Source organism: Talpa europaea (assembly GCF_964194135.1).
Source record: "Talpa europaea genome assembly, chromosome: 10".
Taxonomy (NCBI): Eukaryota; Metazoa; Chordata; class Mammalia; order Eulipotyphla; family Talpidae; genus Talpa; species Talpa europaea.
Genome location: NC_140077.1, coordinates 42,069,404 through 42,191,299, shown reverse-complemented (window position 1 = coordinate 42,191,299; position 121,896 = coordinate 42,069,404). Strand labels below are relative to the sequence as shown.

Here is a 121,896-nt window from a genome sequence, read left to right as displayed (position 1 = left end):
GGCCTCATCCTCATGCTGCTGCCAGCAACCTGTGCAGCCTAAGGCTCCCACAGACCCTCTGAACTCTCTTTCCTCTGGCGGGTTTCTAAGCTCTGGTGTGTCTCTACCTGCTGGCCCCCGGGAAGCAGATAGCGCAGAGTGACGGGTGAGGGAAGTTGCTGGAGCCCCACTCATTTCCAGAGCACCTCCAGTGTGTTTCCTTGATAGTGGGCCCAATGGGCTAACAGGGTTATTCTCAGCAGTTCCTGGCAGAGTATGTGCTCAACTATATGTGCTGTGTTATCATTGTGAACTTTGTCATGTATTTGTACAGGGACAATCTCCGTGACATATTGTTAAGTGAAAAAATCTGACCCAGAGTTGCTTGTGTCAATGAGACGAGACATACCCGATGCTCATGCGTGGTGTAGGGAAAACGGAGTGGCTCCAGCTTTTCACCTTCCTACTGGTTAGCCTCTATGGCCTACACCTGCGGTCTTGCATGCCTCAACACCCCGAGAAGGGTGTGTCCTCTGGGCATAGGACTGCACAGACCTCCTGACACCACTTTTCAGGGCCCCCAGAGGATGGAACCCATCAGCTGTAGAGTGAGCTGTTCTTCTGGAGCAGGGTGTGCCCCCAGGGCCCATCTTGGCTCCTCTTCCTTGTCCTGACTTAGAATCTCACCATCTTTTTCTTTTGTTGCTTCCTCTTCTCCATACCTCTCCGGCTCCTCCTCTGTCTCCACATCCTTTGGCTGTCTCTCCCCGCTAGAACTTGGTAAGTGAACCTGGGACGGACTGGGGTTGGGGAAGCATGGCAGATACCGTGGAGTGGGGGCTTCACAGGGGCCATGGTCCCCCAGCCTGGGCACAGCTCAGTTCACACCCACCCTCTCAGGCCTCCAGGTCCTGTGCTAGAAGGGTCTGGGGGAGGGGGAGGTATCACCTGTTCAGAGCTGTCACACTCCATCAGCTTTGGCTATTAGTGCCCCTTCGGGCATTTAATTGGTCCCCTCCGTCTGACGGATGGATTCTACAGCAGGGGGAAGTGGAAACTCCACAGTCCGACAGGACTAGAGAAGCGTTGCCTGCACAATCTGCAGGAGCCGCTCTGGACTGGGGGCTCTGGAGGCCCCCACCTTGTCTGTACCCCAAGATTGATAGGAGAAGACTAAAGGAGTTCAGCTTCCACCTCTCATTCAAACCTGTATACCAGTGACAGGACACTAGCTGGCCTCCAGTTTCTGAGAAAAGCCTCAATACAGGAAGTGCCCTTGCTTCGCCAATTTGTAGTGTGAATGGGAAAACTCTCAAGAGACTGATGGGTAAATATTAGCACTCATTCATTACATGACTGTATTGGAGTGCCTGTGGGACAGCCTCAAGACACAAGGTTCTCAGTGTACTCACAGGCTTCCCCAGGGGTCATTTTCTGCCTGAATGCCCGGGTGCCATTTCCAGCCTCGCTGGCACCAGCCCCCTCTGACCATGCAAAGGCCTCAGGTTGCCTGGCTGCCCCCTCTCTGGAGAAACAGTTTCCAGAAGGGAGCCCCTCAACATCCCTGGGCAATCAAGGAGAAATGGTTCACTTCCCTTGCTAGCCCCTGGATCCACAGAAATATGCACCCATGCTGAGCCCTGGGCCCAGGGTGGGTGAAGCAGGACGAGCAGGAGGACACCCTCTGGCTCTGAGAGCTCCACCTGTAACCTGCTGGACATCTGCACCAAAGGTCAGGAGAGGCTCTTGACTGGTTTGCCAGTTACACACCTTAGGCCACCCACCCAGATATATGTGATGGGTAACTCCCCGCCGGCCCCATGCACTTACAAAAAGGAGATTGAATCACTTTCAGAGCAGGCTCTGCTCTGGGGAGCCACATCTCCCACCTCAGGATGTCCTCCCCCAGATCTGAGGACTTGAGTGACGTGGAGACATCACACTCTTTATATGAGGACTAGTTGAGCAGCATCTGAGGGCTCCTGAGCTCTGGCTCTGGATAGAATGATCATAAATTCCTGACCAAGAGTGAGGCACCCCCAACTGAAACCATGAACTTGGGATGCTGGCCTATAACAGAAGCCATGAAAAGCATGGTAGCTCTGGGCTACCTCCAGTGTCCTCCACCATGGAGTGGCTACAGAGTGGGAACAGAGGGGTTCACTTTGCCACTCAGCCATCTGTGCTATCCCATTTCCTGCATAAGCAAACAAGCATTCTCCCAGATGGCATGTTCCAGAAGGAAAAAGGGGGAGAAGCAGTGTCTTTCTTTGTCCCTTGTGCCCTTTCCTGCCCACCCCTCTGTGGACACTTCTTTTCCTTCCACATCCTTCTGACCTTCTTTTCTCTTCATTCCTCCACCTCCCTGTGGGTCTTGCTGCTGGCAGATCCTTCCCCACTTGGGGTCACTAGGGCAGAGGAAGGGAACAGGAGATGGAAAATGAACCACATCACCTGGAGTGGACATTGTAGGCATATGACAGGATGATGAAGGTGAAAACTGAGGGCACTTCCCAGAGGGTCTAGGGATGGCTGGGAGGCATGTCAGAGAGCTGGGCCAGGATCCCTCAGGGGTCTGGAGCACCACAGGTAGGGGCTGGTCAATCCTGCCATAGCGCCTGGACTTCCCCAACCAAAGCATCTCTGCTTCTGCAGCCAGCCATACTCCGGGCCTGGGCCTTTGATGCCCTTTCTGACTGGTTTCTTCTCTATTTTTGCCCCAGGGTCTGAACAGCATGTTCGAGGTATACCTGGTGGGGAACAACTCCCACCACTTCATCATCTCCCCGACCTCCGTCCAAGGGAAAGCAGACATTCGCATCCGGGTGGCCATCCCCCTGGACTACGAGACTGTGGACCGTTACGACTTCGATGTAAGGCCCCTCTCACTGTCTCCTCGTGTGGGGGGAGGATTGCAGAACAGGCAGGGGGTAACACCATCCCCGTCAATTCCCCCTTCACCCCTCCCTACCCTTCCCTTATAGATCAGACTCTGAGTCCCACTGAGCCCCTTTCAAGGAGGACAAGGAAATGCCCAGGAATTGAGTGGAATTTGATCAGGTGCCATCACAGCCTCAGAAACCCACCAGGAGCTTCCGCTACCTTGCCAGCTCCCACCAGCCCAGCCCGTATCAGCCCCTCCTTCCCTGCAGAATAAGTGGCCACCCTAGCCCTGTGAGCAGCGGTGGAGAGACAGTAGCACACACCTGGGATAAGCAGTGACTTTGGACAGCTACTCTGGGTTGGTACAGCAAAGGTCCCAGGACTGATGGGGCCAAAGGCTCCAGAGCATGGGGGAGCTCACCCAGGCTCCTACTTTGCATACACAGCTCTTTGCCAATGAGAGTGTGCCCGACCATGTGGGTTATGCCAAGGTGAAGATCACCCTCATCAACGAGAATGACAACCGGCCCATCTTCAGCCAGCCACTATATAACGTCAGCCTGTATGAGAATGTCACCGTGGGGACCTCTGTGCTGACAGTCCTGGTGAGTTCCCACTCTTCTGCAGGGCCACTGACTTCTGGGGCAGACCATGGAGGGGGCAGCTGGAGGGGGTTTTTCCAGGGCATCTTGGAAGGGGGTGTTCCCAGGCCCCCAGAGGCTGTAGTGTTGGTGTGTGAAAGCATCTGGACTTTTCATGATGGGGCAGCAATGTGGAAAGGGGATGAGATTGGACTGAGGACACTTTGGCTTTCTGCCTTTTCCCTGAGAGGGACTGGGGCAGGAGCCCTGGAAGTGTCCTCTAATGAGGACATCTGCCAGCCCTTTCTAAGGAAAGGGATACTCCCTGTCTGAGCACAAGCACCAGAGAAGAATGGGCTCCTTGAAGGCACCTGGGCACCCCAAACTGCCCTTGATTGGGACTTTGACAAGGGGCTCCTCCCAGTGTCCATTTGTTTCCGTCAGTACTCCTGAATCCTAGGGACAGAAACCCTTAAGTGATTCAGGGGGAAAAGGGATCGGCTCAGGTGTCTCAAAAATGTAAGGTTTCAGGCACGGTTGTATCCGGGCACTCAAGTGAAAATCTGACTTGAGTCAGAGCACTGGACTCTAATATTTTGTATTGACAGAGGGGGACACCAGCACCCCTAGGCTTACCTCTTTCCAGCTTGTAGGAAAAATATTTGTTTTGAATAGTTCCAGCCAAAGTTCCAGAGCTAATTCTCTGAGTCAGCTTATTGGGTCATCTTGAAACAAATAAATCATATGAACTGCCAAAGTGTTTCATACACCCCTTGGTGGAGCCAGAGTTGGGGTCAGCCTTATCCAAATTATATGAGCTAAATATATGGAGAAGGGGCTATTCCAAAGGGGCTTCTATTGTAAGAAAGAGGATTGGATGCTGAGCAGAGACATCACCCACTGATCCCAGGTTCCTGCTACAAAGTGTGTTTACTCTACAGACAGATGGTATGAAACGTATTGAGCCCCAGGCCTTTCCCACCTGACAGTTATTAATATTTCAAACAGACGTTTAGCTAGGCAGGCCATCAGACATAAACACTAAGTCTGCTGTGGCTCTTTTCTTCCCCCTACTTCCCCAGTCTATGACTCTGCTGCCTCTCACCAAGGTGCTCCCAGCCATCAGGCACCTTAAGCTTGATGCCCCCCTGGCATTCTCCAGCCTATAGTATCCCAGCCAGAGAAAAAGTTCCAGAGGTTCTGGCCTCCTGGGCCCAAAGACTGTCTTCATTTCCTAACTACCTTTGAATGTCACAGTGAAGGACACCCAAGCTGCCTATGCCATATGGGCCACACGGTGGATTCGAAGGCCCATCCCCCACAGGCCTGGGGCCACATGGCAAAGACTTCAGTGTTGCGTCCAGATTTGGTGGGTGTGTGGGGATTCCTTCCAAGCATTCTTGCTGGGAATGGCGAGTCTCACTTTGCAGTCCAACAATCCGGTGGCTCTGTGGAAGGGTTGGGGGGAGCCTTGGAAGCAGCAGTGGGATGTGAGGTGTAAGAAGGTACACCTCTTGGCTGGTGACCAGCTGCAGGTGCCAAGGACCATGTGTCAGGCCTGATCCAGGCTGGGGTTGGCAGCATAGAGTGAGTGCTCAATCGGGGTTTCCTCAAGTGTGGGATCAATTCGTGGTAGCATGGTCTATACCTCGTTCTCTAGTTCTGCTCAGGTCCTACCAGGTGTTTAGCAGAAGCATTCAGCCTCCTCTGTGGCCACATGAGGGTCTCTGCCCAGAGTTGGCTCATCCCACCAGTTCCATATCTGGGTCTACTGTCCAAGCCTCACCCATCTGCTCCTCAACCTACCAACCCCAGGGTTTGCGGAGTTGTGCAGATGTGAGAGGGTTGATTCAGGACTGTGTGCCTAAAGGGAGGCAGGGCTAAAGTGAAGCTGTGTGGGCCCTGGTCTCCCTGCCTTTGCTGTGTGCTAGTCTAGCCACAGCACCTTGAGGAGCCTCCATTTCCTCATCTGTGAAATGGGCATGAGACTGCCCAAGACTGCTGTCCTGAGGGTGTGAAAGCATGCCCTGATCACAGCCACCATCACCCCCAGCCTCCCCGGGGTGCATCTTGGAGCCCTAGCAGATAGTGGGTTTTATAGCCACCTCTCTCAGCCCCCTGGCCTGCCCTGGTCGCTCTCACCCTGTCATCCTCCATGTAGACCTGTGATCAGCCTGATCTCTCCACCTCTTTTGCTAGAGAAAGAGCTGAAGTTATAGCTGCCTGTTCAGGGACTGTGAAATTCCTTCTCCCTGACCTTTTCTGGGATGTTATTAAAATGTTTCATGGGCAGTTGTGTCAGAAAAAAATTATGAAGAAAAGAAAAATGCTTTAATTTGTACTGAAGGCCAGGGCACAGCCTGCTGCTGGCCTTCCCACCACCACTCCCTAGCATGACCCTGCTTCTGGGGCTCTCGTCTGTCCTGGGGGAAGGCAGTAGTTGACCTGAAGGGTAGGGAAACTGCAAGAGGAGGGGCTAGGCTGGGTGTCTCAATTGAGTCTCACTTTTTTTGGACACCCCTCTCCCCAGCCTCGGTTTTGAGGTTCTTATAGCCCTCAGTTATAACAAGTTTCCATTGGTAGAGGGGGGGAAAGTGGGTACCTAAAGTTCTAAGGCTTAACCTTGAGCACCAGCTCTATTCCTGGTCAGCCCCTTAGATGACTTGGACAGAAGTGGCTTTGGATCTCAGCACTTCACCTATAAAACAACAAGATGAGTTAAAATGTCATGCCCAGAGCCAGGGGGATGGCTGAGATGGCCTCTGTGGACTGCTACTATTATTACTACTACTGCAGCAATCATTTCAGTAACTGCCACCATTGAGTACTTACTGTAAACCATTCACTTTGATATGCCTTATTTCTAATATAAGTAGATGCTATCAATCTCGTTTTACCAATGAGGAAACTGAGGATTGGGAGATTAAATAACTTGCTTAGGGTCCCTAGACTAGTAAGTAATTGAACTGGAATTCATCAAAAAGCCGCCTGACCCCAAGTCCCAGGCTCTCAACCACTGGGCTGCCTGACCAGAAGGCTCTGTGTTGGACCATTGAGTTTGTCCTTTCGGTGATGTTCAGAGCTGAGGGCAGAGAGAGGACTTGGTCTCTGCAGGATCCAGGTGGATCGGCCATAGGGGCACTCCAGGTATTGTGTTTCTGGCACCATCAGGTGAATTTCCCCCTCTCTTGGATCCCAAGTAGCTCAGGGGTCAGAGGAGTGATGGGAAAATCTGATCAGGGAGATCAGGGAGACTTTGTTCGTGGAAGCAGGAATCCTGAAGCAGCCTAGACCTGCCTTCATTAGGAAAGCCTTTTGAAAGGAGAGCGGATGCAGAACAAATGTCAGCAGAAGCATGGCCTCTGAAGGGGGACCACTCAGGCAGGTGTGTGTAGGGGTGCACGCACCCATGTGCATGTGTAAGCATGTGAGTTTTTTGTGTGTAGCATGCTCTCTGTGCAGGGAGGGGTGTGTGTGTAATATATGCACATGGGTGTGTGCATACACAGGAGATGCAGATTCCTGTTTGATGCCTGTGGCTCCCATTCTTTAGATGGTGGTATTTGTTACCCCATGATCCTAGGCTGCTCTGTGATTCTCACCTTCCAATACTGTTTCCTGACCTGACAACAGGAGCATGGTGGGAAGGCCAATGGGTGTCATCCTGGGATTCTGCTGGGCTTGGAGCAACCCTACCGCCTGGTCAGTTGGTACCTGGGCCCTAGAGGTTTGTGGGTACAACTGGATCGTAGGAGGGAAATCCAACCACTCATTCAACAAATGTTTTTTGAATGCTTATTGTGTGCCACGTATGTGTTCCTGAGGACATAATGATTGAGTCTTGCCCTCAGGAGATTTATAGTCTCTTAAGAAAGGCTTATGTTAACACTAAGAAATGAATCCTTACATTTTTACTTGTTATGATGGAGAAACTGGGAGCTACGAGAACCCATAACAGGGCATCTGACTTGGCTGGGGTCAGGGAAAGCTTCCCAGAAGAAATGCCATTTGAATAGAATTAATAGATAAAGGAGGGGAATGAAATATAGTGGAGAAAGAGGGAACGGCATGTGCAAAGGTCCCGTGACAGGTGCAGTGAGTGGGATGTGGTGTGAGGGACATGAGGCATATGGGGCTCATATGCCTCTCTCTTCCACCCCAAATATAATCACTGGGCTGTTGCTCTGATAGTAGAGAAGACATACAGCAAAATGTCTGCACATTTTCTTCCCTATTCCACCATTGGGATCCATGGCAGGCATTTCAGAAATAGCTGGTGAAGGTTGTAGCTGAGATGCACAAGGAGCCGGCCTGGCCTCTTGCATGGCGGAGCTCAAGTCTCTAGATTTATTAGCTGTGTGTCCCCAGACAATGAGAGGGGGTGCTGAGGAGGAAGAGCATCTGGAAGGGAGATGACTCCTGCAGCAAGTCCTCTGCATTCCAGAGCCTGCTCTGCCTTGTGGGCAGAGCATAGCAGGAATGGACAGAAGGTGGAGTATCTTAAGACAGGATTCTCCCCTAGGCAGAAAAGTCAGAGCAAGAAGGAGAGGCACACAAGAGGTCTGACTGGGCAGGTAGGACCCGAGGACCAGCTCATGGTTTGCTCAGCCCAGTGGCAGAGTGCTCCCTCGGCTCTAGGTAGGCAGAGTGGCCTTGTGAGGCCGAAAGTTTCCTCTCTCCCCAGCCCTGTCTGTCCTGGGGATGCTGGCACTATTCCAAACTGGGCTGTGAGTCCTGGCTTTGAGCTAGCGGTTCCTTTTCTGGGGCTTGGTTTTCCTCCCTAGCAGTAAAGTAGTGCCTGCTGAGTCTGAACAGCAGACCTGTCTTTTAAATATCTCCTCCTAAGTCCCCAGGCACAAGTATATCCATCTTCGTCTCTACCCGACCTGCCAAGTGGGCCCGGCACCTTCACACCAGCCAGCCTGGGTTGGAGTCTCACTGCAGCTTCTCCCGGCAGCTTGACCTCAGGCTAGTTATTTCCTGTGTCTGGGTTGCTGTTTTCTCCTCTATGAAATGGGGAGAATAACTCCTATCTCAGCAGTATTGTAGGATAATGTATGGAAAGGTCATCATCAGAGCCTTCACACAAGCAGAAGCACTGATGTGCCTGCCAGGCCTCCGGGATTACCCATGCTGTTCCAGAACAGTGGCCTCTCCCTACTTTTTGATACCATTTGACTTGGTCCGGTTGTTGTATAAAGTTGATAGCAGAAATTCCTGTCCAGATACTTCAGCAAAACCCAACAGAGAGGACAGATCATGCAGGGAGGAGCAGAAGATGACCTGAAGCCCATCTTCCCTGTCCTGAAGATGCCCCTTCCCCACCTCGTGTGTGTGCGCACACTTGTGCACTTGTGCATGCTCTCTGCGCCCCCCCTCACCTCCACCCTGACACACCTCACCATGGGCATCTTAATTGATCTCATTGTTCTCCAATCCCTTGAGACTTGAGACTCCAGCTGTGCTTAAACAGAACAAAATCTCTTCCAATTTCCCCACCGTTTAAAAGAAAATTGAATTCTTTATCTGCAGCCTGGAGAGGCGGGGAGAGACACACACACACATAGACACACACATAAATACTACACCCAGTCCTGCTCCCAAACTAGCTAGAAGGCCTATGTAGACAACCCCCTCCCCTTTGGGGGGTGTTCAGACTGTATTTCTTACTCTTTTAATTTGCTCTTTGGTTCATCTCCAATGAGAGGGACCAGCGCAGTGCTGGCCAGGACCCAGGAGGAAACTGAGCATGCTGACGGTGATTGACGGGTCCGAGTTCCTCTGTCTGTCAGGCCTCAGTGCTCCTCTGCTGTGTTTATCTCTTTAATCTAAATATCAATCCGTAAACCAAAATGGAATGGAATGAGCTGTAGGACAAACACTAAGGAGAGAGAGCGAGAGAACTCAGCTGGCTGCTGCCTGGGCTTTAGGGTGGAAACATGGCAGGGCCTGTGGGCTGGGTGAATGCACAGGGCTGTCCTCCAAAAGCTGTGGCCTGGGTCATGTTGGAGAGCTGGGGCTCCCCCACCTCCACCCTGAAGTAGATTGTCCTGAACCTTGGTTAAGATCTGACAGTTCTCCGCAAATTAGTCACTCAACTAATTGATTTTTGGCCAATTGATCTGAAGCCCCACTACCTGTCATGCCTTTGAGGGCTTTCACTGGTGCCTCCAGAATCCCCCATCCCTGACAGGAGCAGCTCTGCTGCCACTGACCTTTACCAGAAACCTGAGAGACACAGTTGTTCATCATCTCAGGTCTGGCGAGGGGTTATTGTGAGTGTAGCAAATGTACTTAACAGTATGTTCTGTTCCCTTGTACAGAAGGATACAGAAGCCTTGAGAGGTAGGGACCTGCCCAGAGTCAGCCAGCTTGCAAGTGGCAGAGCCAGGATTCAAACCTGGGACTGTCTGACACCAGAGTCCCCTTGCATCCCCTCCTCTTTCGCCAGTCCCCATTCACTTTCCACTGGGCTCCCTCCTGCTCTTAGAATCAGCAGTCTCAACCTTGGGAGGAGAAGGGCCAGAACTCGAGGCTGGCATGTGGTTGCCACACATTCCCTAGGTGACCTTGAGCAAGTTCCTGTCTCCAGGGCCTCAGTGTCCTCCTTTGTAAATTGAGGGGGGTTGCTGGATGATCTCTAAGGCCTCCCTATGCTAACAGTGTGTGACCGCCTGTCTCCTGACAGTCCCCTCCTGTGCAAGAGCCTGTGATTCCTGCACTTTGCACCTGTCAGTCACCCTTCAGTAGTTAGTGCTGATTGTTCCTGCTCAGGCATTTGCTCAGAGGACACCAGAGTGAACAAAATAGACCCCCTGAGTAAGAGACAATGGGTAGCCAGAAGAGTGAGTGTGCCCAGAATGGGTTCCTAAGTGTTGCAAACCTAATGATTGTTCAGGAGACACCCATGCCATTGCTGGGGAGGTGGTGCACCCTGGGACAGTGGCAGGGTGGGAATGGGCTCAGAGCATCCACCAGGACCTGGCAGAAGCATTTGCCCTGGAAGCAATTGGCTTACAGGGAAGAAAGGAGATGCAGGGATTTAAGCAGAGGTTGAGCTGAGCCTGTGGATTGGTGTGGCTTAATCTTGCTTTACAATCTCTTTGGGAGAGGATGACAACTGTGATTCTTGTCAGTTTTGTTTCTCGAGTGACACAATGTCCTGTATGCCCATTGGTTTGTATACTGGTTTTGAAACTTCTTTTAGAATTACAATCTGTAATAAAGACGATATTTAACTTCATGGGACAGTCTCACATATATGCACATATCTGGAATAAATAAGTACCCTCTTCCTAAGTGCAATAACAAATACACCCCAGAATTTCATTCTACTAGGTTTCTTTTTTATTTAATAAGAACATTTGAGATCTATTTTCTTAGCAACTTTTGAATAAACAATACAGTATTATGAACTATAGTCACCATGCTGTACATTAAATCACCATGACTTGTACTTTTGAATGCTTTTACCCATTTCACCTACTCACCTCTAGCAACCACCAACCTGTTCTCTGTATCTATGAGTTCAGTTTGGTTTTGTGTGTAGGTTCCAGATATACAGACATGAAGCCACATGCTCTTTGTCTTCCTCTGTCCGACTACATCACTTGGCATAATGCCCTCAAGTTTCATCTATGTAGTTGCGAATGTCAGGTTTTCCATCGTTTTTATGGCTGGATCATGTGTGTATACATTTTCTTTATCCATTCATTCCTATATGGTTGTTTCCACATATTGACTATTATGAATAATGCTGCAGTGAGCATGGGGTAGGGGGTTCCTATATCTTTTTGAGTTAGGTTTTCATTTTCTTCAGTGAGTACTATTGCTGGATCAGATGGTTCTATTTTTTTTCTTGAGAAGCCTCCATAATGCTTTTCATAGTGGCTACACAAATTTACACTCCCACCAACAGTGCACAAGGCTTCCCTTTTCTCCACAACCTCACCCACACTTGTTATTTATCTTTTTGAGACTACCCATTCTAATAGGTTGAATTGATAGCTCACAGGGGTTTTGATTTGTACTCCCTGAGGATTAGTGTTGAGCACCATTTCATGTACCTGTTGACTACTTGTATATCTTTGGGGGGGGGAATGTTTTCAGACCCTCTGCCCATTTTTTAAATCAAATTGTTTTTGCTGCTGTCTGAATCCTGTCTATAATATGAATAGAGTAACTCATCAGAAAAAATGACTTCAAATATTGTCTCCCATTTAGTAGATTGGCCTTTCATTTTGTTGATGGCTTCCCTTACTTGCAGACGCTTTTTAATTTGATGTTAGTCTTACTTGTGTGTCTTTTGTTGCCTTTGATTTTAGTGTCAAGTCTAAAGTATCATTGCCAAGATGGATGGCAAGGAACTTACTGCCTGTGTTTTCTTCTATGGGTTTTATGGTTTCAGGTCTTATGTTCAAATATTTAAGCCATTTTGTGTTAGTTTTGCATATAGTATAAGATAGTGGTCCAGGTTAATTATTTTGCATGTAACTGCCCAGTTTTCCCAACACCATTTATTGAAGACACTGTGCTTTCCCCATTGTGTATTCTTGGCTTCCTGATTGTGAATTAACTGATGGTGTATGCATGGGCTTATAGCTGGGCTCTCTATCCTATTCCCGAAATTGATGACAACTGTTTTTATGTCATTACCATATCATTTGATTACTATATCTTTGTAACATAGTTTAAATCAGTAAGCAAGATGCCTCCAACTTTGTTTTTCTCCAGATTGCTTTGGCTATTTCAGGCTTTTTGTGTTTCCTTACAAATTTGAGGATTGTTCTATTTCTCTGAAAAATGCCATTGGAATTTTGTTAGGAATTTCATTGAGTCTACACATTGTCTTTAATCTATAGTATGGACAAGTATAGACATTTTAACAATATTATTTTTTTAGATTCATGAACATGGAATATCCATTTACTTGTGTCTTCAATTTCTTTCACCAGTGCCTTACAGTTTTCACCTTTAGTATTTCCTATTTTATTGTGCTAGAGTTCATTTTTTTAATGCTAGTCATGGACAACTAAATTGGCTTTATGACCACTAATGCCTGATAACCTAGTTTGAATATCTCCAGAAAGTGCCTTTTCTGCTTTACTACGTGATGATGATAATGATATCAACTCATGTTTCTCAAGTGCTCAATATAGATGGGGCAGAGGGCAAAAGACTCTATGCTTTGAACTTAAACTACCCAGGTTCACCCTGGTTCCACCACTACTGAGCTATAGGACTTTGAATAGGTTACTTGTATCACCAGTGACTCACTACAACTACCAATAACAGAAACCCCCCAAAAAGTTGCTTAAACAAGACCAAAGTGTACATCTCTTCCATGTAAAAGCAGTTTAAAGGTGAGCAAACTTGGGTGGCTCTTTCAAGCTCTTTTTACCAGTCTTAGTGAGTGGCCTCATCTTTGTGGTCCAAAGTGGTGGCTAGAGGTTCCACCTTTGCATCCATATTCCAACTTGCAGAATGTAGGAAGTGACGAAGGGCACATTCTCCCTTTAAGGAACTTCCTGAAAATGCCCTGCAAACTCCTCCTTCATCTCATTGACCAGAACTTAGTCATGTGACTACTTACCTGCAAAGGAAGCTGGGAAATACAGTATTTTAGCCAGATAGTATTTTGCCACCTTAAAAAAATGGTTTCTGTTAATTTGGCTCTTTAGTTTCTGCTAAATAACCTGTGTGTGTCTGTTTCCTCTTCTGAAAAATGGTGATGATGATAGTTTCTTACTGATGTCTTGTGGGAGTTCAATGTAATAATACATGTAAAGTACTTAGCACAGTGCCTGACATAGAACAGGTGCTAAACCACAGGTATTAATATTAAGTACCTGGCATCAAGTTGCATATGTTATTTCATTGGCTCTCTGCAATAACCAGGCAATGTAAAAATAAGCCTTGCACTAGGATTCAGAGAAGTCAGGTGTGTGTCCAAGGTCATATCCATACAAGGGGCAGAGCTGAGGCATGCACCCCTGTCTCCAGGATGCCAAAGTCCCTTTCCCTTAACCATGAGGCAACACAGCCACTTCATGAGACCAAACCCCTTCCTAGGAGCATGTGGGACCACAGATGAAAACTGAACTCAAGGCCAGAACTCCCTCAAGGTGGGCCCAGGCTTCTGCAGGGTTTACCCCCTGCCTAGAGGAGAAACAAGGTCAGAACAAAAGACCCCTTTAGGGGTTTATTGTAACAAGACTTGCAAATTTGAGATCTGAGTAATCAAGGTTTCCAATAGGCTGAATGACTGAACAGACCCCTTCTCTCCATGAGCCTCAGTTTTTCTATCTGTAAAATGCCACTCAACTCTCTCCCCCTTTTGCGGGAGAAAGAACAGTGTGACCAGAGTGTTTTGAACACCTTGGAAAGCAAGTCTTTATAAACGAGATAAGCTACTCTTCTAAGTGGATTACTCAGTCTGTGTTAGAACATTCTGACTACTGACAGTGGGAAGGACAGAGCGGCGAGGGATAGGTTAGGGAGACACCTAACCTATTAGGGATAGGGATAGGTCCCAGCACGCCCGCCCCACCCTGCCCTCCCACGCTGTCTGTCTCCCCATGGAGCCTAGGGCTGGACCAGCCCGAGTGAGTGAGGGGCTGGGGCTACAGCCTTCTGCTGGTTTCAGAGATCTCCAGTGATTTATAGTTCCTGCGTCGGACTTTGACCTTAATTTCTTCTGTCGTTGTAGGGCTGTAAAATTCATTAGGGACCCGCAGGCGGAGAGATGGAGATGTCAGGCAGGCAATCATGTGGGTATTTAATCTATCAGATGTGTGTCTTGCCATTTAGGGAGACAACAAGAGAATGTGAAATCAATATGGTTCATTAGTGGGCAGCACATGCAGGTCCAATCAGTGCCTGCCAATGGTAGCAGGCATGGGGGGTGTGCCACTCCAAGTCACCTTGGAGTGAGAATGTGTCCCTGGCGCGAAGGTGGAGACCAAACCCCATACAGGTACCTCTTCCCCCTGGACCTGGAGCTGCCAGTTGCATCCCATGGGGGTCAGAATCAGGGCTGCAGTACAGTGGTAAGATCCATTATGGGGGTTGGGGGGTCATATTCCCAGCCATGGTTGGCTGCATCCCCAGGAGGTTGATTGGATTGTCCCTTCTTCCTCCTTCCATCTCCTCTTTACACAAGATCCCACTTAACTGAGCCCAGCCACAGAGTCTGTCCCCATGTCTTTCTGGCACCCTCCCTTTCGCGTTCTCAACCACATAATCCCAGCTTGATAACTGGCCCCAGAGAGGCCCTGAGTCCTTTCTGATTGTGAATGTCTCCTTCACTGCCAACCAGCCAGTAGCCTGCCCTCCTCCTGCACCCCTAGCTTTCAGCAGTCCAGCTTGCTTTGTTTGATGGTCAGATGTGATTTTTTTTTTTTTTTTTTTTTTTTTTGGTCATTCAGTTGAGTCAAACCCAAGGGCCTGAGAGAATGGACAGTTTGGTAGAAGATTTGGAACAAGATTTTTTTCCCTCTTTGTGTGAATGTCTTACCAGGGTTCGAATCCCAGTGGCAGACTGGGACTGTGTCTGCCATCTCTGAGTCACCTGCATCTGTGAGTGCCCATGTGGGCAAGGAGCACACTCCCTGGCCCCTGTTGTGTCCAGCCTGAGACCTGTGTTAAGGTCTGGTTCCCCCAGAAGCAGACCCTGAGACCAAGAAGTGGGCACAGCTGATTTAGTTGGGAGGTGACGGCAGGAAACTCAGCTGGAAGTGAGACTTAATGCAGGTTACTTAAGGGGCCCTGAGAAACAGTTACTGCTGTGGGCTCCTGGGACTCAGACCACTGGGAAATCTAGGGGGGAGACTGTGCCCCAGTTATCAGAGCTCAGGATAAGGCAACTTGTGTGTTGATGCAGCAACTCTCAGGCCCTGCTGAGTGAGGGCAGCTCTGGGGAGGTGGCTACTCTATCATTCCTCTCCCCCAGCCCTGCTTCCTTGAGGAAAAACACCACAGGGAGCACTCAGGTAGTGTGCAACACTTGCACACCCATAAATAGAGAGCTATGCTAGTACTCATCTCACAGAGTGGATGTGGAAATGAAACATATTAACCACAGAGATCCTTTGAATAATGCCTGGTACCCCATAAAGGCTAAACAAGGGGAAACTTATTACTATGTTTGCAGTTATTATCAGCTGGAGTTGCTTCATCTATAAAATGGCCTGGGTGACCCCATCTTGCTGGTCATTTTACAGATTGGGGGCAATTCTGTTCTCACCCAGGGCCAGGCCCATGGGTAACACTGAAGAAGGATAGGAATCCCTCTGTGATCCCCATCACTTCAAAGGGTCCCTGCTCTCCTCCTGACTGGCTCAAGTGTCTCCCGGTAGGCGTGGGACCACCAGGCAGGGCCAGGCATAGGCAGCTGCCCGTCCTCGGCCACCCTGACAGCCCTTGACATCCTATAATTGCTTTCCCACGAAGACTCCTTTAAGCACAGAACTGCTGGCCAGAGCAATTTGCTCCCCATCAATTTCTATTTCCAGGTTTTAAAATAAAATAAAGGGAAATAAAGAAGGGGTAGGGAGGGCAGAACAACACTGTGTCTGAAATAACAAGCAAGCCAGGGACGCCACACCTTGGGAGCATCTGTCAGGCTATCAGCCTGATTCTCCTCCCTCCCCCCTCTACACCAGAATGACACATGAATACAGGGGGCCTCCTGCAGAGCTCCTGCCACTTCCCTGTCCACCCAGCCCACTTTCAGAACAGCCCAGGCAGCAGAGAGGCTGAGAGAGGACTAGCAGGAAAAAGCTGTGGAGGACGAGGAAAAAAGGTTGGTTTGAATCCGGGCCAGGAATACTACTAATATTCTTACTAATAGAAAGTGGTGTGTGCCAAGTACTAGTCGAAAGCACCTAACATGTAGCACCTTCTTTAACCACTACAAAAACCCCACGAGGCAGGTACTTTTATTGGTCCCATTTTACAGATGAGGAAACTAAGGCCTAGACTGAGACCAAAAAAAAAAATTCTATTCTGATCTCTTCATCCTTCCTCTTCTCTTTTCCTCCTTTCTTTTTATGTCTTCCTCCCTCCCTCCTCTCCCAGTTAGCATCCTTGCGCTGTCCTTCCCTCCCTAGAAGGCCATCTACTTAGGATTTGCAACTCCTGGCTTGTCACTGGCAGAAAGAACCTCAGAAGTCAGCAAATATACTGTCCTCATTCAATCTTTTTTTTTTTTTTTATAGAGGCATGTTTTATTTATTTGTTTGTTTGTTTATATAAGCACTGGGTACAGTCAGAAGCACGGGAGGGTGAGAGAATTCACCAGAGCCAGAGCGGGGAGCAGAGCAGGCAGAAGGACCGAAGTACACTGCTGAGGGGAGCAGCGGGCGGCAGGAGAGGTCTGCGCGCCATGTGGGACCCTCCTCCGGTGGCCGGGGAGCAGCCGGGGATCGAACCGGCGCCGCAGAGGCCACGGACAGCTTCACAACCCAGCGCTCAACCGCTGCGCCACCGGGGAGGCCCTGTCCTCATTCAATCTTTCATTTATTCAGCTGCTGTTTGTTGAGGGCTCGTATGTGTGAGGCGTGGTTGGATGCAGGGTCCCATGGGAAACAGGGCAGACAGGGTTCCTGCCCTCACAAGGCAGGAAGATAGAAGATAGCCAGTAATGTTTGCCCCGATGTTCCTTCTGAAACTATGTCCTTACCCACCAGGTCCAGTCACCAGCAAGACCTGTTAGCTCCAGCTGAGTCTGGCCACCGCTTTCCAACACCGCCCCTGGCCACCCTGTTCCAGGCCCCCCCTTCACCTCTCCCTGCTGCACAGGTGACTGCAGCCACCACTTCAGTTCTGGGCATAGGGTCCTCCCCCAGGAGTTTTTTCTCCCAGAGACCTTCAGGGAGAACTTTCAGAAATGCAAATACCTTTACAAATGCAAATGTCCTGTCAGCTGAGACCCCAGGGGTGAAAAGGCTCTTGCTTCAGGGGAGCTGGTGCAGAGCTTTATTAGCAGAGAGCTGCTAGTGCAAAGGTTGAGAAGCAGGACTGAGCATAGCCAGCTTGGGACCAAAGACTGAGTGATGAGAGTGGGGTGATGGCAGGACCAGGGGAGGAGGTCAGAGGCAGAGGAGGCTGGCCCATGTCAGGCTGGGGTCCGTGGCCAGCACTTTGCATTGGTTTTAAGTGCTCTTGGAGACCAGACAAGGACCATGTGCTTGTGTTGTCCACACTCCCCCTGGCTCTGGTGGAGAACAGGCTGCTGGCCCCAGAGTGTCAGGAGTCCATGCAGCTCCCAGGCCCAGCTTTTACAGTCTGCGACTCATGATAAGGGCATAAGCCAGACTGGAACTCAGAGCTGCCTCCCATTTGGCTGGTATTTTCATGCCTCTGCACTTAGCCACAAATTCTTTTTGAGGCCTTTATGCCTAGTCTTCCACTCTATCCCCCAGGTGGGAGGCATAATTCTGACTCTCTAAGACATCTGTAGAGAACACTGGGTTGAGTGAGACCTTGGGGCCTTTGCTGCTCTCAGTACCATAATCAATTAGTAATGTCTGCCTTGGGCAAGGATGGAGTGGTGGTCCAAATATAACGTTCCCCTTTTTTGCACCCTCTCCCCACACCAGTCACATTCCCTCTTCCCTAACTGCCCTCCACTCTGCTCCCCCTACCCTATCATGTGCTCTGAACCTCTGTCCCAGGCTGCTAGCCCCAGTCTTTCCAGGAGCACGCTCTTGTCCTAAGGCCACCAGGGCCAAAACAAGACCTGGAGGGCTTTTTTGAATGTCTGTCTTCCTATGACCCACAGCCTCCCAGCAATTTCTCCCGCATCCTATCAAGTCTCTCCCTAATACCTATGCCCACCTGGAACTCACACCTTCTTATCCCCTACACAGAATCCAGTGGGGGGGCATTTTCTTTCCAGCTGTACCACTTCTCTCCTCCCAGGAGCATGCCCATTGCCCCTATCCAGAGGCCCCTGTGAAAAGCACTGGGAGCAGCAGTTTCCAGGCAACTCTTACGTTGGCTCTATTCACATACTTGCTTCCACACATCAGCCCTGGCTTCTTTCTCAGTAAATGGCTTCCAGCTGAGATGACATGCCAAGCATTTTCCCAGAAGGATGTTTCTGACCTTCGGGCACTATCCCATAGACGAATCCTCAACCATAGGACCATGGTAGTGAGTGTGGGAATAGGGGAGAGAGTGGGCCTCATGAGACTAATCAGGCCAAGTGGAGGTCACCCCTGCCTCTGGGCTTCTAGGTCCCTCCAGCACAGGCCCTCCTGCCTGACCAACCATTACCAGGTCCCCGGAGCTTGCCAGAGTACAGTTAATCTCACGTAGTTTAAGGAGTTATTCAGAAGGGCTCAGCGAATGATGAATGTGGAAAGCATTACCAGCGAAGCACTGGGGCTCCATGGAGCTGTTTAAAAATGCATTCTCCCATGTAAATTTCTGCTCCATCAATCCTTATGACATGTCAAACATTGCTATTGTTTCCTGAACAAATTGTACTGCATGCCCTTCTCTGCAGATTTGTGCATGGGAGCAGAACTGCTCACTGGCACCCACTGCCTGCCGTTGTTGCTGGGACCCAGGGCTGCCGGGGAGGCAGCTGGGCCCGCCTTGCTTCAGAGCAGAAGCCCCGTGCGGGGCATCCAATCGAGCATGCGTGACCAGGGGGTGCTGGCACTGGCAGGGAGTGATTGAGTGTGTGTCTGTCAGCTCCCTGCCTATGGGGAGAGGTGCACAGGTGGCTGGGGAGCGGGAGTGGCAGGGCTACAGGGTCTGAGACTAGGATGGGGGTGGGGATCGCTTGAGACAGAGAGTATGTGCCCATCTCCATGTGTGAGTGTGTGACCGGCTGGGGTTTACCAAACAGAAAGGGAGGGGGTTTCTTTTTTTTTTTTTTTTAAGATTTATTTATTTACACAAGCACTGTGTACAGTCAGAGGCACGGGAGGGTGAGAGAACTCACCAGAGCCCGAGCGGAGAGTAGAATAGGCAGACTGACAAAGTACACTGCTGAGGGGAGCAGCGGGCGGCAGGAGAGGTCTGTGCGCCATGTAGGACCCTCGCCAGTGGCCGGGGATCGAACCGGCACTGCAGAGGCTGCGGGCAGCTTCGCAACCCAGAGCTCAACCGCTGCACCACCAGGGGAGGCCCAGGGAGGAGGTTTCTATGGAGTATGTGGGGATGGGAGAAGGAGGTATTGTGGCTGCCTGAGGCAGAGAGTGGAAGAGAAAGAGGTGTGCATGTGTGCGAAGAGGAAAGTAAGTGCGAGGACACAGAGAGAAGACATTATAGGACTTGCCAAGCTATAAAGAGGGGTGAAGCATTTCAAAACCATGAGATAGGAGGGCGTCTGTCCCCAAGGAGGGGGCAGCGATATCAAGAGTGTAGCAGCACGCAAACGGCCCAAGTTTGTAAGGAAACTAGTGAGAAGGCCAGAACAGGCGAGATTCAGGCCAGGGCATAAGGCCCCACGCCAGCAGGTGGCCATCTACAAGGCCAAGGTGAGGGACAACAGTGAGGTACAGGGAGGCATGGGGACAGTGTCAGCAATGCCAGCACCCTGTAAGGGCAAGTGAATAGGAGAGGGGGAGATGGATTAACGGTTCGAGAAAACAGACTCAGACAGAAGAGGCTCTTGGGAGGCAACTAAAAGACAGGAACACATGGCTGAAATGGTGGGTCCCCTGGGAGCGGGACATGCAATGATGTGGTTAATATCAAAGGGTGGGAGCTGGACTGGGCATAGAGCCTAGCACATGGGTCAGAGGGAGAGCTAGGCCCTGGGGGTGGGACAGGGCACACAACACAGCTGCCAGGCTGCCTTTAGCAGGGATGGACTATGCAGCCTTCCCTGGTCTAGACCCTGAGTTACCTGCACAGTCTAAGACCAAGCTTGGAGCAGGGATAAGGGTGCCTTCTTTGAGGGTCTGTGGAAGGCACCAGTGGGAATGATGAAGGGTCTTGGCTAAGGGTCTGCAACCTGAGATACCATGGCCAGAGACCCCTGCTGCCTCTGCGATGGGCAGTTGGTGGTAGCCTACCCTTGTTATGCAGAAAGAATGTAACAAGGAGAATATTGCTATTGGGGACCCATCTGGCTTCTACAGGGTGAAGAGAATCGTGGTAGGAGCATCCTAGGTCCCACAGCTAAGCTCTGAGACTGAAGGAAGACTCCTGTCCCCTGACCCCAGCAATGGGGAGGGGTAGATGGTTAAGAGAACATATCTTGGAGTAATGGTGTTGCGTTAGTGTTCCAGCCCTGTGGCTGTTTGACCTCAGGCAAGTTGATCAACCTCTCTGAGCCTCAGTTTCTTGGCTCAACTATAAATGAGGATAATATCTTTGCTGTCCCCATGAAACTGGTGAGAAGTTGGAATGAAATAAAAGTGTGGGAAATACTAGGCACAGTACATGGCACATAGTAAGTGCTCAAAGGGAAGGCAGAGGGCACCATCGTAACCCCTGTCCCCCTCAGAGGCAGGGGGAGATGGGCATTTCTGACTTGGGCCTAGCCAGTCTGAAGATGTGGTTCTTCCCCACCACAGGCTCACCTTGTCTTAACCTTTAAAATATCCCCTCCATGTGTATTTATTTTTTTCCTTTTTGTCAGCAGAAGAAAATTACACTTCTGCTGGCATTGTCCATCACAGAAATAAGCACTCACGGATGCAATTATAAAGGCCCAAATGAGGGAATTAGTTTTGCTGGTAATGCCAGGGTTGGGGAGAATCGGAGGAGATGCCTTATAAATCAGGCGCCGGGCAGCAGCCAGTCCCACTCGGCCCTCTCCACACACACTGACCGCTGGGACACACGCTGCTGACCTGCCACCTGTCTCCCAGAGCTGCAGATGCCTCCGTGGGGGCTGCTGGCCGGGGATGCAGAAATGGCCTGAGTTTTCTAGGACTCTGCCTTCAGAAAGGCAGGTCTCTCCCTGGAGCTAGCCAGCTTCTCTGTGGCCAGCAGATGACTGTCCTGTAGACCCAAGTACATCTTGCCAAACAACTGCCCTAGAACTGGTCAATCTAAAATAGCAACCACAATCACCCACCAGCCCATTTTCTGCTTGATTTTTCTCACAGTTCTTACTGTCTGAAATTCATGTTATTTAGTTCTTTCTCACCCCTGTTATTGTCTGTCTCCCCTTCCTGATTGTAAACCACGTTCCTGCCAGGGCATTGTCACGCTTGTGGCCATGACTTCAGTGCCTGGCACATTGGAAAAACTCAAAAGAAAATTTAACGAAAAATGAAAAAATGTTCAACATCACTTGTCATCAGGGAAATGCAAATCAAAACTACCATGAGATACCATCTTACACCAGTGAGAATGGCACCTATTAAAAAAACTAGCAACAACAAATGTTGGCGAGGGTGTGGAGAAAAAGGAACTCTTCTGCACTGTTGGTGGGAGTGCAAACTGGTCCAACCACTGTGGAAAGCTGTGTGGAGATTTCTGGACCTACTAAACATAGAGCTTCCATATGATCCAGCAATTCCACTCCTAGGTATTTACCCAAAGGACACAGAAACATCAATTCCAAAGAACACCTGCACCCCTATGTTTATAGCAGCACTGTTTACAATAGCTAAGCTTTGGAAACAACCCAAATGCCCAAAAATAGATGACTGGATCAAGAAGATGTGGTACATATATACCATGGAATATTACTCAGCATTCAAAAAAGATAAACACATGCAATTTGCAGCAACATGGATGGCGCTGGAAGGGATCATGCTCAGCGAAATAAGCCAAAAAGAAAAAGAAAAATACCGGATGGTCTCACTCATAGCAGGAATCTAGAAAACTTAAATAAGGGACCAGGAAAATGAATAACTATAAGATAGTGAAAATCAAAATCAACAAAAAACTATGAACCAGAGACACTTTTAGGGGGGCGGGAGGGGAGGGATTGGGGTCAGAATGGGGGGGCTGCAATTGTATGGGGAATATAACAATAAAATTTATTTAAAAAAAAAAATAAAAATAAAAAAATAAAATTAAAAAAAAAAAAAAAAAAAAAAAAAAAAAAGAAAATTTAACGAAAAAGTGACTGAGTCAAAGCCTTCATGAAGGTTCTTTCTGTGGGGTGCCAGGTGTCCTCCATCTTTGCCCCCCGACCCCACCCACTCTGCCCTTCTCTACCCACTGTGTTCATACCCTGGCAGGCTGATTTCGTGGATCATTGAGGGAGCTCCCCCAGCCTCCTGCCCCCCGCCCCAACCAGGAGAGCTGAGCTGAACCCTTGGAGATGCTTTATCAACTCCAGCTGCACCTCCTGGGCACCAGAGTGACCCTACTCTAGCTGATGGCACTCACCATGTTGTCTGCTGGTGGAGGGAACATTAGCTCCCCCCCCACACACACACACATGCCAGAATGAAGGCCATGATGATTCTTAATGGCTGGCAATGGAAATCCCAAAAGATAGGGCAAAGATTTTGAGCCCTATAGTGGGCATGACAGAGGATAAAAAAGTGAGCCAGATGTAGACTTTTCCCTTGAGGGGTGGAAGGGGGCGTGCACAGGCATTTTTCAGGAATAGCAGAATGTGCTGTTGTTTCCCAGAGAGGAACAGCTTGGGTTCTCGGGTCAAGAACAGTAAATGGTCGGGAAGCTTCCTAAGAGAGGGGACAACTAGGGGGCCTTCAAGGTGGGTGGGATTTTAGACAGCTGCTGCAGAGGGAATGGGTGGTGCAACCAAGAAATGAGAGAACAATCTGGGTGCATCAGAGAGAGAAATGGATATAGGACTGTCAGGGCCAGCCAGACTCTGCAGAACCTTGACAGAGGTGCGGGTCTAGAATTCTGCAGCAGTAGGGAGCCATTGAAGGTTCTTGAGCAGAAGACGATCACTTCGGCCATTGGCTATGACTTCTTGTCCCTGGACCTTTTATGAGAGCTTTGGCAAGTAGTAAGATGTATTAGTGTGTGCCTGTGGGCAAGTTTCTAACTCTGGTTGGAGAGTTTCGGGAACACAGAGGCACTAGAAGTAGGCCCTACTGCACAGCTGAGGTGCTCACTTGGAACCCTGGCTTGGCATTTTTAGTGTAGCTGGGTACAGTGTGAGGGCCACCCAGCCTGGCAGCTGGGCTGTCCCCTTCAACCATCCCAGTCATCATCTGACTGGTCTGTGAGACTCCGTAAATCACCTTTTAAGGAGATGGGCATGCTTGTTTCTAGAACAGGGCTCGAGGGTGGGGGTTTTCATGGCATGAGGAGGACATTTTGTTTTCTGTGCACAGACCCCTTGTCACTTTGCAAACCCTCCTTCCAAGTGGCCCACAGCTCACTGTCTGGTATTTGATTCGTCTGTTGGTCAGCCAGGAATCAAGTCTTGGCAAGGCAGTTGTTTATAAAGTACCCTAACCAGCAGAGTGGGGCTGGAATTAGAGCCCGTCACCAGCCTGCTAGCTACCAGGTCAGCTCCTCAGGGTTACTGCCATAGGATGGCGCTCGGGAGCACTTATCCTACAAGGTGCTACATGGATTTAAAGGGAAATTTGAAGACCAGCTCTGCCATTTAGCAGCCATGAGATCTTAAGTGAGTTACTTAACATTATCGTGTCTATTTCCTCATTTGTTAAAGGCAGGGAGCTCGGGATCATAGCAGTACCTGCCTCAGGGAGCAGGGTAAAAGTAATCTGAACACTAATGTGTGATGTAGATGAGAACAGAGAAGTAGCTACACATGACAAAGATACCATCTCTTTCCCAAGACGCCTTTATATCCAGGACTTGTGCTAGGCCCCATGGACCCTGCCCTGCCTAGTAGAGTGAGAACCACCTCAGTATACAGCCTAAGCTCAGCGGTACTTTCAGGTCTGGGGACATTTGGAGTAGGGCAGAGCCCTAACCCAACCTTGGGGAGTCAGGGGCGACAGGAGTGGGTAAGCCAGGTTGCAGAGGAAAGATGCCATCTGGGCAGAGGCGCAGCATGGGCAGAGACAGCCTGGCCCAGGTCAGAGATGGCCAGAGCCAGCAGCACAGGCTGGAGTATTGGGCCTGTGAAATCATATGGAGGAGGGGGCCTGTCCCCCTCTAGGTTGCCCTGGAAGGCCTCCAGCAGGACTGCAGCATGGCCAGATTTGCTGCCTCCTGCCCCCAGGCACAGGGCCCCTAACTCTGCCCTACTGCAGCCTGGTGCTGGCCAGAGCACCATGGCCAGGCCCTCTGTCATTGCCAGCTGTTCTCACCCTGGCAGGGGCAGAGAAGCAGCTTTTCATCTTTTTATTATTCTGCTTCATGCGTTTGAAAAATGAAAATTCTCCCTCTCCTCTTCACCAGGCATACATATTTCATAGGGTCATTAGACGGTGGCACTAAAGGACTCACAAATCTTCCCTGGTCAGCACTGGCAGCCCAGGCGGGCAGTGAGAGGTCCCTGGGGAGAGGGGTCACTGTGGGAGCCATGACTATGCCCAGTAGTCCTGGTGGAAGCGGGAGCCAGTGTCTGCCTGGAGAGAGAAGACAGTCCCATTTTGTCCCCCAGGAACTCATCACCTAATCTCCTGATGCTTCTGCTGCTCCACACCACAGGGTGCAGGGGACTGGACAAGAGAACCTTGGCTCCTTCCACCTTTCTCCTTCCCCTTCTCTTGCTGCACACCCTCTGATCTTGTGTCTTCCTTGCCTTTGCTCCATCTCTCTACCCACTCCCTTTTCTCTCTCCACCACCCCCTTCTTATTACTCTTCACCCCTTTTGCAAGCATGTGGGGAGATCTGCCATATGCCAGGCTCTTTCCAGAGACATGAATCTGGCATTCTTTCCCGTGACACACCCAGAGGTTGCTCTTTGGTCACACAGTGACCTGGGCGGTTGACACTGGCCAGGAACATGGGTCTCTGCACAACACTGCCCACTCCAGGGGGCCTGATGGCATCTGGTCGGCCCTTCCCCAGACCAAGCTACAGTTGTCAGCGTCTGATAACAACATGTAATAACAATTGTTTATCAGGAACAAAAGGGAGCTTAGGTCCCAGGGAGGGGAGGGGAGAGGTGGGCTTATTATGAGGGGCTTTGGTCTCCTCTCCCCTAAAATAACCAGGTGCCTTTCCATCTGAGAACAAGTTCTCCTCTTCGTTCAGAAGCAATAGCACATAGAGGCTAAGGGCGTGGCAAGACAGCACTGGGTACCATCGCTGGTTCTGCCCCCTTTTTTGCTATGAAACCTTGGGTGAGTTATCTGCTCTCTGCCTCAGCTTCCCCATCCATGAACTGGAGGTGGTATTGATAATAGTAGCCACCTTCCAGAGTTGTCATGTAGATAGAACATGTGATCAGAGCAAGGTCTCAGTGAACAGCAGTTGTCATGAGGGGTGACAGAGAGGGTCTGTCAGGGTGTCAGTCCCGGGTTCGGGGGGCGAGGTTATATAGTCCTTCATCTCCCTTTTCATTTATTTGCTATATATCTGCTGAGAACTTGTGTTGTACTCAGAGCCTGGCGGGGACAGAGGAGAGGGTCGAGGTCCACACAGAGTCTGCTGGAACAGAAACAGTAGGGGCGCTGAGTGGAAATGGGGCACAAGAGGGAGTCCTATAAAAGCGGCTGCCCACAGCCCCGGAAATGGCTTCTTTCTGTATGACCGCACTTTCTGGATAACTTACGATTTTAAGCCTTTGGTTGTAAACATTATTCCCCCCTCTCGGAGTCACTTGGAATAGAAATATCTTGTCCACTTATCTGCCTTCCTGAGTGCAAAACAGCTTTTCCATGAAAAATCAGGTTTGTCATAAAAATCATAGAATTGAACAGATTTCACAGAATCTGGGGATCTTGAAAGGTACCTCAAAAAGTACTTGGTACAAAGGCACTGAGGCTAGGGGAAAATAGGGCAGGACTGATAAAATGGCACAAACTTTCAGTTGTAGAAGATCTGAGGACCTGGCGACTGGGGTTGCCAGCACTGCAGTGCATCACTGACGTTTACTATGAGATAGAACACAGGGTAAATGTGTGAGGTGATGTGTGAGGTGATGGGTATGTCAATTGGTGGGAATATATTAAGTTACCACTTAAGATATTTTACAACTTTGTCAATTGGTCCTCAATAAAGAAGAAAAAATCAAATAAAAGTAAAACAGAAAAAGCTATGGAAACATTTTCAGCAGTGGAACTTTAATCACAATCTTGTAGAAAAACCCCAAGTATATATCAAACAGATGCTTGGTGGACCCCAAGGCCAGTCCAAGGTCTTTCCCTCCTGGCATCTAGTGGCAAACAGCAACTTGCCCAGATCCAGGCAGTGGCCTGGGAAGGGTCTTGGTACCAGACAGAGTGTATGCTCATAGGTCACTATTGAGCGAATGGTGTCATTTAGCCTGCACTGTGGGCTGTCACCATCCCAGGGATGATGCAGAAGCCCCAGAAGCCAAGCCCACTTTCAAACTAGAAGGGAGGCAATGGAAGAAAGGGACCTCTCTCCAGCAACCTAAAGAAAAGAACCCAAGCTTGGAGTGGGGAATCCCAGCTTCTGCCCCACTCTGCTTAGAGCCTGCTCCTGGCCTAGAGTGGTGACAGGGTTACCTCTAGCCTCCCTGGCATCAGGGCCTCAATTTTGTGACCTATGAGGTGGGTGGAAATATCTGTTGTCTTCATCACGTGGCATGGGGCTAAAATGAGATCATGACAAACATGGGTGGGAGTTCTCTGAAGGTAAAAGGTGTGACAGCGGCACAGCCTGGCAGTGGCACCATCCCTGCCATGGCCATTGGCGTGGATCAGGCCTTCCTCCCACCTGTCTCAGAAGCCAGCATGGACTGGCCTGGGTAAAAAGTTTCTCAGAAACCAAACTGAGATGGAAAGGAGTGTTGAATGGCCAGAGCTCAGCCCTTGCCTTCTCCCAGCAGTCCTTTAGGGACACCATCCTGCCCACCCATCCAGTAGCACCCATTTCCCATCATCCCAGCATCACTGCCCCCAGGAAAGTTTTCACCCCTGGCAACAAAGCAGAACTCCAGGCCCTAGTGGTCGAGGGCCGCTCCTAGCCCAGTCCCTGTGGATGTGGGCAGAGCTGGCAGCTCCTGCTCATACTTGAATAGAGAAATGGGTGGGCAGCACACTGTTTCCAGCAGGAGAGCTTGCCAACCAGATGGCATTCAGCCCTCTGCATGCAGTGGATTATTTCCAGGGTTAAAAGGAGTAGGGGCCTCTCCCATGAGGTAGCTCATCTGTCTTGGAGACTTTGGGGACTGCGGGAGAATCACTGGAAGGATCCACCATGTGGTTAAACCCACCCCTGCCTTTGTTTGGCATATTTTGCGAACCTGCAGGTTGTGGCCCCAGCCACAGGTGCAGGGCCAGCCTCTCCTGTAAGCCCTACTGAGCATCTGTAGGAACAAGCCTGCCTGACCTGAGTCTAGGAGGGGAGGTTGTACAAAGTTAGGGGTCTAAGTGGAAGAACTAAAGATCCTCTTGAACTGCTCTCTCTCATATAAATGTGTGACTGCTGGTAACCGTTTTATGCAGCAAGGCTCTAGAAAATTCAGCCTGGGCTAGAGGAGTTGTATGGGAGAATCACAGGTTCACTGTGCACATTTTCTGGTGAGATCAAGGCTTTGCTTCACATGGCAGTAATGATTTTTTGTTCTGACCTTTGCAGGCTACAGACAATGACGTGGGCACCTTTGGAGAAGTGAACTACTTCTTCAGTGATGACCCTGACCGGTGAGATTGCCCCAGCCCACCACAGTGGCTCTCTGCCCCTTGCATGGTTGGGGAAACTTCTCAGCCGGTGCCCAGGGAGGGTGCTGTGCCCCAGGGCCAGCACTCAGAGTTGGAGGCAGAGCCCAAGGGAACCACTGCTGGTTTGGTCCTGATCATGGTGTGGTCTTGCCCAAATCTCCTCAACATTCTGGGGCATAGTTTCTCTGACCCTCAAAGCATAGCCTTTAGCTTTGGGAATGAAGAGCCTAGAAGTCCTCATGATACCACACCAGCAGCAGTGGCTAGCATTGACAAAGCCCTTACTGTGTCAGGCTCATTGTCAAGCGCTTTACACCCGTTATCTGATGTAACCCTCACAACTAAATGCAGGTTGGGGGATGTCAGCACTAGGCACTGTTATCATCCCCACTTCACAGATGTGGAAACTGTAGCCCCGAGAGGTTAAGTCACTTGCCCAAAGTCACACAGCTTGCGGGGCCAGGTCTCTGTGTGTAGTCTTTATCACCAGGACACAAAGCCTCCAGCAGGAGGGGACTCACAACATGACCTAGCCTGGGTGGGTGGCTGGACTCTGGCCTGACTGTGCCAGCCTTGCTCTGTCCCCACTATGGATCTGTGCCCTCTCTTTGCCTTATCTTCAGTTTACCTGAGCCCAGGGGAAACCCTCTCATTTTAAGATCACCAAAAGTCAGGTTGAATTCAGAGGGCAGGTCTGCTTCTAAAAATGAAGTGTCTGATGCATCTAGAAGCTCAACAGGATGAGTAAGTCAGTGGCTGTCAGCTTGGATTAGCAGCCTGACTGTGTGTGAATGACCAGGAAGAGATGGAGATTGTTAGGTGCGCCTGCCCATTCTTCACCACTCTGTGATGAGAGTGGGAAGAATGCCCAGGGCATCTGTCCCTCAGGCAGCCATGTCATGTGTCCTTGTCCTGATCATCTTGGATTTCCTCATCTCCCATCTTCTGGGCTTTGGGCTTTCTTAGTTAGAGCTGGGACCCACCAGACTTGAGGACTGGCAGATACAGACCAGGTCAGAGCAAGCAGGTATCACCTGACAACTCAGAGGAGGTTGCTGAGGGGTGTGTAGGGGAGGCAGATCCCAAGGGAGAACCAACCACCCTCTCTCTTCTGGATGCTTTGCTGCCTGTGAAAGCATTTGGGTGCAGAACCAGATGGGATGGAGAATTTCTGACCGTTACAGTTCACTAACCTCTAAACACCGCAGTAGGCAGCCTCGGTTCACAGCTGGTGGAGGCCATTCTGCCTGTGTTTGCTCCCTGATCACATCAGCCCCTCCTGCCCTTTCAAGGCCTGCCCATTCCACCTCTCCTGTGGTCCTGATGCCAGCCCACCACCTCAAAGCCCACCCACCCCCCATTACAAATAACCATCCTACTCATGTCGCTTATGTAGGGTGAGTGAAAAAGAAGGTAGAGTTCAGACTTCATTTCTTTCTATTTATCCCCTTGGACAAGGACAGACTGGTAAATACAGTCCCTTATCTACAAGTCTGCTTTAAAATGGGGTGTTCTCCACTTCCTTGCTGTGTGGCACAGGTTCTCACTGGACAAGGACACAGGGCTCATCATGCTGATCGCCAGACTGGACTATGAGCTCATCCAGCGCTTCACCTTGACCGTCATCGCCCGGGATGGGGGCGGCGAGGAGACCACTGGCCGGGTGAGGATCAACGTGCTGGATGTCAATGACAATGTGCCCACCTTCCAGAAGGATGCCTATGTCGGTGCCCTGAGAGAGAATGAGCCTTCTGTCACGCAGCTGGTGCGGCTCCGGGTAAGATGCTGGCTGTCCTTCCCCCGTGCCTTTGTCTCGACTCACCCTCAGGAAGTCCTTATTGAGGTGCTAACCTCCCACCCATCAAGAATTGGCCCAGATTTGGGGGCTGGGTCTCTCTGAGCACACCTCCCTGGTTACTGAGTGGGGCTAGTGTCTGTCTCAACTTAAATGTTGGGCCATGACCCAGGACTGGAGCACCCAAAGAAGGGGGCTCTGAGGGGGCCAGCCCTCTCCTCCGCCCACCCTCTTCTGGCCCCAACCCTCTGAAGGCTCATGGGTCCCCACTGGCCATTCTTTCCAGGCGACAGATGAAGACTCCCCTCCCAACAACCAGATCACCTACAGCATCGTCAACGCCTCTGCCTTCAGCAGCTACTTTGACATCAGCGTGTATGAGGGCTATGGAGGTACGTGTAGGGCAGGGCTGAGGGCCCAGCCCAGGGACAGGGCTGAACACCTGTGATACTCTTGGGGCTAAGGGCTTCTGTCTCCCAGACACCCTAGACCACTCAGGAAGCTGCCCCACCACCCACATTGGCTGGAGCAACACCCAGCCTGGGACTACCCTCCCATGGGTTCAGAACTGTCACGTCAGCCAGGTCTTCCTCCAGGTTTTCAGCCCATGGCAGCCCAGCATGTGATGTTACCATAATCTGGGGGATTCCTATTTCCTACTGAGGCTGTCTGGGCATGTTTGGCTGTTTATCAGCCAAACTTCCTTTAGGCATGCTACCTTCTCAGGCCAGTACCTTTCTCTGCTTGACCCAGGCTCAGTTCAGCTCTCTGAACCTTGCCCTGCCTGCGCCACTGTGAGTCCTGGTCCCTGGAACCCCAGCAGGGAACAGCAGCAGCAACTTTCAGCTCCAAGAGGAGACAATTAAGGCCTAGAGACAGGGAACCACTTGCTTGATGTCATATAGAAAAGCGTCAGGCCTGGCACTTGAAATGAAACCCTTATGATCTGCCTCTCTAGTCTTGCCTCTCAGCACTCTAGCCCCCGCCAGAATCTGGCCTCTGTGAACCATTTACTCTTCTCTCCCCTTGCAATGTGTGCTCCCATGTCCTTGCCAAGTCTGTTCCTTCTGCTGAGAAAGCTCTTCCTCTCTGCTTCTTTGCTCTCTCTCCCTTTAAACTCTGTCTAACTTTAAGGGCTCAGTTGAGCACCCCCACTTCTGAAAAGCTTCCCTGATGCTTGAAGACTGGGTAAGGCATCCCCAAGGCAGAATAGATGGGCTGTAAAATGACTCTGGGTCTATCTTCTCACTCCTCTCCCTGCCTGACCCCCCCACCCCCAACCCTTGCCTCCACTTCCAGTGTCAAGAAAATGCAATCACAGAAATTGCTGTCCTGGCCTCAGATGATGCAGCCCAATGTTCTCTATAAAATCTATGTTCCTCCTATAAAAAATACTGAGCAGTTTCATGCCTCTGCCCACCCTCACACCTCACCCTCTCTTCTCAGCTAGAAGAACCCCCTTAGGTTTTATATTACTAAAGCAATAATTGTGTTCCCATTTTCCAAATAGAAAGTTGCAATTTAATATTGCTGTAATGCCTTTGCAGACCACCTATGCCCCCCACTCCCAAACCAATATGCCTTCCCTCCCTAAACTGAGAATCAATGGATTAGCACTAAAGAGTGCTAATGGTGAGAGCTCAGACATGTGCAGTGCTGGGGGAGAAGATATTTGAAGCCCTAGATCTCCATCTTGGCTCTCCCCAAAGTCAGACTCCACCTGTCTGTCTGTTGTTAAGGGTCTTCACCTACCCTTAAACAGAGTCATGCTGAGGGTAAAACCTGCCCCACTGTACTCAGTGTGCTCCCAAGAGGCCTAACAGCACCCAGAGCAGGCTGCTGGGTGGACATGGGTAGCTTACAGGGTAAAGGAAGGGATGAGGCAGAAAAAAGAAGGGAAAAAGACAAGAAGATAAAAAGACAGGCCAAAGGAGACTGAGGAGGGGGCTGCTGTCTGCTCCCCGCCCTGGCAACCTCAACATTGGGCAGTCAGTGGGTGAGCCCTATGCTTATCTAGAGGGAGGAGTGGTAGCTAGGACAGGGCCAGAGAGCCGGGGGTATAACCCTGTCCTGCAAGCAGCTTCCAGATTGATAGGGAATGCCTGATGAGATCAGACAGACGAGCAGGCAGTAGAACCTATGGGGGAAGAAGAGTCTGGGCTCTGGATTCAGATGAACCTGGCCTCAAATCCTGGCTCTATCAATTTACTGCCTGTGTGAACTTGGGCAAGCTCTGAGCTGAGCTTCTAGTGCAGGTCTCAGCACTAGGTCTGGTACATATGTGATTAAGAAACCCTAAGTCAAGACCATGAGGTCCTAGGAGTTCAGAGGCAGGAGGGGAAAAAGGTTTGCCGCCATACCTCCTCTGTCTAAAGGGAAATTCTGGTTGGACGGATACGTAAAGTCTACTTACAGGGGGCCTGTTCCTATCATTTCAGTGATCAGCGTAAGTCGCCCCCTGGATTATGAACAGATACCCAATGGACTGATTTATCTGACGGTCATGGCCAAGGATGCTGGCAACCCCCCTCTGAATAGCACTGTCCCCGTCACCATCGAGGTGTTTGTAAGTAATCAGGGGCACTGGTCTGGCTCTTCCAGGGGAAGGGGTGGTGAGTGATTCCCAGAGTGTCAGGGGTCCTGCCTGAAACTCAGTGGTGTTGGACTGTGTCCCTACATCCTTGGGTGCCCCCACACTTGGGGGCTGCAGACTATCCCAGAGGGTACCCCTGGTCAAGTTCTGCCCTTGAGGCAGCAACCAAGCTACCTCCCAGCTTTGCCAGGAAGGCCCAGGGACCTGAAAGAGCCAGATTGTCCTGCCTTAGCTTCATTGAGGACCTCGGGACACCCTCTGATGGGAACAAGAGGAGGGCTCAAGCTGGGAGAAAAACACCATGGGATTCCTTCATTTATAGCTGCATTCCATAAAATGCAAGGGAATTGTTGGGAGGCCATCTCCTCTTCTCTCTCCCCATCTTTCTTTTTTACTTTTTCTGCTCCTCCGAAGATCTAAAGGGGCCTGAAACCAAACATGAATATCAAGCACACCCTAGTGCTTTCTGTGTCGGAATTTATCAGTTGCTGAATCCATCTCCACACTGGTTCATTTGCCCTGTGCTGTTCCCCCAGGGATCCTGGGGATGCAGATCTTGGCCTGATAGCAGGCCAGCAGGCCTTTCCCCCCTCCCCAGACGCCCCCACAGTGCATGCACAAGCGTGCCCTTCCATCCCGACCCATCTCATAAAGCTGCTGCCTGCAGGAGAGGGAGAAAGCACATTGATGGAAGAGTTAGTGCATTACCGGCTGCAAGAGGATTAGATCAGATTGTCAGGTTAGGAGATACACTGTGATTTGACATACACTTAGAAAAATCTCACCCAGGCCAGGCTTGCTGGGGGACCTTCCTGTCACAGCTGGCTTTGTTTCCCCATGCCTGGTTTTAGCAAGCTTTTTCCTCTCGACATGAGGCCAAGGATATGGGACCAGCTCCTGGGTGGAAAGGTCCTCGGCAAGGAACCAAACTTGCTGAATAGGATGCGGCTGGAGTGGTGGAAAATCCAGGGTGATGCCTGGTGGGGAGGCTGCGTGTGGTGGGGGGAGCAGCATGTACGGGCCGCATAGGAGGTTGAGGCTCAGCAAGGGAAGGGCAGAGAGTCTGGGGCTGCATAACTGGCACTTGAGGCTTCAGGGGGGTGACAGGGAGAAGGACAGAGGAGTTCCATGGGAAGCTTATCCTTGCCTGCCTTTAACCTGCAACCTCCCCCTTGAAACTTAGAGGGTGATGCCCAAGAACTAGCATGCATTCCCTGCCCGTCATAACCACTTCCTGGTATTCTCCACCACACAGCCCCAGTCCTGCCCACATCTCCCCAGCCTGACCTTGGTTTCCCAGTCGTGACCACAGCCCAACAATAACTTTCAACTTACCACTTTCCACTAGCCGGTATCCTGCTCTGCTCAGGCACAGGGGAGCCCACTGTGCACAGGTCTGGCAGCAGGTGCTAGAGGGACATGAAGGGGACTGAAGCCTGGAGGGAGAAGCGTGGCTGGGGAGGTGTATGGCTTTGAAACTCTTTCTGCCACCCTCTAGCTATGTGGCCTGGGGTTCTTGTTCTCTCTGAGCTTCTGTTTCTTTATCTGCAAGATAGTGATAATCAGAATCCTGCCTCGTGATGTCATCATGAGGATGGCATGAACTCTTGCGGGTGACACCTGTACCCTTGGCCACCGTGGCAGCTGCTGAGACAGTCACGTCATCGGCAGCATCCGTTTACTTGCTGTCCCTAGTGCCAATGGGAGGTCCAGAGAAGGCAGGCAGACAGGGGCTTTGGGGAAGCAGATGAGGGAGCGGATGAGAGTAGAGGAGGTTTAAGGAAATAAATTGATGTGTCCTGCACCAGCGCATGGATGGGCAGGTGGAGTTGGCCATGAGGGTATTAAAATTTCTTGAGGTCCATTCTGTGCCAGGCGCTTTCATATTACACAGTCCCATTTTACCTAAGAAGCAGCTAGGATATCCAAGGGGGTCACCAGTGTCTTCCTCACCTACCAACTAGTAAGTGGCATTTAAATTTGTTTCAAGTCCTAGTGGCTAGGATTTGAACCTGTTTCTGATTCCTGGGTTCACATTCATTCCACCCCACCCGTAGGTCTGGAACTTTGGAGATCCCTATGTGTGTATGGTAGAGAGGAGAGGAGTACTCCTCAAAGCACCCATGAATTCCCCAGGGTTCTTCTCAAAATGCAAATCCATAGTGAGTGTGTCTGAGAAGGGCCTGAAACTGCTCTTGGAACAAGCTTCCAGGCCACCTTAACACTTCTGTTCTGGGGACCATGATTTGAATAGCACAGGGCCTTGGAAAATCTGCCCTTGAGGGGATCTTGAAACCCAGGGGTTGCCCAAACCTCCGCTCCCTTCCCACTTTGTGGCTCAGTTAGGGAAGGTTCCCCCCTACCCCCCCACACACACACCCAGCCCAAGAGGCCTCTTTTTCTTTTTGCCTCGGTCCCTCAAATGGAGCCAGAGTAAGCAGGAAGACAGCTGAGGGACCGACTATCCTTTCCCCACTAGGAGCGCAAGAGTGGACTCTTCCTGACTCCAGGGAGCAGGGTTGCTGTGTGCCAGGGTGGGTAGGGCAGGGATCCACCTGGGTAAGCCAGAATACACCCTGGCTTGGAGCCACCTCAGCCCAGCACAAGGGACACTGTCCTCAAATTCCTCAAAGCTGTCTCTTGGGACCTTGCTTTCCCTCTGGGTCCACCTGTCCCCCTCCCTCTTCAGCAGCAGCAGGGTCCCGCAGCAAAGACAGATGCTTCCTCGACTGTGAGTGAGCTTCATCTCTCAAGCAGGGCTTTGTACCAAGTAGTCACTTGCGTCTGAGGAGCATGCTTGAAAAGGTCACCGCCTTTGGGTTGATTTTGCACGTGGGTAATTTTTAAGTAGCTGTCACTTCGCTAAGCTGCCTCCTCCCTCCACCAAAGGGATTTTCTCTCAGTTGAAAAAAAGAGAGAGAAAAACAACCAGCAGAGCTGAAGTAGTTGATGGCTGCACTTACTGCCCAGGCTGGGGGTGGAGAAAGACAGATCAAAGCCACAGGGCTGCAGAAGGAGGAGGGGGCGAGGGGCCAGGTGATTCCTTTTCATCCACTGCTTGTTGGTTTTTAATAAAGAAGTCAAACTCGGTTTGTAGATTTCCCATTAGGGGACAATAAGCTTTTGTAGAGGGAGCTGCTGAATTAGAACTAATAGCGAATGCAGCGCCAGGATCCAGGGAAATATCACTGCTAATAAGTTTCTGCCTCATGCTCTGTCACTGACATTCTCAGCGCTGTTCCGTGCAGCCATGCAGAAGGCTTAAATATATACGTATATGGGGCACTCGTGCCAGCGCTGAGGGCCAGCAGCTACCCAGGTGTGCTGCTAAGTGTCAGGTGACTGGGTGTCAGGTGACTGCCAGTTCTCCGAGGCTGGGGACAGGGTCAGAGCAGCAGGAGCTGCCAGACCCAGGGGACTTGGGGAGAGCAGAGGGTCCTTTTCTGGGCACCACAGTTCTGGCAGGATGTCAGGGGTGGCTGTCTCAGGGGTGGCTGTCCAGCTCTCATGCTTCCCTCTCTCTCTTGTTTGCTCAGCCAGAAGTAGTGACTCCAGCAAAAGGGACTGACTCCAGGGGCTTCTATTCAAAGAGCTCCTGACTCCATGGGGAGATGAGGCCGTGGTTCGAGCACGGGCAGTGGACCACTGTAGACTGCCTGGGCCAAGATGCATGCTGAGCCCTGAGCTCTGAGCAGGGCTTTTGCAACAAGGGGAGGATGCCATGTCAGGTGGGCTGGCCAGGCTCTGAAAGGAAGTGAACAAAGAATTCTGGTCAAGTGATTGCAGAAAGCATTTGGTGAGGATAAAAGCTTTAAGGGGAGGAAAGCCTCCCTTGATTGAAGAGGAAGGAGATGGTTCATGGAAGAGAGAGAGGGAGAGCAAGAGGAGGCAAAAGCTGTGTCCGGCCCGCTCCTGCTAGTTCAGCCCCACGGCCCGACACCATCCTCTGGCCCCTATCTGGCCTCTCACCTGGTTACTGGTGAAGGCTGAACCCGAGGAGGAATTGCTCTAAAAGTGGAGGTGGTGGACTCTGGGCTGAAATTTAACAGACAGGTGAGGGTGGGAGATGCCAAGGAGTCGTTCTTGTGTGTGTGAAGAGGGTAGAACTCAGGCTCTGGGAACCACTGACCTCACCTGCCGCTGCATGCTGCAGTATCTTCCAGGTTGGGTTGTTCCTTTCACTTTCCTTTGGGGGTGGGGGGGAGGGTCTTCCAGAATCTTCCACCATCATCTTGAAGGTCCATGTGGGTATCCCAGGTATGGGTGCTGATGAACTAAGGCTGGAAGAACTGGAGTAAGAGCTGGAGCTCAGCTGTAAGCTGGCAGAGGAGAGCCAGGAGAGCTAGGAGTTATAGGCAATTCTGAGTGCTGCCTCATTCCCCTGTCCCCAGCCCTCACTGTCCCTTCCTCACCCCTCACCTATTGCCCCAAGACCTGTCCTACCTCCTGGAATTGTAGCTCAGCCAGAGGGCATCCGGCCCTGCAGCAGCTGCGCCTCCCATGCTGTCTCTTGACAAGGTCCGGGCATTGGGGGAGACTCCCGAGAGGCGGGGAGTTCCTATGCTCCCCGAAGAGGGAAAGTTGTACTTCCCAGAAGAGGGGAGTTCTTACACTTTCCAAAGAAGATCTGTACTAGGGAGTCTCCATGGCAATGCCCAGACCTTGTCAAGAGACAGCATGGGAGGCGCAGCCTGCCACACAGCCCCTACCAGATGCATGGGCCGTGACGCCCCACCTGACTGGTTATAAAGAGGCCCGAGCTCCCCAGTGCCAGCCATGCCCAACCTCCCCTTGGCCCCTGCCTCCCCTAAGTGACTGCCTTGGATAGCTGACTAGCCCCGACTGTCTCCCTGGTTCCTGCAACCTGTCTATTTTTCTTCCAGGATGAGAATGATAACACTCCCACCTTCAGCAAGCCTGCCTACTTAGTCTCAGTGGTGGAGAACATCATGGCAGGTATGGACCTAGCAGGGGAGGCCACCTAAGATATGACCCCTGACTTTGCACACAAATTGAGGGATGCCCACAGCCCTGCTGACTGTTTCCCAAGGCAAGCAGCCCAGTGGACACACAGAGGTGCATGCGGAGTTGTGCAGTTACCTACCAGCCAACAACTATGTATGGTGTACCCACTGTATGTAAACATTCCACTGGGCACCTGGTCCCTGCTCTCCTGCAGCTAGAGTCTAACAGGAAGGGAATGATTAAAGAAGAGTGTGCAGAGTTCTGAGACTACAGTGCTGTGAACAGGTTCCAGGGACTACGACAGCCCAAGGAGTGACCTTAAAGGATGGTGTGTGTTCTTAAGTGAGGACAGAACAGCAGGGTCATCCTCAGGTTATTTCTCAGATGGCAGGACTAAACTACCATCTCCTCACCACTTCCAGGGAACTCATCTGTCCTCGAGGCAAGCCAGCAGCTTCACACCTATAGCCAGAAAGGAATGTTCTAGTGAGGAAAACTCCTATGTCAGGAATTTACTGCAGCAGCCAGAGTAGTCAGAGACAACTAGAGTCTGGGGACATCTGGAGCCAGGAATAGCTGAGTCAAGGACAACTGGAGGTAGGGGACAGCTGGACAAGCCAGGGGATAGCCTGAGTCAGGCAGATCCTCCTTGGCACTATGAATCTGCTACGAGAGGCTCTAGGTTACTCTCCTGGCATCTGGTGCCCACCATCTTACCCCCTCTCAATAAGTCACTCCCTGGAGAATGTCCCTGCTGAAGTGGCCACCTGTACCCCCACCATCACCAGGAACTCTGCCACAGATGGACCACATCATGGCACTAATCCTCTTCCATTTTGAGTGGACTTGGATAAAAGGGGTGTCAGTCCCATAAACCTGTCCTCCTGCTCCAGGCAGGACTGAGTCAGATCAGAAACCTGCAGTCACCTGAAAGGAACCAGAGTAACCTACCTTACCCAGAGCCCCCTACCTGGTCCCTTCCACCTCCAGGGACTATCAATTCATCAACACAATAGTAACCACATCTACAACTCAGAGTGACTGGGCCCAGCCTGCACACCTCCTGAGGGAGCCTCGCCAGCAATCCCCCAAGATAGGCTATAGTTAGACCCATTTTACGGAGAAAGAAGCTGAGGCTCAAACAAGTGCAGGCAGTTGGCAGAGGACCTGTGGGATTCCATCCTGGGCGTAGAGACTAGAAATTCACAAACTGAACCTCCTTACTGCCCTGCCAGAATTGGCAATTGGGTGTCAGGAGGGGACCAGAGTCCAAAGCCCCTGGAGGTGGCAGGGAGGAGGGGGCCATAGCTGCAAAACACCCTGCTCTCAGGATCTGACCGGGGAGCTGGAAAGGCTAACCCCTCAACTCAGGATTTCACAGAGATGGAAATGAAGGTGAGGGCCTTAGCTAGACATTAAAGAGAAAATAAAAACTCTTATAAATTTCCCTTGTGAGCAAGATAAAGCAAGATGGAAATTGAATACAATAAATGTAGACTAATTTAATATGGAACTTCATTTCTTTTTGACTCTAAAGTAAAAGCTGATCAGTTTGAGTGTATTTAATATGGTGGCCTGCCAGGAAGGGTTTGGGAGAAGCAGTGTTCTGTGAGGTTGAGCTTGGAGGGGCTCCAGGCACCCTTCCACGGGCCTTTTCTTGGCATAACCTGGGAACCTGGGCCCGACTCCCCCTGAGTCACCAGCAGGGCAGGCTTCCCACCTGGATCGGGACCCCCATCCTCCTCTTGGGCCTGTGCTGGTCCAGTGCCTGGTTGTGAGCCCAGAGTGAGCCACACTCCTGTGCTTGTCCCCCCAAGGAGCCACAGTGCTATTCCTGAACGCCACGGACCTGGACCGCTCCCGGGAGTATGGCCAGGAGTCCATCATCTACTCCCTGGAGGGCTCCTCCCAGTTTCGGATCAACGCCCGCTCTGGTAAGACCCCTGTCCCCTCCACCTCGTCCTCTGGCTCCATCCCCAGCCCTGGACCTGCCAGAGGCCCTGAGGCTCTTCCCTTTCACAGAAAACCCTTGGTTTTGGGGGGAGCAAACCAGCTTTGAGCACCTGGTTTTATTCCTAAAAGATTATGTGAGATTACTAATTTTATTCCTCCCCCCAAAAAATCACAATATAAATATATCTATTAAGGGATGTCTTTCAGTGGTGAAGAGTCCTGTTACATTGCCAGTGTATGCCGTTTTACAAACAGCTGACAAACATGCTACTCTCCGGAGCCAAACTGCCCCCCTCCCCCCCAGCTGCAGAGCTCATTCTTGAATCCTGGCTCCTCCTCTTAACAGAGTATGTACCTTGGTTCCTCCACCTGCAAAATGAGGGTGATCCCATCAGAGCTGTTGTGTGGATTCCATGAGTCAGTACAGGACACATACTTAGAGTAGCCCCTGGCACATAACAAGCGCTACCAGTGAGGTTATCATCATCATTCTCTGGCCTGTTTCACCCGCAGGTCCCCAGCCCCAGTCCCCTGCTCAGCCCGTATAACTCCTTTCTTCATTTCTCCATATGTCTCCCTTCAGCTTTCTCTCCTCCTTGAAGCTGGGAGATGGGGAAAGCAGGGAGGGGAGGAGACAAAAAAAGCAACGAGAAACCCCAGGCTTTTGAGCCCGAAGCTGGGAAGGAATATGAGGCCCCTGGACATACATTTGTATATTTTTTCAGATGTTACCAGGGACCTACTTTCTGCCAGGTACTGTGCCAGGGACAAGGGTTCATGGCCCTGTCCTCACAGGGTTCAAAGTCAGCTTAGTGGGCATGTAATACTCCCCACCTCCTTTTCCAAGTACCAGTTCTATATTACATAAGGGAACTGTATGTGGACACTAAAGGAAACTCAAATCTCAGTGGTTTGACACAATAGAAATTGTAACTCAGGCAGCAGCCCAGTGCCATTTCAGCAGACACCCTTCCACAGGGTGGCTCTGGACCCAGGCCCCTTCCCTTTTCCAGAGTCACTGCAGGAAAGAGCATGGAGAAGTGTGCAGGATGTTGTGGTCCAGGCCTAGAGGTGACATCTGTCACTTCCGCCCACATACTTTTGGCCAGAACCAGGCCTTGGTCACCCTGGATGCCAGGGAGGTTGGGGACGTAGTTCCTAGCCTGGCAGTCACTTTCCCACACTCTGGGAAGGAGAGGAATGTCTCTGCCAGAGAGGGTCAGCGGCCTGGTGGGGCATTAGATTTCCCAGTTATCCATGCCACCCTGGCCGAAGTCTGCCTCCAGTCTCTCTTTCATCCTCCTTCCTGGAAGCTGGTGGGGGGCAGTTGGCTGGTGCCTCCCCAAGCCCCTCGTTCCACCTCTGACAAAATGGGGGCCTTCCTCCCTGCACTCTGGAGCTTCTGCCCTCAATGAGCCCACATTTCCAGGGGGCTCAATCATATTGTTAACTCATTAGCCAAGTGCTCCATGCTCCTCCAAGTGCTCCACCCGGCATCTTCCATTCACCCTCTTCCCCACTGTGAAGCAGGTGCTCTCCATCTTCCAGATAAGGACACCAAGGCACAGGAGAGGCTAAGTCACTAGACAAAAGATTTGCAGAGCCTGAACTTCTACCTCCAGAGCCTGAGCTTTCAACACTGCTTTATATAAAGCCCTGCTGGAGCCACATGCCTCCACCCAGATACCGTGGCGGGCACACTGACCTTTCAGTTCCCCAGTCAGGAACCCCGTCTCCACCCTGGGGCCTTTAATAATGACCCAGACATTTTCTTGCTGCCTTAGCATGGTTTCTTCAGCTCCAAAGGTGGAAGTGTTTTCCTCCGAGCTCCTCGGTCAAATTAGCCAGGGCTGCTCACAAAGGTGGCCTTAATTGGATCTAATTTCCCAGACAGGAGGAGCCATCTATCATGCCGACAAGTTCATGTTTAAAACTTTTTAGAGATTAATTTCTTCCTCGCCCTGCCAATTAATTGACACCACCCCAGCAAGGAGTGGGCAGACCTTTGCCAGACTTTCAGACCCAGCCTTCGCACCTTCACTGCCCTTCACCCCCACCCCAAATTCCTTTCTCAACCCTACACAGACCAGAGGACAGGCCAGGCATCGGGGAGGGAAATGTCAGGGCAGAAGAGGCTCTGGGTAACATCTGGCCCAGCTCCCTTATTTTATGGTAGAGTATACCAAGCACAGAGAATTTAAGTAACTTGCCCGGGGCCACACAGCTCAGGCTAAAAAGGATTCTAGTACACAGTCCCTGCCCTTCAAGAGCTCTAGCTCTCCATTGGGAGGAAATGAGCATTTCAAAGTTCAAAGAAATTAACTCTCCAAAGACCAAGCATCTGGAAAGGGCCATCATCAGAGTTCAGGTCTGGCGGGCTCTTTCCCAAGGTGCATGCCAGAGCTTAGATGGCCGTTGCTGAGGTGTAGGGAGGCCGTGATCCGAGCTGACACCTGCTTACGAGAGCCAGGTGTCTGTATGTCTTCCCAAGTCCAGGGCCATCAAGTTGGTGGCTTGAAACAGGCCCTGTAGGAGCATTGACACTGTGGCAATGACGAATGCCTTTTTCTCCCTCTGGGGGAGCCAGTGGTCAGTTCGCCCCACACCGCTGCAGGTGACTTCCATAGCTCAGTGACACCAGAATGAAAAGAAAAGCCAAAACAGACTGACAGCAATTGTGACCTAATTGAAATGCTTATCTTTAATAGAATAATTTGTTTATACACTAAAAAAAATTATACACTAAAAAAAAAAGTCAAGAATAAAACTGAAAACTAACCCTTGAGACCTGACTATAGGACCCAGGCTACTAGAAGGGGGAGTGGTGGGGAGCCGAGAGAACAAAGTGGGGCGGGGTGCACAGTGGACCAGGGTGAAGGATTGTGCGTGGTTTGGTGCAGGGTGCAGTGTGGTAACAGCACCTGAAGGGGGACCCTGTACTGCTAATACACAAACCGCAATGTAAACCAATATTACCTCCATTAAAAAAAATTAGGGCGATGTAATTGTTAGTCACAAGATAATTAAATTGTTTTATAGCTCTTCTCAACACACTATAGGTTCAACTGTCCAGTAATGAGTCACAAGTTAGGACATGTGACTTGGTCTTTCTGTGGCTACATGAATAAAAGTACAAAGCACTATTCCATAGTTTCCATGATGTTAACTAAATGAATCCCACAACACTCTAAGTGGGGCTTCTTGTTTGACCAATGGAGGAAAGCGAGGCACAGAGCCTTTCAGTAACTGGATCCCAGTAAAATGATGTCCCAGGTCTAAATGAGAGAGCCTCTGTCATCGGGCTTGAGGTCAGCTCACCCTTGTAACTCCAAAACCAGTCCGGATTACTTCTCACTGGTGTAAGATGGTATCAGATTTCCCACACCCAAAATACCGCCTCATAATGTGGCTACATTGCCCAGCTCTGGGGTTCTGGTTCTTAAGGTAAGGGTGCAATCCCTTTTTCCCTCCATGAGCACCCCCTCACCGCCACCACCTCCAGCCCCCAGCACACAGTTTCATCTCGCCAGTCTCTTTCATACTCTTGCTCTCTTCTTTCCTTTCCTCTCCCTCCCCTTCATTTCTCTCGCTCCCCCTCCACTGATTTCTCCCTGGCCCACCCAAACCCTCTCTCCTGCAGGTGAAATTACCACCACCTCCCTTCTTGACCGCGAGACCAAATCCGAATACATCCTCATCGTCCGGGCAGTGGATGGGGGTGTGGGCCACAACCAGAAGACTGGCATTGCCACTGTGAGTGTCCCCCTTGGCACACCCACTACTCCCCACTTGCTGATTGGGCTTTCATTCCCCAGCTCATCTGTAGGTTGTATCTCTTATGGCCCTGGACACTTGTATCCTGAGTCAGTGTGAGGCATTGTGGGGATGAGGTGAGGGTGGCAGCTACCAACAGCCAAGGATACCCTTGGCACCACTGTAGTTGTGGGCAGAAAGATATTCCCACTCGGGACATCGGAGGTCACCCAGAAAGAGCAAAGATTTTCTCTCTTGCCCTCAAAAGACCAGCTGGGTAAGTGGCAGATAATATGGACATCATAGCTCCTCACTGCCTGGCACCTGCCAAGAAACAGGAACAGGTATACCTGTCTGTGGCACAGAGCAGGAAGCAGGGCCCTGGAGGATCCCTGGAGACTTTCTATCCCTTCACCCCAACCCTTCTTCTAGTGTTGAGAAATGAGGCCTATATTTCCCTACCACGATCAAGTAGGACCCAGGAAGGCTCAGATCCTCCATCTTGTTACCCCCATGAGGTGCCTCGGAGAGTAGGAAGCCAGAGGAAAGACATTTGAGAGTGCTGGCTGAGCCTTTGACTACAGAAGAGACTGGAAGGTGAGACTCTCCCTCTATGGGAGAGCAAGCAGGAAGAGGGGCTGACAGGTCACTCCAGCTACCTCCTCTCCTTGATTTTCATTTGCTTTCTTTGGCCCTTCCTTCCTCAGGCTCCCTCTCCTGACCTCTCTCAGTGGCTCACACCTGAGCTGCTGCTCCTACCCTTGCCCGACCAGGGAATTGGTATCACTTGACCAGGGACTTGACAAAAAAATCCCCAGTGTCCTATTCAGTCATGAGAGGCCCCTGCTAATAGGATTTAGAGCCCCATAAATAATTTACCTGGGTGGCAGGTGAGCAGAGAAATTGCTTGGCTTATAGCTGAAAATGACTGAGAAGCTCAAGGGATGTTACCAGACCTCACACCTCTGTACCTCCCCCATCCTGTCAACTATCTTCAGCCATTCTAGGAATGGGGTGGGAGAAGTCCCAGGTCACAGGAAGGATTTCAGGGGTCATTTCTTCTGATCCTTTCATTTGACTTCTCCCTGTCCTTGAAAGCCCAGACCTGCCCTGAGACCCCCAAAGTGGGTGTGACTGGGGGAATTCACACCAAGATGCCCCCAGGCAGCTGAGTATCCACTTTGGGGCCCTGCTTGCACAGTTCAGCTAAGCACATCCCCCAGCACCCCTTGTGGCTTCACAGGTGAACATCACTCTCCTGGACATCAATGACAACCACCCCACCTGGAAGGACGCGCCCTACTACATCAATCTGGTGGAGATGACCCCTCCAGACTCTGACGTGACCACGGTAAGTGGTGCTGGAACAGCCGAACCACTGGACTGCCCTTCTGTGGGGTGTCTGCCATTCCCATGTGAGCCAGCTGTTGGAGCAGGGTTCAGAAGCTCTCTTAAGAGCAAAAGGCCCTCCCCCCAGTTCTCAGGGAACTTGGGCTTCAGGCTTTGCCAATGGGCACAGGCAGCCAAGGGAGTTGGGACTGGTTTAGTCTGGTAGTCCCAGGACTCTGACTTCCCCTTCAAGAGAATCCCCTCTCCTGACAAGGCTCAGATCCCCTCCTCAAATTCCACAAGCTTCAGCTGGACTCCCAGCTCCTTCCCTTCCCTGCTTCTCTCACTGCAGTCATCGCCTGGGTCAGCACCCCACAGGCTGGCCCCAAGGGGTTGAAGTTCTGGCGTGGAATGTGTCTGGTTTGCACAAGCCCCTGTGGGCACTGCGTGCATCCATGTGGAAGTGCTGCTTGTAGGGATATGACTAGGGGTGAAGAGAGGAGGCTTGACTAAAACCTTGGTGTGTCCAGAATGGAAACCAGCATCTTGAGGGAGCCAGAAAACCAGGGCTGAGCACCTGCCTTGATATACTCTGGGATTCATGGCCATGAGCCATTCTTCTCCCCTCCTCTTTGGCCCCATTTGGCCTCATTTAGAGTCATTTCCCCAAATGTCCAGCCCCACAGCCACCCAACCAACCCTGTGATGGACATGAGCCTGACAGCCCTAGGCAACCCCTTTTATTGAATGTCTGGGATGAGCCACGCGCTGTTCTGTTCTCATGGATTCTCTTTCATTTTTGTCATAATCTCACATGGCAGGTGGATTGTGCTCCCATTGTATTTGGAAGAAACTGAGTCATAGAGTCTAAGGCCTCAGAGCTAGTAAGAGGCAGGGCCAGGACTTGAAAGCACCTGGTCAAACCCTATTACTCTGCTGACTCAGGGGTATCCTGACAGGTGGCCCAGGTACTGAGAACTGTGTGGGTTGGGAAAAGGGATGTCACTTCTACATCGGGCTTCCCAGGAAGGCTGCCCCACCCTGAGCCCCAGCATCCTTGGACTGATACCTCCCCACCCCCCAGACCTCAAGAGCCACACCCAGTAGTGACATCTACCAGGGTCTAGGGGCAGAGGATGCCGACCTAGAAGGACAGGGGAGGGTGTTCTGTTCTCCTTTCCATGTGTTCAATGTCTAAATGGTTCTCAACTGGTAGGTGGGACCCCTCCAGAGATTCCAGTGGGGGCAGGGCATCTGCAACCTGTGGGGTTTTTTTTTTTTAATCTTCCAGTGTTTTTTGTCCATCAATTATGCAACTATGTGACTTGGGGAGCACAACTTTACACCTTCATATGAGCACATGCTTCACTCACCTCCTTCAAAGCCCCAGTGCTCATATTCAACCACTTTCTCTCACTATCCTTCCCTCCCTCCCCCAATCCACTCTAATAACCGTTATATTTCTCATAGTGTCTAAGAATTTGTTGTTGTATTCTACCAGTTTGTTCTCTTTGGTTATTTATATTCCACAAATGAGTGAAACCATCTGGTAACTATCTTTCATTTTCTGGCTTATTTCACTTAACCACCTCAAGATCCAACCATTTTGTCCCAAAAGGTACTACTTCATCATTTTTAATACCTGAGTAGTATTCCACTGAGTATATATTCCAGTTTCTTTACCTACTCATCTAACCATGGGTACTTAAGTTGGTTCGATGACTTGGCAATTATGAATAATGCTGCTGTGAACATAGGTGTATATAAATCTTTTCATGTTAGTGTTTTCATATTCTATCAAGTGGTTTTGCTGGATCACTTTTTTTTTTTTTCTCTTTAGGACTCTCCATAACATTTTCCACAGAGAATCTACCAAATCACATTCCCCCAACAGTGGATAAGGGTTCCTATTTCTCCAAATCCTTGCCAACATATGTTGTTTCCAGTCTTTTTGATATGGGCCATTCTGACAAGAATGAAGTAATGTCTCACAGTAGTTTTGATTTACTTTTCCCTTATAATAAGTGACATTGAGCATATTTTCAAGTGCCTATAGGCCATCTGAATATCTTCTTTGGAGAAATGTCTATTCAGGTCTTTAGCCCAATTTTTGATTGGATTGTCTTTTTGTTGTTGAGCTATCTATATTTTTTTTAATATATATTTTGAAAAGTAAGCCCTTGTCAGATGTGTGATGTGCAAATATCTTCTAGTCTATACATTGCCTTTTTGTTTCTGTGGTGGTTTCTTTAATAGCACAATAGCTTTTCAATATAGTTTCATTTGCTTATTTTTGTTTTTGTTTCTCTTGCTTGGAGTTTGTGTCCCCAAATGCATCTATGTGGTTGATGTTCAGGAGCATATTAACCATGTTTATGTATTTTATGATTTCAGGTCTTATATCCAAGAATTTAATCCATTTTGAATTTTTATGTATGGAATTACATAATGATCTAATTTCATTCTTTTGCGTGTAGCTTCCAAGTTTCCCAACAGCATTTGTTGAAGAGGCTTTCCTTTCTCTATTGTATGGCCTTGGCTCTTTCATCAAAGATTAACATTCCATATTTGTGTGGATTTGTTTCTGGGCTCTCTATTCTGTTACATTGGTCTATGTTTGATTTTGTTTCCATACCATACAATTTTGATTACTGTCACTGTGTAGTATAGTTTACAGTCTCTTGGGATTGCTGTGGCTATTTAGAGCCTTTTGTGGTTCCATCCAAATTGTATCATTGTTTATTCTATTTCTTTGAAAAGTGTCATTGGGGTACTGATAGGTATTACTTTGAATCTGAAAATTGCTTTTGACACATAGCCATTTTAACAATGTTATTCTTCTGATCCATAAACATGAGTTTTTTTCCATTTCTTTGTGTCTTCTTTCTCTTGACAATGTCTTACAATGTTCAGTGTTTAAGTCCTTCACCGCCTTTGTTAACACACAGGTATTTCATCCTTTTTGCTGTGATTGTAAATGGGGTTATCTTCTTAATTTCTCTTGGAACCTATGATTTTTCTAAGCACAAGGTGAAGGAATTCCTTCCAGCCCAGGGTCAGATTTGGAAACCACTAACCTAGGCAATTTCCAGGGCCCTCTTTAGGGCTTTAAAGCTGATGGGCCTTCTCTGCTGCCACCTCGTGGGCACTTGGTTTGTAGCCCCGAAAAACCCCAGTCGGGGACCCCAAGCCCTGGGGCAGATGGCCACATCTAACCCCTGCCTGGTCTACTTTTACCTTTGTTTTATGTTTCTGTTATTTAAAATTCCTCCCAGAGGAAATTGAAGGGCACGTGAGGGAGGTGTCCCTGGAAGAAAGGGTCTGCCATCCTGGGACTGTACTTGGCCTTGGTTATTCCCCAGATCAGGTCCCCAGTGGCCTTCTCCAAGTCTCCAGCCTTTGATCCGATCTCTCTGAGCTGTGGGCAGGTATGGCTAATGAACCAGGGACCTGCTTCCCGGCACCTCCATACTCCCCAGAAACAGCACACCTTCAGGGAGCACCTACTTGTATGCTGGGCCCAAACTTGGTAGGCTCAGAAATACAGGAAGTACCAAGGCTCTCCTCTGCCTTCAGGGAGTTTTCTTCACTTTTCTGCTTAAACCACCGGTTCCCATATCATCCTGTGTGAAAGCAACAGTCAGTGCCACACTTACAAGCCCACAGGATCCTTCACACTTGCCCTGAGACCTCAGAACTCTCCCCCGCACCCAGGAGAGCCGTACTTTCCTGACAAGGCTCAGGTCCCTCCCTCAAGTTCCACAGGCTTCACCTTGTCCCCAGCACCTTCCTTTCACCATTTTCCCTCTTGGGAAACCAGATGTGTGTGGTGATTGCCAGGAAACCAGTTATCACGAAGCCCAAGCATTAATGGAATTTTGTCCTAGCAAAATAATTTCAAAAGGATCATCATAAAAGTTCTTTTAAATTTGATAGCAATGAAATGTACGTATGCATATATATGTACATTTTAATGCCTTTGAGAGTACCCAATGGCATTGTAATGCCACTGTCAGGTTCTTCAAAACCTGACAATGGCCCTGGGTAAGGGCTAAGGCTGATATGTGAGAACAGGCGACTACAGAGGAGGGAACAGCTACCCTAGAGGTGAATCCAGGAGGAGGTAATATTTGAATGGGAGCTGATCTACCTTCTGATTCATTATCCACAAGCCTTTCCATGTACAACCCGACATAAACACTGGCCTCTTACTTTGCTGAACCCACTAAACTCCCACCATGGAGTCTCTGCACAGGCTCTTCCCTCCCGCCAGAGTATGCTTCTCTACTCCCACCCCTGCTCTTCCCATGGCTGGCTCATGCTCCTTCATCTGTCCCAGCTTAAAATGACACCTCCTCAAGGAAGTCCTCCCTGACTACTCTGCCAAAAGTAGCTCTGCCCCTCTCCATTCTGTTTCTTTCCCACAACTTGTGTTTATCAGTCTGTTCATTGCTCACTCACTAAGAGGCAATGTAGCAGCCCCTGGTGCAAAATGTCTAGGCTCTAATCGCAGGCATACCATATACCAGCTGTGTAACATTGGGCAAGTTACTTGACCTCTCTGAGCTCCAGTCTTCTCACCTGGGGATCGTTAGAGTCCCCACCTGATAGAGTTGTGGTCAGTACTTAGTGAGCCAAAAACCATGAAGTACTGGCACACATGAGTGCCATTGTTGCCAAAAATATGACAGCTGTTGTCGTCTTTCTCCCCTGGTGGAATCACATCTGTCTTGTTCACTATTGAGCCCCAGTGCCTAGCACAACGCCAGGAATATTGCAAGTGTTCCAATATTCACGAGTGAAAGTTGTTGCAGACTTGTTCACATTTCTTCCCCACCCACCCTGGCTCCCCATCTCTGCCAGGCCTGGTCAGGTCTTCCTTGTGTGAGGGCCCCTCAACAGGGCATGGGCCACAGCCCTGGAGTCTGAGGCTTGGGGCAGGGCAGTGGCAGGGGTCCCAGTGACTTTCGTGTATCTGCATCTGGGTACCTGCGCAGCCGGCGTGTGGGTCTGTATGTGCAGTGGGCACCTAAGGCGTCCCCGACAACAGTGGCTTAAGCTCAGGAGTTGCCCGTTCTGAGACTTTGACCCAGCATTCCCTCCTAGCTCTGCAGCCTCCTTCAAGGACCTGGCTTATGGGCATTGATTTAGAGCCTTTCAAAGCCCTCCAACAAAATAAAGGAGAGGGGGGAGGGAGAGAATTATTCCCCGTCAGGCCAGAAGAAAAATGACGAGCATGAAATGGGAATAAATGAAGGGAAAGTGGTGAGATTCTACAAAATCACCCAGCAGGGAGCCTGGAGGAGGGGGTCATAGCCAGCTGCCCTCTCTCATGCCCCCACCCTCCCTGTAACAGGAGGGGGCCAAGAGGCCAGAAATCAGTGCCTGCTTTCCATCCTGGGTTACCAGGAAGCAGCCTCCCTGGGGACTTACTTAGGGTGGAGAGAAAAGAGAAGCCCCCCTCCATGTACTTGCCTTCACCAAGTTCAGCAATAGCATGTTAGCTGGCAACAGTTCATTTAACTGCTCTGTACCTCAGTTTCCTCATCCAGAAAAATGGAGATTAAAAATGTCTCCCTTCTCAAACCATGGAGAGAAGCATTGTAGCAGTACAGGATCACTGGTCTCCTTAGTCTGTGAGCGGAGTGACTGACTGAAATTGCACCTGCAGTGTCTGCGAGCCCTGACTCCTATTGTTATACAGGGGGTGATTGGGTCCTCAATATAGAGGCTGGGGAAACCAAGGAAGCATGCCTACAGCACAGTGAGAGCTCGTCTGGCCTGGGAGCCTGGGGCCTTCCTCCATCCCTGCCCCTTAGTGGAGCAAAGCTTGGAGGGGAGGGGGCCCTCGTGGCTCAGGGTTCAGTGCCAGCATCGTCCTCTCTTCCTGGCCTCCCTGGGCCGGGCACAGATGGGAGTCCTTGCCTAGGGAAGCCCATCTGTCTGTTCTGGTCTGGTGGCCCCAGAGACACCTCTGACTAGGGATTAAGCCAGAGAAGGGACAGATTTTGCTGCCAAAGCACAAAGGTCCCCACATCAAGTAAGATGAAGGAGCTGACGAGGCCAGGCTGTCATCACTGAGTGTCCAGGAGTTAAAAAATGAGACTGACCTGATGGGGCCTTGGGGACCTCAGTGGCCACCCCCATTGATTTTGTCTACTTCTGGTGCCACAGGGGCCCCTGAGGTACAGGTGGGCTGGGGGCAGGTCCCACTGCTGTCCTTGGACCCAAAGAGTCATCCTTCATGAGAGCTGGGTTAGCCCAAAGCTGGTGCTGCGTGACCTTGAGTCTGGCCTGTGCCTCTCAAGTGCTGAGGCAGATGCTAGAGAACTTCCCTACAGATCTGGGGACTGGTACCTCAGAAAGAATGGGCCATAGAGCTTATTGCCTCTAGGTTAGGATGGCACTGAGGTTGACCCCTTCATGGGTGGGGCTTACAAATGGAGACCAAGAGCTGGAGAGGTAAAGGGGCCGGAGTGTCTGGGGTCCCGTTCTAAGACCCTCCTTCTCAGGCATGACTTTCTACCCCTCCAGGGAGACTCAGCCCTCTCCCTCCCCTGACCTCCCTCTATCCCAGCCCCATGCTTGCCCCAACCTGCTGGGACCCACCCTCCAAGCTGGATGGGTTGTCTCCGGCTCCCTCCCCAGGCCCTGCCATCCCTGGGTTCACAGAGGCCTCATCCCTTTCAAATTCCTTTATAGTCAAAAGCTCCAAAGGAGAGAAGAAAGGATTTGATGAGGAAGAACTCATTTTCCTACATTTAGGCTTTTAAACCCTTCTAAAGGCTGACTCAAGGCTTAGAGCCCCCAGCCCACGCCCTGAATAACTCCATGGTCAAGGACCTGCTGGGGCCTCCTGCTCTCCCAGAATCGCATGGACGTGTCACCCTGCATGTCTGGAACGAAGGGCATCAAGATTTGCCTGCTGGTTCTGGAAGAACCCAGAGCCACTTACTAACTAGGAGACCCTGGGCAACTCACTGAGGCTCATCTGTGAAATAAAGTTCTAGGCGTCCACCCTCAAAGCTGTTGACTTGGCATGTGGAAAGAGATCAGTGTTTATGAGATGCTGGGAACCTGCTCCCTGCCAGCATGTGCCCAGGGCTGTCAGATGCACTGGTTGGTGGGGTCCTCACCGCCAGAGTAGCCACCCCCTGATTTATAGATCAGAAGGCCAAGGCTTAAATAGGGGAAGGCCCTTACCCAAGGTCAAAATTGATGGGATGGAGAAGCCAAGGAGCCCAAGACTTCTCTGCTGGTTTGTCTTCTGAACCTCTTGTCTTCTAACCTCATCAGACTCCTCTGCTGGGTCCAGGGGAACGCCCGCTTCCTGGGGCTGAGCCAGGATGCCTCCTGCTCCCAAGAGGTGGGGTACAGGTCCAGTATGTGAACCCAGACAACTACACAGGCAGCTTGGGGCATAGAGACTCCCTCCTAGGCTAGGATCAGTGGACGCATCCATTTCCTCCTGGGCAGGTAGTGGCCATGGACCCAGACCTGGGGGAGAATGGCACGCTGGTGTACAGCATCGAGCCCCCTAACAAGTTCTACAGCCTCAACAGCAGCACGGGCAAGATCCGCACCACCCACATCATGCTGGACCGGGAGAACCCTGACCCCCTCGAGGCAGAGCTGATGCGCAAGATCATAGTTTCTGTCACTGACTGTATGTGCCCCTCATAGTCCCGCACATCTGGGCTGCATGACTCTTGGGCTGGGAACCTTCCCCTGTGGCTTGTCCTCTAGGCGTCCTGCAGCTGCGCAGGAGGGCCGGGTCATTACTACTAAGAGCACCCACTCCCCAGTTGTGACCGCCTTCCCCAGAGCAACCTCAGGGCAGAGGGAGATGGAGGGGCCATGACCCATGCTGCTCCATGGATTGGTCCCCTGGATGGGGGGATCACTGAACCTGCCTCTCCCCATTTATCCTTCTCCCTGTCCCCTTTTTCTCTGACACCACTATTTCCCTCTGCCTGGTCCCCCCAGGTGGCAGTCCCCCTCTGAGAGCCACCAGCAGTGCCACAGTGTTTGTGAACCTCTTGGACCTCAATGACAACGACCCCACTTTTCAGAACCTGCCTTTTGTGGCTGAGGTTCTGGAAGGCACCTCTGCAGGGGCCTCTGTCTTCCAGGTGAGTTTCCCTTTCCTGAACTGCTGGCCTGCTCCCTCTCCTCCTCCCTACCAGCCAGTAATTGGGCAGTGGCCTTGTTCTGAGCACTCTGCGGAGGTGGGGTAGGTTTGGAGAACCAGTGCTCCAAGAAGGCTTCCTGAAGGAGGGTAGATGGATTTCAGATGAGCTGAAGGGTAGATGGATTTGCAGAGGTGGAAGGAATGCATCACAGGAGACGGATAAAGGCAGAAACAGACCAGGAGGAGGGAGGCAAAGACAGATTTCTGGGAAGGCAAGTGAGCTTCTCAGAGCCTGATTACAGTGGTCTGGCCCAACACCCTATGCCTGTAGGTAGTTCTGGAATACAAAGAAGGTCAGACCAATGTAGCCCAGACACCCTCATTCCATGGGCAACCCCCTCTTCTATGGTCTTCATGAGCCCCAAGGCAGCTCTGCCTAGTGGGTGGCACTGTTCCCCACTTTGCAGGAGACTTACAGAGAATTACCCACATTTCCTGTGGCCATGAAGAGCTAAGGCCTGATCGTGAACCTGGTTTCTCTGCATCCTGCTTTATCTCCCTTCTGGTCAGGGAGATCCTGAAAGTGCCAATTCAGGGAGCTGATGCCTTTAGTTACACTTGGTTAAGATCATGGACTTTGAAGTACAAGCAACATGGGTATGGATCCCTGTTATACTACCTGTAAGCTGTGTGACTTAGGGCAAATGACTTACCTCTCTGGGCCTCAGTTCTTCCACCTGTGAAATGTAGATCATAATTGTACCCACCTGGCTGTGCCATGGGGTTTCAATCAGACCGTGTAAAGCAACTTGGCACCAGACTGCAGGAGATACATGGTAGCTGCCGTGTTCATTTGTCTTACCATGAGTAATAAGAGAGACAGCTAGGTCCAGTGCCAAAGGGCTAACCTGTTTGACAGCATGCCAGAGTGGGTAACCTTGGCACTTCCCTGCAGGCCCACTGCACATCACTTTCTTCATCTATTAAAGGAGATTAGTAGCCTTTGACAGACTCCAGGAAGCATTCTAACTCTCCAGCAGAACATTTCCCTAGATTCCCAGCAGAGGGACCCCCTATCCAAGGAACAGCTGTCAGTCCCTGCAGCATCCCCAAATAGGAGGGGACTTGAGAGAGTAGGCCTGTTCTTTGGGGGCTCGCAGAAAGCAAAGAAAGCAGATGCCCTCTGGTACAACTTTTGAGTTCACAGTGGAGCTGGCTTGAAGTTATAAGATGGTTGAAGTTGCTGGGAGTGTTTTACCTGGATATAGGAAAAGGGTTTGACTTGAGCTGGGCAGTTCCTGGGTTTCCTCAGCCAGTAGCAATTTCTGCCGGATGTGCAAAAGAACTTTCTCCAAGGATCAGAGCCATGTGCAGAGAAGTTAAAAGTGAGCACCCACCATGGAAAGCACCCAAGCTGAGTCTGGACACCCTCTTTTCTAGCTTGTTGCATGTGAATCAGACCCAATGACCTCGACAGCTTTCAGTCCTGAGAGTTTGGGCTTAAATCCCAAGGCTCTGTTGTAACTATTATTACACATGTATCTCAAATATCTTCAGTTCTCTTCTGTAAAACTGTCAACAGATCAGGGTCTTAGGGAGAGCTAGGATCTCTCTGATCAAGATAGGGGTTTGGGAGGAAACACCCTTACACATGACCTCAGATAGCTTTATTAAAAACCAATTATCAAATCTTCAGCTGGCTTTGAAAACTAATCCTTGATCCATCTTGTTTTTGTTGTGTTACAAATCAAAACATAGCAGGGAGGGGTGTCATATGAACTGAGTATTCTATGTGATTGAGCTCCACAGGATCCAGGGGATGGTGACAGCAGCTCTGAGCAGCCGTGTCCAGGGACGCTGCAGAGTTGAGAGGGCCCAGAGCCAGCTGGGGTCAATCTGGGAGGGCTTCCTACTGAGAAGAGCAGAGTTTGGAAGGGGGAAGGCCGTGGGGACCAGGACTCCTGTTCTAAAATTGCCTTCCTCACCCCACCCTGGCCCCACTTGGTACCCCAAAGATGCATCATGGACACCCTCTGCCTCCTCTTAGGGAGCATTTGGGAAGGGATGGGGGGAGCAGGTATGTCTGGCTGCACCAAAGTGTTGCACTCAGTCCTGATGTTCCCCACCCCTCATGTAAAACCCTCCACTCCCTCAGGTGGTGGCCATCGACCTGGATGAGGGCCTGAACGGGCTGGTGTCCTACCGCATGCAGGTGGGCATGCCTCGCATGGACTTCCTCATCAACAGCAGCAGTGGCGTGGTAGTGACCACCGCCGAGCTGGACCGCGAGCGCATCGCTGAGTATCAGCTGCGGGTGGTGGCGAGCGATGCGGGCACACCCACCAAGAGCTCCACCAGCACACTCACCATCCGAGGTGAGCTGGGTAGGGGAGCCCCCTGCTGTGTGCTGCTCCTGTGGGCACAGGCTCTGGGGCAGTGCAATGTGGGCTGGGGACCCCACGATCTCCACCACTGTCCACCATCCATGTGGGCACAGGCTGCCTTGCTGGAGCCATGCAGCACAGCAGAGCCTTCCCCATCTCTGAATCAGAAATGCCAGCGGTGCCCTTCTCCCCACTAGCCACTGCCTTCAGTGCCCCAAGAGCCGTGGGCCTACCACCAGGGCCCCCACCCCTCCTAGCAACAGCAGGGAGTTTGAACAGACAGAGGGGGGGAGGATGTTGCAGAGCCCCTTGTCTTTGGAAGGTCAGAGTTTAGTGTGGGGGTGTAAAGGTCCCCTTGCCCTCCCGTGTGTGTGAAACATCTGGAACCACAAGGGAAGGCAGCACCCACAAAGAAGGCAGCAGGCCTTCCACACTCTCTAAGGGTCCTCATTCTTTTGGGGCCCCTCTCACTAACTCCCACTGTCTTCACGCTCTGGGGGAAGGGCCAAGGGGGATTATTATTTATCATCCACTCTGGGCTGAGTCTTAAACTCTCAGGGCAACACTGGGACATTGGCATGCGCCGTTGCCAAAGGACCAGGAATAACTGCAAGGAAATAGGCACATAGCACACTGGACAAGATGTGGCCTGCTCTCTAAGACAGGCTCGGTTCCATGCTGGATCCTGCCAGCCTCCCTTCGATGCGGGGGCTAGCTCAGCACAGACACAAACATTCACCCTCCACTGAGACCAAGAGAGGGAAGACTAGAGAGAGCTGGGCATTCTCCATCCTGTTGGTCCCATGTTTGTCCCTTATAGTTTTTGGGGTCCTGTTTGAGGTTGCCCTTCTGTGCCAGTGATTGACAGGAAGGGTGTCTCCAGCCCTCCCAGAAAGACCCCCAGAGGATTTTTCTCCAAGGCTCACCAGAAGCCATAGCCTCATATGAGCCTGTATTACTCCTGGTGATGGCAGAGGAGCTAAAGTGGAGTGGGACACGTCACTAGGAAGGTCTTTCCAAACCCCGCTTTCCTGAAATCAGGCACCTGGTTGGTGTGCAAAATTGAAAAAACAAAGCTCTAAGGGAAATTAAACTGGAGGAGGGGGCCAACCCATGCCCCAGTCCCCCATCACGTATGATGACAGGCCTTCCTGAGAACCCAGCCCCGCATCTGTTGCTGTGTGACTTTGGAGAAGTAACTCAACTGCTCTGAGTTTCCATCTCCTCATCTCTGCAGTGTCTAGTCATGGCTGCCTCAGGAAGATGTTCTGGGGGGCAAAGTGGTCCTGTATGGGGATGCACTTAGCCGCACAGGCTTGCCAAATGGGAAGCGCTGAGAAAAAGTTACTGTCATCATCTTCACACTCATGGGGGGTTGGCACTGTCAGGCGCATCCTGGAGACTGGGTTTGCTCTCCTCCCTTGGGCAGCCTGAGCAGCAACCCACCCCCTCGGGAAGGGGGCCTGTGGGCCAGCCAGCCCCATCTTCTCCTGGCAGGTGTGTGGGCCCTCGGCTCACAGCCAGCAGGTACAGGTACCTAGGAAATTTGTTTCGCATTGGACTGTGGCATAAGCCGCTGCCCATGGATCTGGGTTGTCTGGAGCAGAAACCAGGCCTAGCCCCGAGCACCAACTCTACCCACAGTGCTGGATGTGAACGACGAGACACCCACCTTCTTCCCCGCCGTGTACAACGTCTCCGTGTCCGAGGACGTGCCGCGGGAGTTCCGGGTGGTCTGGCTGAACTGCACGGACAACGACGTGGGCCTCAATGCCGAGCTCAGCTACTTCATCACAGGTGCTGCCTGCCCCCGAGCCCTGCCTCCGCCCCTTCCAGATGTGCAGCCACCCAGGGATGGGGGAAAGAAGAAGCCCAAACTGGCCAGCAAGCTTTAGCCTCTACCAGAAGCTCCCTAAGAATTTGCTCTCAGCTTTTCCCAAGAGCGAGTGGCTGAGTCCCTCTGGCCTGGCTCTCTGAGGACCTCCTGAATCTGTTGGGGATGAGGGCAACTTAGGGAGGTTCAGTCTGGAGGGAGTGGAGTCAGTGAGTCCTGGACAGGAACACCACCCCAATCTGCCCCACAGCAGGGTACAGAGCAGGGCTGGGAGAACTGGTCTCCCCCAGGGGCCCTTGACTCACGAGGAGAATGCCCATCTATTTAGAAGCAGATGGCTTGGGTTGCTCCAAATAAAATGACTTTTGCTCAAAAGTATCAAGTAGCTCCCACTTGGAGAGCTGTGGAGAGAGGTTATAAGGCCACATCCTCCTGGCTCAACAGGGTGAAGGGCCAGGATCAGTTAGTGATGTCTTCCCTGATGGTGAGCTTGGTAGGTGACAGGTGCATTTGTCATTCCTGGATAGAATTTGTCATTGATGAATTTGTCATTCCTGGATAGAACACTTCCCAGTGTTTTTGAGGCCCTGACACACTTGAGGTGCTGGGGTGCTTGTGGTGGGGGCAATTCCTTCACATTCATCAGGCCCCCCACCTTGGCTGTTTTATAGGCTCAGAGTTCTGTCAGTGGCCTCCCTGCAGTCGCATTACACACATGCTCACATGCACTTGAGTTCGTGCCTGCCCACAGTGTGCACACCAGCCTGCCTCTGCCTCTCCCCCTAGAACAAGGAATCCTGAGTTCACAGATTACTGCTGCCAAGGTGACCTCCCAGCCCCCAGCTGCTCCTTTCCAGAGTTCTTCGGCACCCCCCCCCCCAATCCCTGAAGGGTCCCAGCACCCTCAGGCCAGCTCCTCATGGACTGAGCCTCTAGACTGCCTGGGGAAGACGGTTTCCAAGACCCCCACATGCACCAGCCTCCCTTCCCCACGACACTACTTGTGTCTTAGCCTTCCACCCCCAGGCACATGTCCTTTCTTACAAATGGTGCTTCAGGCACTGGGGAGCAGATAGTGGAAGCTTGGGTTCAGGACACTTTCCCCAGGGGCAAACTCTGTAAGGACGAGGGAGTACCTGGCAGCCCCCACGATGATTTCCCAGCATCCCAAAGTGGTCAGTTCCTGCTGACCTGCTGAGAACCCTCCTGCCCTAGGATTCTCAGATTTACATTCTGCTATTTCTTCCCGGGACCTGTGCCAGGGGTCCTAATGCAAGCTAGCTCCAGCCCGGTGCAGTGGCACCCTCTGCTGTCCAAAGCATCACACTGCCTGCCAGCTGGCTGGGTTCACCCTGGGAAGAGACCCTCACACCTCCCACTGTCCCGGAGATCAGGAAGACTCAGTAGCCCCTGTCTCCTGTCCACCTGCCCCTGCTGTTTACTCTGTGGAGCCGCAGAGTACTCAGGGAACTGTAGTGCTCAGCCCAGCCCTACCCAGCATTGAGATGAGGGGCCTGGAGAGCACTCAGCTGACTTCAGAGCATTCCACCCACCAAGCTAAGTCCTTAGCCACTTCTAGAGGGCAGCAGGTGACAGAACAACTCAAGAGCCAGACGCCTGCCATGTTGGAGTCCTGTACCAAAATAGGGATGTACCCCTAACCTCTCTCCAGGACCGTTCCTCTGTGAAGTGGGGACAGTGGTGGTACAAAGGAAATGATCCACATGAAATGCTAGGTGCACAGTGGGTGTGCCCAGTGAATGTTGGACTCTTATGATTTCAGGCATTCAACACCCGCCCCCCAACATGGCCCATATCCTCATCAGAGCCTCCAGAACACTGTTCTCAGGCAGGCTTGAGTAGACAGCACAACCTTTCATTTGGGGTCCACCCCTGGAGGGTCCTAACTTAGAAGCAGAGTTGGGGTACCACCACCTTTCCCTGGTCAGGACCCCTGTTTCCTGACCAAAATGTCCCTCTACCCACAGGTGGCAACGTGGATGGGAAGTTCAGTGTTGGCTACCGTGACGCTGTGGTGAGAACTGTTGTGAACCTGGACCGGGAGACCACAGCTGCCTACATGCTCGTCCTGGAGGCCATCGGTAGGCACCAGCCCACCCTGCATCCCACAACCCAGTTGCTCTGGGCAGAGCTCACACAGGTGCCAGCCAGGCCATAGTCCAACCCCAGAAGCCAAGCCTTGAGCCACAGGCTCAGCCTGACACCAGCGAAGGAAGAATGACCAGACACTAAAGAAATGTTGAATACTTGCAAACTTAAGGCTCCTGCTTGATGCTATAGGCAAGACACTAAGATAGTGTAGACAAGCCACGCAAACCCAGGCAAACAAAGCAGAGAGAAGAGACTAAGAGTGGTGGGTACAATGGGTGATGGAAACACACCCTTACAGAGGGCAAGGGTGATCAAGGAAGGCTTCTGAGAGGAAGTGGCGACGGGGAGTGCCTTTGGATCAGTTAGGAGACTTGCTTGCAATTTTTTTTTAATATTTATTTATTTATACAAGCACTGGGTACAGTCAGAAGCGCGGGAGGATGAGAGAATTCACCAGAGCAGGGAGCAGAACAGGCAGAAGGACCGAAGTACACTGCTGAGGGGAGCAGTGGGAGGCAAGAGAGGTCTGTGCGCCATGTGGGACCCTCCTCTGGTGGCCAGGGAGCAGCCGGGGATCGAACCGGCGCTGCAGAGGCCCCGGCAGCTTTGCAACCCAGCGCTCAACCGCTGCGCCACTGGGTGAGGCCCGCTTGCAACTTTTAAAACAAAATGCCTTCAGCCATATAGTCTCACAAAACCGCTCTGCCAGGAGTTGAGTCTTCAGGTATAACTGCATTTGGGGCTCAGATGCTGTAGCCAGACCTCAGCCTCTCTACATTGGCCACCTCTGCCTCCTGTGTGCTAGCTTCTCCCCTGACTTACATGGTGACAAATCATTGTTGTAACCCAGGCCTCTTGGGTTCAAGTGCAGCAGCAGCAGTGAGACAGCACTGCCCTCTTTCCTAGTCTCCCCAGAAGAACCTTCAGACAAGCTCTGATTAGTTTCATTCTGCCCCAGTGATTGTCCTTGAACCCCTCATCTTCAAGGGGGTAGTTAGCCTGAAGTCACATGCTCACCTTGGGAGTTACTGGGAATACCAGGCCTCAGAATGAGATAGGGAGAGTTCTCACGGGGACCATGGACTTGCCTAAGAGAGCAGGGTGGTGCTGCTGGCAGGAACAAGGCATGCCCACCAACACTTTGCAGACCAAGGAAGATTTCAGCAAGTGGGGGAATCGGGGAGACCATTTCAGGCAGAGGAACCAGCCCATACAAGGCCTGGAGATGGGGAAGAGCTGTGTGAGAGCAGCTGGCATGCTTTGGGAAAGGGACCCTGCAGCAGGTAAGGCCAGCTTGTGGCCTGAAAGTTTGGTCTTTGTCCTCCTAGCAGCAGGGGGCCTTGAGGGAAAGAAGGGTGTGAGGAGTCCTGTGTCCTGCAGTAGCCCCAGGTCCTCCCAGAAGTGCCCAGGTCAGTGTTTGCAGCAAGCTTTGGGGGCAGGCCGGAGGGGAGTGGGGGGAATGTGCTCTCTGCCTCCCTCTAGCCTGCTTTCCTGCCAGCACACCTGCGCCCAGATGCCTGCCCTGCTCTCCTGTCCTGGGGCTACCCCATTACCTTCTGGAGACCCATAACCCCCCTGAATTCAAACTTTGCTTCAAGCACTGGCTAGCAAAAGAGGGCTCAAGCTCCGGTCTTCGAGGGGGATCCAACAGTCCACATTTATCCTCAGCTGGAACAAGTAAACAGGATCCTCAGAGTGGGCAGGAGGCTGGGCCTAGGGAGGAACTGGAGAGGACAAGATGATAGGGCTGGTTTCTGCATCCCAGGATATGCCCAGCTGGCCTAGAGGAAAGGATGGAGTCACCCCTGGGCCTCAGCCAGCCCCAGCTGCTTGTACTCCTCCCCGTGGTGACCGCCTTTGCTGGGATGTGCAGAGCTGGACATAGCTCCTTCCCCCAGGGAGGACAAGGAAGACTTCTGAGAGGAAATGGCAACTGACCATGCCTTTGGATCAGTTAGGAGACTTGGTTGCAACTTTTGAAACAAAATGCCTGCAGCCATAGAGTCTCACCAAACCACCCTGTCTCTGGGGCTGAGCTGCTTCCCGGCCCTGGGAGGGTCCTGCAGGGAATGGAAGGGGCAGACTACCTGGATGCCTTAGGCTTGGAAATCAAGCAGGGCCTATGTTGAGTGCAGAGGGCCTACAGGCCAAATCCACGCACAGGCATGTGGGCTTGCATGTCTAGCGTTTCATAAAAATGACAATGAGTTGTGAGCATTTGAAAATCAAATTTTATTTAAATGTTAAACGTTCATTTCTCTTGAGAAATCGGAAGATCTAGTATCACTGGCCCTATGTGGCCTGAAGCAGAGGGCAGCTGCCCTTTGAGGTGGGCACGCCCAGGTGTGCACCTACAGGCCTCACCCACCTGGCTGCAATGGCAGTTGCTTTGTGATCTCATACCTGTGTCTGTTTTCTTGGGCTGCACTAACAAATTACCACCAACTTGGTGGCTTAAAAGAACAGAACTTTATTCTCTTATGACTGTCAAGACCAGAGGTTCAAAATGAAGTTGCTAGAGGGCTGCATTCCCTCCGTGAGGGCAGAAGGCTTCCTTGACTCGTCCAGCTTTAGGTGGCTCTGGGTGGCTCTAGGTGCTCCTTGGCAGTGGGTGCAGTGCTCCAACCTCGGCCTCAACTTCACAAGGCCTTGTCCTCTCGGGCTCGAATCTTCCTTTGCTTTCACCTTTATGGTCTGCCTGGGAAATCCAGGATGACCTCATCGTAGGATCCTTAACTTAATCACATCCTCAGAGACACTTTCCCAGTAAATGGACATTTGCAGCTTCCCAGGGACTTGACAAGGATGTATCTTTGGGAGAGTGACCATTCAACCCCCTGGGTGCCTCAGTTACCTCTTCTGTAAAGCAGGTTGATAATAATAGCACCTACTTCACAGCTTGTGAGGACTGAAGGAGTTAGGATAACGCCTGTAACCTAGGGCTGCTGGTGATATGATTCCTACTCCCAGCAGGAAGCAAGCCACCCTTGCAAAGGCTGTGGTGGTGGGTGACCAGGGCACATGTCTGGCTGGTGCCCAGGAATGTGCCTGTGCCTAGGAGTTTGCCTCTCAGGCAGCGCTAACAGCCCATGCCCATCCACCTTCACCTCCACAGACAACGGCCCTGTAGGCCAGCGGCACACGGGCACTGCCACCGTGTTTGTCACCGTCCTGGATGTGAACGACAACCGGCCCATTTTCCTGCAGAGCAGCTATGAGGCCAGTGTCCCCGAGGACGTCCCCGAAGGCCACAGCATCGTGCAGGCAAGTGACCGTGGGCCCCAGGTAGGTGGCAGCCTGGGGGCAAGCAGAACCATGCAGCTCTGAGCCATGGCACATGCTGGGCAGTGCTGTGGCAGGGAGGAAAGAGAAGGGGGTCCTGATGCTGTTCAGAAGCAGCCAGTGCTGTGGGGACAGGAGGGTCCAGGGCCTTCCTTCCCTCCTGGAGACTCGGCCCCCAGGTTATGTAGTCAAGGAGAGGGTCCTGGCTCCTCAGCAAACAGAAGGAAGGCCCCCCTCCCCCTACTCACTCTCCCCCTCTCTCTCCCACAATCCTCTCCTCATCCTCCATCCCACCCGGAAGGGCGTTTCAGAGTCAGGAGGAGGCAGAGATGTCACATTTTCCCAGAAAAGAGTTGAGGCAAGAGAGCCAGGGCCCCCGGAGGCCCAGAACAGAGCAGCTTTCATAGGGTGCTTGGCCAGAGCTCCCCCTTGGGAGGTAAACAGGCTCAAGAAGAAAGCGTTTCTTTGCCAGGGAGCTGAAGCAACAGCCATAAGGCTCAGAGGAAGAAAGGGGAGGTCCTAAAAATGAGGCTCTGGTGCCCTCCCCCTCCCTGCCTGGAGGCCTCAGTTGCTGGTTGGAGAAGAGGGCCGGGAATGAATTACCCTCTTCAGCAGCTGGGGAGAGGGGGAGGGTGGTTTCCGACTTGGAGGCTGAGCCAAACACAGCAAATCTGGGCCTGTCCATTGGGGCAGGCTCCAGGGCATGGGAGGGGAAGAGAGTGGGAGGCTGGGAGTGTGCCCACTTCCCTGCTTAGGTCTAGAGGGGAACTGGGAGTTGGGTGCTGACTCCCAGAGGCACGGAGGGTCCAGAAAGCCATGGAGATGTGCAAGGGGCTGGTGGCTGGTTTTAGAAGGAGGATGGTGAAGGTTTTCCCCCTTGGACCTCAGCTCTGGGGGCATGAAGAGCATCCCTCACAAAGTTGTGGGGTCCTCAAGAGGTCATTCTGGTCTAATACATGCTTCCTCTCTCCCCCACCCGGGGTCTCCCAGGACCAACCTCGGGGCATACCTGAGGGGATAGCCAGCCCTTTGAGAGCCCTCTCTCATCCTCAGCTCTTTCTTCTCCTTCAGGTCTGCCTTTACCACCCACCCCTAGTGCCTAGGAACACCCAGTGCCAGTCAGGGTCTGCTGGCCAGAGGCCAACATGGGGGGCCTGACTGCAGGTGAGATTTAGCCTGGAATGTCACTGGGAAACCTGGGGAAGTGAACCAGGAGGAGGTGAAGACGCTGCAAAGAAGGGGACAGCAAAGCCCTGCGTGAGGTGGTTTGCCCTACTTTCTAGCCTTTCGAATTAGTTTCTATTTACACAACAAACTCAGACTGAAATCCTAGAGTCATTACAGCAGCACTGATTATCCCCCATCTCTCAGAGACACATTCAGGCAACTTCTCTAAGACCCTTGGAGGAGGTCTGTAGTCAAGCTAGAGATTCTCTCTCATGTCAGAAGGCAGGCACAGCGATCTCTCCCACGGTGCCTACTTGAACAGAAATCTTCTCCTTAGTGGCTTCCAGGGAAGAAGAGGATACCCCCAAGATTCCTTTGGCTTTGGGGGGTTAGGGATGCATGCACCCAGATGGAGCCACCCTTCACTCAGTAAACAGGTCTCATACTTGCATGCCCAGAGCCAGCGAGAGGTTAGACAAGGTCTCTCTTCCCATGAACTTCCAGACCAGCCAAGGATGATCCCCACTGCTGGGAGGAAGCGATCCTTGTCCTCCCTCTGAGAGGTAAAAAGAGTAGGGGCAGTTCCAGATAGGAGGTGGCTTTCAACTGGAGAGCACAGAGGGCTTCCTGGAGGGTGTGCAGCCCCAGCCAGGGCAGGACAGGTAGTTCAGTTTGACTGGAGACTTGGAGCAAGAGACTAGACTAATAGTTTAGAGCCAGCTCCCAGAGGGTGCTGAACGTCAGACTAAGAAGTTATGGCTTCATTGATCTTACAGTAGGGACCCAGTGAAGGTTTCAGAGCTGGGAGTAGTGAAACTGGAGCTCACTCTTTGAGAATGCATGGCTGCCTGCACTGTGAATCGTGGCAGGGTGAGGTGGGGCAGCCCTGTGGCAGAGCACAAGGTGGCTCTGGCCAGCTGACTCTGCGACAGTAGCTTGGTAGCTCAGACCCTTTCTGCCCAGATTCCACATTTGAAGTCCAATCAGTGTTTAGCCTGGCCTTAGGAAGAGAGGTTTGGGATTGCAAGAAGCACCTCTTGGGGTGGAATTGCTTTGACATTTGCCAACCAATGAAGCAAGTATCAGAAACAGCACATCCTGTATGGTCTTGGTCCCTGAGGCCCTGTGGCTGTCCTAGGAGGTCTGCACCTCCCATGTGGGTGAAGCGTGGAGCCTCTGTGGTATGTCCCTCAGAGGCCAGAGGGCATCACCTCCAGGTGCTGGCAGTGCCTAGCCTTCTGCCACTCTGCCACAGCACCAGTCCTGGCCTCTCTAAGGAGCTTCTTAGCCCATCCTCAGCCCTTTCCTCATCCATCCAGAAGGCTTCATTGAAAGGGGGCCAAGAGACAGCTAGGTGGTAGGGAGAGCCCCCTGCTGTTCCTCCCCCAAAAGCACCCAGGTCTGATATGCTCCACCACCAGGGTGCTGCTGCTCCCATAGATTACTAGGCAGATGCTGGCAGGCCAGAAAATTCAAGGAGAGGAGTCCTGGGTTTCCTTGGGCACTGAGTTGGCACAGAGAATAGACAGAACTATGCCCCCAGTGTGGGCTAAGTATTTCACTTGGCTGGAAGGAGTCTTTGAGCATTTGGCAACTTGCACTGGAATGCGAGCTGGACTTTGGCATCTGGAGGGCCAGCCAGGTTTCTGTTGAGAAGCAGGGCACTGCTTTCTGGAGGTGGATGGTGCAAGGGACCCTGGGGAGCCCCAGGTTGTGCCCCCAGAGCCTTGGCCACATGTCCAGGTGGCTGCCAGTGCTCAGCGCCTATTCCGGGAATCTTCCTGCAGGCTAGCTACAGGGTCTGTGAGAAGGAGGGTGTCCTCCGGGGCCTCCTCTGGGAAGGGACCTGGGCACACAGGGACTCTGAGGATGAGCATGTGGTCCAGGCTGCCTAGACAGTGACCCCCTGCAGCCTGCAGTGCCAGACTCTGTCTGAGGCAGGAGAATCTGCAAATAGCAGCTGGAGGAGGGGCACCCCTGTCACATTTTGGTGGATTCTGTGCACTCACAGTCCTGGCTGTCTTTGCGGCTTGGCAGGGGGCGTCGAGGGGCTGACCAGCCCCTGCGGAAGCTGTGCAGGGAGCGGCGCAGGGAGCCCAGGCGCTTCCAGAGCCGGAGCTGGGGCTCACTGGGGCTCCCGGGATGGTGGGGCATGCACTCACGAGCCCGGTGGCGGCTTGGGTCCAGTGCTGCCGGCTTGCAGAGCATCATGAACAGCAGGCAGGTAGCCAGCAGAAGGAAGATGCAGGCCAGGGCGACAAGTATGGGGAGGTGGCCCGTCATCTCTGAGGAGCTCCCTGGACTGACCGGAGCAGTGAGGAAAGCAAAGGGGCTGGGGCCCTCTGTGCTCATGGTTCCTGCAATAGGAATGGGACAGAAGCTTAGAGGCAAATCTGCTGGACTAAGGATGGGGTTGGGGGTGGGTGGGTGAGGGGCATGTTGGTAGAGGCCATGTGCTATGAACACTAGCTTCAGATGGCATTATGGCCATTGCACAGGTTAGAACAGGGAGGCTCAGAGAGGCGAAAAGTCTAAGGTCACAGAACAACAGGTCAGTGATGGAGGTGGGCCTGAAATCACACACTCTTTCTGTTCACCCTCCTGCTCACCTGCCACAGCAGAGACTGACAGAATTTTGAACTCAAATCCATGAATTCCAATAGTCTCAGGCCTGAAAACTTAGAATCCAAGACAAACTCCATCAACAGTTTGCCACCAGGACCAAGTCCTAGGTTATAGGATGATAGGATGTTGCAGCTGGTGAGAACTCTCCTAATTACCTGATGCTGAGGCTGCACCTTGGGGACCCCTGTATGTTTTTGTTGGGTCTTTGTAGTATTTTGATAAATTTTTGATTAATTGTAAGTCTTACTGAATACAAACAAAAAACAAGGGACTGCATGTCAATGCTGGTTGTCTGGCTTCTCTTGAAATTTCAAAATGTCAGCACCAGCCACACAGGGTCATATGCTGCCTGGCGCCCAGCAGCTGGGACTAAGCAGCCAGCCCTTAGCTTGCTGTGCTCCCCCATAAGCCCCCTGCACATCTTATTTCTTCTTCCTGCTCTGTGGCCAGTGAGGAAACCAAGGCCCAAACAAGGGTCAACTGAGTCAGTGGCCATTCAAAGCCAAGAAACAGGTTTCTTGGTTCCTGGCTCCAATCTTCACTCTAGGCTCGCTTACTTGCTCCGAGAACATACTGGAAATAGCCCATAGAGAGTTATCCCTGGGGAGCACCAACACCCCAGACTCCAGTCCCCTGTAGTACTTGCGGTCACCCCACTAGAGGGAGCACCGCAGATGGCCCTCAGAGATGGAAAGTCAGGTTGAGTTTTTGGTTGCATTGGTCCAGGGCTGCAGACTAATATGTTTGCACAGCCTGGCAGGATGATAACACATGACCAAAGAGGACGGGCGGGCAGGTCTACCCGAAGAGCTGCCAGTGCCCTCCGAAGCGTGCAGTGGTGTCCCAGCCAGGCCATTACCAGACCGGAGTTGCAGGCCCATGTGGTCTGCTCTTCCAGTTTCCTGAGAGAAGGCAGAAATCTGGATTTTTAGGCAAACTTTCCTGATATTTAGATGTTGACAACCAGTAAAAATTTGGTTAAGACGAGAGAGAGAGAGAGAAAAAAAATTGCAAAGGCCAACCTAGATTCCAAAATATTTTGATATGAATTTTCAAATATTTAACACGCTACAAAAGGCCAAACAAAACATACAGTGAGCAGGCTACGTTCAGTTTGCTGGACAGCATTTGTGGTCTTTAATCTTTTAATCTCCATAAACACAGCATAGGGTATTTAAAAGAGGGTCGGGTCTGATTTAAAAAAAAAACAATCATTTTTGCTTTGACATTGGAGACCTCATGAGACTGGGGGGTAGCAGAGGTCTCTTCCTTTAGTCCCAGCCGGTAGCTTCGTCTAATGCACAGCCGAATTTCTAGCACTAACACCCGGCAGAAGGAAGGGCTGTAAGTCATGCCAAGGCTCTGTCTGAGGGCGACAGAGAGTCCATGTCAGCAAGTAATGGGGGGCTGGAGAGTGACCACCCAACCCCCACCTCCCGTGCCCCTGAGCCCACCCAGGTACTCACCAACAGCTGCAGGATTTGACTCTCGGCTCCCTGTGCCCAGCCAACTGAGGGTATGCAGTGCGCCCCGTGCCACCTCCCACCCGCTCCCTACCACCACTCCTTTCAGCATTCCCAGACAGAGCACCACCCTCCCAGTTCCCACTGGAAACTTTGATGCCCGTCTTGCTGCCCAGGGCCTCCGCCTTCCAGGCATCAGGCCTAGAGAATGCTCTGGCCAGGCAGCCATATGTGAGTTGGCCCTTCCTTGAATCTGAGCCCAGAGGAAGATTGGGGGGTTCCCAGAGGGAGAGAAATAACTGTCCCTCTCTCCTCCCCTGGGCAGGGTTTGGCTGGGAGTAAGAAAAGGACAGTTTGAAATGGGAGATGTCTCAGTCCTACTAGTCCCATGTTATTTCAGTACTCTCACATGGATCTGGAGACCCTATTGGGATAGCAAACCAGGTCCAGGCTTCAGTCCTTAGGGACACACATTAATAAAAAGATAAGTGACTATAATTAGCATCTGAGCAGTTCCCTTGGAAGCAAGTGATTCCGAAGCGCTTAAAAACATCAAGCCACCCTCTGGAACACAGCAACTCCAGCAGTCAGACTTCTTGGCCTCCACCTCTTACCAGCCAGCAAAGCAAAAGCTGGCTGGTTGTAGGGAAGGGAGGCCTCCACCAGACCAAGGCTAGGGTAAAGGTAGCCTCGCCCTGCTCTCTGGAGCCCAAGGCCTTGCTCTGGAGTATCTCTGCAAGCTCAGTCTAGAGCCTTCTTTCCTCTCTCAGAGAACAGAGCCTCTGAGCAGAGGAGGCTGACCTCAGAACACATAGGGTCACCCAGCAAGCTAGTGCTTGGGGATTTGATGCTATCCCCTAAAGCATGTGGGCAGGCATGGGCAGAGGCACCTGGTACCTTAAGCATCTTCCTGTGTGGCCTTGGGCTAGCCACTGCCCCTCACTGGGCCTTGTTTCCACTCTACAAAAGCAGAGGGACTTCCCACCTAAGCATATACTCACATCCTCCCCAGAGGGCCCCAGCAAGGGTCTGGCCCCTGCTCTCCTCACCAAGCTTTCTCCTGCAGTCCCGCAAGTGCTGACCTCAGAATCAGCCCTCAGCAGTCCGAGCTGGGTAGAGAGGTCTTCTCAGATGTCCAAGGGAGGCCCGTGACCTCAACCCCCTCTGAGTGCCCCTTAACCAGGACAGACAGGGTGGGCCACTCTCACTCTCCACCTAGACCTGACCTTGTCTGGAAGAGTTTGGGCCCTGCCTTGGAGGAGGGGACAGCCAGAGGGTAGGGATGGCAACTGGGCTGGGAAGAGGGAGGGGGGAGCCACACAGAGGCCGCCTGTAGCTCTGGAGCCTTCCAGTGGCCTCACTCCAGCCTGTCTCCTTGGAGCCCTCTGGAGGTACAGGGGGCGCTGGGTAGATACAGGGGGAGAGTTTAACTGCCTCTGTGGACTCATGGCTCTCACCTCCCCCCCTTGGCTGTTTGAATGGTATGGTCGGGGGGCAGCCAGAGGGTGGCTATTCACTGCCTGCCAGCCTCCAGGTTACCGGGGAGAGGGGCTACAAGCCATGCATTGGGAGGGGAGCCAGTAGAGAGATGGGCCTGGCAGCTCCCTCCTACCCTCCTGCTGTGTTCCCTGGGCCCCTCAGCTTCCAGGCTTCTCCCTCAGCTTCCCAAAAAGCACCTTCCCTTTGAAGGTATTAAGCTACAGAAGTGAGGGGCAAGAGGCATTTTCAAGGTCAAAGAGATCATAGGGCAGAAAACACAGAATTGACGGACAACCAGGCCTGTGCCTGGTTGTTTGGGTGGGTCCGTGGAGACCCTCCCTCACACAGTGGTTCTCTCCGTACTACACACACCCTCCCCTCCCCCAGCCTGCTTTCTTCATAGAAACCAGAGCTTCCCTGGCAACTGGCTGCCTACTCTACAGCCTAGTCCTAAGCAGCTTCCCCATCAAGGGCCCCCAAGTCCCCAGAAATACAATATGGTAGAAGGTAGCAGAGGCCCTGCCCAAGACCTGAGCCTGGGGCCCACTCCAGTTTGGGGGTCTCTAGTTTCTGATATTCAGCTCCTCTCTTCTGCCTTTAGCCCACAAAAGCAGGAGCCTGTGCACACCCCCAGATGGTGGGAGTATTCCACGGCTCTGAGAGCCCATTAGGTGACAGAGGGCTCATCTCATCCAGCCCAGTCCCGGGTGCAGGAACTGAGGACCAGAGAAGTGTGGCCTTCCAGGGTCACCCAGCAAGTTAGTGCTGGGGGATTTGATGCTATCCCCTAAAATGGGTGGGCAGGCATGGGCAGAGGCACCTGGTTCCTTGAGCAGGGCAGCCTACAGAGTTCCCAGCAGAACCCCCCTGGGATTCCGGCATCTTGCATCTTGCATGTCACTGTTCCTCATTTTCCTTAACCATCTTTTCCCAAGCTGACTGCACATCTCACCTATGACTCCCATTTTCCTGAGACAGCAGGAGGCAAAGCATGTGGGGTGATGTAGACTGCTGGGTGAGAAACATTAAGGAAATCTGACTGTGGTAGACACCCAAGGATGTCCTCTGCACAGGTCGGCCCTCTCCCCTGTCCTGGATCCCTTCCAGATATGGACTATTGAAGTACACCACTATATCCTACTGTATCTTCTAACTTTTCAGGGAGGTGAAGCAGAAGAACTCCATAGCTAGTAATGTAAATCAAGAGGGCCTCTCAGGAGAAGGTGGCATTGGGCTCATAATATCTAAACTTTATCCCAGTACCAGGCATCAAACAAGATGCTTTGAGATCTGTCTCATCTTCCCACTGACCCCATAAGGTTGGTTATGATTGTGCCCCTTCCCTAGATCAGGAAACTGAACTCGGGGTAAATTTTTATATTCATGGTCACATCACCAATAAGTGACAAAGCCACGATTCACACTGGGTTTGTGTGATCCAGAAGCCCTGATACTTTCATTCCAGTGTACATCCTGCCCTCCTCACCATCAACATGCTTTTCAAAACCCTTAGCAGAACTTACTTCGGCCCCCAGTACCTGAGTCTGAGCAGACCAGACTTATTGTTCTCATGCTCACCTCTGTCCTGTCCTTTATGTGCTACATCCTCCGCTGTCATTTTTGCTGTCATTTCTGCTGCCCCAGAGAAATATCTTTGCTATTTACTGAGGCCCTTGTGCCACCCTTCTGAACATACCCCTCCACCATGTCCCAGGGTGAACCTCCACTCCAGGGGGTCAGCTCCCAGTGCCTTGCTCAGCCCACCTTAGCAGCCTCCATTTTTGTTCACACTGCTTGCCAGTCTGAATATTCTGCCCAATACTCTCTGCTAAGCTAGGTCCTTTGTATCCTTCCAAACCCAGCTCCTCCTCTGGAAACCTCTGTCCAATCCCATTGTTAGTGGGCCTTGCTTTCTTAATCTTTGCAAGCTGGAAGCCATTCCCCTCTTCTCTGGATTCTGATTGAGCCTATGTCAAATATTCACTTGCCAGAATTTACTCAACAGGCAAAGATGGGAAAGTTTGCATTGGGGTATCAGGTGGCATGAAACAAAAACTCAGTAAAAATTAACTTAGGCCAAAGGGGAAGAATACTGGAGAATTCAGGGACACCACCATAATCAAAGGCAAAGCCAAGTGGTGGAGGTGCAACCCAGCTTCTGGAAAAACTGGAGATAGGGATCCCAACATTGCAATACTGTGTTATGTCTTTCCCCTCTGATCACTGTGTCAGCTTTGTTACCTTTGATGAGATCTGATATGAAGTTATTCACTTATTCATGCAACAGATATTCATGCAACAGGGATACAGCAATGAACATACCCTTTCTTTCCGTGGGAATATAGAATATAAGAACAGTGTGTATCAGGGGGTGACTGGGGTACGGAAGGCCACAGTATTGGAGTGGGGCTTCAATTTCACATAAAATGGCCAAGGAAGGCCTCGTGAGAAAATGACATTTGGGCAGAGACCTGAAGCCGAGGGAATAAGACACAAGGGAAGGCAAGCTGGCCAGGCAGCTTGAACACATCAACAAGAGCAAAGCCCTGTGGCCAGTATGCACTTGGTACTCAAGAAATAGCCAGGAGACCCATGTGACTAGGATAGGCAGGGAGGAGGGAGAGGTGGAATTTGAGCTGGGGCCAGGATGGAGAAATGCTGTCGATACTCCCACTTCCACCACTAGGGAGACTGACTCTCTCTCTCTAAACCCACCATCAAAAACCCCAGAGGAGAATGTGATCGACTCAGTTTTCACCTTCCTGGGCTGGTTGCTGCTGACTGTCATCAGGAACAACATGGCAGCCCCGGTGCACACCCCTGATTTATAGTGAGATGTGGAGAAAACAAGGACAGATCCAGAAGAGGGAGCATCTGGACTCACAAGGAAATTCAACATTTGTAAGGGCCAATGTGCTGGGCACCAGGGGAGTCTCCTTAGCCTCAGGCCCCTGCCCACATCACCTTGCAGGACTGTTCTTTGCTCGTTCCAGGTATAGAGTGGGTAGGTAAGTGCACAATTCTTGGTTTGGCAGGACTCACTTTGGCTGTGGCTCTGCCAGCAGCCTCCTGACTGGATTCCTTATAACAAGGGTTAACCACTAGACAGCATCTCAGTGAGAAACCCTCTCCCCTCCCCCACCCAAGTCCCACAGGTGACAGTAAATATAAGCCTGAAGGTATATCCAAGCAAGAGAGATCTGGACTTGGACTGGAGTGATGGAGGATGTGAGCAAATATAGAGGCCTCCTTTCAGAGTTCTTGTCGCAGGGGAGTGAGATGGCAGCTGGGGATGTGGGGGTAGAAGGATTCACCAGAGACAGAGGGCGGGGGGGCAAAAAAGCAGCTTCTTGGATGCACTGCTGAAGGAAGCAGTGAAAATGATGGGCATGTTCGTCTGCACTGAGGAAGGGTGAGGCTTGCTTTATACTGATTTTGTGAGGGTTTGCTCAAGAACTCAGGGCACCAGTTTTTACAAGTGGCTGTCTCTCAGTCAGGATTAACTGCATTCCTTGAAGTTCACACTAGCCTTGTTGATAATATGTGGGTTTCATGGCTTGTCTCCCTTATCTGTTCAGGCCTCCCAAGGTTTTATGACCCAGTTCTCATGGCAACATTTTGGGTCCCTTTATCTAGTCAAGCCTCCCAATCTTGCATGTTGAGCAGGGAGCTAAGTTTTAACCCTATCAAGGTGATATCCTGACAGCTTCCACAAGATGGCCTCTCTACTGTACAGTGCCCAACAGGGAACTAGTCTGGTCAAATGGCCTCAGATTAAGGACCTGTGGGTAAGACACAGCCACTTGAGCTGAGGCTAAGGGAGGAATCTGTGGAAGTATGATTCTCTTGGTGGAGCCTGAATCCAGAAGGCTACGATGCCATCACCTACCATGATGGCAAACCTGGGGAAGAATCAGGAAGAGAGCTAGCAGGCCCCTGCCCCAGAGGGTCATTATGGAACCATCAGCAGTCAGGTATCCTTATGTGGGATGAGGAAAACAGATGTGTCCTATTCTCTTCTACACCCCCAGCCTGTGTTTGAAATCAGACTTTGGATGAAAGGGGTGTAGTGGAGAGCATCTCCTGAAACATCTTCCCTGCAGATGTCCATTCAAGGAGTGACCTCCACATCTCTTTCTCCTTCAGCTCAAGGCCACAGACGCAGACGAGGGCGAGTTTGGACGTGTGTGGTACCGCATCCTACATGGTGAGTGGGTTGCCCTAGGATGGGGAGCATTGGCCCTCCTGACCTGGAGAGGACAGAGCTTCTCTATCCTGCCAAGGGTGTGGGAGGTGAGGCCAAGGAAGCCCCAAGCATTTCACAAGAGTGACCCAGAGGGAGGACATGGAGATTCTCCAGTCATTTGCACCAAGTTGAATGTTTCTGAAGTTAATGCATTTGATTGCTATGCTCCCAAGTTCTTTGTGTCCTTTCAAAGTGTTTCCCAAGCTTATCACTCTGGTAGCATGGAGACCAGGACATCCCAGCAGCAAGCTTCCCAGAGACTGAGCTTCATGTGATGTGCCATCCCTGAACCAATCACCATGGCTCAGATACCCCCAGAGATCAAGTTGCATTGGTTGAACTAGAATCACATGACCACCCCTGAGCCAATCATTATGGTCTTGAACACTAGGACAGCTCCCCAGGGAGTGAGTCTCATTGGTCCAACTAGAATCAAGTGGGCATCCCTGAACCGATCACAATGACTAGAGAATAAAATATGTTGATTCACCCTCTCTGGAAATAAGGGATAAAATCTCCCTGCACAAACTACATGAGAGTGAAGTAGGGTGGCCCTCCAAAGGAAAATCAGGTGCTATTACCACAAGACAGAAAATGGATGCTGAGCCAGCCCAAAGGTGTCCTTGAAATCCTGTATTCAACCACCCACAGAGAATATGGATTTTGGTTGCTCTTTATTCGTGCCTCCCAAACCCCCTGAAATATAAAATCCACTGACCTCCCTGGTTGGGGACAGGGATTACATGGGACTCCCAGGCTTCCCATAAGGAGGATACAGAGTATGCTTCTATCCCCTCCTTCAAATCCCGCCAGACCAGGACAACAGGAGGCAGAGGCCTCCTTGCCATAGACTCCTTTAGCCAAGCTCCTGAGAAAGTAGGCCCGGCATTCTGTGCTCCCCGCTCCCCTCTCTCCCCCACCTCATGAGCATCCTTCTCCAAGGCACACTTCAGGATTCTCATCTGTCCCTCCACACAGGTAACCAAGGCAACAACTTCCGGATCCACGTCAGCAATGGGCTCCTGATGCGAGGACCCCGGCCCCTAGACCGGGAGCGGAACTCATCCCACGTGCTGGTAGTGGAGGCCTACAACCATGATCTGGGCCCCATGCGGAGCTCCGTCAGGGTGAGGCTGGGAGCAGACTGGGGTGGCTCCTGGTGACCAGCTAGTAGGGTGTGAAGGCTTGTATCCCCTTTTGTGCTGAGCTCAGGACTGGGCCAAGAACATCACTGGACCAGAAATGGGCACTAGTTGGGGCCTGGTAGGAGCAGGGCCACCACTGGTTTAGGTGCTGAATGACACCAGGATATGGTGGTTGGGGAGTTAGGGGGTGGTGTTACCACAATCCCAGTCCAGCCTGGGCTTTTAGATGTGTAATTTTGCTCTGAGTTTCAGTTACTCAAAAAGTAGAGGCTGGTGTGGGGGTTGGTTAATACTGTTCCTGACGTCTTCCCAAGGGGATAAAAGAGGTACCCTTACCACACTAACCCCCCTATAGCCAACTGTTCTCTAGAGTGAGTGAAGGAAGTCTCATTTATGTGATCTTGGAGATGTTGCCAACTTCATTTCCCAAATGGGGAAACTGAGATACAGAGAAATAGCTAGTGCTAGAACCAGATCATGAGCCCAGTTCTTCTGAGTAAGTTCAGTGCTCTTTATTTTTTTTATTTTTTTTTATTTTTTATTTTTTTATAGAGGCATGCTTTATTTATTTGTTTGCTGGGTTGTTTGTTTTCTTTATACATGCAGTTCAGTGCTCTTTAAATTGACAGGATCCCGGAAACATTCCCAGCTCCCCTATCAAATGTATTCTTTTCTACCCACCTTCCCTCACCTCGAGCTTCACCCCATGCAGCTGAAATCAAACCAACCTGAGCCTTCCAGAGGGTCAGAAACACACAAATACTCCCACTGGCCTGGCTGGTTTGTGCACTTTCCTCAGCAGCAGAGGGTGGCAGATGAATGAGAAGACCTCTAAAGGTCACCCCCTCCCCAACCCTCACTGCACACTCAGCAATCACTGCCCCTTCTCCTAAACCAGGTGGAAAGTGAGTCACACCTTGGAGGTGAAGAGTGGGAGGGAAATGGGAAAAGTGAGGTGGGGAGCAAGCAGGGACTTTACCCAGAACTGAATGGGGCAGAATCCGCTCCTCTTATCAGCCCCATCTCCACCCCACTATTTCCCCAGGGCTAGAAACTGAACAAAAACCTGCCTGGGGTCACCATCATGCAGCTGGGGTGACTTAGGGAACTCAGCCTTGGCCCATCTGCTGATAGCCCACAAAGGAGATGGGGAGAGAAAACTGGGTGCCCATAGCGAAACCTGCTAGGTGGAGATGGCTGAGGGGGTCAGACCCCTTGGGCCTTTATGCCTTGGGGCTACTTGGAAGGATCCCAAGGTCCTGCTGACTGAGAGTCAAATAGTTACCTGAAGGTGCCCGAGCCAGTTGGACACAGCCATGCTCACCTGCAGACCATGAGTCGCTCACTCCCTTGCTGCTCGGCGCACACGACAGAGCCTGCCCTTTGTGGGCCCCCATCAGGCCATCAAGGGTCTGACATCAGCCTGACTTATGTTGGCTCCCTGGACTAAAGCTTCCAACCACATCCTCTGTGGCACCACAATTCCCACCCTCCTGGGACAGGTGGTGCCTCTCTCCCAGGCCTGCTCCTGTCATGAGGACTAGAAATTCTTTTTAGCTATACACCTTTTTAAACAAAATGGTGTGCGGCACCCCAGTTAGCATGTAAAACAGATCAAAGCCGGGCTGTACTGAGGGGTGCAGGGTGAGTCAGCCAGAGCCATACCTGCTCAGCTAGTCCTCTGACTTTTGCTCCTCGCCCTGTGAACCCTGAGGAGTAGTAAACTCCCCCAACATACCATGTGCCAGCACTTTCTAAACACTTCAGGTACTTGAGCTCACTGACTCCTGATAGCATTGCCCCATGAGATCGGCACTGTTACTCTGCCTGCTTTATAGATGAGAAGATGGATGCAGAGAGGGACTGAGCAATGTATTTAGGGTCAGACGGTGGTTAAGAGTTGAGCCACTCACTAAACTGTGCCACCTCTGTTGGCTCCTCCAGAGCACAGAGAACTCTGCCGCCCTATTCCCAAAGAGTCATTTTAAGGTAGGAATTTGGGAGCTGACCCCTGGGCCAGGGACTTGATGGCTCTTGCACTATATAGTCCTAGAACCCTGAACCCCAGGAAAACTGGGGACCTTGCTAAGGACAGTGTGGGGACTCCAGCTTTGCCCTGGCTTCATTTTCTCAGCAGCAGCAGAGATGGCTTGCAGGCACTACCCACATCTCCAATGTCTGCTTTAGAGACCAGCGAGGGCCCAGGGGAGGGGCAGAGAAGGCAAGGGTCCTTGTGGAGACAGGGAGACACACACACCTCCCCTCTGCCCTGACACCATTGGCAGGCACAGTACTGAAAATAGTGGGGCAACTCTCCGGGAGCCCATCAGCTCAGTGGCTGAGCCCTCCTGCTCAGCAAGAACTTGGCAGACCCGAGTGTTTCCTGTACATCTGTGTCTCTCAGGTTTGCAAACCACACCATCTTGCCGCCTGTCTCTGCTGCTAAAAAAGGCTGAAAACAACAAGTTAGTGGCATATAGCCAGCCTCCTGGAGAACACACCACACCCAGACTCCTGACCAACTCCCTCCTCTTTTAACTGCCCTCAGACTAACCCTGCTTCCCCCTATGACCCTTGGGGTCAAGACCATCTGAACAAGCAGACTTGGGAAGGCTCACTGTTTTTGAAAGATTGCTTAGTTTCTGTTTACAGAAAGACAGTTCCTAAAGTCCATCCATGCAAATTCCCCCTACACCCACCCCACCCAGGATCTCCCCAGCCAAGTTCTTGGTGAAGCCACACTTAGAAGGTTCTGACTTGAGAACATCTGTGCTCAGGGTCGGGCACTTTAGTTTGCATAGAGAGGTCAGGTGTCTAGACATGAAAACTGATGATGTGGCAGGGCTGCAGGAACCCCAAGAGCAGGGAGGTAGAGCCAGATTTACCCCCACCTACCCCTCCTTCCCATTTCTGTCACCCCACCCACCAGTTCTCCATTAGTCAGCCCACTCTTTCCGCTTACGCCAATAGAACCTCTTGACTTCTGACCAATTAATCCCCAGCTAAGCCCAGAGGAGATGCCAGAGCTCATCCCAGAGTCAGTGATCAGTCAGAAACCAAACATTCCTGCTGCCATGCCCATGCCTGGCCCCATCATTGGTGTGAAATCTGTGTTACCCATCATTGCCCCCATCCCATTTGCCCCCCTCTCTACTATAGCTGAGTCCCTGCAGGCCCTGCTGCTATTAGCCTGGAAGGAAGACCCCTTATTTAGGGTCCACCTTATCCTCAGAATGGGTGAGAAGAATAGCAGAATTGACAGCCTGGGAACCAGGAGAGCCCCAATCTTTCCAGTGCTTTTGGTGATGGTGAGGCCCTGGGCAAGTCCCCCCACTGTGAGCCTCTGTTTCCCCATCTGGAAAAAGAGCCCTGGACCCACTCCTGGCTCCGTGAACACACACATTTCCCCTCCCAGCCGCTGGTCCTTCTGGACACAGCCCTGTTCCTGCCAGATCCTCCCATGTTCCTGGGGGTGGAGGGGTATGGGGGAAGGAAAGGACCACAAACCTCTCTCTCCATAAACTGCTGTATTTTTATTATGCAAGACACAAAAGAAATTAGGATGTACAGGTAAGCCATGATGAAAATCATGCATGATTCCACAAATCAGAAATTTCTTGGGCAGGGTTCCTAGAAGCTGACCCCTGGGCAGGATTGGTATGAAAGTGATTAGTAGGAAGTACTCCTGGGAAGAGTTGGAAGGAATATGGGATGCAGAAGGAAGTGGCCAGCAAAGGAGTGCACAGAGAACTTGGACTTAGCCCCATGGAGGACCCTGGAGAGTCACCACAGCTGCCCAGCCAGGGCCAAGGAAGCTGAGTGCCCATACTCCACGCCCAGCTGTCCCTGGCACAGGCCGCCCCAGGGACTCAATCCCCAGGCAGTTCAGGCAGTTCAGTTTCGGGATGTGCATATTCCAGAAGTATGCAGGGTGTGGTTAGTTCCCCACAAAGAGCTGAGGGTGCTGGCCCCTGCAGTGAGAGCCCCCAGCAAAGGTACATGAGAATGGAAAGCAGCAGAGCACCGACTTCCCTGCAACACCAGTAGTTGACATCTTATGTCTGTTCTGCTGAATATATTTTCATGTTTGGATGGGGTCATTTTGAACCATATCAAGCACTTTTGCAAGGCGCTGACTCATTCTGTCTTCATGACAACTCTAGGAGTGACGCAGGTTGTGAGTTCTGAGGATATTACCCATTGACAGTGGAGGATCTGGATGGCCTGAAAGATCCATGAATAGGGTAGAAGGAGAGCCGGGAATAGGTTTATTCCTTAAATAATTTTTGAGCACCTGCCACATGCCAGGTACTATGCAAGGTGGAGGCACACTGTGGCCAATCACACAGCCCCAGGCTCTGCAGAGGGAGCTCGCAGTTGGCCAGAGCGGGGCTCAGCCCTGGGCTTTCCAGTCTCCATCTCACCATGATCTTCTTTCTGCCCCGGCTCCTACAGGTAATAGTGTACGTGGAAGATGTCAACGATGAGGCCCCTGTGTTCACACAGCAGCAGTATAGCCGCCTGGGGCTTCGAGAGACTGCTGGCGTCGGCACCTCGGTTATCGTTGTCCGAGCCACTGACCGAGACACTGGTGAGGCGGGAGGAAGCTGAGTCCCATTCCCCAGCTCATCCCTCCCCTTCCTTCCAGACCTGTTGTCTTCCTCAGGATCCTGAGCTGAGTGGTTCCCAGGCCAGGGAAGGGCTCCTGAGACAGCCTTGGTGGCATCCCCACCAGATGCCAGGCTTGGGGGAGTCGTCTCAACTTCTGGGTGGGGATTTGCTCAGATTTGTCATCCAAGGAGCCAGCATCTCCTGGCTAGCCTTTGGCAGCAGCCAGGCAGGGCTGGAAGAGGTAACGGACTGTGGGAAGGTTGCCTGAGGCCTACTTGGCCAGCTAGCTGTGGCACCATGTCCTGCAGGCTCAGTTTGGGGCCTGGTATACATGGGCTTCACAAGGAGCAGTGCCCTTTTTATTTTACAGAATGATGGTCTCCCCTCCTCCTCCCCAAGGGCCCCAAGCCCCAAAGGTGGCCACAGTTAGTACAAAATTAAAGCGAACACAGCCATGTCACTGTTGTCTCCTCATGTGTCTTAGCTGTCTGGGTCTGTGCCCCAGGCTAGGGGGACAGCCAGAGAGGAGCTCTCTTTGGGCGCCTGCTGCTCCTTATTTTCCCAACTCCTGTGGCTCCCAACCCAGGCCCTCTTAGCATCACCAGCTTAACTAAGGCATAGATTGGGTGGAGGGATACCCAGGTCTAAGGATTCTAAGGTGGATTTTTACCCCTAAGGCACGTTTCTACCGTTTAGGTCATATATGATGCCATGGCCCAGTGGTTTGTGACCTTTTCTGGGTCAGGAACCCCTTACAGAAACTAGTGAAAACTATGAATCCCTCCTCAGCAAAAAGCACATCCATTCAGAGTTTTGCAAATAATTTCAAGAAAGTCTGATCTGGGATTTCCCAAGTGATTTTGTGACCATTCCCCTCAAAGTCTGTGGACTTCAACTAAGGAAGCAGCCCAACTTCAGCCCAACTTCTGGCTGAAGGGTATATTCCAAGGCTTGGGGTGAAAGGGGAAGGTCTGTCCTTGGCTCTAGAACCCTTCAACTGGAGGGACCAAATGAAGGCTTGGCTGCCTCGGTCAAAACTCTAGATCAACCCCCCCCCCCCAAAGAGAACACTAAGTGCCCCTCCTCTTATTTGCCCAAATACCCAAGGGAGGTGCTTGAGTCTCCAGCAGCAGAACCAACCCCCTCTGGCATATCTCTCATGCCAAGACCACGCTCAAGGGGGTCAACAGGGTGTGCTGGGCATTGCCATCCATATAGACCTTACCCCCATACTCTGCTGCCTCTCTTGGGCTGGAGATAATCCAACACAAAGAGATGGGGGAAACAGTGCACCCTGGGTAGGCCAACCAAGGCCCCTATGTCTGTCTCTCAGGGACAGCAGCGGGTGTGCTACGGGCAGTCTGGTAAGCCACGGGGCAGCCCCAATCCCATCCGGGACTATACAGCCTACTATGTTCTGCTGCAGGGGATGGTGGCCTGGTGAACTACCGCATCCTGTCAGGTGGTGAGGGGAAGTTTGAGATTGACGAGAGCACAGGCCTTATCATCACTGTGGATTACCTGGACTACGAGACCAAAACCAGCTACCTGATGAACGTGTCTGCCACTGACCAGGCACCCCCCTTCAACCAGGGCTTCTGCAGCGTCTATATCACGCTGCTCAATGAGCTGGATGAGGCTGTGCAGTTCTCCAATGCCTCCTATGAAGCTGCCATCTTGGAGAACCTGGCACTGGGCACCGAGATTATGCGGGTCCAGGCCTACTCCATCGACAACCTCAACCAGATTACCTACCGCTTCGACACCTATACCAGTGCCCAGGCCAAAGCCATCTTCAAAATAGATGCCATCACGGTAAGGGAGGCGGAGGGCAGGCACAGTAAAACCTTCTCCTGAGGGCAGGGAGCTTCAGCCCTTTAGTGTTAGCCAACATTTATGGAACTGCTTCTATGTGCAACACAATCTTCCTTTGTCATAAAGTGGTTTTGAGATAATACATCCCTTCTAATATTTAAGGGTAAGATAAGGTTTATATGTAGGCAACCTGATGTCTTGTTGGTGTTAAATAACAAAAACCATGCAAGTCATCATGTTTCCCTCTTTACTTTTGCTCTTAGGAAGCTCAGACATAAATGCTGTGCTTCATTGTAATAGCTTGGCTCAGCTAGGTATCTGGTGCAGTAGTCTTTTACAACCTGCCTGGCTCTTTTATCTTTGCTTTAGTGTGTCTCTTATTAGAAACCCCTCTTTGAAAATAGGCAGTTGTCACTACAGTGCGCCCAACCTTGTCCTGAGGGATCAACAAGACTTTCCCCAACCCTCAAAGAGCTCTTGAGCTAGGAGTAGAAGTGGGAATAATCAAGGATGTGTGTCATCACCACAAGCAGGAACTATAATGGAGATAGAATGGAGCTCATCTCAGGTCCAAATAAAAGAGCCATCTGACTTGGGAAGCAGAAAGTCTACACGGAAGAGGTAGTAGCATCTGAATGAGATTTGAGAGGAAAGCAAATCTCAACCAATAGAGTTCAAGAAGAAGTTCTGTTTAGGCACATGGGCTCTGCTTAGTGATGGAAAGGACTTAAACATGGAGGTGGGAATATGTGGTAGAATGTTCAGGGTTAGCGAGGAATCTGGTTTGGCTGGAGTATGAGACTGCTTGGAGGCAGAACAGCCACCTGGAGGGTGTGATATTGTCACTTACTCAGCTGGCCCCTGCCTGCAGGGTGTGATCACAGTCAACGGCCTGGTGGACCGGGAGAAGGGTGACTTCTATACCTTGACAGTAGTGGCAGATGACGGCGGCCCCAAGGTGGATTCAACTGTGGTGAGTGCATCCCTGGGTGAGAGCCCCACATTAGTGCCCTGTAACCACCCCAAGGCACCCTAGAACCCACATCTTTAGCTGCCAACATACAAAGCAGGAAATGGGTAGTGGTTTTATGGTCCAGGGATGGCATTGCAGCCAGCTATGCCATATCTTCAGGGCATTCTGGGCCAAAGATGCAACCTCAGACAGGTTGGGCATGGCGGGTCGTGGGGCTGCATCCTCAAAAGACCACTGCTTGGAACAGGGCCTAGAAAAACTACAGATTGCTAACCAACTGCATCTTTGCCTTTTCTCTCCCCTGGTGGCTTCCTGCGGCTCTGCCTATAGAAGGTAAGTATCCTATGAACTGGGGCTTTCCCCTGTGCCACTGGCCATGAGGGTATGGCTCTGGCCTGGCATGGTACCAGAGCTGCTGCCTCCCCTGGAGAAAGGGTCATGGATGGGCCTATGGCAAGTCCCTATTCAGACCCTTCATAAACTCCCCAGTCCGTCTACTCTCACACCTGAGTCCAGGCCCCTCCTGGATGCATTCTCCATGCCCTGCCAAGCTCCATGGGGTGCTGGGGTGAAGGGTGCACTAACAAGGTAAGATGCAGAATGGAAAGAACACTGAGGCCTCATCACAGCTATGTGACACAGGCAAGTTGCTCAGCCTCTTTGTGCTTCCCTTTCTCGGGTCTGAAGTGAGGCTCGTGCAACTGCCCTGCCTTCCTCAGAGGATGTGCTGAAGATAGAACCTAGGCCTTAGGGAAAGATGTGATGGAAGTGGCTTCTGTAGAGAGGCTCCTCCATTTCTTGGTGCCTGGTATGAAGAGTGTATTACAGTCCAGTGCGTGTGAAGTGGGACACACGGAGCCAAGGCCTGGGGGATGCTGGCGAGGGCAGCCATGGGCGTGGTGTGAGTCACTGCCCTCAAAAACTTCAGGGAGGGACAGGGGAGCATGTATAGGAAGCATTTCCAGGGGAGTGACCACTGGGGTCAGAGAAAGGTAGGGGAGATGGGAGAGGCAGGCCAGGGACACCAGACTTGGGTTTGAAATAGAGTAGGCCCGGGGTAGGAGGAGATGTCCCCTGCGGTGGCATCCTGCAGTGACAATCAGGACATTTAGCAATCAGCTTGGCTTGGGTGCTGGCCAGTCAGGTCCAAGGCCATCTGTACACCACATGGGCGTCCAGCTCATTGGCCTTGGTTGCAGCCACATTATCTCTCCCCACTGAGTCCCTTTTACATTAGTCTAAAGGGCCAAAAGTGACCCCAGCATCCAGGCTGAGCCAAATGCAGCTGCTTGGGGGTCCTCTTCTCAAGGCTCCCTGGTGGTGGTTTGGCCACCCACAAACCACCTCCATTCAGGGTTGTAGCCTGGGGATGGGTGAGGCTATAAGTAGCAGTGAGCCCATATCTCCCCTTGACCCCCTAGAGGTCCCAGTAAGCACAGCCCTTGAGTGGCAGACAGTGGACTTGTCCTGCAGCTCCCAGCTGAGGCACTTGGCCTTCCCAGCTTTAGAACAGGGCCCTCTTCCTAAGCCTCAACAATAAAATGGGCCCAGTTTTCTTTGAATTGAGGCCCAGTAGAGCTGAGAAGCAGCAGAGATGGCAGGATGCTCCTGAGGCTACTGAGGCCTCTCTGTGGCCCAGGCAGCTCACTTCCTCTGAGTGCTCTGGTAAGGTCACACACTCTTGCATAGGCCCCTGTATTTCCACAGTTGTTTCACCTGCTTCCCGGAAGCAGGACCTGCCCCTCTTTATGCTGCTTATCTTCCTCTCAGACTCCCAGAGGCCACTGCCCCTGATATATACTAACCTTGTGAGCCTCCAAATGCTGTTGGAGGCCCTAGGGTGGAGGCAGGGTGAGCAGCCTTATAAAGGTGGCAGTATTTCCTCTTCAAGGCCGGAACCCCTAAACCACAGCTCACCTACACCTGACTCCTCCCCCGCCCTCTGAAGGCCCTAGGAGTGGTAAGGAGGCAGACAGGAAGGAGCAGCCTGGGCAGGTGTGGGGTACTAGGTCTGCTGTAGATCTTGCGTAACACCCTCTGGGCTTGGGAGGATGAGGATAGGATTTGAACCATGAGACCTTGGGTGGGACACAGACCCATATCTGACTCCCATAGATCTTGTCACCTGCCTTCCCTCCTCACCCACTAAGTTTCACTCCCCACCACTGGAACTACCTATATCACCGTCACATCACCATCGTCTTTATCATAATCATCATTAGATGATGATGTGTGCCAGGCTCTGGGTTGGGCTCAGGGAACAACAGGAAACTGAAATCAGATGCAGCTTCCACCTTTAGAAGTACAAGATACAGGGTAGGAAGGACCTTGATCAAATTATCATACCAAGAAATGTATGGCATGAGAAAGACTCTATAAGATGTCAGTGAAATTAAGGACTGCCCTGAGGAAGTGACCCAAACTGAGATTGCAGAGAGCTTAGGATTTACACAGCTAGGAAGGAAGAGCATTTCAGGCAGAGGGATCAACATGTGTAAAAGCCTTGTGGCAAGGAAAGCAAAGGGATCCCAAATAAGGCCTTGACATTCGTGAGAGTTTGGGAGAGACCAGTTCACAGTGGCCTCATTTTCACGATACCCATTTCACAAGTGAGCAGGTGGGAGCTCTGTCACTCCATGGAATTCTGTGATCAAAATTCATGATGGTGGGAAGAGTCCTGGTGAGTGAGGTCTTGCCTCTGCCAGGCCAGATGCAAGAGGGGACCACCACACCCGACTCCTTGACTATGTCTGCTCATTTCTTCCAGCATTCCAATGCTGTGGGTGTCCCTACTTTCAGCTGAGAGAGTGGAAAGTCAGAGAGGTTGAATAACTTTTTCCAAAATCACACAACTAGTGAATGGTGGGGCGGGGTCCTGCTGTGAGGCCTGGGCTCACTGTCTGTGGTTCAGGCAACTGCTTCCAGATAGGGGTGCATGATTAGGACTGAGAAGAAGTAAACTGAATCAGGAGGGAGGATGGTCTGGAATTTCCTTGGTAATGTGGGGAGGGTCCACAGGCTCCCCATGGGTCCTGTGTACACTGGGAACAGGCAGGCCTGAAAGCCACTGAACCCAAGTCCAGGAGAGGAAGAATGGGGTGTGAGCTGGGCCAGGGTGGTTGGAAAAGGCCTGGCCTGGGATTCCTGAAACCTGAGCGTCCGCCCGCCCCACCTCAGTCCCCTTGTCAGAGAACGTGGGTGGGCCCTGTGGTTCTGACCTCAGTGGCCCACGTTCACTCATGGCTATCTGTGGACTGGGAGCTGTACTCACAGCGGAGCCTTCTCTCCTGGCTCACTCTCCAGACCTCACAGGAGAGGCCTGAGCTATAGCCATGGAACAATGTGCTCTTAGGAAGCAATTTGCACATTCCTGGCTTTTTATCTGATAGTTGGAAATTCCCCTCCTTCCCCATCTGTCCTCTCGCACTGGGACCACCAAGCTGTCCCACAGCCCCGCTCTTGCTCCTGAGCCCTGTTTCCTTCTCTCTAATCCGAGGTTCAAACAAAGAGGCCGTCAGGCAATACCTGGCTGCCAAAGGTGTTTTAGCTGGCCTGCACATAATTTTTCTTCAATTTTATTAATTACCACCTAATTCCACATAAAAATTTGGCTTTCTCATTGCTCTTGAAAGACAGGAAGCTATGCTGAGGCCAAGCTGGCAGTCCTGCATGGCTTTGCAACTGGGTAGCCTCATCCCCTCTAGCTAGGGCCCACACCTTCCAGTTCTCCAAGTCAACTCCACCTGAGTCTACCCGCAGGCCCCTTCCCTTGCTCTCCCAGCCACCAGCATTTGGGCAGCACACACCTTGCATTCACAATTGGCCTGGGCCAGCTCTGGAAGCTTTTCAATGGCCTCATCTGGTCCCAACAGACCCACAGTGGGACTGAGTATTTGTGCCCGGGGGTGGGAAGGAGGAGCTAGGTCTCTGCTCACATTCACCACCCCAGGTCTACATCACTGTGCTGGACGAGAATGACAACAGTCCCCGGTTTGACTTCACCTCCGACTCGGCGGTCAGCGTGCCTGAGGACTGCCCTGTGGGCCAGCGTGTGGCTACTGTCAAGGCCCGGGACCCAGACGCTGGCAGCAATGGGCAGGTGGGCATCAAGTGAAGTGGTCTGGATCTTTCCTGGCAATGGGGGGTTCCCAGAGCCCCTCAGCTGGAGGGCAGCATCTAAGGCATCCCCCATTCACCAAACAGGAAATAGGGTGTCATCCAGGCTCTACCCTCACTCTAGTCTGTGGTCAGGGAAGAGGCAGCTGTGTACAGGCTGGCCACAGCTCAGCTCCCATCCCAGCAGGCTGGAAGCAGAGGCAGTTCAGCTTTCCCAGTGATTCCTTCATCACTTTATCCACAAACCACATAGCAGCTCGCACCTGTGTGCAAAGCTGAGGCCAGCCCTCCCTGCATGGCCCAGTTCCCAGAGAGGACACACTCCTTTCTCCATCCTCAGAGAAGGGGGTGAGGTTTGAATACCCCCAGAGGCAAGGAGTGGGTGACAGCAGGTCAGTCTTCTCGCTGCTTTGCTCTGTTCTGTGAATTGGTGGTTTATCTGAGGAAGTGTTTGCCATTTTTAGAAATGACTTATATACCTCCAGGGAGTCCAGAGATGCTGACTTTGGGCTCATAAGCATGTGGATTCAAATCTTTCTCTTGGGCACGTACACGCTATGTGGCCTTGGCCAATTGGTTCAGATTTCTGAGCCTCCTGTCTGAACTGAGAGAAAAGCTCCCTTTGATAGGGTTGTTGGAGGAGCCTGAGAGAATTCCTGTAGTCCTTATAACACAACATAACTGCCCACAGCAGGTGCCCCACAAGCCTCAGTGCTCCCCTACCCTCGCTGGGAAAAACACCCACCCTTGTGGCCCGTTGGGCCAGTATACTGATGTCCCCCAGCCAGGAACCTGCCACACAGACCCTGACCTGCTTTTTGAGCGCTGTAACCACTCTACATAAAATATTCTCAAACACCCTTGCTGAGCAGAGAGCCCAGGAGGGCAGGGGTTCCCTTGGCCTGACCTGGCCGTGTCCTCGGCCCTCATCCCGTCTCCTCTTTGACAGGTGGTCTTCTCCCTGGCCTCTGGCAACATCGCTGGGGCCTTTGAGATCGTCACCACCAACGATTCCATTGGTGAAGTGTTTGTGGCCAGGCCCCTGGACAGAGAAGAACTGGACCACTACATCCTCAAGGTGGGGAACTCACCCCTGCCAGGTTCACTGCTGACCATCGGGAGAGAGCTCAGCTCGTCAACATGCCTTGACCATCAGTTTCCCTGCTTCACTAAGTGCTTGATGCACCTCTGAGCCAAGGTCATGAGTGAGGCCAACCCCAGAGAGGGCATCCTGGGATGGGTCTCTGGTGCTCATCCCTGCTGTGAGAGTCAGAAGTGAAAGTCCATCCAATAGAGCCCCAAACCTTCCACAAATGAAGTATGACCTTGGGCAAGTTGTCTGTTCTATCTGGGCGTCAGTTTCATCTTTTGTGCAATGAACAGAAAACATCTCACCTGCCTCTGCTGAGAGAGGAGCACTGCAGATGTGAGGCGTCATGAAGACCACCATTTCTGCCAGACAGCTGTGACTAGCACACTTCTAGGGGGGACAGGGACCTTGGCTCCTAGAGCACCTGCTCCCTGTAGGTATCACAGAAGTGTCAGAGCTCCCAGGGATAGGTTCAGGCTATACTTAGGGCTCCAACTCGTATCTGAAAAGATTATTTAAGGATCCTCATCTATTTGCCAGAGTTCATGGACCCTGGGCCTGGCCACAGAGTTAGGGGCTGGTACAGGGGTATAGAAGGAGGTGAAGATGGGACACACAGGAGTCAGATTCCAAATGAGAGCCCTAAGTCAGATGAGAACAGGTCAAGGATTGTTTGCAGCCTGGGGTAAAGGGCGAAGATTTGGAGAGTGTCCAGGGCTGATGCCCCCCGACCAGGGACAGGACTGGACCCACACATCTGCCTTCCCAAGTCCTCTCCATGAGCAGACGGCCCTCCTGAGAAGCTTCCTGACCCTTCTTCCCCCATCCTTTAGCCCTGACTCCAGCCATCCCCTCCTCATAGGTTGTGGCTTCGGACCATGGCACCCCTCCGCAAAAGAAGGACCACATATTGCAGGTGACCATCCTGGATGTCAACGACAACCCTCCAGTGATCGAGAGCCCCTTTGGCTACAATGTCAGCGTGAACGAGGTGAGGGCGGCCCTGCACTCATGTAGCTGGGCGGTCGTCATACAGATGGCTGCTCAAATGCTGCCCTGGCCCACTAGTCTCTCAGGTGGTGAAGGTGGAGACAGCAGCTTACTCATTCTTCGTTATATCCCATCACCTAGACCAGGTTCTAGAATGCAGCAATTTTTGTGCTAGAGGTAAAGAGGAGAGTAGAGGGCAGGAAGAAAGCGTCCTTTCACACCAACAGGAAATGGAGAGATTGGCCCTGGGAAAGCTGCTTTTTAAGAAACACATTTACTATTCAGTCCTAAGATTGAGCTGCTGAGAGAATTTTTGCCCTGGCACAGCTGGGAATCATGCCAGGTTGGACGTTCCTGAAAGCAGGATGGCACGAGGGTGAGACCAGCTCAGACCAGCCTCCCTCAGTGCCCACCCTGTGTCTGCTGCTGGTTGTGTGACTTGCACACATTCTTCCCTGTACCTCAATTTTCTCATCAGTAAACAGGGCAGCTCCCACACCTAACTCAGGCTTATAGAAACGATCTGAGTTAGCCCCCCGCCATAGTAGGTGCCCACAGAAAGTTTGCCACCATCGTCCTTGTCATCTTCCTCATTGTTCCAGGGTAAACAGAGCAGAGTTTTCTGAAGGTGGAGGTGAAGCCCTTGGGCTCCCAGAAACGGGTGCTAGCCTTTGCCACAGAGGAGTCATTCTCTGCTTTCCCCACAGAACGTGGGCGGGGGTACCGCCGTGGTCCAGGTGAGAGCCACCGACCGTGACATGGGGATCAACAGCGTCCTGTCCTACTACATCACTGAGGGGAACGAGGACTTGACCTTCCGCGTGGACCGCATCAGCGGTGAGATTGCCACACGACCAGCCCCGCCCGACCGTGAGCGCCAGAGCTTCTACCACCTGGTGGTCATCGTGGAGGACGAGGGCACCCCCACCCTGTCGGTGAGTAACAGGATGCTGTGGAAAGGGTTGGTGTGAGGAGAACCAACAGGTGGGAATGGAATGCCGCTGTCGTGGGTGAATCCTTGACAGCTCCTTTATCGTGCCATTAATCTCTTAGCCTGGAAGTGTTTCTGGAGGGCCTGCAAGTGTTTCTGGAGGGCTTGTGTATGCAAAGCCTGGGTTACTGGTTCACCCCTGTCTGCCGCCACCCAGGGCCTCTATTGCATTTTCTCTGCTCCCATAGAGCAGCTCTAACGGAGCATTCAGAGGGAACCAGTATGCTGGGGCCTGGCCAGCCTCTACTCTGCTTGCTGAGTGGTGCACCTGTGGACCACACTGCCCCATGTGGTGGTGTGACGCCCTGTCACCACACCTCTGAGTTGAATGCAACTACTGGTGTCCATAGTCAGTCTGATGTGAATGGACTGGGCCACTGCTTGGGGCAATGTGCAAGGTTGGAAATGGAGGCAGGGCCCTGTGGGGCTGGATGGTGGGACAGTCTGTGGTAGTGGGCTGGGCTGGAGTTGTTTGCACACTAAGAGTGGACGTGTGGAGTGAGGAGCACTCACATGTGAGGTGACTGCGTGGTCGTGAGCAAGTCAGGACCTCTCAGAGTATCAGTTTTGCTATCTACAAAAGGTGATAACATCTCCTTCGCTGGTGGTTTTGGAGAATCAAATTAGTAATGTCTGTGAAAGTGCTTGGTAAACCAGCTATCTATTGTCGCAATAATGCTGCATTGCAACCAATCCAGACAGATATGCGTAGAACAGCATTGCAACCAATCCAGACAGATATGTGTAGAACAGCAACCACTGATTTAGTTCCAACTCTATAGGCTGGCGATCTAGACCTGGCTTAGCTGGGCAGGTGCTTCCACAGGTGTGTGGGAATCTGGGTGTCAGTGGGTGGCTGCTCTTCTGGGGGTCAGTTGCCCATCAAATGGGGTGATGGGGGCAACGAAGCCACCTATCTGTCCTCTACCAGAAAGCTATCCCAGGCCCAGCAGAGAATGCGGCAGTATGGACAATCCTAGAGGCATGGCTTAGAAGTGTCTGCAACATTCTGTTGGCCAAAGCCAGTCACAAGGCTGGCCCAGGTGCAAGATATGGGGCAATGAATTCTGTCTTTTGAAGAGTGAGCTGTAAGACCATGTTGCAAAGTGTGGATATAGGAGGCATAAATGATTGGGGCCATTCTGTAATCTGTCTACTCAGGAGAGGAGCTCTAGGTACCCCAAGCATCTCAGGCCCCTGGCTGCCCTACATCACCACTAATCCATTCAGCTACTTACACCCATTTGGCCAATAAATACATTTACCGGACACATAGCAGAGGGGGCAGGTAGGGACACTACCTGCTATAGTGTTATGGAGGGACCAAGTTTTGACATAACCCCTCCCCAACTGAACGTAACTTCAGGCAGATCATCTGGCAGGTCATTCCTCCAATAGCATTTAGAGATGTTTGACTCAAGTCCCAGTACTTAACTATGGAACTGTATGGAATGCATGTTTCTCAATAACAAAAATTCTGGAGAGAATTATAGATCAGCCTGAACAAAGGCCTAAGAACAAGTAATGGGGGTGAGTTCTGGGAGAGCAGGGAGAGTTCAGAAAAGAGCAGGCTTTTTATCATCCCCATTATAATTTCGGACACATCCTAAAAGTTGGTTCCACTAGCCTCTCAAATACCCCCGCTCCCCATTCTCCCTGGCCCAGCTGAGCCAGGGTGGGGATGAGCAGAGCTGGTAGGCTCAAGTCCTGTAGCCAGTGCCTGACCATGACTGGCATTTTCCTTCAAAAAGCACCAGGCCCTTGAAGACTTGCATCCACTGACAAGACCCTCATCTTTGAGCAGTGAATCCTCCAAGGTCATGAGTGCCCTCAAGCACAGAACTGAAGATAAGCCAGAGGGGCCAGAGGTCCCTTTTCTGCTACTGGGCAGATTTCACTGGGTTTAGAAGGAAGGAGGATCGTCCCAGCAACTCCAGGACCTGACAGAGCCCAGCATCAGACCAGCCATGCTGAGGTTCCCGGGAAGGTCACCATGGTCTAATGGGGGTGAGGAAGTGGGTGCCACCCTGCACATATCTGTCTCCCCAGCAGACCCACACATTGTCCTCTGTTCTCACCTGAAATTATCCACCAGGTTCAGCCCAGCCCTCACTGGTACAGGACCAACCTTCCTGCAGGGCAAGGGCAAGTTCATTCATTTATTCATTCAACACCAAGTGTGTACCAGCCCTGTGCTAAAGGCTAGGAAGTGCAGATGAGTTGGGTGCTGTTCTGCCCTCAAGGAACCTGTGGTTTAGTGGGGAAAATGGACATGTTTCGTACTCTATGATATGAATACCAAAAGGAGCTCAGAGGCAGCAGAAAAGTTTTCTGGACGCGGTATCATTTGTAACCAAATATTAAAGGATGGGGCTGTCTAAGCAGGCAGCCTGTGATTTTGCTACTAAGAGCCTCCCAGAGCCAATATCTGAGCTGTCCCATCTCTCTTTTCCTCCCTGGGCCTACCCATCCCCCTACCACACCCCCCATGTGTTTCCTGAGAGCTGGACATTCCTGCAGCCTGCACCATCCCCACCCAGCTCTTAGCCTCATATCACCCAGGGCTCAGAACAGCCATGCCATAGGGGCATCCGGGCCAGCCCAGCCTGTCACACAATGGTGTGCCACCGGCCAGCGAGGGTCATTGTGCAGCCTCAGCCCTCTGCTAGTTTCTGGCTATAGGCAGGGATGTCAGAGTAGGGGGAGGGGTCTGAGCTGCGGCCCTCAGGGCCGCCTCAGCAAGAGGAAGGGCTGGGCCAGGGAGGAAGGACGGAAGGCAGCAGAGAGGTCAGGAGCTGAGCCCAGGCTGCAGAGACACCAGCAGGGCCTGAGGGAAGGAGAGCCCAACCATGCCAGGCACAGCCAACAGGTTATTTAATCCCAGATCACCAATCCTGGCTTTTCAGGCTGGTGGAAACATCAAGAAGTCTCTTGTCCCAGCAGAATGACAGAATCTCCCTCTACACATTTCTGCCATAGGGGCCTTGGCAGTAGCCCCATAAAGTCTGTGAACTGAGGAACTGCTCTTGGCAGCTCACCTCATACCTTTAGGGCTGAGGGCCCTTCTGTTTATTAAACTTGGACCCTGCTGCTGGTTTTTGAAGCCTACTTCCCCTGGTTTGAACTCAGGAAACCCAGCCTGGTCCCTTCCCTGTGCCATACACCACGTCGGCCAGCTTTCTCTGGCTCAGCGTGATTAAATTCAGACACTCCCCTTTGCCCTGCTTTTTTTTTTTTTTTTTAAAGATTTATTTATTTATGCATACAAGTGCTGGGGTTAGGCCAGAGATGCAAGGGAGAGGATTCACCAGAGACAGAGTGGGGAACAGAACAGGCAGACTAACTGAAACACACTGCTGAGGGGAGCAGCGGGCGAGGCAGGAGAGGTGCCATGTGGGTTTCTCCCTGGCAGGCTGGGGATCAAACTCATGGGGATCAAACTCGTGCTGCAGAGGCTGCGGATTGCTTCATAGTGCAGTGCTTAACCCCTTGCGCCACCAGGGAGGCTCTGCCCTGCTTCCTGAGGGTTGTCTTGCCGCTGTTCAAATGGTACACAAACAACAGGCTCAATCCTCCAAGAGGCTGTGGGGCTCTCTGGTTAACTCAGCTTCTCTTTTACTGCTGCACATAGTGGGGTTCCAAGGGCCACCATTCCTAGCAAGAGTCCTGTGGCTTCAGGATCAACAGGCAGAAAAGAGAGTGGCAGAAGTTGATATGAAGGAATGGAGCTGTGGACTTTGGCCACTAACCCATCTTTTAGGGCCCTGGTATGTACTGTCAGCAAGTCCAAGGTAAAGTTCAAGCCAACACCTGGCTTATTCAACTCAGTCAAGAGAAATTACAGGCCTGGGAAGCAGAGGACTCAGGCTTTAGTTCCATTCACTTGCTGCAGCAAAACAAACCCTTTGGAGCTTCACTTTCCCTGTGCATTAAATAGGGACAATGATACCTCCCAGGGTTTTTCGTAGCTTGGATAGGTTGGCGGGGGGTGGAGGGGGTGTAGGCAGACTCAAAGATGTAATATCACATATGAAAGTGTTTTGGAAAGCAGAATATTATATAAGAAAAGTAAAAAATTTGACAGTCATACTGTCACTTCTATATCCTTCCCCAAGGCAGACATTTCTAGCTCATGTCAGCACTTTCTCATTACATGGTGTCACTACTTCTCTCTCATTCTACACCCCAGGAAGTCATGCCAGTAGATCAAAATTGCAAACAGAATGAAGCCTCTGTCCATTGGCCTGCAAGATCTCAGGGCATTATTGCTGGTGAAGAGGTCATACCAGGTCCACACGAAGCTGCTAGGAACTAGAGCTGGTGGAAAGTCAGAGGGTCCCCTCCCAGTTGTGAGTGATCCAGAGAACAGAACCCCACGTCCTGATTCAGACGTCACCTAGTTGCAGTGCACCAGCTGTCAGCTCTGCAGCTGGGCCCAAAGGGCTGGCTGTTGTTGGACTCCGCCCCCCGAACTCACAGAATAGTGAGGGAGTCATAGGGTTCATGCAGGAAAGAGGCAACAATGCAAAGCAGGGTACTCAGAGTGCCCAGTAAGGGGCCAGACAGTTGTGCTCTCTCAGGGGCAGGGCAGCTGCTCAGCTGGGTTGTGAGTAACTGCTTCTCTGAGATCTTTGCACCCAGCATCCTAGCAACCTAGGCAACCCCAGTTCCTCTTTCTGCCCTTTGGGTTCCCTTTAAGATGGTTCCCTGTGTAAATCTTAGCCCAGCCCCCCAGCACATTCAGCTAACTCTGGTATGCTCCAGCTGTTGTCCAGGGAGACCCCCTTCCATGAGACAGGGCTACTGTGACCAAGCTGGAGTGGAGAGTGTCAGGACCAGTGCATCCCCCAGCCCCACCATCCTCTGAATCCCCCTCAGTCCCCTCACCACAGAGTATTCCCTAAAGAAAGCAATGCACCAACCTATCTGCCCCAGACTGCTGTGTGTGGGAAGGTCTTTTGAGAAGCATCCCCAGGGCCCATCACCAGAGTCGGCCTGACTCAGTGGCAGCCTCTCCTGTGGCCTCCATGATGTGTTTTTAGGGAGAGTCAATCCCATCCCCTTAGCCTCTCCCTTACAGGAAATAAAGGCAGGAGGGCTTTATTAAATGTGGATGTCAGGAAATGGGTTACACAGCCCATAAATCCTGATTCATCTCTTAACGAATTAGTGCCTAGAAGCACAGATTTCCCTTCCAGGGCCTCAGACACCGCCAGAATCCGTGAGCCTCCTGCCTCAATCCCACTCTGCCTAGTAGTCCACTTCCCAGAGGCCCTAGGGCCCCACCCAGCCCCCTGGAAGTCCCACTCCCTTCTTCTGTTCTGGGTAGCCCTGCCCACAGGTACTAGCCACGAGGACTGGCATCCCCAGGGGTACCACCACTCCTGGGGCCTGCAGAGGAGGGCTGCAAGATCACAGGGGTGGGGCGTGTGGTCATGGATGTAGATGGAGCCTGGAACTCAGAGTAAATTTCACTGAAAACAGGAAACCACGAAGCTGACATGAGCTCACTTGTAAGCGTCTAGAGAAGCAGAGCTTAAGGGCCACGCAGGAGGAAGCTGGGGAGGAAGTGTGGTGGCTTTCTGCCCTGGGGCCCTCTCCTTTCTCTCCACAGCAGCAGCTAGGCCTGGGGTCTGGCAGCCAAATTCTTAGAAGTTGTTTCTACCATTAAGTCAGAAACTGAGGACGGGGCGAGGTCAGCCTCCCCGAAGGTCAGGACCACTTTTTCTGAGCTGGGGGACAGAGTGTATGGACTCTGGAGACTTGTCCTTCAACCCTACAAGTAACCTAGCTCTGCCCTGAGCAGGCGTTACCCTACCCACCACTGCCCCATGGGCTCCTGAGATCTGAGAGAACATACCCTCTTTCTGTGGCACCTGGCAGTGAGTGCCCATAGCAACAGATGGAATAGAAGAGGGCACCCCACCCCCTACCCCAGAAACAAAGCAGGCCTCAGGGTTTTGGTGTTGTGGCCACTGGAGTTGTCAGTCCAGACTTGAGGCCAGAGCTCACCCTCTCCTCCAGGCCCCCAGGTCTCAAGCTAAGCCCCAGGCATAGCAGGATGTGCCCCCTATTGGCCATGCCCTTGGGCCTGGCAAAGAAGCTTGGAAGCAATGCTAGGCACCCTCTGTGGACCCAGGGACTCTCTTCCATCCCCACTCCCACCTCCCCAAGTGACCATGCAAGCTTCTCTCTAACTACTAGACCCTCATCCGGGCCTGCTTAGGCCGGGGGCAGATGAATGCACAGGTGAAACCCTGCCCTCTGCTGAGCATGCCCAAGGCTCTGGTCCAGCTCAAACACACCCCTGCCCCTCAGACACCGCCTTCCCTGCCTCCACCCCAGTGTGTACATGAGACCCTCCATTCTCCACACACTTAAGCCCTTTAATTGAAATTTCTATACACATATATAGCAACAAGTCTGTCAGGAGACAGGAGTAAAGGGTTGAGAGCACAGTGGACACAGCCACTCCTCCCACCTGACAAGGTCACTCTGTGGTAAAGGCTCAGCGCACATTGAATGGAACTCCAGAGATTGGAGTTGTGGCCTCAGGTACCTCAGAATCAGTAGGAGTAGAAATTCAGCTCTTAACCCATTCATAGGGTCTTCCTGGTGCCCCTGTCATTTTTAATAGCATCCGCTCCCCCTTCTCAGAAGTGTCACAATTCAGACAGTGCATTATGTGGTCGCCTTCTCTACTGACCCAGCTGAGCAGTGGGAGTGGCAGCTGAGGAGGGCTGAAGAAGGCGGTTGTGTACTCCTCTTCAAGCAGCCCCCTCCCCCTGCCCCATGAGTGGTGGGTAGTGCAACTTCCAGCCTGGACTCAGTTGCCCAAAATTCCGGTTGGCTCACAGTGGCTACTGTACCCAAGTCTGTACTTCTGGTTCTGGGGCCGCTGGTCAATGAATTCTGGGGACCAGAATGCAGGTAATGGGAGCCTTGATTTGTTCCACCTGTTGACAGTTCCTTGGAGAGGTTGCTGGTAGGCGTCGTTGGGGGAGGCTTCCATGTCAGGGGCCAGGGAGGCCCAGCCCAGAACCATAGTTACAAAGAGTGAATTTTAACAAATGAGCAGCCGCAGGCGAGATAAGGAAGTTGGGTCCACCGCAGTGGGGAGGAGTCTCTTCACATCCCATCCTGTGTCTCATGCCTGGGAGGGTGGCACTGGGGTGGCACTTGGAGGGGCTCTGTCCAGTGCCTATCTAGACCCATCTGTGCTGTTGGTCCCAAGTCGCAAGTCCCAGGGAAAGACTCTGTACACAGCTGGAAATCCTGAGACTCCTAGGTTGTGGATCATTTGGCATCTGTAGCTGGTGAATGTCACATCTCTGGAGTAGAATCCCAGCACCCCACCATCCTTGAGACAAGAGCCAAGCAATGCAGCCGCCTGCTCCATGCAGCATCCAGATAGGTTGAGGTTCTAGCCACCAGGGGTATCTCGGAGTCTTGGATCAAAGCAGAAGGGAAGAAACCAGAGCCAAGGCCACGGGGCTCACTCACAAGGCCGGCCTTGAGTCGAAAGCACCGGGCCCAGGCCCAGCCACAATTGCCAACTAACCCAGTTGGTTTAGATGACCTCAGAGTTTGGGGAGTCAGGGACAGGTTCTGCAAAAAATAGGGGAAAGCAGAGTGAATGGAGGTCCCTTTGTCCCCCCAGATGTACACCTCCCACCCCCAGGAGAGAGAGGATGAGGTTGATACCCTGCAGGCCACAAGACCAGCAGGACCTTATAGACTGCAGTGCTGTGAGAGTTGGGGAGCACTTACCCAGGGATGGGAAGAAGACATCCCCCGGGCCCTGTGGAGATAGAGGAGTGTTTGGCTCTGAGAGTAGGTGCCGCCCGGACTCAGAAGGCTGCCGTTGGGCCACATAGGACAAGGGAGGCCTGGGTTTGGTCTCCGGCATCCCCTGGGCAGGTGGAGAGACCTCGTAGCCAGGGTTTTCAATTCCTTGAATGTTGCCGCTAAAGAATCAGAACTGAAGGTCAGTTGTGCTGCCTGGGGTTTGCCTCTGGCCTCCCATCCCCACCCGCCACTTTGACCCTTTCCCCCACGTGCCTTCCCAAGCCTCAGTGGCCTTTCCCAGCAGGAAGGGAGGCTCCAGACTCGGGGGACAAGGCTGGGGGCTGCACACTCCCACCTGCCTCAGCTGAAGGCATCAGGGCAGCTTCTGAACTGACCCTGTGGTCTGCCCCTCTGCCCTGGGCTCAGCCCAGAAGCCTGGGCTCAGAGGCACTTCTGGGACACCAGCTTCAGGAATCTAGGGACAAGTTTCTCTCTGGTCAGTAGAGTCAGTAGCATTAGGACTTAAGTTCCCATAGCTTGCCTTGAGCTAATGGGAGGACATCTCTTCTCTTCCTGCTTGGGAGTGGGGCAACTTCTGAAGACCTCTCCTCTCTCAGATTCTAAACCACCCCTAGCAGGACTTTCTTTGTCCTGTCTTGAAGACCATCCCTTTCAAACACCCAGAGGAGCTTTGGGATTGAGATTGCAGATACCAGGACCCAGTTCCTCAGTGTGGCTCCTTCCTGAGCATGCCCTCTGAGCCAGGCTCCATGCCAGCTTCCCGCCCAGAAAGTATAACACACACTCCCCCGTCCCTGCCCTCTGTGACCTGCTACCTCACTCTTGACTTGGTCAGCCCCTGCTTCTGTGGCCTGCAGTCAGAGCTTTTTCCTTGAATTACCCTGTGGAGAGGAGCCCCGACTCCAGGTGTGCTGGCCTGCTTTGCTTGTTTCAGTATCTCCAGCTCAGCTGTTTCCTATCCCACCTCTGTGGCTGATCACTGAGGCCCAAAGGTGGATATGTGCTACATCTAAACAGCATCAGAGCTGAGCCTGACTACGCTCTACCACTGAGGAGTGGTAGGGAGAACAGCCAATAGGCACAGATGTGTAGGCCACAGTGACAGGTGGCAGATGCGCTTCTAACCAGACATGCTAGGCGGCGAACAGGGACCCTGCTGCACAGAAATATCTCCTTCCTGACAGCTGGCCAGGGAGACCACATTTGTATTCTCAGTCCTTTGGTAGTGCAGCCAGTTACCATGAAGTTGAGAGAGGGAAAAGATCCTGCAGAAAGAGTGGGGGAGGAGAACAGACTGTCCTGGCTAAAAGCTACCCCTCTCCCTGTGCATTAACTCCAGCCACAGTTTGGGTATAGACCTTACCCTACAGTGCCACAGGCCCAGGGAGAGGCAGGGAGGGAGGACCTGCCAAGCTCAGAGTCTGGGTGGGGCACCTGTGGGGAATTTTCTCGGGAAGGTCTCCATGGTTCTTACCTGTCCATTCGCACCAACTCCTGGGCACCTAAGACAAAGGGACAGAGAAACTGGTCACACCCCTGTCCATGCAGGCAGATGCCCCTCCAAGAACAGCAGCAAGCCCAGCCAGAGCCAAGGCCAGCCCTGGATCCCCCTGCTGTTCATTTCAGAGACCCAAATGGCCTGTTTATCCAAAGCCAAGGCTTTAATGAGCATCCCAGTTTGTCTAATGACAAAACTTTGCATTTTGCAAGTGTGTACACAGCAGGTGTCACATAAAGCAGCCACTGCATCCTCCTACAGCTTGACTTAGGTGGTATTATACCTTTGTGATCTAAGTGTCAATCAAAGGCCTTGCTCCTGAATCTGCTGTTTTCTGCTTGGACATTTGCCATGATTTACTGTGTACAGGTGTTTTAAGGTCAGTTTCTCATGTCACTTCCTCCACATTGCCAGCAGAGTGGCTCTAGAGGTGACAACTCCTAGAGGGAAACTTTGGGGGTCTGAGACCCTACCATTTCTCAGTCATTCCACATATTTTCTCCTCATTCCAGGTGCTGCAGCCCTGCCCTACTCTTGGGGCTCCCCACTCTTGGGGTTCCCCACTCCACAACCCAGATGCAGTGGCCCCAACTTCCTTCTTTGTTGCAGCTCCCCCATCTCCACAGATCCTTTTTGTTTCAAGAGCTTCAGTGCCCATTACAATGAGGAGGCATATGTGGGGGGCGCTACCACAACTGGACACAAGCGGGAAGTTGCACAAAATTTCCCAAGATCTCTGAGGTAGCAGAATCATTTACAGGCAGCTCCTGGGCCTATTTCCCAGGGGTGCCCTACATGACCTCAACCCACCCTCTCCACCACCCTCTGGAGGATTGCTGATCCCACTTTAGAGCTGGGGAAACCAAATCTGGGTAGGTTTCCACCCCCACTGTCATCTATTGCAAACCGCTCTCCTCAGGGCTCCCAGCCTGGTGTCTGTCCTGAGTGTGGCTCATTTCTGAGCACGCCCTCCAGGCCAGGCTTGGTGCCAGTGTCCCACCCGGAGTGAACCAACACATCTCCCCATCCACCACGTCCCCCTTTCCAGGCGGACTCCTGTCCCATGGCCAGATGCCTGGGATTCCCATGTGATTTCTGTCCCCTTGACTCCAGCAGTTGCTTCTCTAGAGTCTGAGATCAAGAAAAATAACCTAAACCTCTACTTCCTCTCCGTTTTGCACTTGGTTTCTCTAGCATTGTCCCCCCTGGCATCTCACGTGTCTGACACTAAGAATCATATACCTCGTTTTCAATTTTTTTTTTTTTGGAGGGGGCTGGGGGACTGACCTCCAAACTATTTTTATTAGAAAATTAATGACATCTCTGTTACCACATCTATAAAATCTGAGCGTGAGGTGATAGAAAACGACTGCCTAGCACAGAAATGGGATTTGTTTGGAGGTTTGAAGGACATGTCAACAGCCAAGCTGCCCCCTGGATCTGCTTGTTCCCTCTGCCAGTCCAGCTCTTCAGCACCCAGGTCATCTGTCCCTTTCTGGTTCCTTCCTGAGGGAAGTCATCTTGCTGAAGGTGTCCCAGTGCATGGAGTAGGAAATACTCCCTGGGGCTCACCCCGGCTCCCTGTGTCCTCTGGGACAGCCCCGCAGTATCCTAGCCTGGGAATGTCCCCTCTCTGATTTTCCTTCCTCCAGCTGGGACTTGGGCAGGGCCTCGGCTCAGTCTCTGGGGACTCTGTGAGGAAGGCTGTGAGGCAACAAAAGCAGGAGCACAGGCCCCTAGCTTCCACACACCCCGCCCGTCATAGGGATTTGTTTGTTTTCCGGTTCCTGTTCCCTGATGAAGGCAGTGCTGTGGTCTGGAATGAGGAGACAGCAAATACCTAGGGCCCCTGTCTCCCGCTCCTCCCTTCCCCTCCACCATGGAAATGCTGAAGCTCCGCAGCGCTTTCTCCCCCTGCTTGAATCCCTGGGATCCTCTTTCTGCTCCAACCCTTTACCTGCCTCCTGCCCCACCTTCGACCTTGGGGGTATTTCTGTAGCTGGCTCCTGGTAGGTTTGGGGAGAGAAATAGGGACGTCCTGAGACAGGTGGCAATAGCCCCTAAATGACCAGCTGTGGCGTTCCAGGTTGGGCCCCCAACCAGGGTGTCAAGTTGCTAAGGGCCAGCAAAAGGAAATGGGGTGTGAGCCAGAGCAGCGCTTCCTCCATTACCTTCTGCGCCAGGCAGAGGGAAGAGGCCAGGGAGAAAATGCCAGTTCCAAGGGCAGGGAACTCCGCACCCTCCTGCCGCTGGAGGACTCAGACTGGCTGAGGCTAGTAGGTGGGGTCAGAGGGAAGCCAAGGGGCATTGTCACCTGCAGAGGAGGGTGAGAAGGTGCTTGTCGCCATGACTTAAAGCCTGGGTTTCACCACTTACTAGTTGGGTGACTTACGTCAGTTACTTAACCTCTCTGTGCTTCAGTTTGTTTTGCTGTAAAATGAGGATAATGTTAGGACCGAGGTCTTGGAGTTGTTATGAGGAATAAGTGAGAGAATATAATGTAACAGGCTGGGCTTGGTGCCTGGCACAGCAGCCCTACCACTTAGGGGATGTTGACTAAGGCACTCAGCCTGGTGAGCATTTGAATATAACCCATCTGTGGTGGATTATATTCTCTGGCAAGACTGTGAGTTGGAAGCTCCGAATTTGGGTCCCAGCTCTGTCCCTTACTAAGTTATATTGCTATCTAACTTAGTTATATATAACTTACTAAGTTATATTGCTATATTAGGTTAATTTTTTAATCCCAGTGATTTTAGGTTTCTCATTTAAAAAAGGAAAGAGTTGCACTAAGTTATCTCTAAGACCCCTTTCAGCTCTGGTCATCGAGGGTCATTTTTGTCTTCATGATCACTACACTAGTGACCGCACAAGTCTGTCTACATGGTCCAGACGGTAAAGCAGGTTCCCCAAGCATTTTCAGATGGCAGCATTTTTATGAGCCAGTTTGAGCTACTCCATATGATCATTCATTCATTTAGCAAGTATTAATTGAAGGCACCTACACTGCCTGGGGTTGGCGAGCACTCAGGCCCTGTGGCCATTGCCATTAGCTGTGCTCCATTGAGTCCAGCTCCTGGCAGGGACTGCAGCAGCTCCCATCTGTGGAACCCCAAGTAACTGTGCTCCCCCTCACTTTTGCTAATCTCAGGGGCTGAGTTGGAGGCTGGGGCAGGTACTCAGATGCCCGGTCATCCCAGACAGGCAAGGATACTCACGGCGGTTAGAGGCCACCTGCCTTTGCTTGTAGACCAGGAGCAGGATGAGGGGAAGGCAGAGGATCCCCACGATGCAGGCCCCCGTGGCCACGGCTGCAGCTGTGATATCTGAAAGGGCAGAGAGGCAGCCAAGATCAGGCCCCATTCCCATTGCTCCTCTTTATGGGAAACTGAGGTCTGGAGAGGGAACACCAGAGAACAGGGTGCAACCCACCTTACCCAGACCTCACAGCCAGACCCTCAGTGACCTGCAGAGGCAAAAGCAGGTCTGGGGACCTGCTTTTCAAAGAGCTCCTCATGCCTCCTCCCTCAGTGGGTCCAACACAGGGAAATGAGGTCAAGGGCTTACAACTCAGGCAGGTGGAGGGAATAGAGAAGGATCTTTTTCCTGGCCCATGGGGGAAAACTCAACCACCCTGGGCCACAGGTTGTGCCCTTAAGAGTTCCCATGCCACAGAATTCAAGGTCAATAGGAGCCCAAGTGATAAATAAAAATTTGGAAACAGTAGTGATGACTATCCAATTTTGTGAGCATAATTAGTGCCTCTGAATTGTATACTTCAAAATAGTCAAAATGGAAAATGTTATGTATATTTTGCCGGAGGAAAATATAAATGAATATAAAGGCCAAACTCATCAGGCTGGACTCCGAAAGCCCCACCTCTTGCTGTGACACAAGTCATGGGGAAAACCCAGGACAAGAACTAGAAAAATGTGAATCTTTGGCACTTTTAAATTTTTAACTTTCTAGATTACAAAAGAAATAAAGTTAAAATATATCTATATGCAATTGTTTCCACTCCAAAGAGAATCACTATACAGTGACCCTGTGCAGAGTCTGGAAATGTTCCCTGCACGTACAGCACATGTGGGAGTTGCTGGTCCCATGGGCATGACTTGGGCATCTCTGTGCTGGCACCGAGCTCTACCTCATTCTGCCCATGACTTTATCATCTGGCTCACCCACGATTTATTGTAATAATCTGTTGGCAGACACATAGGTTGCTTCAATTTTTTGACATAACTAATAACATAGCAGTGAACTCCTCTGTCCACATATTAGCTCACTCGGGCACGCACATCTACATAAATCCCTAGCAGTAAAATACTGGGCCATAGAGTGTGTGCATTTTCTTTTAGACTGTTGCTAAAATCGCCCTCCAAAAAGATTGTGCTGCTTCGGGTTCCCACCAACAGCAGGAGAAACTTGATTTATTTTAGTCCATCTGCTGACTCCAGAAGTTTAGCTGGGAACAGACGTGCCCGCAGAACCACAGCCAGAGTAAAGCACATTTCCTTCCCAATTTTAGCTCTTCCCTTGGCCAAAAGATGAGCAGGGATACCTTGTCACAGTGTCAGTTGGACTCCAGGGAGCTTTGGGAAAGTGGATGTGCTGAGTGCTGCCTTTGCCCTAGTCGCTTAGGAATGAAGGCTGTTTCTCTCTCATTGTATTGCTAAACAGACCCTGTGGTGTAAACAAGCTTTCAAAGGTTTGCTCACACCGCAGAAAAGAACAAACTGTTTTCAGGCACTTTAGAAGTACCCACTAGTACAGGAACAGTTGCTGTGCTAATTACAAAGCAGGTTCAGCTCCACATTAGAGCAGGTTCACCACAGATCTTAGAGAGGCTGCATTTTGAGGTGGAATAGTGAAAGCAAAGATATGTATAATTCAGACAGTTGAGTATTTCCAAGTCCTGCCACGGGTTTATTTTTGTGGGCACTATCTGAGAACCTGGTGACACGGAGCACTTTTGTAGTCATCAAAGCAGGTCTCCTCAGGACTGGTGCAAGCACTTGGTGCAAATAAGCAGAGCTCAGTAAGCTCCGCTCCCTGCAGGGCTTGGGAGACTTGCCCCACCCCCACACTCCACCCAGGTGCTGCCAGTTCCCAGGCAAAGATTCCCCCTCTGCAGCCCCTCTAGGAGATCAGGACTTTGCTTTTTCTACAACCTTAGCTGAAAGTAGAAGCTGGGAGAAGGGGCAGGGTTTGGGGACAGCTCTATGGGCTCAAGTGCCCTCTGAAACCTTGGGCTCTTCAGCACAGTCCACCCTGGCCATAGCTCCCAACTCCTCCCTGTACTTGTTGGCCAGTACCTGGGAGTGGGAGGGGTCCTGCTTGGTAGCCATCGAGAGTCAGGCTCCTCCTGGGAAGATGATCAGACACCAGCAGAGAAGGCTGCCAGGCCAGCACCGAGGATGGTGCCAGGCCCTTACACAACAGGGCAGGGTGGGAGGGACTCCAGCTATTCAGTGGGTCTTTGTCCAGGGCCTGCCAGGTACCCCATGGCTACATGCGGAGGAGGGTGTTTGTGCTTCCTGGTTCCCTAGGAACGATGAAAGCAGCCTGAGGTGGAGGGAGGTGGGGAGGGTGGCAGGATGGGTGGAGAGGTACTTCTTGGGAAAAGAGTTACCTAGCCCCTTCTCCAGGCTCAGTGAAAAACCACAGCCCCTCAGTAATTTAGGGCTCTTTGAACACCTCAGACTTCTTCTCTCCCTCTCCCCTGTCATCACCTCCCCCCACAGGCAAACTGGGGCTTTCAGGTGATCTTAGATGAGCTATCCTCATATTTCCCAAAGATAACATAGGAGACTGGGTGCAGTTTGAGAAGGAAAATAAAACTCAAGGAACTGTTTGGGTGGAAGCATAGCTAAGTAGTCAAGTACTACATAGGTAAGTGGCAGTGGAGGGCAGCACCCAGAAACCAGCCCTTAGTGGGACCCACTGAGCACATAGGTCCCACAGCAGATGCTTCCAAATTATTTAGAAAACATGTGTCCACTGCTGCCATCTATTTGCCATCTTGCCTTGGCACAGGGGAATGAATGAGTTGACTAGGGAAGCCATTCTAGCTTCTGAGTTAGAAGTAATAATGGCCAAGATTTGCCTAGCACTTGCTGTGTGCCGAGCATGGTACTTAGTGCTTTGCATGTACAGTTGTGTATCGCTTAATGGCATTCCAGCCAATCATGGACACATATGGGACAGTCCCAATTGGCCATGACAGAGAGCCTAGGTATGTGATCCGTTACACCCAAATCATCCAGGTTGGTGCAGTTATACTCTGTGATGGTCACACAATGACTAAATCACCCAACAATGTGTTTCTAGAACATAGCTCCCTTGTTAAAAGACACAGGGCTGTATACTTCATTTTCACCTCACAACCTGAAACGTCAGTACGGTTATAATCGTCTCCATTCTACAGGTGAGAAAATGAAGACACAGAGGATTAGCAACTTGAGTGGTTTCAATGTCTGTGCTTATAGCCACTTCATCACACAGCATTTCACTTGAATGGACTCAAGTTGAAACCATGGCCTACACAGTAGTTAATTTTTTTAAATTAGTTGCCAACATTTTAAAATTGAGAGAGTATGTCAAATCTAGACTTGTGCCTTTGCTTGAAAATTGAGTGACTGGCAATTGACATGCAGCAGTTGAACCTGGCCATACCGACTGCAGCTGGGTGCTACCTGTGGTCCCCACCCCTCCCTACTATCTTATTCCTCAGCTCCCAGCCCAGGGGCATTTGAGTTTTTGACCCCTATTCAGCCCTTTAGATAGCTCTGAGTGCCTCCCTGGGAGTAGGAAAGGGATAGGCTAGTTCCCATTTCTCATACACATGTGGTGCCCAGATAATGGAAATATATTCCAACGCCCCTACAAAAGTATAGCCTGATTTCTCCTCATCTGGGACCACAACCACCTTAGTTCCAAGACTCCTCTAGAGCTGTAGTCTCCAGGACAGAGAATTTAGGAGATCAGAAGAGGACTCCAGAGGTCACTGAACTCATCCCCATGCTCTCAACAGGTGGGACAAAAACAAACATGTTCCTTAGGCCCACAGGAAGCCAGCTCATGGTGGCAACAGCTCAGAGAAGCAAGCACCAGAGTGAGGTTGCACAGACCCACAAATAGGAGAGGAAGGAAAGTGTCATAACTGAGAGCAGAGTTTACTGGCACAGGAAGGCTGACCCACTCTTGACAGTGAAGTTTACCAGCCTCTTACCTGTGGCCTCTTACCAGCCAGATACCTGGGATTCCCAGGTGATTTCTGTTCCTTTAATTCCAGCAGCAACTTCTCTATAGTCTAGATCAAGAAAAATAACCCAAATCTCTAATCCTTCTCCTTTGTGCCCCTGGTTTCTCTAGCATCCCTGTCCCCTCTGGCATCTCTCACGTCTGAACTTTATTCATTTCAGAAAGACTGGGCGGACAGAGGTTCAGGCAGAGTTTGCACATGAGAAGCAGGTGCTCTGGCATTGCCTCTGGGCTCTGGGTCTGAGAGATGGGGAGCAAGAGCCTTCATCTGCCTGGATATTGGTTTTGCCATCTGTAGAGTGGGGGCAGTGATGGAGGAGGCTGTTTCTAAGTGACTTGCAGATCTGTGGGAGCTTCAAGGAAGAAGTAGGACTTGGGGGTGTTGCTCAGAGTGGAAGAGGCCATGGGGAAGTGAACACTTGTGAGCCCTGGCAGTGAGTGCACACTGTTTTGTACGCAGGCACTGTATGTGCACAGTTGTGACACTGCCAGATGGGAAGGAAGGGGGCTCTGAGGCCTCACTCTGCCCTTTCGGGGAGCTGCTCCAGTGGAGGAAGTGAGGATGGCAGTGGCTTGATGGCAGGGTAACATGTGAGCTCTGTGGTGTACAGGGAGGGGGGCTTTATTTAACTGAAGGCTTTCTTACTTCCATGTGGGTCTGGCTCAGACTGAAATGTGTTCTAAATGTAGTTGGAGAGAAAGTCACTGCAGCCCTTGATTTGGGGTTTGCTGGGGTTATAGTTTCGCTGTTCTCATTCTAGGCTTTGGGCTTAGTGCATGTCCTCTTGGAGGGCAGGAAGGAGGGTGGCACTTCTGTTTCTCTGGGGCCTGGGCAGGAGCTGGTTCTCACTGGATGCCCCAGGAATTCTGACGCATAGAAGAATGTGGAAGCTAACACCCTCTCTTCTCAGAAGAGGGGGCTGTCCCAGACACCTCCCTTTCCTTGCTTTCCTCAGGCTGCTGGGCATTCTCCCCTGAGCTCTGAGTGCCCAAGTGTCCCCTCAGAGCAACACCTCCACCCTTGTAGTGCACATCTCTGGGTAAATACCAGGGAACTGAGTGCCACCCACTGTACTGCCCACCCAGTCTACTCTCCTGAGCTAGAAGGTGAAGTGAGCAAAATCCCAGCTGAGCTGTTCTGTCAGCCATGTGAATTTGGATAACTTATGTCACCACCTCCAATTCCACGTATGTAAGGTAAAGATGGTGACGCCTCCTTCAGAGGGTGCTCAGAGTCCACGGGGCTACCAACACTTGAAAGGATTTAGCCTAGTGCCTGGCACACAGTAGGCACTCTAGGGCCTCTCCCTCCCCCAAGCACAGAACAAGGACTTTGAAGTAGCTGGATCCATGCCAAGAGGAGCCCCTGGCCTCCCAACCTTCCTGTGAGGCAGCAGGCAGGTGGGCAGGAGCAGACCCACTAAAAACAAGCTCAGCAGGCTCTGGCTGCCAGCAGCCATCATGGAGCACTTGCACTGTCTGGAAGTGACTGCCTGGACACAGGACACAGGGAGTCAGGAGCCAGCCCCCTCTGCTGAGGGCCTAGAAGGGGAGTGAGCCACTGGGGGCTGCAGTCCAGTGGCTCCAGGGAAGGAGGAACCAAGGGAAGGAGAGAAGAGAAGGCAGCAGAGAAGAGAAGGAATAGGGATATCTGTGGTATCTGTGTTCTTGGGGCAGGGAGGTCAGAGATCAGATTGTGGGGTCTAGGTCCAGAATGAGGACAGACAGAATAGAGAACCCAGAAGGGACAAGAGGATGGTCCCTTACTTTCACTGTCTCTGGGGGAGGGTGGGTATGCGATGCACTTGGATGATGCTTCTTTGCCTGTAGGAACAAAAGAGAGGACTTGTTAGATGGCTGTCAGGCCCAGGAGGCCAGGCTTGTCCAGGCCACATGCCTCTCTCCTGTCACAGATACACTTGTCAGTGTCCACTTGGCAGCGTTGGCCCAGCTGGAACCTGCACACTTGTGCACACACATACATACACCCCTGCCAGTTCTCAGGCCATGCCCAGGGTATGTGTATGCCTGCTGGCACCCATACCTCCTACTCCGATACCCCTTGCTCTCTGATCCGGACACCCTTAGACTGTTCACCAGCTCACACCCAGGTCACCTAGCACTGCCATAGTATTGTTGTAAGTAGTTACACTCTCACATTTAAAAGTCCCCCCATCACAAATAGCCTCCGTCACGCCTAGCCGACCAGAGACTTAAACCCAGCTCCATACTCCTCCCCGTCTCACACATGCTCCCTGGAGCACCACCCAGATAGCAGCACAATGTGAGACACCACATCCCATCATCACCCAGTCCTCTCCTCTTACCCTCCCACGCAGGCCCACACACCTTCCTCACAGTGATACCATCCCAGGTAGCCCTCACCTGGCTGTACCCGCAGCTCTATGGCACCGTGGACCCTCTGCTCTGAGTGGTGGTGCCTGAGCTCCACCACCAAGCAGCAGTAGAGACCACTGTCCATCAGGGTCAGGTTGTGCATGATGATGGAGAAGTTGCCATGGTGGTCAGAGACTGACTCCAGCCCATGGTGCTGGGCCAAGACCTGGCTGCTGCTGCCACTCTGGTGGGCTTCGTGGTGCACATGAAGGTCCTGGAAGGTGAGGTTGCGGATGGGCCAGCGTACTGAGCAGATCTGCATCTCGCCCCGTGAGGTGCGGTACCACGTCTTGTAGTACATCACGTCTTGTGCTTTGACCATGGGGCCCAAGAGTCTGCAGGTGAGAGTGACGTTCTGCCCCTCGGGACACACGTACAAGGAATATGGTGTGGCGACCTTGAAGGCAGCCACCAGACCTGCCCAGAGAGATGATGAGAGCCCGTCACATGGCTGAGCCAGCAGCACCACAGGTGCCCCCAGAGTGAGAAAGAGCCTCAGCCTGGGGCTCCAAAAATGTAGGTTGCCTTCAGCCATTCCCCAGCTACAGGCCTGGGCAAGTCAGCCAAGCACCCCAGCCTCAGCTTCTTCATTAGTTCAGGAAGCCAACTCCATCTCAGGCTGAATGGGAGGACCTTACCCAGCTTACCCAGCGCCTGGCGCTGCCGGCCTCCATGCCCAGTGCTGTAGGGGTGGGAGAGTAGAGGCAGGATGGGAGCAGAAAGGTTATTTGGGAACAGTAGCTCTTTGTTCTAGGTTCTGTAACACCTTTTGGCCCTTCCCACTCCTGGAGCTGAGCTCTGCCTTCCCACCTCATCCTGAACACTAATGGAAGGCCTGGGGGGCCAAGACCTCTCACTTGGAGACTGAGCGTGTGTCCTGCTCCCCAGGCACCTCACCTAGCTGGGCAGGCAAGGCCTGCCTTGGTGATAAAGCCCCACAAAGCACAGACCAGCACCCGCCTTTAGAACACTGGGGAACATAGCTTTCCTGGGGACAGTTGGGTGACTTCTTGAAGGAGGGAAGACTTCTTGAAGTCTATCAAGACTTCTTTAGGTCTCGATGGGCAGACAGGATTCCAGCAAGTAGACAGGGTGAGCTGGGCCAGGTGGTAGGGAAGCAGGAAAACCCAAGGTGTCTGAGGGACAGAGACCCAGCCTTAGAAATATTTTCTACTTCATTTTGCTTTCAATAAGCAAATGAAGCCATCTGCTGCTCCTTTTTGCCCTCCCCCAAGCCCTAAGTATTTAACTGTGTTGATGAAAGTACTGGCTTTTGAAAACAGACTCCTAGGGCTGGAGTCTTAGGTGCTTTATCAAGCTGTTTGTGCCTCAGTTTCCTCACATGTGCAATAAGGAAAATATTAGCTGCAATAATAGTGAATGAAAGGACACAGTGAGGTAAAGATAAGAATGGAAGTAAGATGTGAGCTCGAATGCCCTCTGCAGACATATGAAGAATAGCTGTGAGCATCATGCATCACGCTACTTTAATTGGCATCTCAGCAGTTGCTGTCAGGCAGGCAGACAGAGAAGGAGAGTTTGAAAATATGTACAGAATCCAAATGGGTACGTCCTTTTCATTTCCAATACCTGAACCCAGGTAATGCCTCTTCCTCTTCCAGACTGGCCTTCCCTACATTTAAAGTCTGGGACCTACCACCAGAGCTGAGAGCCTTTCCCAGTCAGGAGGGAGGCAGCCTGATACAGTTTTGGAATTAGACCAGACTGCATTGGAGTCCAATAGCTGTGAGTCACTTGCCTGTGAGCCTCAGACTCCTCACTATAAAACAGAAATGCCAATGTCTACCTGGCAGACTTGAGGCAAGAAACATTTCCTAGGAGTAAAAAAACGTTTTGCACAATAGAATGGAGACACCAGCTTCAAAGTATTTCCCACTAAGGTGTGAATGACTGATAACAGCTTGTGATCCAGTCTTGGAGTGCCTGCATATTTAAAACAGTGTGGGAGGCAGCCAAGCCATGGCCCTAAAGAATGTCTACAAGGGTAGAGTTTTAGGACCCAGAAGGAAAGAAAGACACACCAGTCTCCCACTCATTCAGCCACGTGTGAGAGGGAGCCATGTCTGGGAGCCCAGATTTTTGGAAAGTCATTCCTAAAGTGAGCAAAGATTTCAAAACTTGGTTGGGAAGATGTAGGTCTTCATGCAGAAACAGAGGCCCCAGTAAGAGAAAGTAATTTGCCTGAAGTTCTGGAGGATATGAACTCAGAACCTGGACTATGGGAGTTTCAAGTAAATCAGGATAGATACAGATCTAGAAGTAGTAGAAGAAATAGCATGTAATGCATGCTATGCTGAGTACCTTAGAAACATTTTTAACAACTCTATAAAGTAGCTGTTATTTTAATTCCTGTTTCACTGGTACGGAAACTGAGGTATTAAGTAAGTCAATGAAGATCACACAGTAAATAAGGGCTAGAATTAAATTCCAGCACATAGATAATCTTATGACAAAAGTTCTGAAACTGACAGCCCGCAGGCCACTTCCAGCCTTCAGACATGATAAAACATGATAAAACATTTGACCCTTAAAGTACTTTTTAAAAATTTGAGATTGACATTTAAAAATAAGGAATTTGATATGAAAATTCGGACTTCTAGTTTCGCGTTGAAAGTCAGATTAACACTAAACTAACTCCTAAAAGGCAATAGCGATTACAGGAGAGTAGCGGCCTTCTCTTTAGAAGATGTATTAGTGTTCCAGTTTGCCACAGGCCCCACCACTCCTCAACAGCCTCTAAATTCTTCACTCTCTCTCGCCATATTTGCTTGGCCCTGTGCCAGCTCCCACCAGCACCCCTCCCAGCTGGTGTCCTATTTTCCATTTTTTCGTTGTCATCTCAAGCCCACCCCAGAGCTGAATCGAGGCTTAGAATCTAGTCCAGATGTAGCAGTATTTGCGTGAGCACGCGCCTTGAGGGTTATAGAGAGGACTGGCTCAGTAGAGACCTGGGCCACAGGTCTGGGTTGGTAGAGAGGAACAGGCAGAGTCGAGATGGGGGCAGAGGCAAGAAGTGGAGCACAGAGCTGAGTGGGGGGAGGGTAGGACTGCAAAGTAGACTGGTGTGGGTGAGGGGGGGTAGAGATGTGGACAAGATGGGGCCCACTTGTGGGTGAGGTAGGGCAGAGTGAGAAGAAGCAGCTGCGCCACCAGTAGGGAAGCAGGCCCAGCATCCTCAGGGTCCAAGCAATTGTGTCAATGATCACAGAATTTCCCAAACAGCAGTGGGGACCAGATTTTCAGCCCCAGAAGCAATTTACATGAAAATTCACAGAGAGAACTGGGGTTCAGACATAGGGGTAGGGAGCATTACTCAATCCCTATAACCCTACACACCCTAGAACAACTTCTTCCCCTTTTCGAGAAAGGAGAAACTGTCCTTGAATTCAAGTTTGGGGGGCAGGGAGTGTGCCGCTTCAGCAAAAGGCCAAGATAGGATTGGGCCAAGGGTCCACCAGGTTTTGTCCTTGGTGGGGAGAGAAAACATCCTGGTTGTTGTGTCTGAGGCTCCAGCCAGGACAAGGCCCACTGCAATCTGTGCTTGGGAGGATACTCAAGGGCATGGCATTGGAGAAAAGAGTGGAGACCCCATGCCGCCCGCAACTACGCACGCGCACGTGTGTTATCAGGGGATATATATAGCCCAGCTGGAATTATAATTATTTGGCAGGAGGATGTTGCTTATTGTCAGAAGCAGATCCTTTTGGACACCTGGGGCATTGTCGGAGACGGGAGAATGGGAGGGGAGGAAGGCCCTGGCTCCAGGGTGGCCGCGAGCATGTGAGACAGGAAAATGCCCCCAGCTCTGGGCCTGAGCCTGTGCCCAGGCGGGATCCATCCAGTCATTGTGCTGCGCTCTGACCACTGGGTAAGGAACAGAAGCACCTAGAGGAAGAATGCTGTGAACCCGGGAAAGTCCAGGTCTCAGGATTAAAGCCCTGGCCCAGGCAGGCAGACCCCTGGGCCCCAGTTCCTGCTTAGCCACGCCTTTGCTGTGTTCCCTGGGGTGCATTCCGTCTTTCTCTTGGCTGCCTTTCTTCATCCTCTCTTGAGAAACTCCCCACATTCCTAAGCCCTCTTTAGCTCTGAAACCTATGGTAAGAGCGCAGGGCTATCTTTCCTCAGGGAAGAGGAAGGGCATAGGAAATGAGCCACAAGGGTGATCACAGGTGTCCGTGACACTTGAATGTTAGGTTTTGCTGAGTAATTTAGCATTTAATTCTCATAACACCCCCTGGTTGTTTATTTTTGTCTCCATCTTAAAGATAACAGGCTCAGGGAAGTAAAACAACTTGCCCAAGACAACACAGCCCTCCATGACTAACCTGAAACCCACAGCTTGGGCAGGCAACCCTACAGGCAGGAAGGGACTCCCACCCTGCCCCGGGCGGAGCTGACACCTTACCCTCCAGCCACGAGAACTGAACTGGAATTGACTCTGCTCTCCATGCAGCCATCCTTGTTCTGCCTCAGACCCAAATTAAAACATCATTTTTTCATTCCTCAAATATTTACCGAGGTTCTATCATGAGTCAGCCTAAGGCAGAGAGGCCTCGGGGGTGCAGAGTTGCATAAGGACTCTTTGCTCAGAATTTAGTCCTATTTCTGCTGCCTTCTCTCTGTGGGACTCGTGGCCACAGGTGGACTCGGCCTTTTGTCAAACACTTCTGTTTCAGTGCAGGAAGGGGACCTCTTGCTTGGGCTCATCTCCAGAGCATCTTTCATCACCTTCACCTCTGTCCACCCAATAGGCGCCTGGTGAAACCCTGGAGCCCCAAAACCCTGTGGGTGTGGACTAGATGGATGGGTGTGGGTGTGGACAGGCCTGTGTATTTTCCCTGACAAGGCCTGAACTTAGCCCACTGTTGCCTAGGAAACACTCTAGCCTTTGGAGACGGGTCCCTGATGATTAGTCAGGCCTGGGAAGCCCCACCCAAATATCTCCAGCTGCTCCAAGTAGTAAATAGTTACTGGTTGCCTGCTATTGCCAGCCTTGTACAAGGTGCAAAGGATCAGATCCTTGTCCTCGGAGGAAGCCACAAGCAGATGTGGCACTGGCCTCTAGCTCCCTGCCAGGTGTAGAAAAGGTGTAGGGAAGGGCTAGGCTCAGTAGTTATCAAGATGCAGAGCACAAAGGGAAACAGAGGCAAGGCCCAATCTGGACTAAATGTGCCAGCCCTGAGCTCCAGGAAGTCGGCCTGGCTGGCAGGTCCGCCTGTGGGGCTCTGGCTATCTAGGACAAAGGGTGTCTCAGATGTGTTTATTGATACCTGCCCCCGCAGGAAGTGTCCATTCACATCAGGCCAAGGAGACCGGGAAGGGGAAGCCAGTCTCTATTGGAGGAAGCCACACTTCCAGCACCTTGGGAAAGCATCCATGCACCCGGGGCTGGTGGCTGTTGGCCAGCGCACATCCCTGGGGAGGCATGGGTGGCTATCCAGTGGCCCTGTTGGTGGACACTTGCCACAATTACTCCCTCCATCCCTGAGGATGACAGTATGCAGCCCAGTAGCAGCCCTTGAGATCCTGTGCTGTGTAGACTTCCTAAGGCTCAGTCTTTTCATGCCCTGGCCTCAGGGCAGGAATCTCAGTGGCAGTAGTAGCGAAGGGCAGTTAATCTGCACTGGGCATCATTCTAATCACTTTTACGTGGATTCACTAATCTTCCCTCCCTCCCCCCAACAGATGAAGAAAGAGAAGCACAGGGCAGTTATCCCACAGTCTCACAGGTGGCAAAAATGGTAGTGTCAGGATTTAAACCCAGCTAGTCTGGCCCTGGAGATCTGGGGAAACTGTCTACCTTCTAGACAGGAGAGATAGCCAGGGATTGATTAGAGGCCCCACCTTCTTGCTGCAGATAAACAGGGGACCTGACCAAAGAGGACCCGGTTTGCCTGGGCTGCAAGCTCCTTTTCCCTCTCCTGAGCTTACTGGGATGGTTAACTGGCCCCAGTACAAGAGAGGACCCAGCTGGTGCCTCTGCCTTTATTTGGACATAAGCTCTGGCTAGGGAAAGCAACAGAGGTTGGGAGAACTGGGGGCTGGAAGAAGACCAAAGGGGCCTTCTGAGCCTATTCTGGCATCTTAGGATGGGAACACTATCCCATCTCCTTTCCACTGGGAGAACTGAACTTGAACTATCCCCTGCCCCAGCTAACACTAGGGAGGTAACTTCTGTAGTGATAAAGAGGCATTCACAGCATTCATAGTTTTACTTTTTGTTTTACATCACTATAGAACATTCAGTCACATAGAGAAAAGGTTATTACTTTTTTAGTTCTCTTTCAGTTCTGATTATATCAAAGAGAAAGCTCCATTTTGATAGCAATATATCTTTAATATGTCTTCTATCATTTGCTAACCTCTTTTTTTTTTTTTTTTTTTTTTTTTGCAAGGGACAGCATCTTTCAGGCTCAGAGCCTTCCCCGGGCTACAGTTTCCAACCAGAATTTAATACCCTTATTTGGTTTTCCTGTCACGTGCTTTTATGATTTTGTTCTATTTATTGACATTGATATGGGCTTTCCATTTATGACAGTGATATAAAGATTCCTTTTAGAACATATTTACTTAAGAAAGAGTAGATTTAAAGGAAAGTGTAAGTACCTATGATCATAGGTAGATACTACAGAGTTCCCAAAGGTAATGAGCATGTGACCGAAGCTGGGGACACACTGCTGTGGGGCTAACATCCAGAAAAAAGTGATCAGCGCGATGGGCCTCCCCGGTGGCGCAGCGGTTGAGCGCTGGGTTGCGAAGCTGCCCGCGGCATCTGCGGCGCGGGTTCGATCCCCGGCTGCTCCCCGGCCCCAGAGGAGGATCCCACATGGTGCGCAGACCTCTCCTGCCACCCGCTGCTCCCCTCAGCAGTGTACTTCAGTCCTTCTGCCTGCTCTGCTCCCCACTCTGGCTCTGGTGAATTCTCTCACCCTCCCGCGCTTCTGACTGTACCCAGTGCATGTATAAACAAAACAAGCAAATATAATAAATAAATAAGTAAAAACATGCCTCTATAAAAAAAAAAAAACTATAAAAAAAAAAAAAACTACACTGTGTAGTTTATAAAAAAAAAAAAAAAAAGTGATCAGCGCTGCTGAGACTGTGTCTCCCAGCCTGTCTGTGGCTCAGATTAAGGGGGAGCAGAGTCAGGACTTGACCCCAGGTCTCCAAAGAGAATATGATCCTAGATATGAAGGTTCGAGGAACTGGACTTCACTAGTGAATTGCTGAGGGACATGATGGTGGCCATTGTCCTCTCTGGATGATCAGCCAAAGTAAGCAGGCTGAGTATTGAGATCAGTTCCAGGAAGATCCCACGGAGTCGGGCAAATGCAGGGCTGGACTTGCTTTGAAGTTGTAAAATCCCTATGTCTGGGGGACTCTAGGAGAATCCACAGGGGCCTCCTGGGACATTGCAGAGTATGGCATTGTAAGTGCCCATAGGTGTTACAGGGGGGCGGCCCCGTCTGTGCATCCTTCAGACTGACCTTCTGGATCTTTAGGAGTCCAGTCCCAATGAAACCAGCCAGTGACTCCATGTGCCCTGGGCACTCTGTAGGCAGCAAGGAATGGAACTGAGGCGGAGAACCAGTGCACGTCGCCTCCAAATGCAAGAGACAGCAAAATATGTATGGCCCAGCAATAACCAGGTGCCAGGCACTGTGTTAAGTGCATTGGGTCTTCACAGCAGCCCTCTGAGGGGAGTGCTGTGATCACCCTCATTTTAGAGATGAGGAAACTCATTCTGGAATACTGAGTAACTTACCCAAATTCTCAAAGCAGTAAATGGTCATCTGAGAATTTTAACCCAAGTCTGACTTGACTCCTATGGCAGAATTCTCAGGTAAAGGGGCAGTAAAGGGCAACCAATTCCAGATCCCTCGCTTCGCCATTTCCAAGCTTTAGGCATGCCCATACTGCTACTGAGGGGGTCCCCAGGGGTCACCAGAAACCACGTTGCCAATCCCTGGTTCAGTCTCCCCTGGTCAGGTCAGACTGCTCCTGGGTGGACCTCCAGCTTGGGACCTCAAACTTGGTATTCAGGGCTTAGTCAATGCTGGCTTAAGGGGTCACTGCCAATAGGCCAGGTGGGCACCAGGGAACCCTTCTTCCTTTCTTCTTTCCCTCAGTCTGCTTGGGCCTAAGACCCCATATGCTGTATGTGCATGGGGGTGGCCTCTTTCAGCTTCACAGCAAGGTACCTCCCCACTGGACCCAGGGTGATTAGGCCCCAGCAGGGCCCCAGCTTTGCTTGGGAAATTAGAACAGTTAGCCCAGCTCCGAAAGAAGCTCCCCATTATTGGTGGCCCCTGGCATTGCCTGTCTCATGCCCATGGGCTGGCCTCAAGGTTGTTTCTCCCCACCCCCACCCCCATCCCAGGGCCTCCAGGCGGTGGGTCTTGGATTTCCTAAGAGTTGACCATTGCTGCGTCAGAGCCTTGCACCACTGGGTTGCTCAACAACGTTGTTTACCATAAAGGGCTAGGTGGGGTCTACCCTTCGGAGCCCCAGTGTGCCTCCATGTTGGGTACTCCTGTGTTAGCCTATGAGGACGTAGTAAGGACAGTAACTGATAGGAGTCCTAGGAATGCCTAGAGGGGAAGGTCTGCTGAGTCCCAGCTCCCTGGGTGCCCCCAGGCCATCTCAGCCTAAGTCAGGTCTAGGAAAGGGGTATCTTCAACTTTTCTGGGGCTCTTGAATGTGATATTCTCCACCACCAGTCTCCTGGTGCTGGCCCAACCCCAAGAGCTAGAGGATAGGCCTATACAGCCACTTCCATGCTACCTTCAGAGACATAAAGGCTTTGACCTTGAGCAGCCCTGCACAGGGCAGCCCCGCCCCGCCCCACAGCAGGCCAGTGAGCAGGTCTTTCCACGGTCAGATCCTCCTGACCATGCCTATAACCAGACCTCCCATCTGTTATCTGCTATGTTGTGCACTGTACCAAGTAGTAGAATGAATACTCATTAGCATGCCCATTTTAAGAATATTGAGAAGATTCATCTGCATACCCAGAGTAATTCAAAGCTAAGAGAATGCTGCTGAATCCTTTTAGTGTAAAGTTGCTCAGTTATCTCCCTGAGTAGGGCCCAGAAAGAGATGACCCTTTGGCATATCAAGTTGTTTGAGGAACCAAGACCTCTGGAGGTGAAGGCTTCTGGACACATAGACAATATGGAGTGATGCCCACGTAACCTGTCCTTGGGAGGACACTCAAGGGCTTGGTCTAGGTCTCTCTCCTACCTGCTACTCCACAAACTTGAGCTCTATTCCCTAATTGTCTAGAAATCAGTTTCCCAAATTGGGGCTGCTGAGCAGAAAACAGGAAGGGCCTCTAGGATTACTTGGGGAGGATGGGAAGCCAGGTTGTCTGTGGTGGGCAGGTGCTGGCCGGCCTTCCTGCCTACCACCATCCCCTGCTGCTTCTAGAAGCCTACCCTGTCATGAGCCGTGGCTTTGGTGCCCAGACTGCCCCCTGCACTCTTCCTAGATGATGTTCTTGGCTTTTGTCCTGGAGACTATTGAGGCTGGGCCTGGGGTAGTTCTGTCTGTGGGGTATGGACTCTCTTCCCCTTATCAGAGGCCCAAACCAGTCTCCAAGTGCTGAGATAGCATGTCACAAGCAGGCCCCAATTGCTCCTGAGGTGTTTTCCAGGTTCTGTCAGCCTCCTCCCCTCCCTCTTATATTATCCCCCCCTGTGCTGCTTCTGATCCTCCTCCTGGGTCCCCGTGCTAAAGCTCCCACCTCCTTCCTGCCTGCTCTAGCTCCCTGCATGACTTATACTTTCCCTGGGCCCACACTTTCCCCATAAAGTTAGTTCCACAGGGTGCCTGTCAGCCCTCTCTTCCCTTAAGGCCCAGACTCTGGTCAGGCCAGAACCAGCAACCTCAGTTCCCACCCCCAGGAGCCCCAGGATACTACCTGGAGTTGTGGTGAAGGGGCACCTTCTTATATAAGGTCTCTGTGTTTGAGCTGAGAAAAGTGAAGCAAAGAGATGCCAAAAGTTGTCTAAGGACACAGAAGGGGCTCGTGGCAGACTGGGGAAGTGTCCCACATCCTCCCAGTGCCTCCACACCCTCCCTGAGCTATAACTTCACTAAGATGCCAGGAATCAGCTCACATCAGACCCTCAGGGTGGGGAGAAAGGCCGATGCTGCCCCTCTCTGATGGTGGATCAGTTACCACACTGACCAGTGCGCCTCCCAAGGCGAGTGTCAAAAGAGGCAGGAGGGTCAGGGAATTGCCACAGGTGTCATAAGCCAGTGGCATCCATTAGGACACATTGGGGTACCCTCTCCCCCCCGCCCAGTCTTTCTCCTGTTCTAACTTCTCAAGAAGTTATTTGATTCTGGGCTTCCTAAACTAGGAAGGGTTGAACAGGCAACTGCTTGGGCAGCTGTCAGAGAATACAACCATGTTCATCAACCAGCCGGGACTCTTGGCAGAGAAGCTGCTGTCTCACTGCCACAGGGCAGGCATCATAGCACGCTGAGGGGCACCCCGATCCTGCCCCTGCCGGTGAGCTCCTTAAACCTGCCTACCTAGCCCTCCTCGGAGAACTCTTCCCCGGCGTACAACTTCCCACTGACCTTACCTCGGGAGGCAACCAGGAAGAAAGCAAGTAGTGCAGGTCCCCAACTCCGACCACCAGCCTCCGGGACCGGGGGGACACCCATGTCGCTGTCACTGTAGGGCAAAGCAGAAAGGGCTTCAGGGGCAGCCCAGCCAGCGCGGGCCACCAGCGGTGTGTGCAGGAATATGCGAAATGGGCGGACGCAGCGCCTCTGGCTGGGAAAGCTCCCAGCAAGTGAGTGCGAGTTGAGAGAAAGCAACTTGCCTACCAGAGCTGCGCCAGAGTCCCACAGCGCCCCTGGGGGGCCTTAGAAGCACTGCCTCTTGAGGGGCGGCATGAGCAACTTCCTGGAGTGTTTTTTCACTGCACCCCAGTACTCCGGTGACCCCCAGAGGGGAGAGTAGCCAGCCTGTGCCCTAAAGAGTCAGCTCCACTTCAAGTCTTTTCCACTATCCCCCATTCCTTTTTGGAGAGGATTAGAATTGTTGCACAGCCCAAGAAGTGTACTGGCTCTAGCTTAGCAGGACCCATGATCATCACAGTATCTGCCCTTAACTACCGGTCTTTGACTTGCCGAAGGGCAGGGTTTTGAACCCAACATCCTCCAGCCCTAGTAAGTAGCAGGCACTTCCAGCTGTGAGCTAAGTGAATGAGTGAATGAATGAATGAATGAATGAAATCTAACTTGTAAAGAACTAGGCAGTTTGGAGCTGGCTTGTGCATTTGCTTACATATACACACACACACACACATACACACACACAGTGTACAACGGGCTGGACACCTTCCTACACTGGAACATGCTTATGTGTTCAACTTCTGGAGCGTGTCTCATAGAAACTTACTGGTGCTCCTTTCTCCCAGGCCCTGGCTTCTCTTTGCACCATTGCTCACCCCTGTGCTCCAGACATCTGCATTCTCACCACGCTCACCTCTAACCCTCCACTTTTGTGCCCCTGCTGGTGACTTTGCTCCAAATCCTTCTCATCCCTGAGGAGGGCTCAACTCAAATCCTTCTCCTTCCTAAAGTGCCCTGAGCTTCCCGTGAGGGGCCCCCTTCCAGTCCTTCCTGTCTGCACCCCCTTCAGCTATCATACCAGACCTGGAGTTACCAGCCAATTGGTTCTTCACCTGGGCTCACCTGCCCTCTGAAACTAGACTGAGCGTTGGGAGACTGAGGCCTCATTGATATTTCTGAGCCCCTGGCACAAAGCTGGAGAAAAATGGTTAATGCAGTCTTCTTTGAATGGACAGACAGACGAGTAAGTGAGTAAGTGGATTTCCTAAATGGAGAAGTGGAGGTAATGGTGACTGGGCCAGGCATGGGGAGAGGCCGTAAAAGGGAAGGGGATGGGGTCTAATAGAACTGCACTGTGGAGTACCTCTCTCTGCCTTTGTACCCAGTTTACAGGCTGCTGCCTCCAGGGGCTTTGCTAGCCCGTTAGGAATCCAGAGCTCACAGGCAACATCCAGGCTGAAGGACAGAGGACAGCCAGAGTTCAGCTGGGTTGGGAGTCAGGGCAGTAGCACCAAAGGGTGGCCCAACCTAAGTCATAGGTTCTCTGGGAGCTCTCAGCCCCCATTCCTAGGCAGGGAAGACATCAACAGAGGAAGGGTAGGGTGTCATGTTGTAACCAGGCAACCTTGCATAGGTCCAGTCCCCTGAACCCCCTTGAATGGAAGCCCCAAAGACTACCAGGATATAACCCACATTCTTGATTATTGTTCTGGCCTTGTGGCCATGTTGGGAGACAGCTTGGAGCCCTTCCTATGGGCAGAGTGTGAGCTCTTCCACCCAGTGAAGGTATAAAGCCAGTTGGAATCAGGTCCCCACCCCAGCCATCACTGGCAAAGGTGAGGTGGGGTCACGCGAGGGTGAGACCCTGAAATACCCGTCTCCCGTACCCCCATCCCTGTCTGGCCTGGCCTCAGTCAGACCTCCCTTGAAACAAGGGTCTAGAGATGGGTGAAGTGTCTAGGGATTAGGAGAAGGGGAGCAAATGCTCCCCCAGAGGGTTAAAGCACCTGAGCCAGAGCAGTCCCTCTCCACCCTCTTCCTTCCTGCCCACTGCCCACAGAGCTCCCTAGGTTTGCATCAGAGTTAGAGGCATTGCCCAAGTCCAGAACCTCAAGTACTATTTCTTCAATGTTAGCAGGGAGGGTTGAGCTGCAATGTGGGGCACTGACTTCTTCCTCATTGCAGAGGCCAGAGGCAGTCAGACACACTTGCCCCTCCAAGATTCAGGCCTGATCTCAGAGACAAGGGGCTCTGCAGGGCAGCTTTATCAGAAGCCCTACTCCCAGATCCACTTCTGGGCAATCGGGGAATGTTAGCATCTCCCCCCTCACCAGGTTTCCTACAAGGTGGCACTCTTGTGTCTTGCTGGCAGAAAGGGGGCTCAGGAGGACTTGATGCTGAGCCTACACTGGTGATGAGTGCTCCCAGCTGCATCTAGGACTGGGCAGAGCCGTAAGATTCCTTGATAGTCATCTTTACTCAAATAGTTGGGGTCCTCACCCCAACTGCTAATAAACACATTATGGAAAAGGTTATAAAACACACATGAGCACTCAAAGATATTTCACTCTTGAGACAGATACTTTAGTCCCCAGACTGAGTGCCCATTTCTTCTCTCCCCTTCCAGAAAAGCTTTAGAAACATAAAATAATACATTTTTCTTCCTTTGGGTACTTGTTATTTTAATAAAGATACATTGAGACTCTAAGAACTAAGACAATGACTCCCTGGAGATGGGGTTTAGTCCACATGACTAATGAGGACAGGCCAGAACTCCAGAATAACTGAGACAGAAGGGATGTTAGGGACCAAGTCAGGTCCTTTATTAACAGACAAAGAAGTCCAGAGAAAGGATGTGACTTGCCCAAGGTCACATAGCTCCATCTCAAGGCCACCAACCCTACCTACTTTGGAAACAGTTTTAGCAACCACCTAACACCCAGCCCCCCAAGATCCAGAGCTACTGCTCAAAGGACTCATTGCCTCATGGGGGGCAGTGACAGTTTCTTGGGTCCAGGTCTCCATCAGTCTGTCCTTCCACAGATGGCCAGGCCTACGAGAAAATGTACACAAGTCATCTACATCCATCTTTTTGCACCACCTGCTTTCTGTTTTCTGGCCTTGGCTGTGATCCTGTTATTGGGTCCTTCCCCCTTCCCACACATCTTTGCAGTTATAATCTTATCATTTTATGTTAGTCACAAATTCTGGTGTGTAATAGTCAGGGTCTTGGCAGGAAACAGATGGCACACTCAAAGGGCTCAACCAAAGAAAGTTTAATGGAGGGCTGTTTACAGCGGGCTGGTGCAGCAGCATAAACCAGCAGCTGTAGGATGCCTTTTACCACACATGT

The 121,896-nt window shown here is 51.7% G+C and overlaps 3 protein-coding genes across 3 annotated transcripts; 1 reads left to right on the top strand and 2 right to left on the bottom strand.

The window, feature by feature from the left end:
- Positions 1-2,520: 2,520 nt before the first annotated feature.
- On the top strand, positions 2,521-88,943 carry LOC311178703 (cadherin-23; the record flags this gene model as incomplete). The annotated part of the gene is made up of 26 exons (XM_084245443.1): positions 2,521-2,568; positions 2,703-2,852; positions 3,309-3,467; positions 28,039-28,103; positions 29,661-29,898; positions 30,203-30,308; positions 32,355-32,482; positions 37,393-37,465; positions 39,292-39,408; positions 43,068-43,180; positions 44,424-44,531; positions 51,986-52,175; positions 52,496-52,641; positions 54,796-55,015; positions 56,669-56,821; positions 58,847-58,960; positions 62,086-62,234; positions 73,133-73,193; positions 74,211-74,359; positions 78,833-78,968; positions 80,415-80,803; positions 81,675-81,776; positions 85,726-85,875; positions 86,842-86,970; positions 87,845-87,973; positions 88,680-88,943. The coding sequence occupies 26 exons, from the start codon at positions 2,521-2,523 to the stop codon at positions 88,941-88,943; spliced, it is 3,786 nt and encodes a 1,261-aa protein (XP_084101569.1).
- Positions 65,400-65,771, bottom strand: LOC311178979 (uncharacterized protein C10orf105; the record flags this gene model as incomplete). Its single annotated transcript, XM_084245801.1, has 1 exon — positions 65,400-65,771. The coding sequence occupies one exon, from the start codon at positions 65,769-65,771 to the stop codon at positions 65,400-65,402; it is 372 nt and encodes a 123-aa protein (XP_084101927.1).
- Positions 88,944-96,533: 7,590 nt separating the features above from the next.
- Positions 96,534-118,628, bottom strand: VSIR (V-set immunoregulatory receptor; the record flags this gene model as incomplete). The annotated part of the gene is made up of 7 exons (XM_084245672.1): positions 96,534-96,571; positions 96,734-96,930; positions 98,247-98,274; positions 101,489-101,596; positions 107,301-107,357; positions 107,919-108,347; positions 118,547-118,628. 7 exons carry the CDS (start codon positions 118,626-118,628, stop codon positions 96,534-96,536), a joined length of 939 nt encoding a protein of 312 aa, XP_084101798.1.
- Between the last annotated feature and the right edge of the window lie 3,268 nt (positions 118,629-121,896).